General features: G+C 39.3%; 1 protein-coding gene and 1 long non-coding RNA gene across 4 annotated transcripts; both read left to right on the plus strand.

Moving 5' to 3' along the window:
* Positions 1–17771: 17771 nt before the first annotated feature.
* On the plus strand, positions 17772–100094 carry JPH1 (junctophilin 1). 3 transcript variants are annotated; one of them, XM_084218380.1, is made up of 6 exons: positions 17772–18299; positions 24635–25391; positions 72240–72358; positions 89201–89862; positions 97287–97382; positions 97548–100094. In XM_084218380.1, the coding sequence occupies exons 1-5, from the start codon at positions 17921–17923 to the stop codon at positions 97365–97367; spliced, it is 1998 nt and encodes a 665-aa protein (XP_084074506.1). In that variant the 5' UTR covers positions 17772–17920; the 3' UTR covers positions 97368–97382; positions 97548–100094. The 3 variants fall into 3 exon arrangements, with proteins under 3 accessions (XP_084074506.1, XP_084074507.1, XP_084074508.1); XM_084218381.1 differs by having other exon boundaries at positions 97937–100094; XM_084218382.1 differs by having other exon boundaries at positions 99237–100094.
* Positions 100095–108540: 8446 nt separating this feature from the next.
* LOC311166724 lies at positions 108541–110393 on the plus strand. The gene is made up of 2 exons (XR_014617022.1): positions 108541–108816; positions 110246–110393. It is a non-coding gene; the product is annotated as an uncharacterized lncRNA (long non-coding RNA).
* Positions 110394–144179: the final 33786 nt, after the last annotated feature.

Genomic DNA, 144179 nt, shown 5'->3' on the forward strand with positions numbered 1-144179 from the left:
AGGCAGATTTTAGCAAAGTAAAAAGCAGAGTGAGATTACAGAGTGCAGAGTATTGTTCTCTTCATTCTGACTGCTCAGTTCCCAGTAAAGGTGACTACTAACTGATAACTCAGTCCCACATGCCATTTCTACATAAGAGATGAACCTCGTGATAAGTATCTCAGAGACCTGAACCTATTATGTTGAGAGCTGTATCCCAATAACAAGAACATTAAGGGAAATTTTTACTAATGTTAAGCAAGGGAATGGATTTAAGTCACTGAGACAAGGTAATGGACAAATCTTATAAATAAAAAGGAAAGAAACAAAAAGCCAGCTTCCAGCCCCGTACTGATTATGGGAGTGGGCACAAGGGCAGGCCCATGCCTTCCTCAGAGACCACTCCCTACTCCCTGCTCACAAGCCAAAATAATCTCTTCAGAAGGTCATGCATGGTGAGAGGCTTCTCACAAATCCCAGCTGATACCAATCAGTGTTACTGATGGTAAATCCCACATTTGGGGGAATTTAATTTCATTGTTATTCTTCAAAAAGTTGGAGTATGTGCTCAGAACTGACAACAAGAATGCAGTGGTTGGCATTATGGCTGGATTAACTTCTCTTTAAGATACATGTCTAAGGTAAGAGTGATGGAATATCCTCTCATGCACAAGTGCTTTAACCTGTGACTCACCAATACATGGATATTCTCAGATATTCTCACAGATCCCAGCCTAGGCTGCTGTACAGCTGTTCCTCACAGCTAGATCTTACAGTAACTCAAGGGAAAGAACTGGGAACTGGTTTTTTTTTAAATTTATATAAACTAGGCACTCTTTCAGGTGTCTGCTTTGCTTTTTTTTCCTTCATTTTGCCTTTAAATTGAAATGTTGTGTTGTCATTTTGTCAATTACCATATAGACCACTACCCTGCTTCTCTTAGTACAGCTAATTAATTTAATATCACACATGGACTACTGTGTTTGAGTTATATTTTGTTACCTGGTTTAAATGTCTAGAAAGGCAAGGAAATGTATCTATCTTATAACACAATAAAGAAAGAAAGACCGAGCAGCTGCCATCATACACACGTGGACCTTCTTCCTGACCTAGTCATCCACATTACTATGAAATACAGGAAGGATACTGACCAGCTGGAATGGGTCCAGAGTTCTAGATGATTAGGGGGATGGAGCACCTCTCCTATGAGGAAATGCTAGGAGGATTAGGATTGTTCACCCTGGAAAAAAGAAGGCTTACAGGTTGCCAAATTGTGACCTTCGGTACCTGAAGGGAGCCTACAGGAAAGACTAAGAGGGACTTTTTACAAGAGCATGTAGTGACAGGACAAGGGGGAATGGCTTCAAACGGAAAGAGTGTAGGTTTAGATTAGATATTAGGATGAGATTCTCTACTGTGAGGGTGCTGAGGCACTGGAATGGGTTGCCCAGAGAAGCTATGAACTCTGCATCCCAAGAAATGTTAAGGCCAGATTGGAAGTGGCTCTGAACCACCTGGTCTGGTGGAAGGTGTCCATGGCAGGGGTGTTGGAAGTGGATGATCTTTAAGGTCCCTTCCACCCTAAGCCATTCTATGATTCCCTGATCAATACTACCCCGATGTCCATGTTTATCCGTGGGATCGCTCCAGCCCGGCAGGGCTGTTCCCACGGCTGACCACACGAGGCCTCCCTTTTCCAAAACACGGCGCATGGAACCTTCCTTCTTCCAGGGACGAAGAAAAAGGGACGAATGATTCCTTTCTCTTCAGAACCAGCACCTATCCATCCACCTATGTTTGCCTCTCTACCTTCTCATACCCACAGAAAAGCAAGCAAAAAGGGCCAGATAATGAAAAAGCTCACCACAACCTGGAACACCTTGTTCCACAAGCATTTACGCAAGGCTTTACACAACTGAAATAAAAGTCTCCTTAAAGGCGTGTTTAATGTGTGCCATAAACACACAAGCATCACAAATGCAAATCTGACTGGCATCTTGGCAGCTTGTGGCTTCAAGCAGACCCCTAGCTCTGTGTGATAAATCATTTTTCCTACCACAATGATGTTCTTGCCCTGTTTCTCTGCATGGCCTCTCTCGGGCCTTTTTTAGCATCCTATATATGTTTACAAAAATATATGTATGTATTCACGCCTCTCTACCAAGTTTACATATTTTTACATCATGGAAAGAAAATAACATATACAGCTAATGCTAAAAATAAAAAACATTTTGATAAACAGTTATATAAAATGGGTGAAAGATCTGGAAATCAGAATTCTGGTAATCAGTTTTCTTCTTTACTCCACCTTTCACTCCATGTTATTAACAAGAAACACATAGGTCAGGTGTGTCATTAAAGTAATTGATGCAAGTTAAAAAAACAATTTTTTTTTTCTTATCAGATGAATTAATTGTGCATATTGAAACCCAAATGTATTAGACTACAGGGGGAATTTTTTTTTCTATGCAGCCAGAGCCATTATAGATGAAAATTAGCTGGATTCTGTTTATGAATCATGAACAGATGCATTGGTTCAGTTCCAAGTGCAGAACCAGCCTAATTGACAGTGTTGCAGGAGTTAATTCTCGTTGAGAAAGTAAGTCAGGTTCTGTTCTGGACCTTCTGTCATCAATGGTTATTGACTAAATTCCACTGGCAGATGCTGCTTTACTGGTGATGATATGAGTCAAAACAACATAGCACTGAACCCAGGTACACCGCTGAGACTTAATACTGACACAAGAATGCACAAGAACTTTCTTTAACGTGACTGAAAAATTAGATATGCAAGTATATAGAAAGAGTGAGAGCAGCATTATGTCTTGATAGTCACAGCTGAGACTATCTGTGCCCTAATTTAACTGCATATGAAACCACGGAGCGATGGCAATTGTAGATAGCTGATTCATGTTCTTAGGAAATATAATTTATCAGTTACCATTTTACATCCAACAAAATCAACTAAGAATTTATTTAGTCACTTTCAGAGTAACTTATCATACTAGGGTTTTTTTAGGCATTTCACCACAAAATTTTGCCAAATTTTCCCTAAATACAATAGTATTCCTGTTCCATGCAGGAGTTTGATATGTAAATGCTTCAGAAATACTGTTTAATAATTAATTTTTATATCACCTTTTTCGAATTTTTATAGTAAGCCTGTTTCAAAATAGTTACTAGTAATTTTGATGTAACAAATGTACTAATTGTTCTAATGATGTATAAATCTCAACACTTTTGATGATTGGAATGAATTTTCCTGAAATATTAGGCTTTTAATGCACACATAGAAAGAGATTTAATATATTTTCATAAGGTGAAAAAAATGCAATTTCTTAGTCATAAACCTTAAAATCTAGGTATTAACATTAAAGCTGTATCGAGTCTATCCCTCCTCAAGCTTTTATGTAAACATATCAGCCAAATTCAAACAATTTAAAACTTTTTTATACTTGCCCGTGTTTGTTGTCTCCGTGCACATGTGTAATATGCTGGCTCACAAACTTGGATGACTACCAAGCTTTTAGGAACCATTCTGTGTCATGACTTCAGATATTTCTCCTTCCCTCACACTAATTTAGACGAGTAACCTGCAACAGTGAAAACTTTGTACCCCTGTGCATACCATCCAGGTGTTGATTTTTATCCTGGTTTTAATCTAGCAGTGATGACATTTTGTTTGCACAGCACTGTCTGGCACAGTAGCTTTTGGTTGCCCATTAAAATTCACATGTTACCACAACACAAACAACAATGAATATAAGGAATATTCCAGCTTGCAGCTATTATTGCCTGTGGCCAAAACCAGAGTGCACAACTTTGACCTTGTAAAAGAGATTGGACAGATGCTGAAGCAAATTCCACCAAAGTTAGAGAGGTGATTTGTACTTGCTTCAGTGGGTCCTGTACCAGCTCTTAGAACAGTTCAAATTCTATTACAATCACATTGTAAAATATAAATATCCAGTAACTGGATGACACCCAAACACAGAAAGCGTTAAGAAAATCTCAGGAGTTAAATACAGTTTTGTAAAATGTCCTTTGAAGTCTCATGGTATTTTTCCATTTTGTGATGGGCAAACATTTTTAAAAATCTTTCCTGGAAAATTATAGAAATCAGATTCTTTCCATGCCTGAAACAAACCCAAACTTTAATAATTTTCAAAAATTTCTAAAAAACTTGTTACATTTTCTATTGGAAATGTGAACACTTTGATAAATTAATTAGTAAGTAAGTTTAAACATTTAATATTTTTCCAGCAAACGGCTCAGAAAAACAGCTTTAAGATGCTTTAAAGCATAGTCATGTACTTCCACACTTTGTGACTGACAAGTAAAAAAAGAGGGGCCACTAAGGAAGATCCATTTCCTTTAACAACATTACTCAGGGTGACAACATAGAAATATAGCTATTATTTAAATAAGGAAATTCTGGTTTCTTCAGCCTTAGTTCTTGCTGTTTGCTTATTATGTTTGTGCAAGCTGGACTAAAACAGTAACACACAAAATATTTCAATCTGACTCTTTGAAATCTCACTTCACGTCAGACATCTGTGCTAGACAGAAGTAAAAAAAAGGGGTTTTGAAAAGCTTAGATCATCATCTGTCCCAGAGCAGCCTGCACCAGCACAGCAGCAGGGATGGAGGCTGTTCTGTCCTGGGCCACCATGGGCTCCACACTACCACAGGAAAATCATGGTTCTGTCTGGGCAATGCAGCTCACAAGTGCTCATGGCGGGGTGGGAGCCTGGAGTGTAGGTAGAATATTTTCTTTGCTAAGACTTTCTTCCCCCTCAATCTATATCACATAATTTATGCATCACTATTGCATTGTGTTTTCAAATTAAAGTACAGCAGAAACAACAAGGGAATCATAAGGGTCAATTATGATACATCAATTTACTGTACATTTACTGAACTTTGAAAACTAATTAATTCTTATTGCTTGAAATGAAAGAACAGCAGACTATATAACAGCTGATTAAATTCACTATCAAATAGCATGCAAACATAACATTCACCTAACTCCTCTCAATAAGCAAGATCCTCATTTATGAAAGTAAAAATAGGACAAGATACAGTTTTGGGCAGCAATAGATCTGGGCACTGAATCACTGTCTATGTTCTTTTGGCACTGACTGAAACATGCTGGCATGATTTTTTCTCAACTGCATAACGTCACTCACAAATAGAGAACAAATACCAGAGCTACTGCTCTGAAAACACACTTCCCTTATCACATTTAAAGAAATCCCAAATAGATTTTTGTAAGAAAAATAGAGATAGGATATTAGTGCCAGCTTAAGGCAGGAATATTTGCAACATAGCATTTATTGAGTTATTTGGAGGAAAAAAAAAAAAAAGCACTATACAGAGAGAGGGATGAATTTAAATCCCGTGTGTGTAACTGATACAAATGAAAGTATGAAGTTGTCCCTGTGCCCTGTGCAAGCTCAGGGGAGAAGTGAGGGCAGCAGGGGATGGTATGTGTCTGAAATAACAAACCCTCTCCACTAACACCCGAGCTAATGCACTGGTGCGGGGGCAAAGCCAGAGGAGAGAAGCTGCAGAAGCTGAAACGAGCTTTTCAAATTTTACAGAGACATGCAAACTGGTGGGGGGTGGAGGAAGACATGGTGCCTTGGCTTAATTCCTGTAGTGTCCTGTCAAGTCCATGGGGCACAACACAAAGGCAGAAGCTGGCCTGTATGTTACAGTCCTCGGAGCAAAATACAAACATTATAAAAGCACAGCAGTTACATTAACTTGAGTCAATATGAACAGAGCTTTGGGACCAGGCAGTAAGAATATTTTTCTGGCCAAGCAGGATAATCTATCCTTTCAAGATTAAGAAATTGACAGGGTTTAATTCTTGGCCTTGAATAATTAAAATTTTGCCTCTAACGTGCTAGATAGGCCACTGCCACAGATCTTCAGGGCTATCTAACTTCATTTCAATATATTGCACAAAGTCAGAAATAACTGAAACTGGAAAAAAATTTTTAATCACAGCTTCTCTCTGATTTCACTTTACAATATAGTTTAATTCCAGTTTTGACATTGTGTGTGACCCAAGACAGTTGAACAAAGAGCTATTTTTCATTTCACCTTTCCTCCTCTACAAAAGCTTCATGCTTTAGCGGTTCTAAGTCACTGGGAAACAAGCTAACACAAAACAGGAGTTTTAGCAAGTACGGGGTTCATAACTTGGAGCAATGTTTTCATACTATGATTAAATTTGTATTCCCCCTAAACTGCATTTTGTTTGAACTCCACGCCTTGTGATCCCGTTTCCTCCTGTTTTCTTGATGTCAGCTACTTCAGTGCTGGCAGAAGATCCCTCTGAACTGCAGCTGCATTTGTAAATGTTTCATCAAAGGCCTGAAGGTCTGGTAAGCAGCAGAGCCGGTGGGTGCTATGAATGTGATCTGGGTCTATCTCGGGGAGGAACAGCATGACCGTATTTACTGCCGATGCTATTCTGGGGGCTGGATGACGTGCTTCTCCCCTCTGCCTGAGCAACACTTGCCCGTTCATCTTTCAACACTCACTCCCAGCATGACAGGATGAAATAAAACAAAATTTACTGGTAGCAAGCGTACTTGCATATTGAAGACTTCCATGCTAACAACTTCATGCACACACGTGTAGTCTTATTGAAATAATCATGTTAAAGATTTTGTACTCTAGGCAGATATGATTTTAGGTTCCATTTAAAAAAATAAAACCATAAGAAGATAAAGAAAAGTATTACCTCATAAAATAATTCAAATTATTATGGGGGCACAAGCTTATTTGTCCCCATAAATGAACTCTTAACTCAGGACATGGCAACACAGGAGCTCCAGCTCTGCACAACACTTCCAAATGTGGACAGCAGCTGTGTCTCCCAAAAACTGTGAAAATAGGGGGGAAAATACTGTATTTGTTAAAGCAATTGTGCAATTGTTCAAGCAATTGTGCACCTCTTCCAAAATCAGGCAAATAGTTTACAAACTGCAACTCACTCAATAGCCAGCAGAATGAGCCAGGCACTTTCAGTCATTGATTAATCCAACCATTGATTAAACCTGTGCTAGACTTTGTAAGAGAAAGGAGGAAAAAATTTAAAACCCCAAACAAGTGAAAAACACAACAAAATTTCTGATTAAAATAACATGCACATTTTTCACACTTAAAGGGTTATCATTTTGCCAATTTTTTTTAAATCTAGAAACATGCCACTGACACCAAATGGCACAGAAAAGATCACTTTTTTTTTTTTTTAATTAACCTATGCAAATAATTTTCAGCACTAGAACTGGAGAATCACAAAGTTGCATGATGCCAGATTCATTCCCTTTCTGGTTACTGAAATTTAAGGTAAGAAAATCCTGAAAATCATAAATTTTTAAAATTGGCTGAAATTTTTTAAATATTTCATTTGGCTCAATATGCAACTAGATGGTAAAAAAAAATCAAAGATTCGTTAGACAGAAACTGGAGTCTTAAACTTACATAAAACCAAAACTATATCCCTTTACAAGTGAAAACAAAATTGCAACCCTCAGCGTCTAACTTAAGCATGTTGTATGGCAGAAATAGTCCTCCAGCTCTATTCAAATTTTTTTTTCAGGGCAGAACTTCTTTTAAGCAAAAATAGCAGATAGATAACTGTGGGTTAGTTAACATAATTTTTGTAATATTATCACATGAAATAAGGGAATTTCAAAATCAATTTTACTTCTCAAATCGGCTGAAAAAAAACTTTGTACCTAACATAAACAAATACTTTGTACCTAATATAATGAAATACCAGGCAGATTAATGACAAATTTTTAAATTAACAACCTAAAACAGAAACGAAGGTGATCTCCACAATGGCGATTTTAGGCATACCTACAAGTGAACGATTTAGTGATGAATACATGCCCAACTAAACACAAATTATTCTGTAAGTCAATTAAATTTATTATGCATTCAGACATAAGAGAACATCATATAATTGTTTTTCAAATGCACTGTATTATTAGGAAGACATACATGATTAGAGCAGACACTGTCAGAGATATTTTTATTTTCTGCAGAAATCTTAGACTAAATTCCACCATTACATATTTAATACAAAGTATAGGTGATTTAGAAAAACTCAAATAATGCATAATTTTTCATAAAGGATCTTTTGTACAAGATCATAAGCTTCTACATAAATGGATTTTACTTACTATGACAACTGCACTTTCTAAAGGATGATACTTTGATAAAAATCAAAGTACATACAAAAGTACATGCAAAAAAAATCCAAGTACGTACAAAGATAAAAAAACTGTTTTAGACTCCACCTAGAGAAAAAAAAGAAGAAAAGATTATCTTTAAACAAAACTTAAGGCTTGAAATTCTCCAAATCGTACATTTTGTTTTTAGGAAAAAAATACTGCAAACACTAATTTATCCAATGTCTATCTTGTACTTGCCAGGAACACACAACACAGATACACGTAACTTATTCACATGCAGAGCTGCAAACACAAATTCATGTGAATTGACCAAGAGCATAAAAACTGTTCTGCACCTGCACAACACAGAGACAGACACTCAAAATTCTGCATAGTTGGTTGTGTCTTCCATTGTGCAGAATCTAATCTTTAAGTGAAATTTCAGTGGACAAATAGAAAACCATTTTGCAGCAATGTAGTATTAAGGTAAGTGCACTTGCTATGAAAGCCAGTTTTCAAGATGCAGAGGGGGTAATCCACACAGGGAAAGGGTTTCTTCATCATATAAAAAGATCATGACATTATGCTACAAACACTGAAATGGCCAACAGAAGAGAAGCAAATGAAGAATAAATGAAATCTCATACCAGCTGGGAGGTTTAATTCATTGGTTAGGCTGATTATGATGCACTAACCCTTGCTATATTCCTTTATATAAACTTAAATATCAAAATACATTAAGGTATTTGACTTGAATGTTAGCTGTGGTGAGAAAAATTTTCTTCCCTGGAACAAATATTCCTGAAGAAGCAGAAGAAACTTATCAATAGGGTACACTTCTCAACTCAGCATAACGAGCATCTGTTTGTCTTTTACTGTTTTATCAAAAATCAGTTAGAGTAAGCCGCATTATCCTCACCAAAGTTTAAGCAGATTGAGGGAGTGGCTTTCTATTAATGGTCTTTGCAGCACAGCCTGCTTAGCCCTATGGTAACGTTCTCTAAAGCTCAATTCCTCCATTGCAGACTTTGTTAATGGAAACATCTCAAAAGTGACTATAATGCACCCAAAATATCCATATTACATTCAGTATCAAACAGCAAAACCCTCAGCTTTTGCACCTCTGGTAGCATTTGTCTTGTTTTCTCCATCATAATTAAACAAAACCAAAAAAACCCAAAAAAACCCAAACCAACAACAACAACAACAAAAAAAAAAACAAAACAAAAGAAAAAAACCAAAACAACCACCGAACAATGACAATGATTTTCAATTAATTTCGCAAATGGGTTCACTCAGAAGAACCAATTATCTTTATCTGAGGTATAAGAAACACCAACACTAAATCATTGGTGAAATGCAACAGTTGTTTGTTCTGATCCAGTACAGCAAAACAGGAATTTGACATCAGCCAAAACCTTCAAAAGGTCTTTTAAAATTAGAAATATAATATCTAATTGCTATTTTACCATTAATTTATCACCACTCAATTAAAAAAAAAATCCATTTTTATAAGGAAAAAAGCAAAGAAATTCACAAGACATCCCATGTTAAGACAAAATTAGGTATGAGAACAGACAGACATACGACCTCATCCCTATGTCTGATAAAATCTGCCTGATAAAATCAAGGCAGAGCATAAGGAACTGCAAGCTCTAGGGAGTAGCTGAAGAACTGTGGTCCCTATGGAAGCTGGGATGGGTGCCTTCTTTGAGGTGCACTCACTACTGCAAAGGCCCCCTGGTGTGACCTGCAGAGCTCTGGTCTCCTTCACTGGAGTCACATGAGACAGGAACACTGCAGAGCTGTCTGTCTGGGGAAGGAATTCTCTTAACCAGAGCTCTCTGAAGGTCTGTAATCACTGGTGATGAAAACGCTGCTTAATAAAGGAGGATTTCAATTAATAAGTGGCCTAAAACATGGCAAAAAGCCTAGATTTCTGGGAAGATATAAGTGGTATCTAACTCTCAATAGAGATATTCAGAAAAATAGCACCATGGTGAGCAGGAAGGCCACTGAACTTTTTTTTCCTAAGGTATTAAAGCAGCATGTATGAAAATTATTTCATCCACTAGCTAATTTACATGAAAATTACCAGAGAAATTAAGATCTCAAAAGAATGTTATTCCTACAACTTAAAAATAGCAAAGCCACAAAGTACACATCCAGGCAGAAGAGAGACACTTTGCACATCACTAACAAATAAACATTAAAAAATCCCAATTCTTACCTGATGTGAGAGTTAATATGAATCCTCCAAACAATTAGAAAAGCTTCAGTCAGGTTTTGGTCCTCCTCAGGCACCTTGAAAATCTGTAGGACATGGCAATGCAGGACTCAAGAGCTTTGGGTGCTGCTGCTAGATCCTCAAAGCACAGAACAGGGTGAACATGGGGGACTTCAACAACCAAGGGACCTGTTGGGAAGGTCCTACAGGATCATTACAGTACAGAATCATAGAATGCTTGGGTTGGAAGGGTCCTTAAAAGACCCCAGATCCAACATCCCTGCCATGGGCAGGGACACCTTCCACTAGACCAGGTTGCTCAGAGCCACTTCCAACCTGACCTTGAACATTTTTCAGGATGAGAAGTCCACACCCCCTCTGGGCAACCTGTTCCAGTGCCTCACCAACCTCACAGTAAAAAATTTCTTCCTATATCTAACTAATCTAACTTAAACCTACTTTCTTTCAGTTTGAAGCCATTCCCCCTTGTCCTGTCACTACATACTTTTTTAGATAGTGTCCATGTTTCTTGTAGCCTTCCCTAAGATACCAGAAGGCCATTGTGCACAGAAAAGTTTTGTTATTGGGCAGATAAGTGACTACATCAAATCTGGAATATCTCTTCTTTTTTAATCAACTGCAGGCAAACTGACTGGAAGTGCAAGATTGAGGGCAACTTGGGTGAAAGATTATGGGGAAAATGTTATTTGTAATTCCTAGAAAAAGAGAATGGAATTACAAATAAACAAGGTTAACAGCCAGCTTTTCTGTATGCTTTCAATTGCATTAGGGCAATTGTTTGCATAGATGTTCTGCAAACAGAGCAAAGGATTCAGCTTTAAGAGCAAAATAAAAATAAATCTTTTTGCTGGATTATTTTTAAGCTGGATTGGTTTCCTGATCCAAATCACAGCTCACTGAAGAAACAGTTGTGCTGGCAGCACAGAGGGCTGGGGGCATGAGAATATCTCAAGCCAATGTCTGCCAACACTGCCCTGTAAAAAAGACAAACTTAAGATTTGCTCTCTACTAGGTTTTATTTTATTATAAAGTCCAAAGAGAGAAATCTGTAAATATAATGTGAATATAATGTGAAAATAGTGTGAAGGGCATAAACAGAAACTACCTTGATGAAAAGGGAAAATAAGATGAGTATCATGAGATAAACTTGACTAAATTGAGAGCTCTTTGAGGATCCTGAAACATTAGAAGAAAGTATACACAAGTAAAAAGTAGGTCAGATTACTAAAGAATGAATTTTAGGGAAGAGTGCAAATATGTAGGGGCAAAATCAGAAAGGCCAAATCACAGAATGAGTCTTAGTTAGGAACAGAAAAGGAAACTGAGACAGCCCTAGAGGAGGAGGAGGACGGCAAAGGGAAGGCTGCTCAGTGGGGAGAAAAAGCTTTCAGCCACACCAGTGAGATAAACCAAAGTGCTAAAAGCTTTTCAGTTTTAGCCTTCACTAAAAAAGATATTATGTATTTTGACTTCAACAAAGCTGCTGCTGTTTGTTAAACATGATCTAAGTAAAGCTGTAAGAGACTACACATTGTTTATAATTATTAAGTAATGGTTATTAATTATTAAGTCCCAAGACTGAAGGATGTATGAAATGCTCAATTTGTACCAAATGCTTTAATACTCAATACCTCCATGAATAACTTTGATCTTGGAAAAGTTCAGTTATTGCACATGTAAATGTGCAAACTGTTAAAAACCTGTGAGGAACTGCAATGTGGAATTAAAACTGAAATCTAACTTAATTTGGGAATATAATCTCAAAAGGCAAAAAAAGAGTGCGCTGGTGAAAGCCTGCTAAGTGAAACTCAACTTCACTAATAGAAAGTGGGAAGCAACTAGTTAAACAGTATTCTATGAGAAAGGATTAGAACAACAGCAAATCACAAATTGAAGATGCATTTTTACACTTCATCTTGTTGTGTGGAGAACAGAACCATCATACTGCTGATTCCTGGCACCAATGTAAAAAGAATAATGTCTTTTGGGAGTCACACAGAATTATGCTATTTTAATATGACACAATATTAGCCAAATAGTGTGGTTGGTATTTGAAATCAGACTTCAGCAACTAATAACATAACATAATTAGATAAAGTCCAGACAACAGCAACTGTGACAATCATGAAGTCTACAAGAAAATAATGCATCACAGAGCCTCCTTAGGCTAAAGAAGAATACTCAAACAAGACTAGACAAGCCATCTTCAGAACTGGGAATTGGCTCCAAAGGGGAAATCCATAAACCTTTTTCATCTTCTCAAGGACGTTGCACAATTCCTATCACCATTTAGGAAATCTGATTTTCTAGGTATCTTCCTATAATAATAACCTATATAATCTAAATGCTAATTTAGGGTAATCACTGATATGACACTTTTCCTTATCTCAAGTCCTATAAAATAAAACACTTTTGGAGTTAGTTTTTGGGTTTTTTTTTATAAATGGATTAAGGTAAAGTGATCCACCCATTTTTGTTCTGTAGATATATGTAAGACCCCAAACCAACCAACAACATAACTCCACATGTTGACAAGATCCAGGAACAATATATCATATTTTCCCACTATAATAAAATATTGTAATATCTTTATGCTTTAAAAAAAAAAAATTCAACACATTGTACCTTATTGTACCTTATTTGCATACAGAGTTCTTTTACTGTTAAAATCACTTCAGAGACAAAGGTGTTCAACATAAATGCTGCATTTCCTTAAAAATATAAACTGCATTTTTATTTCAAATCTAATTCAGTTGCTTGGAACAATGCTGAAAATAGAAGTCTGGGTACAGAACATACTCATTCTGTTTTCAAGTTAGAAGAGCATCTGTATTTTTTGTTTTTTATAAGCTTTATCAGCACTTTTGCAATGAAAATAATAACTGTATTCACTGAGTAAGCACAATATCTCTGGAATTAAATATACTGTCTTACTGGCTAGGTCCCAGCTTCAGCTGAGAGGTAGAACTGACACTGATACACCTAGGAGAGCAGATTCATAACACAGCATTGCTCAAATATTAGAGCAGATTTTTTGAAAAAAAAAATTCCTCTAGAATTACTGCTTCAGTATTTACACTAACTTACACGGATTTACAGTGTATAAGGAAAACGTGTTATTTTCCTGTTCTAGAAGTCAGACTAAATTATTTGTGTTAAAGTTATACAGAACGATGTTTAAAAACTTTAACATAGACTCCAAACACAAAACTTGGAAAAAAAGTTGTGGCTGTTCCTATGGAGCCAGAAAAGACCTATTTGAAATTTCTACACTGTGAGTTTTGTACTGCCTTTACTTCTGTATTTCTGCCTCCCACACAGCAGTTCTGCGTGTGAACTCCTCCAATACAACGTGTGAGGCGTGGAGCTCATCAGTGAAACATCCTGCCTCCATTCTGCAAAACACTTGAGAACAGACTTCAGAGCTTTGCTTTATTTGAGCACAGATATCTTGCAGATGTTTAATTTAAAGCTCATGTGTAGTCCCACTGAAGTAAATGGGATTACTAAAGTACTTAAAGTAATTCCCTGCTGAATCAGGCTTTTAAGAGTAAGAATAAATGTGCCTAATTTTTATTCATGCATCAGATATCTATAGACTAATAGTTTAAACTCAGCAGTTTTGTATCCAGTTATTATTAAATGTCTGGAATTAGTGTATCTTCACCTGCTGCATCTACCATCCCTACAGCAAGGACCTTTTTAAATATAACCCTGCAGCACAGTTTTTGCATACATACTGTGTCATCAGGCACTCATGTTTTGCATACATATAGTGTCATCAGACCTAGTGCTGCGATGACTTTTTTGTAAATAATAAATAAACTGCACCTGGCCCTTGTATTTTTTGAGTGTCACATGCATGAAAGATTCCAGAAAAGAATTCTTGTAATGTAGATTTTAAAAGTAGTGGAATTAATTAAATTTAGTTTGGACAAAAGAGAAACTCATTCATACACCTGTAACTGCTCACTTCCTGCATCTATGGAGTTGTAGAATAATTTTTAATTTAATTCTGGGAAGAAGGAAAGGAAACAAAATCTGTGGATCTAAGGTATTTAACATACACATGCCAAAGGTTGAATATGAGCGTTATTTGCACTGCGGCCAGAAGCAAATAGGACGTGGCCTGAATTAAAGTTGAGACTTGTCAATGCAAAATCTGTCAGCAAGAAAAGAAAACCCAACCAAAAAGCAAAATAATAAATCTACAGCCTCATCAGCAATGAGACACCTGTGGCTTCTTACATCATCAGACCTGGCTGGGAGCTCTCTGCAAAGCACTTCTATTCTCACATCTATTAAAATTTATCCCCTGCTGAAAGTATAATAAGAGAAGGCTGGCAGTGATGAATTCATCTTGTCATCAAGCATCAAGTTCATTTAAACTGCTCACCTCATTTAAATAAGCACACCTGGAAATATCAACCACATGCAAAATTACCACTGATTTTAGCATCATTTGCAGGTCACTAAAAAAGGACCCACTGACACACATGTAATACCAAAAGAAAAATAATATGATTCCTTCCTGAAATTTTCACTGTTCGTCTCTGGCCCACCTGATCTTGTTGGTTCAGCTCATCTAGTATTAAAACCTGGAAAATTTAAATCAAAGGGGTTAAACAAAGGACTAGTAGGCAGACACCTATTTAATTTTTGCACTCTACACATGTAAGAATTTAAGGCAGCCCCATTTAGCTATAGGTTTGAGATACCCTAAAAGACACAACATCAACAGCTTTAGGGATAAACAATTCATTGCTAAGTAACAGAACAGTAACACGTCAGGGGTGCAATTACCCAAGTCTTTACAACAGCAAATCCAGTTATTCACCAATACCAGGCCAAAAGTGATACCCAGCTTGGCAAGGACTTGCACAACCATGATTATTGTCTAGGCCATTGGGCAAAGGGACACAGCTGGTCCTTCAAAGAGACAGCTCAGATCCACAGAGCAGCTGGGCAAACTTCCCATTCCCTCACCAGACCCACCTCTTCCACTGCAGAGGCACAGCAGCATTGTCTGGATTTGCTAATCCATCTTCACACCCCACCTCTGCTCCATTCTGTGCTGGTTGTGTTCCAGCTGTGCACAGGGCAGAGAACTGTTCTCCAAGGCAATTCTGGCTTTACACCTCATTTCTGCACACTGCATCCAGAAACACTGTGCAACAGTAGCCCCATAAGAGACATACCCAATGCTCAGCAGCTCCAGTTCAATCATGACAACTTCAAAAAAGTCTGCTCATACAATAACATGCACTTTAAACAGGCAACATCAATGCCTAGAAAATTTTACACCAGTATCACCTATTATGCATGCTGACTTCCAACAGGTGGTTCCCCAAACCATATAAAGTGTCTCAGTCTTTCATAATTCTGTTCAAACATTACAGGGCTTTAGCTTCTGTCAGAAGAAAGAAAACAGGAAATAAATTAATAGAATGAAAATAGTAAACTCCTCAAAGCACTTGTGTTGTCACTACTATTACTTCCAATCTTTTTCTTGAGAAAGAAATGCAAGACATGTAGGGCATAAAACTCAGTAAGCTCAAGCAATACTCAGAGAATACTGCTCTGTATCTTTGGCAATGCCACCCACTGCAACATCTTCAGACTTCCCCTCCATTCTCAATAACAGCTTTCCAAAAATACCATATTTCAGGGAAGGTCTTAACGCCAGCACACTTCCTAGCCTTGTCCAACATTACATGGAAGACTGCATGTCTGTGTTAGAGAAACAACATTTTTGTCAGGTTTTCTACACTTGTGAGCTCAAAGGAGCGTTGAAAGCTTCTCCATCTTCTTGTGAAAAGGCACCAAGCCTTTGTGTCTTTTTCTCTTTGTATGCATGTGCCCAAATGTGTGCGCTGTCTTCTACCTCCACACATTCAAGCAGAACTAGAAATCCTCTTACAGCACAGAAAGAGGGCTTTGAAGCTCACAATTCTTATGATGACAGGAGACAACAGTATCAGTAATGGTGCCCAACTCTACCCTAAAAAGAGCAGAAATACTTTGGCACTAAACTGTGTAAACTGTGGCACAAAAATGAACAACAGAAGAGTGTGTTGTGAAGCACAAAGTTTAAAAATTTATTCAAGTATGTTTAGTATGTGCAATACTTTAATTTCACTTAGGTTTAAGTCAAAACTGCTTACATTTTGGCTGAATTTTGTAGATTTCTGAAGCTTAACTGCTTCTATTTCTAATGTCTTGAATTCAAATCCTCCACTTGCAATTATACGTCTTTTATTCATCACTACTAACATAGCCATTGTTATTTTTCTGCTTTTCCAAATAATCTGTGTCCAGATAGCACCATGACCCATGATTAACAAATGTGATTCATACTTCTAACAAAATCCCCATTGAAGAGGAACGTTTTCTTTCATATTTCAGTCCTGGTCTGTAACTGTGAAAGAACAAAAAGTTAGGACACCGTGACAGCAGCTTTCAATCCCTTCCCTGCTATTCTCTCTGCAGTTTCTACGCTTATGTGTTTCTCCTGTCATTTGCCCTTACAATTTTTTATCTGATTATCAAATATCTGGCAAAGAAGTACTTGGCAGGATTTAGAGCTCTTCAGTCGCCTGATGACCGCGGAGCTGATGATATAATGAGAGGCTCCTAATGAAGTTCCCAGCCGTGCTGTCCCTGAAAAGCCTCGATACCACCCACATTCTTTTTGCCCCGTATTTCTCCACCCGTGGAACTTAGTGGGCTCCGCACATGATTGGAAAAAGGGACAAAACACAACTCAGTTGTGCTCTTCATGCACAATTTCGGCTTAAACCTAGTCTTCAAGCTCAGGGCAAGTTAGAAATAAAAAGGAAAAAACCAAAACCGAAACAAAGAATCACAAGTAGCACTCAAGAGCCCTCTCTTTTTGCCTACTTGTTGCAGGTGCTAGCAGGTGCAGCAGCAACCCGCTCGGGAACTCGAGGGGCGGGCAGCGCCGAGGCGGGGCAGGGAACGGAACCACCTCCGCCCCCCGGGCATCGCAGGGGCTCCGGCCCGGCTGCGCGCTCCCGGTTCGCCCCGCCCCGGGCCGCGCGCGCCCCCGACCAGCGGGGGGCACCTTTTCCCGGGAGCAGAAGGCACACGGAGACCTCCCCGGGAGCGAGCGGGCGAAGGCGGCTGCTCCCGGGGAACGAACCCGCCCAGGCGAGGCGGCCACGGGCGCAGCCCCAGCCCGCCCCAGGGGCGCGCACCTGCCCCGCGGCAGCGGCGCGGCCGCACCGGGGGCGGATCCGGGCGGGAGCGGAGGGGCGGGCGGGGAGGAGCGGGGGGCGGGCGCCGCTCGGCGCCGCGGGGCTGCGGCTGGGCTGGGCGCGGGCGGCCGGCCGGCGGAGCGCTCGCAGTCGCGGGGAACGCCGGGGCTGTCGGTCGGGCGGCGGGCGGGAAGGGAAGGCAAGGCAGGCGGAGCAGGGAAGGGAGGAGAAGGCGGGCGGGAGGCGGCGGCGGCGCCGCGCTCGCCCCGCTGCCCTGGATGACGGGCGGCCGGTTCGACTTCGACGATGGCGGCACCTACTGCGGCGGCTGGGAGGACGGGAAAGCCCACGGGCACGGCATTTGCACCGGGCCCAAGGGGCAGGGCGAGTATGCCGGCTCCTGGTCCCACGGCTTCGAGGTGGCGGGCGGCTACACCTGGCCCAGCGGCAACACCTACCTGGGCTACTGGGCGCAGGGCAAGCGCCACGGGCTGGGCGTGGAGACGAAGGGCAGGTGGATGTACCGCGGCGAGTGGTCTCACGGTTTCAAGGGGCGCTACGGGGTGCGGCAGAGCCTCAGCACGCCGGCCCGCTACGAGGGCACCTGGAGCAACGGGCTGCAGGACGGATACGGCGTGGAGACCTACGGGGACGGAGGTGGGCGCCGGCGGGGGGCGCCCCGCGCGCGGCGGCGCCGGGGGGCGGGCGGGAACGGGGTTGGGGGGCGCGCGCCTGCGTGGGCGCGCCGCGGGAAGGGCCCCTCCTTCAGCCCCGCGCCCTCACCGCTGCCCTCGCACCGGGGGCGCTTCTCCTGCCCCTGCCCGCGGCCGTGCGCCTTTCCCGGCGCCCTTCGCTCGGCGCCCCCGAGGCCCCGCTGGCGGCTGGGGAGCGCCACAGGTGCCTGGCGCCCGCCCCGCCCCACGCTGTGAGGAGCCGCCTGGCCCCGGCTGCGCTCCGAGCGCGCTGAGCTGTCGGGGCTCAGCGCTTTCTCCCGGCCAGCTGGTAGAAATCCGCATTACGGCCGCCTGCAGACGGCTTTCCTTTCTCTCCGCCGAGGCGCCTCGCGGGCTCCCTGCCCGAGGTGGCGATGGCCGGTGGCCGCGCCTGGCTCGGAGAGCGAGCGAGGCGGGCGAGCCCCGGCACCTCACCCCCTGCGCACCGCGTTCCTGCGGGAGCGGCAGGAACTTGTTATAATAGAGCCCTTGTGTCGCGCTGATGTGCGGGCTTTGTGCGCTCGATGCGCTCGGCTTGTAAACAGGAGGCTGGAGCTAATGGAGTGGGGACGCAGCTCGCGTAAAATCAATTGAACTTGGGTCCACCCCCATATAATAACTCCTGTTTCTACCGAAATACGGGGTAGTTTCAAGGATCCTGCTCAAAGCAGGAGGTGTGCAGTGCACTCACACAGACCTGCCTCTCACACCCTTCCCCAGGACGAAGCCAAGGTCCCGGGGCTGAGCCCGCGGTGGGCGTGCGGAGCGGCCGCGGCCATCCGCCCTCTGCTGAAGTCGGGAGCGGTCCAGTCAGGGTTCAGTGAGGTTAACGAGGGCTGGAGCTTACTTGAGTGCTCACTTGTACCTCTGTCACTTAATGCTCTGCGCGATAAATAAGCTTGATACTCTTTAATTCAGCCTTTGCTGCTGTAATGTCATTGGCCTCGCTGGAAGTGCCACCTGCAACTTCAGCGGAGTTGCTCTTCAGCTAGGAACGAGGGAGCGGGTTTGGTCTGTTGTAACAGGAGGAAAAACGGATCTCAGTTTTACGACTGGAGAGTTGCTGGGATTTTTTTACAGAAATGCTGCTTGCTTCAGCGTTCAGAAACGTGTTCAGTTAACAGGCAGCTAATAGAATTTACCGAAATCAGAGGTGCTGTTCACGTGGTGTGACTAAAGGACTAACCCATGTACCAGCTCTCAACCGATGCTTTTGCTGGTTTCTTCGAGGAATTTTTGTCACATCATGTCTGGTCAAACTTTCAGGAGAATGGGTATTTTTGTATTAAGCAGAAAATTAGATATTTGCAGTTGGGCTCCTATTTTTTCTTTTCTGAAATAGAAAATGTAGCAAGTTGGTAAGATTCAGTTCCTTCAGACAAGGAAGTGTGCGGTGGGTTTTGTACCTTTCTTTCCCCTTGTTTAGAGATATTTGGAGCTATCCAAAAATTATTTCCTGGTGTGGAAAGTTATGATATTCAAAGGCAGCTATGTTTGTGGATTAATAAAAAACCCCAAACAACAAAAAACACCCACCAAAATCCAAGTGTGGAAGAAATCAGATTTCAATTTCTCTTTCATCACGCAATGCACTTTCCAATTTTTATTATATTTGTTTTGGCTAAGTGCAACCAGTGGCTTTCTTTTTTTTCCTCCCTTCCCTTCTGGAAAAGTAAATTGCCATTCCAGTAAATCTGCTAGAAAATATTTTCTCAAAATAAAGTTGTTTTTATCCTCTTTTCTTTAGACTTCTTGCGGCTTTTAAAAAAATCTTAATATAGTATTGGTTATTGGAGATAAATTCTCTCAATATTTAGACTTGGAACAACATATCAAGGATCCAGTTCACACTGTTAGCTGAAATCTGTTGTCATGACTCCAGTCTTTTGCATGTTGCAGCTCATAGGAACAGAGGGTGTGAAGTCCCATTGATTTTAATGAAAGTACTCATGAATGAAGCAGAGCAGTAACGTCATAGATGTTTGCAGATGTGCTTTTGTTTTCCTGCTCTGGGAACAATAGCGGTATTTGCACACCAGAACAACATCTGAAATGGGTTTATAAGGAAACCAGATTTACACATGTATCTTTAACATAATTTAAAACAGTTGCAGGAAAGCTCTCTCTTCATGAATACCAGTGTAGAGAAATAACTCATTAGACTATGCCAACTGCCAGTTTATTTTCAAACTCACTATGATGCAGATCTCTTTGCTGGTAGCTTTTTGTTTGTTTGTTTGTTTTTAGTATATCCCCAGTACATTGCTTTAAAGTGTATTGGTGGTATTATGAGATGTTATTGAAGGAGGGAAAAGGAAAATAAACATTGACAGTGTTCTTCAGTTTTTACACGCAACACTTTTCATGACATGAGTAATATATGTCATGCTGTGTTTAGATGGTTAAAATTGTCACTCAGTCAAATCTCAGAGGAAAACATTGTGAATTATAAACCATGATACTTCATTCATTGCATGTGATTACATTGGGCTTTCAAGTGGCCCATCTATCTGTCCCCTGCAGCAATCTGGATTTTTGTTCCTCCTTTAAGCTCCCTAGGTTTTGTTAATCTGTGTGAAGATGCCAAACCTACCAGAGGAGTGACTGTGGCCTAATTTGAAACTTCAGTATGTCTAAATTGGTTATTTATGGTCATTCCAACAACAGCAAAAACCAATTGCGTGTTGTCATTCCACAAAGGGAGATCAGGGGAAAAGCACCCTGAAGCAAAGGTCACATATGCTCATTGATTTCTGAGAGGTCTTCTTTCTCAGTCTACGCTTATTTAACATTTCAGTGAGAAAAGCATGTAAAAATCTTAATGTCACAGCAACGTTTTTAAACTTCAGAGTATCTAAGTAAAGGGTAAGAGTGAGTAGAGTAGTTAAACTCTCAGTTTTTTTCACAGTGTAGTTTTAAATTTTAGCTGCAAGTGGGCAATGACATTTACAGCTGTAAGATGCACCAAGTGTGTTTTAGAAGGGATAGCGCACTGTAACTAAGGAAACAGATTTTGAAATTATATGTTAGAACAACTTGCCAACAAAAAGAAAAGGAAAAAAATACACTTTTTAATAGCTCTCAGGCTCAAAATATGAACACCTTTTCAAGAGAACCAGTTAAACACCAGATGGATGGTCAGCAGTTGTGGCTAAATGTTTCTTCAGTTACAAAGGAGAGCAAGCCTAGCTTTTGAAAAATTAGCACTAAGCAATGTTACTATTTTATGGTCAAATACAGTTTTAAATTATGTTGGTAATTACAGTGTTAATAAAAATTTTAATAATTGGCCTTTAGAGGAACTGCTTTGAATAGTCAACTAACGTATAAGGTGAAACAAAATGTGGTGTGTTTGTTGATATATCGTTCCTATTTATCTCTATCTAGAGAGATAGGTAGATGCAGCAGTACTGTTTTCATCTTCATGTGTGGGAAAAGATTTTTCATCATGTCTTATACATTGTTGTATTTAGTTATATTGCAGTATTGACATGTCTTGCTTGTTTAAAGATTTCTAAAATTTATTGAATAAGGTGATGCAGTTAAAGCCTGATATACAGACAGTATTATATATATTATATATATATCTATATATCTATATATATATATCTTGTACAGTCAAATTACTGTACAAGGTTCTTGTATTTACTTTCTGGACACTGCTCTCCATATTTCATTAAACTACTTTTCTGTTAAAATGTGAGTTGAAAAACCAAGGAAAATGAGTTGTCTTTTTAGCATTAGTATCGGAAGCGTTTCCATTGAGACATCTGTAATGATAGAAATGATAAGAGTTACCTGCTACACTGCCTAAAATTCAGCCTAAATATCTCATACTTTTTAAGGACGAAATGAGTACAAATCTTCCTTTTTTTTTTTTTACTATTTTCTCTTTAGAAGAAGCTGGCATTGATTTTATTTCCCCAGTAGAAAGGAAAATTGGACTAGTGGATAGCAGCACATTAATTGTTCTTGTTTTAATGCCCTTAAGGGCAGCAGCAAACACTTCCCTTCCTTCTAGAGTAGTGAAAAATGTAAGTCGTAAATTAAGTATTTTTGTGCTTTCCATTAAACACGTGTTTATTAATTAAAGTATTAGTTAGAAAAAGAGGCTGACCTTTTATTCTTCTTTAAAATTCGGTAGTGAAATAGTTGATTGTGCCTAAAGTCTGATGTTGTAAGCAGCATGGAGAGCCATAATTATGACATGCTGCTCTAATGTAGTATTGTGATATAATCAAAATTAGACTTAGATTTATTATTTCAAAATTAAATTAACTAGTGCAAAACAATAAAGGGGTTATAATATGTAGCAATAAGTGTATGTAGCTAGATTCTTAGTTCCAGCATATCATTACAGATCCCAGAAATAATAATTAGGGACAAAATGAAGTAATTTGTGCTCATAAAATATTACTGTATTTCCGGGAGTTTACCGTTTAATGAAACAAAAAAAAATTAGATTGTGGCTGTATATTTGCAGTATTTACAGAACATGTCATACCAGTGCTTTGTGCTCATGTTTCTATTTGTTCTTCCCCATATGCTGAGTTTTTTAAAATAATCATGTTCCTAGATTCAGCAGCCTTACAACCAGTGCAGTAGTAGGTATCCAGGATACAGAGAATGAGAAAGAAACTAAGAAAGTTATTTGTTTGTGTCAGCAGCCATCTGTTAAAAACCTTCCACTTGGTACAATTTTCTACCAACATGAAATAGTTATGTTTTGGAACCTATCTAGTATTATATAATGTGAAAACCAACTTAGCAAATTTAATTGTGTCTTAACACTGAAATACACATTAGCAGAAGAGGTAAAGAGTAAGGCAGTACTTGATAGATGGTGGACATGTACACAACCAAACCAGTATGTGTATATGGAAGAGATTGCATCTCAAAGCAAATGAATCTTGGATCTGCATCTTTAGCTGCAGGTACTTTACAAATACTTTCACAAAAATTTTATCAATCACTGAATTTGACATTTGATATTTAGTTCTCTGAATAGTTAATAGGTGATCCAATTGAAGTAGATCAAAATTAAAGATTGCTTATTCATCCCTCTGCTTATTCAAAGTAGCTTTAAAAAAAAAAAATCCAGCACTAAGTGGGTGAGCAACTTCATTTTGAGGAGCTTAAAGTAGTTTAATGGGAATTAGAATGAAATTACATCACAAAATAAGTTGTCTTCTACTTGCTAGTTATGGTATCCATGCAACCTTCCTCTGGAGCCTATGATAGAAATGGCCTTCAGAGAGCAGACACTGCAAGTGTTGAAATGAAAATGTCTTTCAAGAATACAAGAAGAAAAATTGCTGTAGTAATCTGATAAAGGTGGGGTTTGGCTCCAGTGCAACTTTGCATGGCCATCCATGACTGTTTATATCGTATACCATCTTCCCTCCTTACATTGCTGTTTAAAACTTTTTACAAGAATAGTTATGATTAAATGTTTGCTAGAATGTTGTGCAGTATTGTGTTACTGCCTTGCCTTTCTTCCATACTGCAGAACAAATGAAAGGCAAAAAAAGGGCTGAAGAATTCATGCTTTTGGTCCCTCTATGTTCTCTGTCAGAACATAAGGCAGAATGCAGTGCATATTTATCTTCTGGGGATACCAAAAACTGTTGGTATGAAGAATTCATAAAGAGAAAGGGGTCCTATGGTTTTGCTCTTTCATTCAAATCCACACAAAAATTTTAAAAGATTTAATTTTGCAATGGAGGTTTATGACAGTGGATCCAAAAGCCCATCTGCAGACAATCTGTCAAATAGCTCCTGACAAGGAGAGGTCTGTAGTCACCTTAAACCCACAATAACAGTATGGTTACTTCTCCTACTTGCTCTTTCTGTGGGCAGCTGGGCACAAGAGCTGTAAGTGTCCTGCTTTCTTCCTTCTCAGCTGACTACATATAATGTGTCTCTGTTTCTGCTGGCCGCCTTCCTATCAGTCCACCTTAAAAAAATGTTGAGGGAGTCCTGCTATAGAAATTTCTCTCAATTTTTTTCCCCTGAACAGCTCCATTTAAAAAAAATGCTTATTATTATTATAGTTACTGTGTCTTAGTTGCCAAAATAAATCAGCTGTGAAAGTGAAGGATTTGCTTCAAAATAATTTATAAGAAAAACAAGTAACAAAAGTAGTTTATCTGTCTGTGTTGTGTGCATCTCTTCTTACCAAAATCAGAGCTGACAATGTAATGTTGCCTGTAGCACACTGGATGGAGAGGGCTAGGTTCTCTACAGCTTCCTAAATTTAACTTCTTATTACTTTAAAAGGTACCTACCAGGGGCAGTGGACAGGAGGGATGAGACATGGATATGGTGTACGTCAGAGCGTACCCTATGGCATGGCCACTGTGATCCGTTCACCTCTCCGAACATCTCTGGCGTCACTTCGAAGTGAGCAGAGCAATGGCACTGTTCTGCATGACGTCACTTCAGACAGTCCAGCTGGAACAAGAGGAGGATTTGTGCTCAATTTTCACAGTGATCCAGAAGCCATGGGCATTAAGAAAAAAGGAGGCTTATTCAGAAGAGGATCCCTTCTTGGTAGTATAAAACTGAGAAAATCGGAATCTAGGTCATCGATATCTAGCAAACGGAGCTCTGTAAGGAGCGATGCTGCTATGAGCAGGATTAGTTCTAGTGACGCCAACTCTACCATTAGTTTTGGAGATGGTGACTGTGATTATAGCCCTCTGGAAGACCATGTTGATGCCACCACTACAGAAGCCTATATGGGTGAATGGAAGAACGACAAGCGCAGCGGTTTTGGTATCAGTGAGCGATCAAATGGTATGAAATATGAAGGAGAGTGGCTGAATAACAGGAGGCATGGATATGGATGTACCATGTTTCCAGATGGCACCAAAGAAGAGGGAAAGTACAAAAATAACATTTTGGTCCGTGGAATAAGAAAGCAACTTATACCAATACGAAACACAAAAACTAGAGAAAAGGTGGATAGAGCAATAGAAGGTGCACAGCGAGCAGCTGCCATGGCAAGAACCAAAGTGGAAATTGCAACCTCAAGGTAAGTTATCAAATGGAAAGTTGTAAACCTTTGTGGTAGTGAGCATTTGCTCACCTTTCAGTTTCATGTGTGTAGCTCTGTTGACTTTAGTGGCATTAGGCATATGAAATTTAGAACTTCAACTGGTTTGAGTAAAGAGTTTGTGTTTGTTCTGTAATATACTTTAAAAGTAAATTTCCATTCTTGATATATTTCTGCTTTCTCTCAAGAGCAGCTGCATTTTGCCTTTAAACCTGTTTGGAAAATAAAACTGGTGAGGAATGTAGTGAATTATTTGTGGGATATGAGGTAAAGTTTTAATATTTTCCCATAACCATGCTCCAGTTATGCTTATTGTATTGACAGGTTTTTTTGGTAGCATCTGAAAGACACTGAAGTTGCCCATTTGACAATAGGCATCTTCAGATGCATCTCATTTTCTGTGAAACTGTGGTAGGAACAGCCTAAGAATAATGGTCAAGGATGTTGTGCTTAGAGGCTGTTGATTTGGTTGCCAGGGTAATATCTGCCAAAATAATTCTTTTTGAGGACTCATCCATTTTGGAGCATGCTTCTCCTGAACTCACCTGATCATACGACCACCACATGAAATAGTGGTAGTCAGCTTCTCCCTGTGCCTCTGCCAAATGTTTGAGATGGTAGAAGCGTATGGGTATTGGGAGTGGAGGGAAGTGTCATTTTCACTTTCAACTGCTAACCAACAACCAAGCAAAATTTCTTGAAATGGAATTGTTACAAATTAAATCAGTACAGGCAATTTTAATTGGTTTTGTTATTACGTTTGAGAGCTCTTTAAAAAGCTATTTCATTTTTATTGCCTTCCAATAAGTTTCTGTGGCGGTTTCTCTGTTGATGGCTTTAGTTTGTGTCCTCAGGCAGGCTTTTCTTGAAATATGCTTTGAATAAAAAAAAGAGTTCAGAATGTGCATGAAAGAAAATCTTCATGCTATTTTAGAAAGAGGATGTCACATTACTCTTTGAGCTGAACAACTGAGTCCTAATTTAGTGTGGTCACTAGTGTGTCCCCAGTGACTACCCTTTTCCTGACAATCATAAGAAGTACAGAAAATACAAAAAAACTGCTTAAGTGGGAGAGCTTGAGTATGTAAAATGCTCATAGGAAGAAGTAGCTGAGACACTAAGATGAAGAATGTAGCATACCATTAAAGGACTTTTCTGAGAACTGGTCATGTAAGTAACTAAAGGGTAACATATATTTGGTTACTTCTATAAATATATGTAAGGCATTATATGACAGCATACCGTATTAGTAAGGCAGATCAGTAATACCTAACTTTAAGAAAGTACTGGATCCCATTCATGTTCTGTCAGTACATAATAAGCCCTAGTTTTAAAAAAACCTAGGTGGGATGTATGGAAAGGAGGAGTCACCCCTTTGAGTCTGTATAAAGCAATTAAAAAGCTGTCGTCTGAGACCATGACATTCCAAGGCACAGTGTATGCCCTTCCTCTTCAAGAAGTGTCTCTGAAGTGTTTTGTTTGCTTTTCCTTCCCTTTGATTTTTAGGTGGAGGACAGAGTTCAAATTGCTTCTTTTGGAACAATTCACCAAAACAATGTTGATTTCTTGAAAATACGTTTTTGAAAGTGCAGCAGAAGTTGTAGCGCAGCTGTGACCGGGGGCAATCTCTCCCTTTGGTTTCTCAGCTAAAAATCTCTCTGAAACACTCCCATGACTACCAGGATAGACAGCAAGATCGCAGGTTCAGGTGTTCTCTCTTTTTAGTAGCCACTGCACCAACTGTACTGGCACTGATTCAAAGGCCAAGAGACCTGACACCAAGCTGGGCAGCATCATGCATGAAGATAATATTAACTTCACTTCTGAGGGCATGCTGGACTCCCCTAGTAAAAATGGCAAGACCCTTTCCTATCTTGCAAATTTTCAGAGTTGTTTTGAGTATCTACCAGTAGAAGCCAGGCCATGGGCACTGGTGAACTAAAGAACTGTCTTACCAAACTGTCCTTACCAATTTTTTACCAAGCTGATATATTAATAATAAAATAATTCTTTGGACTGTAGCATTCTTGCAGTGTCTTCCCAGCTGAATATGAGGATGGTGGTCTTGTCTGTTTCCCAACAATTATTACGGCGCAAAAAAGTCTAGGAGAAGTGCCTCCTGTAATTTCTCTAGTGTGTAATAAATACAAAGGTGGTTCTGCCCATATGGCATCACCTCACTGCACAGTGGCCTTCTGTGTTTCAGACTGGACAGATGTCACTGGCACTGTGTGCTTGTTGTAGATTTCCATTCATTAGTTGAAGAACTCACTAGATAGACCTTTTCTCACCCCAAAAGCCATCGAACCAAAGAGCTAGAAAACCTTACTCTCGTCCAGAAACCTTCCTTTTCAATGCAGTTTGGAGTTGTATGCTATTCTTCCTGCATTGTTTATTCCCAAAATGTTTGTTCAGTCAAATGGAAAGAGCCCATACTCCTCTTCATAGCTCCCTGCTGGTCATGACAGGCTTGGCTGGTAGTTTGACCTGTGACAGATGTCCACACAGTCTTCAACGAGACCAACCACTGTTTTGCTTTATATTCCCAATGTCTTTTTATGTCTAAAAGTTATCTTTAGTAATCTGTGTAATCTTCCTTTGTCTAAAGGACAAATCTTCCTTTGTTTTGTACGCACAGAAAAATATAAAAGTTGGGATAAGTAGTGCTTCTCTGAACCTAAATTTACATTGGCTCTCCTGACTTAGCTTTTGGGTTTTCGAGGTATTTGTACTGAGGTGTTTTGAAAATTACAACAGCATTTCTCAAAAGATAGCAGATTGCAACATTGTGGATGTATAAAAAGCTGCTGTATCAGGGAAATAATTACTAGCTTCTACTACACAGCTGTGTATTCAAAACAGATTAGAAATTAGCAATCAATAAAAATTCTTTAAAAATTAAAGTGCAGCTTAATAGATTAGATTGTGTATTAGTTTTACCAGCTGTATTTAAGGAAAAATGTTTCGGCATAAACATAAAAAGAACTAGATTTGAGAAACTTCAAAAGTATGTTTATTACTTTTGCTTTTCCAAATTTTTAAGGTGCCCTCTCAAAAATATCATCACTATGGGGAGTAATTAATTCGAATTAATCTTTAATGCATTGTGCTAAAAGCAGTTAGGTTTATATGCCTTCTTTGGGGTCCTCCTGTCTAAAGGGAGAAGCTGCTTTCCAGAAATGTTTGATTCTTCTCTATACATGTGAAGTGCTTTAAATGCTGGAACATGTACATTGGGAAGAGCCTTTTGGAAGATACTGAAAAGCCCCATGTGTTGCCTCAACAAGAGTCAAGTGGAAACTCATTTTGAGGATATCATGTAATTCTCAGTGTTGGGATTTTGAACTTCCTTTTCATCACTGTCATATGTCTCATTCAAAGGAGCTATCCCTCTGCAGTTCAATATAAACTGGATTTACATTCGAGCACTTCTTTCCTAGTATGAAAATTACTTAAGTTCTCATCATACTGTATTACATTAACTTTCTTGTCATTAATACTTAGGCTCAGTATAAAACTGTATTGTTTCTGGAATTCATTTTCAGAGCTTGAACATAAACTTACCTTATAATACTCAGTCACTGGGTGTTTTTAAAATACATAGTCCCGTAAGCAAACATGAGGCAGTGGAAGCAGAAGGAATGATGTTTGTTTCCTAACACCCTTCATGTTCTGTATTCTTTCAGAAGAGTCCATGTTCTATGTTCAGAATTGGGTGAATTGAGTGTTCAGAGCCAGGCCTTTTTCTTTTTTTTTTGTTTTCCCTTTCAAATATTTTCTAGCTAATTCTCTCCTTAAAAGATCTTTTCTTTTAATTGTTGACTCTCTGAGGAAAAACAAACTTTGCAAGAACACTGAGGGACATGATAAAAATACAGTAAGGGTAAGAAATATGAACCAGAAGATCGTGTATGAAGGAAAAGGGAGAAAGAAATCAAAAGAGAAAAATATTTCCTTGTTGATAATTTCCTTACATTTCATTGATCTTTCAGGTCATAAAACTAACAGATTCAAGAATTAAAACTTCTTCTTTTTTCTCCTTTTCAAAGAAGCGAATTACTTTTAATTACTTTAAAGTTTTGAGGGAGCTTTAAGTGAAGTGTGTGTATTGTCATAATATGCCATGAGAACTTGTGACCACCTTAAAAGCAATATTGTAATGGGGTCTCATTACATGAGCACCTGAGATTTGGTGAAGCATAATGGTTCCTTTGTGTTAGGCGCTGCACAAACAAATTATGCTGTCTGGAGACCTTGCAGTCTGGGAAAATGGCAGTGCCCAACAGATGAAAAGAAGCTGGCAAAAGACTGGGTCGGAGAACAAGATAACAGTAAAATCAATATCTTGCTACTAATAATATGGAGCAGTTCCTCCTTGTTAATTAGCTGTCTGTGCTCAGACAGCAGTGACTAGCAAGCCTCTAGTCACTCTAGTGCTCCTTTTAAGTGGAGCACTGAAGAGGGATTAACTGGCATCTTCTGCAGTGTTTTCTTTTTCAGAGCAGCTTTTTTAGACAGCTCAGTTTTATTTTTAATATGTTTGTGTCCAAGTCCACAGATGCTAGAGCTAAATTTCAGCTTTTATTTTTTTAATAGAAACTGCTGAAACTCTGGTTGTGATCCTGTCTCACAAGCAGGCTGCTTTGTGCTGCGTGGCTCCCAAGGAGTCTTGAGTTGTTAGAAGTGGATGCAGGAGGAAGGTGCAGCAGGATTGACTTGGTAGTGGAGACCCAGAATAACTATTTTGTTTGGGAGTGAACCCACCTTCAGAACATGTATTTTCCTTGGGACCCTGCTCTCCCTTGCTGTCATTGTGGCCTGGAGCCACTAGTGACTTGTGTGATGTTCAGTGCTAGGCTGAGTCAGAGAACTCAAGTTTACCCTGAGTCCTGGCCTGGTGCTCCTCCAGCCTGGGCTTGGACACTTAGCATTGGCTTCAGGTTGCTGGGCAGCACCTCTGGCTCAGCTGTCCACCCCAGAGCACCCATGTCCACAGTACTGCAGTTACTTAAGAACCCACTGCTTATATTTTTAATAACCTTGATTCAGAGTAAGCTGTATGCTGTGCTACATGGTGGGGTCATATGGAGCGTGTAGAAGTCTCAGGAAGCAGTACTAGGTGGTTTATTAGGCAGCTCCTTTGTTGTGTTCATTGCCTTGTGTGACCAGTGTGCTCAGCTTGACCTGAACAAACTGTGATTTCTAGGGAGAGCTGAAATTACACGCATGTGATAGTACAGTTTGCATCCACACTAGAAGGCAGCTGCCCATCATTCCAAACAGCATTGAATTATTTGTGCCACACACAGCTTTCCATGATGGATTTAGCTGACCCCACCACTCTCACTTTACTCAAGAAACTAAACTGGACACTTGCAAGCCTGGTGCCCCACACGCCTTGGAGATGCTTTGCTTATTATAGCTGAAATATGAACATTGTGTTTAGGAATAGGATCCAGCAAATACCAAAGGTATTTATATAAGACTGCTTGCTTCAGTACAAAAAGCTGCCTGAGGTTCAAAATGAAATCACTTTTAATCATTTTGCTACATAGTTTGTTTGAAGATAACAAATGAAATGCTGTGGTAAAACTTAAAATAGATCTTGAGCTACTATAGATAGTAATTTTAAAGTTAATTCTGCATTCTTTATAGAAAAGCATATGTTCTTTGAATCCTGTGGGAGTTACACCACTAACTTCATTGGGGCACATATTCCCTCAGATTTCACAAACGACTCATTGGTAAAAGAATATAATCTTGTACTGTTCCTCAGTTATTTGCTGGGGAATGAATAATACAGCTGTTTGAAATATACAAATAGTATAAACATCACTATGCAGATTTTTTTTTTTAGTTTCTTAGTATTTAATGCAAGATTACATGGCTGGAAATATGCAAAATTAGTCCTGTACCATCTCTTAGCTTGAAATTTTAAAAACCCTCTAGTATTTAGTTTTTTATCAAATTACCTATACCCAAATATACCTACCTACAGCCATAAGCTTAATAGGGATTTAAGTTTTTTTGGAGCGGTTCTGGTCTGTATCCTGTCTTACCTTGAGTTTGTATTAGACACAGAATTGTTACTTGAGAGTTGCTTTTCTAAATTGTTTAAAATCGAGATTGCTGGTACAAGATTGGAAATATTCAGTGCTTTCAGAGCATAAATGAAACAATGCTGCTTTTAAAACCACCTTCTAAGAAAGCCTTTTTCTGCCGTTTGAACATTCTTGAAATATTTCTGTATTCAGATGATAAGGGGGGTTTTCCCCAATTTCCAGAACACTTAATTCAGAAACAGAGATGATTTTTGCAGTCGTAGCAGATGTACGTGACAACATTAAGGCTTTTTTTTAAGGATACTGGGGTACGCAAAGAGACTAGTATTTTTTTGTAGCCACAGAAGATGAGTTGTTAGGCAGATTCTCCCCTTAGTTTTTATACAGCATGTCAGTTTTGATCTGTATTACAACAATTGTTCAAAAGCTAAGCTGCAAATAGCATCTGTCTCTACTGACTTGCAGGAGAGTTTCTGTGATGGAAATAACTACCCATTTAAAAAACAAAATCTGGATCGTTTGTACTGGTTAGTCATGTATGAACTGCAGTTAAGTCATTAGATTTATGTTATTGATTGCTATAAAAATACTCTCAAAACAAAAAAGATATTTTGTATTTCCACTACATCTAGTACAACTGCATGCATACATCTAGTGGTACTAGTTGGAGCTTCAGTAATTTACTTCATGTTTTGCTCAAAGATTAAATCAACTCATATAGAACATTCCCAGCTTATTTCTTCAAAGAGATAAGAAAACTTCCTATCATCTAACTGTAACATTTTCAAGCAGTATTCCTTAGGGTAGCATGTTTCTCACTGAACAACTACAGCAGAAAAATATTCATTAAAATGATTAATTCTTGCCCCCTACATTGATCTAATTGTATATTTCCCAAATAACAATTGATTCATTTTCTCAAAACTGGTGTAGTTTAATGAGTGGTACTGTTTGTTTGAATACCAGTGGATCAGTGATACATATCACTTCTCTTCACATTTCTGGTGATTAATACATTTTTATTCCTTCTTTATGTATCTAACAGATTTCAGTACATGCTTGTGTAAACTGACTTGCATTCTTTTGCCTATCTCACTATGATCTTCCTCTTTCAGTACTCCTCTATTTGCACTTTGTTTTTCTGCTTTATTTGTTCTTCTGCAGTTCTTTGCTCTCATTGTCTGTGGAGGTAGAGGCACAATCTCTTTGTGGCTAGGGTCCAGGAATAAATTTCTCCACTGAAGTTTGCCTCCCTCAAACCCATGTCAGCGTTTAACATCTGAAACAACCTATTGATTATTCCTGTTGTCCTCTCAAGATTTAGTATTCCCAGATCTGCTGAATAGCAGTAGAGGTCTCCCAGGAGCTCATTCCCAAGGTCACCTTAAAGCCACTCATAAATAAAGTTAGGGTGGTTCTGCTTTGCACATCACTCTTACGCTCAAATTGAACTTCATTCACCATTAAGAGTGATCAGTGAGTTTTGTGCAGCCCTTTGTTACAGTTGTGCCTCAGACTTCTCTGATGCTGCCATTCACAAATTCAGTCACTTGGCTGTTCAAGCTTTTCCTTGGCATTTAAGAATTACATGGGTTCTCAGCCCTGAGCCCTATGGGTATCCAGCATTAAACCACAGTTGGGAGAACCAATAATTTATTCTCTCCCAGTATGTTCTGTTTCTGAATTAATTTTTTGTTCACTTTAGCACTTCTTCTTTCTCTTTATTTTTTTAATCTTTATTTCCAGACTTTCTGGTGACAAATGCGGTACTTTGGTCCTACTACATTAAAAGTAGGGATTGATGCGAAATGATGGCATTACTGTTTTGCATTTAAAAGCCAGAAATTTCCTTCTAGTATCTGACTAAAATGAAATCAGTTAAATGTGAATTTTCAGCTCTTTTGTTCTAGGAGATTAAGAAGACAGGTACCTACATCTCTTTTCTCTTACCACGCTGAATCAGGTGGGTAAGGTGTGTTTAGTTACCTTAATGCTATAATGCAGCACCTCCACTTTGTGCTTGCCGCAGTTGTTTCTGGCATATATAAAAAGAGGCAGAGGTCATTCTGCTGCTTCTTTAGCTTTCCTTTCAGGCTTTGGGGTGAAAAATTTCAAAGATATTTATTCTCTGAATTTTTAGACTACTTAATAAATAAAGGTATTGGATCATGACACTATCTTAGTTTTGCAAAAGAACTTAAAATCCAAATGTGGAAACAGGCAAGACCCAAAAGATTGTCACTGATGAGGTGGCCTGTGGGCAGATATGAGCGTGCATCGCAGCCCTAGTGTGTTCTTGTCTGGAGCCAGGATTTCATACCTGTTGCTGGTTAAAAACTTGATTTTCAAAGAGAAAAGAAAGAAGACCAAGAAATCTGGATGATCACTAAACTGAAGTGACTTCCTAGAATCTGGCTGTGTGCACACATGTGTGCGTGTTCTGCCCAAGTTCACTTTTTAAGCTCCTTCACTTGCAGGAATTTGTGATGTCAGTTGTATAAGCATTTTAGGAATATCCTAAAAGCAAAGAATATAGTGCCAAGTGCTAAGACACAAAATGTATTTCAGGAAAAATAAGGGAACCATCTCTGAAGGTGTTTAAAAGACATGTAGATGTGGTACTTAGGGACTTGGTTTAGTGGTGGACTTGGCAGTGGTGGATTAAACTTTGGAGTTGGTGATCTTAAAGGTCTTTTGCCACCTAAACAATTCAGTGGTTCTGTAAGCAAAAGTTAAGTCTGTAACCAGACAGGTGCGACCTACAGATCTGTTGAAGTATTAGTTAGTGGCTTTTGGTGAAGAGGCTTTCTCTTTATTCCAGTGGTGACTAGATTCCTTGTGCAAAACTTAACTCATCTTGAGCGGTCTAATGTTGCCCAGCATTCACAATTTCTTAAAAGTGCAATGTACGGTATGAATATTGTTTTATATTCTCAGTGGATAATGAAATATGAGAAAAAAAATCATAATGGCATGTTACAATCCCAAGCACTGTTTGATAGTATAGACCATATCAGTGAAGAGTGTAATTTTATTTCCTAATTCAGAGTTTATACCTGTTCCAGAAATTGATTTTAAGACAGAAATGGGACAGATAAAAATTAGTATATTTTGTATGCTTAAAATTTAGACCACTTGCAAGAGATGTAGTTATATTATTTGCTCATAATTGAGCTTTATACAACTATTTGTTATCAGGAAAAGTCACTAAACATTTTCACCTCAATGTCTGTGACTGTGACATGCACAGATGTGATGCATTTCTGATGAAAAAATTGTTGATGGAGCTCTGAGGGTGAACCTTTTTTAGCAGAAGGGTTAAAGTATGTAGCATTTAGCTTTTAGCTTTGCTGGGTTGATGAATAATAAATGCAGAGATCAATTAGTCAAAATTACAGTTCTGAATAAATTTTCCAAGGAGTTTGGGCTAAATCTTATCTGATGTTTTCTTCAAATTTTAGTTGATCAGGATATGCTTTAAAAGGCCTTTATCAGTAAGTGTGAGTTCCATCTTTGTAATGTAACAAATACTTGATTTGAATTCACTTGCTCCTTACATTTGTGGTTAGATCAGTATGGAAGTGATCATGAAGTCTGTAGAGAGTTAAGTTGTGAGTTACCTGCTGAGAGCTGATGTGCTGCATAACATGAGGAACTTTGGCTGCAGACCTCCATGGTGAGTGAGCAATATGAAGGAGCTGGTGTCTCTTTCAGGAAGGTTTGCATAGAGTACAGCTAGACATCAGAGGTCTCACACACTTGTCTGCACGCCTGGATTTGAGATGAAGCCAGACTGGAATCCTTTCAGTATAGAATACTGTTACATTTGTGACATTGAAAGTCCATGGAAATGTTGAATTGTGCCCTGGTGTTTGAGTAGGGGTTGCACAAGACTTGGGTCTGTGAAATGCGTGAGCTCATTTCCTCTTAACGAAAGTTCTCCCATTTATTTGCTATTTCACAACATATTTAATCAGCTCTTTGTAATAATGAAGGCATTTTTGGTTGATGGTTCAAAGAACATACTGACTGGGTCTTCATAGGTCAGTCTGAGAAAACTCAGCTTAAACTATCTTCAGAAGCCCTGCCTGCTTGTTCAAGGTCCCTCAAAATTTAAGAAATGCTGTTCTGCTTTTAGTGTACCTAATGTGATACTTTAAAAGATACTTTTCTTTGAATAATATGACTAATTTCCCTGGAATTTGCTGGTTCATGAAAATGTGGTTTTAGGAAGATGTATAACCCAGCACTGCTTAATCCATTCAAGAAAATAGTTCTGGTTTTGCAGAAGAAATTCACTTTGCAGAATTAGGGCGACAGTTTCCTCTTGGATTTTCTGCTTTTATATGCTCACTGTTAAACTTAAAACCATTTCCTATCTCTCTGACTCTGAAACCATTTATTGTCTTTTCATTAGTAAAAGTAATTCACACCTTTGCATCTTTTTTTCTGTTCTTTGACACTGAGTTGTCTCATTTTGCGAGTAGAAAAGAGAGGCAGAAATTGAGCCTGCTGAGGGGCAAGTCAGCTGAGGAAATATTTTGTGTACAACTTTGACACGTCCATCTATTAATAAATGAAACTTTAAAGCAGATTGGAACCTTTTGACATTAAGTCCGCTGTAGTTTGTTTACACTAAAGAGTGGTTTAACTCAAGAATATTTGCTGTTTATAAAAATACTTCTATTGTCCTTTGGTGGTCCTATTCCCATATTTTCAGATTAAATATGCTTTGTTCCTCTCAAGATTAATATGAAATAGAATGTAAGAGGAAATGTTTTCTTTTCTGCCATTTTTGAAAAAATTCTCTTCCAGAAAAGGTAGAAGTTTCTTCAGGTTTCCGAGACAGCATGAACTATGTGCCACACAGAAATTGCCTACACACTTAATTTTCTGTTTGTTTGATTCTCTTGAGGTGTCACCAGCTGGTTTCCCATTATGAGATTCCTATTTGAAAACTTTCTGTGAAAGTTTTCCTTCTTTGTTTTGGTTTTCTCTTTAATTGCTTATGTATAAGTGTCATCCATTCCCAATCCTTCCTTAGGAATGGATGCTGTTAAAAATAATTTGAGATAATTTTTTATTTTCTAGAAGATGTAAATTACTGGTCAATATCCTCATGTTTTGGCCCTATTATTGCTATCAGTGTAATGCATTTTCTTCTCTTGGAAAGAAATGCATTAGATGGATTAGCAAAGCACTAAAAATATCTTTGCTTAACCACCAAATTATATAACCATCCGATTTCTGTTGTCTGCTGGTCTCCTGCTGTGATACAGTTTAGAAATCTACATTTTACAATCTACATCAAGTGAAAAAAGCTTTTGATTAACATCAGATTTCTTTCAGAGTATCAAATATATGTATTTTTAATACATCATTCTTTATTCAAAAAGTAGGGTTTACTGAAAGCTTTTGATAACTCTGCTCACTTCAAAATTTAACAATGATGCTACTTTTATACCATATATTTCTTCTATTTTTTGATCACTCTAGGGTGGTATGTCTGATATTTGCTTTGGGTCTGTTGCTTGTTTTGGCAGAGGGGTATTTTTAAATGAATAGTAATTTAGATCAGATGCCCTGGTTAGGTCCATGGTATGGAAATAGGATGAATAGCTTTTCTAGAAAGTTCTTTTATGTATGTGAGAGAAGATTTGATCACCATGACCTGTTTTAAAACTAAATGTCACATTTTTCTGCTCTTGCCGTATCATGTGTAATAAAGGGTTTTCCAGAGCTAATCTATCTCAGAGACCCCTGTAAGGAGAGACCAAGACTGAAATTATTAATCTTCCCTTACATTAATTAAATGTTTGTAATATTTCCAGTATTTTTCTCTACATTTACTGTGAAGATCTAAAGTGATTTATCTTTTAGTTTGCTGTTGTAGTATTTGACTGTACAAGTAGGACCCCAGTAAGTTGATGGTGTAATTCAGTTTGCAGCAGTGAGTGAAGAAAAAGGAGGCTCAATTTAAACGTGTAGATAACTAATTGAAATACTCATTATAAATGTTTGTGATGAGATAACTTTGTTTGATGGCAGTATTTTATTTCTCTATGTCCAGAAGATCATGTTGTATTGCAGTGAAGCTGTTGCCTATGGTCAGGTTCCCTGCAAAAGGGCTGAAAGGTTTTGTTCCTTGTGAATGTGACAAGACAAGTCCCCTTGTATCCTAAGGTCAACCAAGTGTCACCTTAGTGTGCAGTTACATCCTTTCCTGCTGTTTGTTTTTCTATTGTGTAGCTGTAATTGAAAAGAAAAAAACTTGAATGCATGAAAAAAGGAAATGATGCCATCAGAGCAATCACTTTGCTCTAAGGGAAAAGACTCCACGTATAATCAGCTGGCTAAAGGGCATGAGAACATCCTGAAAGGTAATTGGGCACCTTTTTTTGAAGTACTCTGTTCTATCCCATTAACTCATTCAGTGTTGCTCAGAAACAATTTCTATAGACAGAGGCACATTACTGGGCTTTTGTTCAGAGCCAAAAGCTGCAGTTTTCACAGTGTACAGCATCATCTTTAAGCTGGTGCTGTTCATGTACTGCTTCTGGAAGAGTACATACACAAGGGGTTCAGACTTCTCATGACCTTTTTTTTTTGTGCTCTCACTCATGATGTTCTTTACAACTGAGTGGGAGAAATGTATGGCTTTTTCAGATCCTTCTCTGAATGACTTCATACCTGCAGTAATTTTTCTTGTAGAGTATGAATAGAGACCTGAAGATGGTACCAGTTGTTTCTGATGGGAAACCTGATACTGCACTTCTTTATGTTTTTATTCCATTCGGTCTGGAATATTTGTCTCCATACGTTCCATCTCATCTTTTAAGTTGCATTGACTCTAGGCCCTTTTTATCATCCATGTTTTAAATCACTGAAATGGTGGAACTTAGTCTACTTGTGATCATGCAATTATTACCAAAATGTATTCACTAATAATAAGAGCAGCAATGAAAGGTTATGTCCTATAGAGGTTCTTTGGAATGGTGTTGTTCTTCTTCATTTCAGTAATAGTGTCTTTATAAGCATTCTGCTGGTAAGAATAAACATGTTTGTTTGGGATTTTTCTCTCCCACTTTTACCCATGACTTACCAGGAAAGAAATTAGAGATTTCTAGTCTTCAAGTGTGTAATTTCTTCTCAAAAGGAAGTAATTAGCCACAGCCCATGGATGTTGTGATGTATGCAATTGCTTCTAGCCATTAGAGAGAAGGGTATGGAGGCTTTGTTTTGGTCTCTTCTGTCTTTCTGCTGCTAAAATATGGCTTAATATTTATGCCAAAAAATAGTAACAGATTTTATAAAAAAAGCCCCCAAATATAGATAAAAGCATTATGTTGAATCTAGTGAATAAAGCAGGGACTTCAAGAGTGAGCATATTCCAGTGAAAGCCTTATATTCTTTAGTAGCAAGAACAAGGAAAGATTGGCATGATTCAGATTATGATCTTTCAGGGTGAAAGCAGGAGGGTTTTAATAGGGGGGATCCTTGACTACATAGGAGTGTATTTGTAACACTAATATGAGAAAATTAGTTTCTTATTGAATTGATTTGAAATAGACAATCAGAAGGGCAATAATGTTGTGCGATTTTAATCTGAAAATAGGCAAAAGCTTTCATATTATAATTAGAAATAGCCTACCCTTTCATGACCCTGAAGGATACTTTAAGGTGTACTTTATTAATCCTAGAGGGTAATTATGAAATAAAGTTGTAGTGAGACTACAGTAGTAATGTAAGTTATTTGGGTTTTATTGCATCTGTCATTCTGAAGGAATGAGGTGACAGTTCATGCTCTGATCAGCAACCCTTCATAGCTGCTACTTGGCAAGTTCTGAAATGAAGAAAAGCTGTAAAGAAGTATGCAGCTTGCTGCTCAATAGATAAAGGGAGAAAATTGGTCAAGACTTGAAAACATTCACCTTACTACTAAAATAATTCCTGTGATGTTCTTTAGGAACAGAGAAAACATCCCTTTCTAATCAAAGAACAGACAAATGGCCTGTAGTCCATTTGCTTTGGACTTTAATTAACTCCTGATGCTTTGGAGGATAAAAGTGTGAGCTGGTTGTGGCTTTTAATTTATCCTTTACATAGGCTGCTGGTGAAATACAAAATGTTGACCATGCTGACATCAACAGCAGAACTCCCACTGGTTCCAGTGATAGCAGGGTATCACTGATAGAACAGTGCTCTTTGTGAGCTGCATGTTTTGTGGGAGTCACAGGCACTTGCAAGGCCAAAGTCAAGATACTAGAAGTTCCCAGCTGGATCAGGAAGGGATAATCAAATACAGAGACTGTTCAGTTACCACTGAAGGAAACTTTTAGGTTCTCAATATGCTGTCCACTTCTCCTAATTTCCATAAAAACTAGAATTCAATTATTTTATGAATTCCAGAGGAACTAATGGTACCTTCTGAGATTCAGTCTTTTCCCTTTGCAAATAATGAAGCTCCTGTAATGAATCCATATGTCACACACATTCTGTGTGCTGTTACTCATGCTGAATGCTACACTGTTCTGCATACAGTCCTCAAAACCTGAGATCTGAGTGTGGTACAGCTCAATATGAATAGGGGTGACAGAATTTATTCTAGAAGGACATTTCAGCTCACTTGCTGAGGAAATCCATATTTCTGGAAATCAGGTGGGGGTGTGCTCTGAAAAGCAACTGGTTTGTGCTTTATTGCTCTACTAGTGGATCTGATTTCTGCATTTACATACATGTAAGAAATACTGCTAACAGATTACATGGTTTGCAGTAGCTGGTTATAGAGGTTACTCTTTCTTTATTCTTTTAGCAGTATAGCTTCTTCTGCGTGAAAAATATCCTCAGTGTACTAGCTAACCAGGTAAAAGCATTTCTTAAGTGAGTGAGTTTTAATCATGGTTTGTTCTCCTCAGCTTTGCTTGTTCAGCCATTGTTCTGGAAGGTCATATAGGCAGTCAGTGGTGCCAAACCTCCCTGGCTAGATGCATGTGTCATTTACCTAGTGGCAGGGAAAGCTGGGTGGGTTATTGCATGTGCAGTGCATCAGAGGCTTCCAAGGAGAAGAGGGTGTTGAAGCCATTCAGACAGCTGGCTCCCGGCTGTGCTTTTCCCCAAAGGATCTTTAGAAGCGGGTGTGGAATGTGCTGTGAAATTCTGGTAGAGTCAGCCAGACAGCCTTGTGGTAGAGGCAGCAGCTCTGGGAAGGATAATGATCAGGAGTGGGCTGCTATTACTTCCAGAGTAATTTAGTTGAGAATCCACCTGTGCTGGTTCTCCCCGGGTATTTGTCCAGTGGAAAGCCAGCCCTGGGTGTGGTGAATTGTCCTAGTGAGGTGCATGTGCTCCCAGGCCACAGGCAGGGCATTCATCCAGTGGATCTGAACAACAGAACTTGGTTATGTGAGTTTGCTTTCCAAGCATGACATAAAATTTAGTGTGACCCTTCAGCAAGAGTTAGTTACAGTGGGGTGCCATGTTAGAAATACCTGACCTGGGAGCAAATGCTCCTTTAGGTTCGTATGAAAGAGAGCCAGAGGGATGTGCTGAGTGTATAAACACGGGTTTTTGTTGTATGTCAAGCTTGTGCCCCAGCTCTCTGGGCATACCATGAAGACTGCAGCCTAGTCTAGATGACCTGCTCTAAAGATAAAATCTGATGAAGACTGGTGTTCATCTGCAGCATTGAAAGCCATATTGCCTTCTCTAAAAAAAAGCAGGATATTAACTGAGTGTTTTAGCTAACATAATTAATGGCACTGTACAATGCAGAATGAGTTTTAATAGAATATATTGTGGTTGTTCCAAAGGAAGTTAAATATGTGACATTGAGTGGATCTCCTAGATTCAAGAGCTGACCTTTTGGCAGAAGCAGTGAAATAATATACAGCAGAATCTTGTTAATTCATGCTAATGACTTAAAAGACCACTTGATTTTACAACTTAGCAAGTAAGTGAAACATGATGACAAAACTTCAGGGATGCACACTTTATCAGTATGTGCTCTGCTAATTTACCTCTATAGTAGCAGTTATGTTGTAAATATATTTGTACTAGATGAGTTAATGGACAGTAGTACTATTAATTAAAGCAGTGATGATTTCCTGAAATGACACTGTAGTACAGCATAAAATAGTTTCAGTGAAACAGGACTAATCTACTAGTTCTGCGAGTGTGAGGCTGCTCTAATGGTTCTGAAAGTGACAGATGTTGGCTCTTAATAGTAATAAAAACGTTCTCTCCTCATATGTGTCATGTCATTTAGAAAAAAAGTAACTAGTTACTTGGGAAAAGAGTTATCCTATCATAGTAATAGTATAAAGGTATATATGTAAATAAAAAGTTCATAAAAAAATTTATCTTCAGGTTGAATTACTTCTAGAGCCCTAAGAGCCCTAAGCCTAGTCTAGCCTATGTTCATTCTTAAAATAGTAATTCCCAAATGACGGGCTCATGAAACATCACATATGTTCCAGTAAATTTCTTAGTCTTCAAAATACAGTGTAAATGTCTCCTTTATGAAAAAGTCTGCAATTTTTTCTGACCATTCTATTTCAGTCTACATGGTGTTCCCCATTAAGTACTACAAAGAATGCAGTTTTGTTACCGGCAGTGTATTCTTAAATGAGAAAATAAGACTTTCAGTTGGCCTTAGAAAATGACACAAAGCCATTTAATATTTGTTATGCTCTGAGTGAAAGAAGGAGCTGAAGTCTGTATTGGAATCATCATATGCACTTGTTACTGTGCATTGGTGTGTCAGCAGAGAAGTCTGACTAAATAAGGCAATGCATGAGTAGAGCTTATCAGCATTTGACAGGAATACAGTCCACTAACAGCTGATACTGTAGCCCATCTTTTCTGTGCTATCATCGTCTCTCTACATGGCACACAGATGTACATTTATCATCTGCTTGGCTGCTGATAGTGCTCAAAACAGCCCTCCACCTTTTCTTTTTAGTTCTTGTATGCTGAAAGTAATACAAGTGAGCAGAAACCCTTAGGAAGCCAAATATTTTTATTTATTTAGAAATGTTTGTGAAGTTGTCAGCTTTCAAACTTTAGAGAAGTACACTATGCCTTCTGCTTTTTTTCCCACCAGATAGTATAGAGTATTGTGAATATTTTTTGATAATATAAATAAAAACCAGGAAACTTCATGTTTTTTTGTGCCCCTTTGGTACTACTGTGCCCTAAGCAATGCTTGTATGAATTATCTGTAACTTCATGAAAGCAAGTCCTGACTGATGGTGCCTTCTTCACTTGGAGGGTCTGGTACTGCTCAAATGAGTGTCTAAGCTCCCAGTGATCTTTCTGGGAACAGTATTGCACCTTGAATATTCGTCGGTGCTTTTAAAAAATATCCAGAGTAAAATACCATTAATGCTGTTTCAGAATCATTTTTTCTGTTATGCTGAGCTTGGTTGTCAGACTTTGTCCCTGTGTCATGCAAGAGTTTGGGATCTGACAATTTTATCCATAAAATTACTACACCAATAAAAGCATTTTAAGATTTGTTAGCACCTTGCCTCCTGCTACAGAGTGTCCAAAGACAATCAAACTGCTGACCTGCAAATGTGCTTTGATACTGGGTGGGGATTAAATGGGTTTGCCTGTGTGGCCTTTTTCTAAGGGATTTCTGAAAAATATCAGACATTCCAGTCTTATTCTGTACTCTGAAGACAGGTCAGTGATTTGAGAATTCTTCCTTTTCTTGAAAATTCAAGTCATTAAACTGCAAGGCCGAGGCTGTTGAATTTCTGGCAAAAGTTACTGTTAAAAAGGTGATCAATACCTTTTTTATCAAGCATGAATTTAAGACAATAGTGAAAAACCCTCTTCATTTCTCTTAGCACACTTTTAATTTTGTGTTCCTACTGACTGTTACGCTGTGCTGTCCTCTCAAGTCAAGCAAAAAAGACAGAAAGGGATGGATGGATGGATGGATGGATGGATGGATGGATGGATGGATGGATGGATGGATGGACTGTCATCTTTATTTGTGGCACTGATTTGAGTCTTTTCTCATTAATCCCTTTACACCTGCCTATCAAATGTGTGCCCAAATGTCTTTTTGCACATTCAGCTAAAAGTAGTCTTGATAAATTAGTTACTCTGATGTTACTGTAAATGGAAAACACAATTTATAAACTTTTGCATATAAAGCTAGATCCAGTGAACTTCTACCTTTTCACCATATATTTGTATGTACTTTCTGCCGCCCAGTACTCTACTTTGGTAGTTCAGTATCTTGCTTATTTGTTCTTCCATATTCTTCCATTACTGTTTTCCTGTTTTGAGAACAGCATCAGTATTCAGCCTCCCCCCCTTGTCCTCCTCTGTACAGGAAGCTTGCTGGGGAATGGAGAGTGCTTGGCATGACCTTGAGAGCATTCTGAAGGTTCCAGATTTGTTTTGTGGGAACCTCACATTCTGTTTAAGTGTTTGACATAGTGTGTGCAAAATGATCAGAGAAAGACTAAAATTCTTGTAACATTTTAGGGAGGAGTTTTCTGGGTAACAGTCCTGGGAAAGCATAGCAGATAAATCTGAAAAGAGAGACAGTGAGGCTTTTTGTTCTGGCTTGTTCTTCCTGCTGTCTGTTCCCTAGGCTTGGAATGAACATTCAGGACAAAGAAGGGACTCGCAGTTCTGCCATGTGGAGAATGCTTACCTCTTCTGCTCTCTAGCAGGATACGTGCTTGAAGTATTATTTTCTTGCCCGCGACTTAGTGTCACAAAAACACTATGTGCCATTTCCTGATCAGGAGCTTGTAAGTCCTATTGGCACAGCAAGCACTCTTCCAAAGTCGGGTTTTTTTCAAAATGTCTTTACTTCTTACCCAATGCAATGTTTTAAAAACCCAAACCCTGCAATTTTAGCTGAGATCCATCTTCTCCAGTTCAGCAAGCTGGCTTAAATGCCCTAATGTGAGTTCATACATCAGTAGCATTGCTGTATGCAATATGTGTAACAGAGATGTCATTCTGTGCTCTGAGTCCATCTCTGATAATGGTCCTGGGAGAATAAGCAGTTCATTGCGATGTTTGCCAGTAGAGCATGCTGGGAGGGTTCACAGGAGATGCACAGTGTAATGGACTGTTTGCCGTGTGTGTAATAGCTCCCCTCCAAAATAAGAGACTTCTACAGTGCAAGTAAGGACACTTTCAGGCTGCCTTTTTGGCACTTTCCTGCTGTGCCCAAAATATTCCATTAGTTTTCTGGAGTGTGTCTATCATACACCTGTGTGATCTGCATGGAAAGAAATATGATGTGTCCAGAGAAATAGAGAAGCTGAATTTAAGTGCTGTGACTATGCAGACAAGCATTATAAAGCTATTAAAATTCTGTAGTCATTCAGGGCTTTACTTTGAGGAATTTTATTAACTACTTTTGTCCTTTTTATTTTAGAAAATTTATTTTGAAAATACTTTAATTGTTGTAATCATACTAATTGTGCAGACATACAATTTCATGTTTTCTGGTTCTTTTAAACGTACTCTACTCTTTATAAATATTTTATTATGTTTTCATAGCACACAAATTTAATGAAGTATGTATAGTTAAAAAAGGCTTGAAGCAGTCCAGGGCTCTGCAAAACAAGCCTCGTAGCACCTGAATATACTTCTATATCGCGGCAAGTGTTTGGCAAGCTGTGCTGCTATATTATGTATTATTGATTATACGTTATCATGGAAGCTAAATGTTGATAAATAATGAACTTGAACTTCTAAGGAATAACTCCCTCAATAGCAGTCTTTTAAACTGCTAAATGAGGCAACATGATCAGCCTTTGTAGAAGTTTAGCTAATGTCTACACTAGTTAGGAAATGCATCAGCTCGGGCTATGGGCTCATTACAAATTTTTAGCCAGTGCGTGTCAACTTCCAGTGCATTTCATCGTAGGTGTGTTTTGCATACATCAAGAACTCATAAAGAGCTTAAATTTAGTGTATTTTAGGGGTGTATTCTCTCTACCTTTATGCTGAACAGTAACTCAAAAAAAAGTGCCCCTGAGAAGGGAGTTTAGCCATCAGCGATAGTCAACCAGACCCCACTCACACTATCATATTTTCTTTGTAATAATTATTTCAGGTTTAAACTTAGATATTTTCACTAAAAAGCCAAATGCATATATTGGAAAATATCCATTAATTATTTAATCTTAAAAAAAAAAAAAAAACAACTTTCAGGCCTTCTGCTGAGAAGTTTAGAATTTGAAAGTTAGTGGCAGAGAAGGATGCCCATAAAATTACAGTTTTTAACTGTGGAAAGACATTTTTATATTGAAATTAAACACTTAACTTTGCTATGATGAGACTATATTTTCAACATCTTATTAAAGTTTATTCTGTACTCTTACATGGTTACTGTATAACTGTGTATCTTCCAGTAAGCTGTAAGTTTCAGCTTTTCTTAGGAGATTCTAACTTTATTGTTCATTAACTATGATTTAGCTTTTGGATCACATTATACGTTAACGAGGTGAAGTCCCACGTGTAATAGATAATCCATTCAGAATTTCCTTCCATCAAATTGCAGTGTTTACTGCTCATCCTGCAATTCCAGAAGCAGGGTCTGTGATATACAGATGTGACTTCATCTTCTTAAAATGAGTATTTTGAAGGCTTTCATTCTGAAATTTATTTTAAAAATTGATTTGTACTTTTGAAACATTAGTTCACATTCCTTTATAGTTTTGGTTAGAACAAATAAAGAAGGTTTTTGGGAAATAAATCTCTTTCAATACATTTTACCAGCTGCTCATGGACAATATTAGAATCATAGGATGGTTTGGGTTGGAATGGACCTTAAAGATCATGTAGTTCCAACCCACCTGCAGGGAGATCTTCCACTAGACCAGGTTGTTCACAGCTCCCTTCAGCCTGGCCTTGAAAGCTTTCAGGGATGGGACATCCACAGACTTTCCCTGTTCCACTGCTTCACCACCCTCTGAGTAGAGAATTTCTTCCTGATAGTTAATCTAAATCTGCCCTTTCTCAGTTTAAAGCCATTCCCCCTTATCCTATCACTGTCTGCCAGTATACAAAGTCCCTCCTCTTCCTTTTTATAAGCCTCCTTAAAGGTACTGGGAGGCCACAATGGGGTTTCCTCAAAACCTTCTCTTTTCCAGGTTGAACAGCCACAGCTCTCTCAGCCTGTCTTTTTAGGAAAGGTGCTCCAGCCCTCTGATGGATTTTGTGATCGATTATTGTCTCTAATGAAACTTCTAAGTTTTTGATGGATGCAGTTTTCGGGTTGTAAGTCCAAACTCTGGCTTGGGGCACCGAAGGATTTCTCCTAGGTGACCAAGTGCTGCTTTGTCTAACTAGACCCAGGACTGACATGTCCTGCTGCATGTATTGAAAGCAATAGTTAAGGAGAGGGTCAAGTCTTGAGTGTATAGTCTATGTAATAAAGAGGCTGAGATCTGTTTTCTGTATGTAAATGTGTACTTTTCTGAACATGAAATTGCTCTGAATGTATGATGACTTGTTATTATTTTCTCCTACAAACTGCCGTAATTTGAAATATTTTGTCTGTTTCTGCTAAAGCTGAAATTACCAGAACAATGTCCTATCGTTTTTGTGATAAAAATATCAAACTTCTATATTTATTTGTCTTTCTTGGTGTAGTTGATACTGAGGAATGAACATTCCAATATTTTCTGTAAGGACTTTAAAGGAAGATCATTAAGGAACTTGGGTAGTTCTTTGAAATGTATGTGGGAGAGGTAATCTCTCTGAAGAACCTATTCCTCCTAAGTGAAAGAGCAGTCTTCTCCTTTGCTATGAAAACTATGAGAGGTTTGTAAGGGTTGTCTGTAGTGTGCTAATATGAAGGGGTACTTTTTCTCTCCTATGCTCAAGTTACAGTATGCTAAGCAAATATTTATTAACAGACCTTTAGGAGGCTGTGCAGTGTCAGCAACTGCACTCAACACATCCTGGGTAACTAGGAAGCCTAGTTGCTTCCTGCCTCTTTCACAAATACCACCTTAGTTGCCTCATTGTATCCCAACACCATGCATTAGTTCTTTGCTACACTCCCAGCAAATAAACCGTAATTATAGATGCTGATATTCATAATCTGCTCCTTATCGCTGATTCTTTCCCTGTGTCTCTGGGAATTTTCTTTAGGCCTTTGACAACCACAGCACCATCTCGTAGTTAGGCTTCACAGAAGCACAGAACACACTGGGTTGGAAGGGGCCAGAGAGGTCATCGAGTCCAACTCCTGGCTATGCACAGGACAGCCCCAAGAGTTCTTACAGCACTGTCCAAACACTTCTTGTACTCTTGTTGAGCTTAGTGCTTGACCACTTCCCTGGGGAGCCTGTTCCAGTGCCCAGCCTTTTTCTAACATCCAGCATAAACCTCCCCTTCCACAACTGCTGGCCATTCCCTTGGGTCCTGTCACTGATCACCACAAAGATCAGTGTCTGTCCCTCCTCTTCCCCTCACAAGGAGGCTGTAGACTGCAATGAGGTCTCCCCTCAGTCTCCTCTTTGCCAAGCTGAACAGAGCGGGTGACTTGTGGCTGTCTTAGTTGCTGCTGCGTTTTGGCTAATCATGTAACAAATTATTGTGGGGTTTTCTTTTGCTTCTCTGCCCTGGTATTTCACAGAAATGCAACAGTTTATTTATAATAATTTATTTGCCATGGTTTAATCCAGTGTTTTATCTATAATATAGCATGTTTGAGAATGATCTTTCCTTTATGGAGCCTTCCTGCCTTACCTGTCTTTTGTGGTCCCTTTCAGCCATGGTGTGTGGTGGCTCGCTATTTTACAGGCTGTCTCAGTTGTTGAGGTTTTAAATAACCAGGGTAACTGAGGAGATGCTTGCTTGTGTTTTCCTGGCATTTTTAATTTTCAGGGATTCATTGCATTGTCATTCTATGTTTCTGTCACTATTTCTGTTGGCTTATTTGTAGACCCTGGTAAGATGGGTACTGCAATGTGCACCTGTTCCTCTAAATCTTTCTCCTCTTTTGCATCTTGTCCTTTCTTGAAAATGCAGGGTGAGAAGGGGTGAGGGAAAGAAGATCTGCCAAAGGAATTTCTCTTTCAGTGTTGTATTTCACTTTCAAGTTTTTACCTTTGTCGCTGTAAGATCATGTGCCGAAGTCTTGGCGATGCAAAAAGCTAGAAGTTGTTAAGAATATACTTGAGAGTGTGGGTGACCATTCAGCCTGTCTGCAGCTGCCTCCTCAGTGTCCTTGAACAACAGGGCTCAGGAGTAGGCTGGAGGGATTGTCTTGCTGATAGCAGCCCACCCCTGACTCCCCAGGGTTCTCGAACACAGCTGGGAGTGGGTAGGGATTTACTGGGTGGAAATAATGCGGATGGGAAACATCAGACTGGATGATATATACATTCTGCAGTGACAGTCTGTCTGTCTAGCAGTGTAGTGCAGTGAGGAGCCACTGCTGCCAGGTGCCTTGGTGACACGGTCCCTGCCCTGCCACGGTGGGGCATTTAGACGCTGTTACTCCATGGCAGACACAGTTATTTAGCAGCAATAGGAGAGCAGGGAAAGCATTTTTCTCCGCTTTTCCATTCTCTGTTTTTTTCCTGAGTATCAAGTGGTGGGCAGCAGGTTGTTGCCAAGCAGGAAGGAGCTTGCATCTGCACACATAGAGGAGCCCTGCTGTGTGCTTAGGCCAAGTGCCATGCCATGCCTCAACTGTGCCTGTGCTGATCTGCCCAAAACCAGGAATGGGCTTCAGGCATCAGTACTGTAGTGTGTTTATTCTGGAAGATCTCAGCTATTGTGGTGCAGCCATATCTATATCTCCAGTTCAGATGATGACTTATTTGCATGTGGGTTTTGTGTGACAGCGTGAGCGCTGTTGATCCCTTTTCCCTGGGGGTGCTTTTATGCAGCCCTGCCACTGACACTCATGAGTGCTTTATGTTGGCTCTTTTATGTAGTGTTTTTTGTAGTGTTTTCTCCAGCTTTTGGAAGTGATTAAACCCTTTGTACATTAATATCTCCTTTATGTTTCTGACATAGTACTGCTAGCTAGCTTTTTTTTTTTCCTGCTTTCTCTTAAGGCACTTTGATCATCAGGACTAGTCTGGCACCTCCTTCTTGTGGGGAGAGTGCTTTAAGAAATCCTTTACCATTTCTGCTGTTCTTGGCTGCATCATTCCTGACTCTTCTGAGCTGTCTTCAGAGTAATTAACCAACTCTGCACAGATTTGCATTCTCCTGTAACTGAATTTAGACTTTTACATCCTGTGTGTTGTAGCTAAAGTTTAAAGACTTGTTTTTCCACTTTTGAATCATTTTTAGGTAAAGCTTTTTCTGTGAAAAGCTTTACTGTTCTGCACACACCTTCTGGTATGTAGGTAGTACAGATTTAAACTGGAAGCAGGCACCCACAATTCATGTTCACACTTCTGAGTTGGTGTCCTAATTATCAGCAGAGACACAAACGATGTGCAGGACTGCAAGCTCTGCCTTTGGCAGTGTTTTCTGAATACTGACCATCAGCCACTCATCTGTATTTAAATGCATGAATTTAGAGCTTAAATTCTTGAAAATTTTTCTGGCCTGAAACTCATTATCACAGAGCTGCATAAGTACAGATGGGAGAATGTGTTTTGAAGATGTCTCTAAGAATTTCCTTAAGGCAAGTTAAGTTTTAAAATGCTGCCCCGTGCCTAATCTGTACATCGGATTCTCCTCCATTCAGTGAGAGGATGTAAGTATTATTTCTAAGTATTAGGATTTTTACTCCTCATATCTAAACACAGCAGTGTTGAGCTTCATAATGCTTTGCTTCTGATCCCTGTGCAGTGTAAAATGAGAGCAGTTTAAATATCCGTTTTACCGCGTCACTTTGAACATAAAGTGTGCATGCTGCAGAGATGGGGTAAAGGTAGGAAGTAAAATAATGGGTGAGTGAATTCATTACCCAACACAGGTAATGAAGACTCCAGTGTCATTCAGTTTGTCTTCAGGGGCTGCTGAACAAGTCATTGCTCACTGTGCTGTTTTCATCTTAATATATCTGAACAGTGTGGACAACACAAGATGACTGAGGTAAACTTCAAGGTGATGTAAGTTGCAGGTGTTGAGGGGTTCTTGTGTGCATGGAGAGGAGTGGTGGAGCAGACACAGGAAAAACAGTTAAACTGTATTTCATTTATACACATTCTTTCTATACCACATGACAAATAACCCCAAAGAAGGGTAGGAAAGCACATTTAAATAATATTTTTTAATTTACCCAGAGCAGTAATAGATAATGTTGTGTTGGTACATATGCAGTCTATATTTCTTTTAACCAAAATATTTATTTTAAAATAAGTTGATAATATAATTCAGGTTTTCTTTTAATATATTAATAACATAGCTAAAATTAAGCAATTTATGTTTTTGATTTGCTACTTCACTGGAGTGTTTTATTCCTCATTGAGACAATCTTTTCCATGACAGCTTATGTTACTAAGGAGAATTTTCAATTAAAACCATCATTATATTTTTTCTGGTACTGAATTTCTTGTCTTTGCCAATAGAACTTACATATGATGCTGAATTTAATGCTGTAGTACTATATAATACAATTTTCACTGCATTTTTTACTGAAAGAACAAAATAAGTCACTGAACTTGAGAATTTTGAACCAATCCTGTTTACATGTGCAAGTAGGAAGAAATGATGCACCCTTCCCCCTTCATTGTTAAGTGGTAAATTGTTGCTATGGTGATCATTCTTTCCATCTCATCAGCTATAACCTGGTTTTCCACATCAACTGAACAGCTTCAAGCAACGCATGATCTTTATTTTTTTATATATATCAGTTAATATTGTTTAGCTACATAGTTGTTGTCTTGGGACTTAATGTCAGCAAGATGCAGTGAATGTAGGCAAGATAGTTCTAATTTTGTTGTGCATAAATCTGTGTACTCATTAAAAGAATCTTCATGTAGCTGCCAAGAACTTTTAAGTCGATTTATGAAAGGAAGCTTATTTTTGGTGTGTACGGCTGATTATTTTCCTTTCATTATTTCAGAGTCTATAGGCTTCTGTAGTAAATATGTGGAAAATCTGGTAAATCTCTGAATAATGTCTCAGTTAAGCAATATGTTGTTTGTTACCCAAGGTGATGGAAACAGGATAGTTGTAATAAAATTTCACATAGCAGTTTTATTTTCTTTCATTGAGAATTGGTACATATGGGTTAAGTGCAGAGAGATGCCTGCATTGTAGTGAGAGTAAGCCAGGTGACCTGTTGCAGAGTCACCAGAGGTAAAAATGGATTAATATGATTTGTATGGGGTCTTAAGCATATACACAACAGATTTGTGTCAAGAGAAAGGGTAGAGTGAGCATGTGGCCCATCACAATATTGCCTTGAAGCCAGATTTACCTTCCCTTATCACCAGCACCATGTTTTTCAGGAAATGGGCAAGCTTTATGTTATGGCAAGCTTTGGAGCCATAAGTAGGACACTGGTGTATAGAATGATAAACATGGACCTTAGAATAACCTCTGTGAACTTAAGTTAAATGCTTTTAAAAGACCGCTTGTCTAAACTTACTTAGGTATTGTTCATTACAGTCAGTCTTCCCTTTTCTTCTAAGATGTCAAGCTCTTAAAAATATAACCTTATTTTTTCCTGCATTGCTGGACAGCATATGAACAACTCTTGTGTTTCCGATTTTATTCATGTTCCAAATTTTGGTGGAGTTTTTTTCGGTGTTAGGGGGTTTTTTGGGTGCACTTTTCCCTCTACTATTCATCTGCATCACCTATGCCTGTTTTAAGTTGTGTGTCAATAAAGCAGCAAGATCATATCTTATCTCAAATGACATTTTACATTTATTACTGGGTTTAAGGTCCACAAGAGGCCCTGAACGACAGAGAAGTATTTGAGTACGTAATATCATGTAAAATGTTTCTTAATTGTCTTATATGAAAATGCAAGTAGAATCTTGATTTCTCTCCTACTGGTTTTTTTGGGTTCTCTGTCGGAGTGTTTTTCATGTCTCAAAATACTGTGCTGCCATAGGCAAATTTCTATTAGATGTTCCTGACCTATATTTGCAGTAAGAGATGTTTTGCTAAAGAATGCCAAAGATCATCTTTCAGTAGATCAGTCTCTTAAAGGATATGGTGAGGAGTTACAGTATAAACATAAATGCACTACCTATGGAGGCAAACTAGGAACTGGATTGATATTTCAAGTTAGCAGGGTATCTGTGCTCTAAGTCTAGAGGACAGTGTCTTGAATTCCTGAATTGCTTAGATCTTTTGGAAGTATTTACTGCATGGCTCCCAAAGTATGAATCCTTTTGGCCAAAACACAGTTCGCTAAGTAGCCTGAGAGAAAGTGTGCCGTGGAAGTGAGGAATGCCATATTTCCTTCCAGCTGCAGAGGATGAGAAGGAAGTTACTGAGAAAGTAGATTGTACGGTTGTCTGAGCCAAAACAGCCATTACAGGCTTCTTGCAGTTATTGTTTTGCTTTGCCTGATTTTATTAAGTAGTATCATATTTTAGTTTGTGAATCTGCTCACCTTCGTTTCACGAGCTACCTCATTCCATAATTTCGCCTCACCAGTGTAATAGTGCAAACTGAGCACCTGTAAAAGAATTTATTTTGTTTGTACCACCTGTGAGGTACAAAGTCCTTTCACATATTTCACAATCACACAGATACACCAGAGAAAGACTTTGTCATTATGTACCGATCCTTTTTTTCTGTTGTTGTTGACAGAGAGATACAAACAAACCCAGCATTTGGAGCAAAAACTGGGGAAAGCGAAGCAGTTGCTTCATGTTTTGTTATTGCATTTTCTGGGGTAGTGTTTCCTACAAAACCAGAAATAATTCTTCTCTGAACAGGAGCTGAATGACCCAAGACTCAGTAGCCTCCAGAGACGAAAAAATAGCTGACTGTTCTTTATACCAAGCCCTTTTATTTGCTTAAGCTTCTCACTTCCTTATTTCTTTCTTCAAGCCTGTGGCTTAAAGTATGTTTAAGCCTGCAGTACCAGGAATCAGCTGCAAACATGAGACACAGACAGATCCGAGTTCAGGAATGGCTGTCTGAGACTGGGGGAAGAAAAGATGGTTCATTTCAGCTGTGCTTTTCCTTAGATTTAAGCATACATGCAACTATAGCCTTGTTTCACCTGATTTTTTTTTCCTACACAGTCCCTTAAAGGGATCTAGTGTGTTCCTTTGTTGTATGACTGTAATCTGGAATTTGATGACCTGGAAAAAATGTATTCGGGCAAAATGCCAGCCAGAGAAGAGAATCCTCTGAACAGTAGGACTGTGCACATGGGACCTAGTATTTCATTCTATATTATTTCCCTTTAAAGCAGTAGCAAGGGGTGTTTTAATGCTTCAGTTGCTATTGTTTCTGAAACCATGTTCATATTTTTTTATAGTATAAGATTAGTTCAATAAAAGACAAATATAATTTATAATCAAAACAAACGCATATTTGCCACATCAAAGGCTATAACTGTACCTCATTCCACTCAAATTGTGAAAGTGGGCACAGGTTGCCCTGTATATTCTTGGTAAATTCTCTTTGTTTACTGTAGGCAATATGCTGTTTATTTTGCCTTTCATTAATTCAAATTCAAATTTTCATGGATATAGTGGTAAATAGACTTTGGGGCTATGATATGTAAAGATTATTTCTAACCTATTCCTTGATGGTATTGAAGTAGATTAGAAAATACAGCTACAATAGTAAACAAGTTCCATATATTAATTTATTACCCATGTAATTATATAATATATATAATCCATATGTTAATTTAATATCTGTGTCTAAAAAGAACAAATTTTAAAAATTACCAATTTGATCATTTTAAAGATAAATGTGCTCACAAGGAGACTGTTCTCTCATTGCCACCCATGTTAAGTAAAGATAGAGAAGCTGTTGGTGCTTGACAGAGAAGTCCGTTTCTGTAGGTTGAAATGTATAGCTTCAAACAGCCTAAACTAGAGATTTTGGTGTTTAAAAAAAAAAAGGTGAACACCAACACAAAAAACCACCATCACCACCTAAAAAACCCCAAACATACACAAAACCCTCTTTCCCTCTGGACCCTTGTCAAGAATTGAATTTTTTCCTCTACCCTTATTTTCAAGGGTGCAGTGTTCTGTTTGAGTGGATGTAGCACAACTCCAGAATTCAGAGACTGTCCTTAATGCTTTTCTTGCCTCCATAATTCTCAAGGATAAAGACAAAAATGGCCCATATCAAAGATCATATGGGTACTAAGGAATTTTCTAAGGTCTATCATTTATTTTTTAGATTTATTGGTAAAATTTATCTAAAGGCTACATTTTTCTGATTTGCACTTTTTATTTGCTTCATATTCACTCAGTTTCTCTCTCAGATACTTTCATTTCTGCTGTTTGTCCCCATGTGTAGCAGTTAGCTGCTTTCACAGTTTAATTGTTGCTGAACATGTTTTGTTTCCTTACTAACCTGTTTGTCTTCTTGCCTTTTAACATTTCTGATCTCTGACACAAGCCTGATGCTGTTAAGAGGCAAATACCATTGTTCAGGGAACTTGCTGAAACAACATATGCTTTGTTCCTTTTAAGCACTCTAAGAAAAATGTTGTCTGAAGGATAACAGAGAGAAAAATTGTCAGATCTTTCATAAATATTTTTATCTGAAATGAGTGGTACTGCTTCTGTGTTCCACAGCCTTTCATCACAGCAAATTACGAGAGAGAAACAGGATTTTTTCCATACAAAAAGCATTATAATAAGGGAAAGGAAAAAAAGTGTTTTATTAAATAAAAAAAAAAGTGATTTGTAGTAGGTAAATCAACAGACATCACCAATGCAGAGATTGTTTTCCTTACTAAATTATTTTTTAGCTGTGTAAAATTTCCTATTTATAAAATACTCTGGAATAACTATGTGTAGTTCATTCATGCACTTTCAGAATAAAACTGCCTTTTCCTAGTGTGTTTTGAAAATGCTTGATGCAGAGAAGGCAGTTGGCTTCATGATTTATACAAACTAATTGTTATGTTTTCCAACGAAAACAAACCTTATTCTGAAATAATTTTTGGATGTAGGAAAGAAGACCAATCAAGAGAATAGAAGGATAGTATTAGTATTGATTATTAGGCATTATGCCATGTTAATTGATCCAAATAACACACCTTTTTCACTTCAGTTTAATTCAAGGACAGGTGGATATCAAATATCTCTTTAAAAAAAATTAAAAGTAAGGGTATTTAAGTTTCTGGATTCCGAAGTTCACTTTCTCAAAGTTTCTAAAGCTTGTGTTAGATGTAATTCATACTCTTTAATACAGATATATTGTAGGAGGAAAAGTAATTAGCTGGAGGTGGACTCTTCTTTGCTTAATTATCCCATCTCCAACAGGGCTAAATTCAGCTCTGACATACGCTGGCAAAAATCTCATTCACACAGCAGCAGCACTGCAGTACATCATGCTCCAGTCTCACCAGATGGCACTTCTTCTTCAGGTGTGTGTCCCTGTAGGCACATACACACCTCAGCCAGGTTAGACAGTGGCAGCTGGTCAGTTGGCTTTTAAAAGCAGCATATTTTCTGAACCTACATCCATCTCAGCCCTTTTATAGTTCCATGTAGAACAGCAAAGTACAAGATGTGTAAAGCTTGCAAGTAGAAGGATAGCATAGAAGAGGCCTTATTTCCCTCTCACTGTGAGGGAATGTGATGGATATTGAAAATGGTTGTTATCAACCCAAATGTTCCCAAAACCTCCCAGAATATACAGAATCATGACTCTGCCCTGATCTATTATTCCCTGGTTCAAATGCCCCCAGTTAGATAATCATAAACTTCAAATTTAGTCCACCTTGCAATTAACATACACTTCCTGCACAATAAAAAGTTAACAATTCTTCTGCTAGGGAAACTGCATGTTCAGATGTTCTGTATGTCTGCCCTTATCTGCTGTAATTCACAGAATGTGAGGCTGATGGCTGAAACTGTCTTCTGCAACAGCTCATGCCCTCATCAAACCCTAAGCAAGCTCCAGCATTTCGATTGCAAGCAATTACTGTCCATTAAGTACACCACTGAGAGGGCTAATACCCAACTGCCAGAGCAAAATGTCACAGAATAATGAAGAGTTAGCAGCATACTGATGCCCTTACACCCTGCTGAGGGACAAAAATTTCAGAATGACAGTACCACTGATGCTTCCAACATGGGCATCAGTCGCCATAGTTACTGCAGCATGGGTAACTCATCATTGATCCCAGTTACAGGGAGATAGATCCACTTCATCTGGTCCATCACTGAATTTGAGACAGCAGCCACCCCAAATAAAAATTGTACTACCAAGTGCACTTTATATCTATACAGTGTTCCTGGATGAGGTTTGGTTTTCTGGTCTTTGCCCTCCCCACTGAACAGGGAGCTCTTCCCCTGTGCTGAGTTGTCTACCCAACCCCAGCTTATTTGGCATCTTATGGGAGTGTCTCGTGAGTATTTCTCAGGATTGATTGAAAGTGGGCAATTCAGCTGTCAGCTGCTGTTTCACTTTTCCCACATCTTTTGAGAACTGGTCTGCACCAATGAGAGACAACAGTCTTACCCTTCATCCTCAGAGGACTTTTCCACTGAGGAACATGTGTGTAGAAGAATTGGGTCTCATGCCACATCTTTAATGAGTGTGGAGATTCAGAAGACTGAGGCATACGTGGATGGTTAACATCAGGGAAGTCATGTCAGCTTCTTATTCATGCAGGGTTATCTTCCATATTAATGGGTGATTGCTAGATTCAGTGAAAACAGTGTAGTAAGCACTGAAGAAATGAAACTTGTAGAGCAAGGCAATAAAAAAAGAGCTTGAATATTTTTAGAGTGACTCCGGTTGAGCCTCCTAAGTGGTGTTAGAGGCATTCTGATGAGCAGAAGCCTTTAAGAACAAGGACCTCCAATAACTTGACCTTTCTGTGGGAGCTGTACTTCAGTTTTGCTACAGCTCTTTGGCTGACTGCTAAGTCTTGCAGGCAAGAAATCACCATTTCATGTAGGGTGGGAAGACACCTTGTTCACATGACAGCAAAGACCTCAGTTTTGATGAAACAAAAGGGTCCAGCATTAGCCAAGTAGCTTTGCGGGAAGAAATGGACACATTGGATATCCTGACCATTTATCATAGAACTGTGTAGCTTCAGGTGCTCTGGAGGAAGTGGCACCTTTTTAGAGCATGGAGATTTGGTAACATAGACTCACTAAAAGGACTGGGATCTCTCACCAAACACACATTCCCTAACCTGGACTGTATAGTTAGCAAAACAATTGTCCCAGCATTGCAAACATTATGACAAATGTTTCTGTGTTGCTGCTGTGGGAGTCAGCTTTCCATGTTCTTTGGCACTCTTCTTGTTTCTGGGGTAACCTGATAGATTGAATAAAAAAGCAGGTAACTCTTTTTAACCAACACTAAAAAATACAGTCTCTCAGACCCCCTCTTGTCCTTTTCCCTCAAGACTAATTGTTAGAATCTCAGAGGCTAGGTCTTTAAATGCCATTTTTTCTGACTAGTCCATTCAGTTTCAATTTTCCAGTTTTATTCAGTTTTATTTCTTTTCCTTCTCCAAAGGCTTTTTTTTTTCTCTGTGAATTCTTTCTCAAACAAAATTGACCCTTTTGTTTCATATAAGATCTTTAGATGAGGGTTCTGCTTTCTTGGAACTGGAATCTGTATTTTCTCAAGGTAGATAAGAAAGACATTTCTTTCCTCCTTCAAATTTCTTTCCTCTCAAAAAAAAATAAAATCCAAAGTTCTCCCTATGCTGTCTCACTTGTAGGCTGGTAATACTTAATTTTATCGTACCATGTTGAAAGTGTAAGATTATTACATTTTATCTGGCATTTTTACAGAGGTAGTGCAGGATATATCTGAAATTATCAGTAAAGGATTCTGCATCTAGAACTTTCCCATGATGCTCACACTCTCTATAAAACATATGAAGGCACTCTCTTCTGGTTTGGCCAGTCATCTACGTGATAAGAGAGAAATACAGTGCAGTGATACATGATACAGTGTGACCTGTATACTTTCTGTCCAGATATTACAGAGATGAATAGCACTGCAATTGGAATTGTTATTCAAATCTATTAAAAGTGAATAAAAGATACTGTTTTTCTCTGCATTGAGGGCTTTCCTGACAAACTTAGAGAAAGGTTGAGTTTCTGCATGTATAAACTCTGATCAAAGTACATGAAGATCCTATACCTAAGAACTCCTAAAAGCTTTCTTTCTATGTCTGTCCATTCTGTGGGATGCCAGGCTTGATTGTCAGGTAGAAATCCAGCTCCCATACTGACCATTCAAAAAGAGGTAATTTTTATCTTATTTTCTTAGTATTTGAATACTGAAAACAGGGCTTTGCTATTAGAAATGTTGATCATTAAAGCAAAAGTAGTTTGCAAGATTTTGGACTTAGTTGCATATGAGGTAGGAAAGAAACTGCCAAAAGCAAATTTCAGCCTCTGCTGAAGGATCTCTTCATAACTGCTAGCAAACTAACCCATTGCAGTAGTTCAGAAAGTCTTCTAAGCCCTGGAGTTTGTAGCTAAATTTTGGTTCATTTCAGGATGACTTGCATTAGACATCTATCTCACAGAGTGAAAATGTTATTTATTTATTTATTTATTTATTTATTTATTTATTTATTTATTTAATAAGATTGCAGAGTTAGTCTCTCCTTGTTACAAAATTATTTCACCTTTCCAATGAGAAATCATATTCCATGTGCATCCACTTGCTGCTGGAGCACGCTCATGCCAGAGCAGCAAGACTGCTGCATGGAACACACCCTCACATTTTGTTCAGTAGTGTCAGCTAAGCATAACATGAGGTCATAGTCCATGTTCAGCAGACATGCACTGCATCAGTAGATGTAGCTGGAATTCTGACATTTGTTGAGGGAGAGATTTTTATTACTGTTATTATTTTGCTAATTACATAAAATGGGTTAATCTCTGAATTACCTTGCACTGATCATATTGAATTATCAAATTCTCCAAGAAAGCATGTGTTCATTTTCCCTGCCCTTCCAGTGGCTCTTAAAGTATGTCCTCCATTCCTCCTTTAAGCCCCCAGCAATGCAGTCTTCAGCAGAACTGAGGCATGACTGAAGCTCCCCAGTTGATGACCTTCATATTTCCCCATGGGATTCATAAAGTAAGATATATATTCAGGTGGAGGTGGATCAGTACAGCCTCTAGGAAGGACCATCTTGGTATACAACCTGACAAAATAAGTTGTTGTTTCGGTGATTTAACCCAGGGAAAACAATGGACCAGGAAAATCTTAAAGCAGCTTTCCAGTACCCAGAAGGGCCTACAGGAAAGATGGGGAGGAACTCTTAACAGTGGGTGTAGTGATAAGACAGAGGGTTTCGAATGGAAGGTTTATGTTGGGTATTTTTGGGATAGATTTAGATTACACGTTAAAAAGAAATTCTTTACTGTTAGGGTGGTCAGGTGATGGAACAGGTGGCTCAAAGAAGTTGTGGATGCCCCATCCTTGGATGTGTCCAAGGTGAGGCTGGATGGGGCTTTGAGCAACCTGATCTGGTGGAAGGTGACCCTGGCCATGGCAGGGGGTTGAAGCTGGTTGATTTTTAAGGTCTCTTCCAACCCAGAGCACTCTATGATTCTGTGATCCTGGGATAATTCATCCGGCCCACAGGGTTATTCCAGGACACTGCTTTCCCAGGATTTATCAGCCCTTTCCCTGCCAAAATACATGCCCTTGACATGGTGAGGCTCCTTTAATGTCCTCAAGAAAAGTAGCAGGTGCAAATATTTTCCTGTCACTCCCTGGTGTTCAGACCCTTGCAGTTACCACTGGCTGTCAGCAGCATGAATTGCTGTAGTGGCAGCACTTACTGCTGTGGTGTTATTTATTGAAGACACAACAAGTGCAGGACTTAGAAGGGTGTGTGTTTAGTCATGGCCAGCACTTCTGGAAAACACTGCTGTGTGCATGCAGCACCATTATTCAGTGCAGACAGAGCAGGTCCAGTGCTTCTGGCAAGCCTTGGTAGCCCTGCTATGCAAAAGGTAGCGACGTGTGGCCCTTCTCTGATGCTCTTAAAAGCTCAAATACCTGCAGTTTAGAAAGATAACTTTACTAGGAGACTCGTTTTTGAGGGTCAGGAATTGCTTGCCAATCCTGATCTCAAGCCCCAGATCTCAAGGTTGGGCCTCAGTAGGAACAGCTTTTTGGTGGGACAGGGAGCACATGGTATTGCCTGATAGAAGATTCGTGTCTTTCCAGCTGCTGCAGTGTCACAGTTGTGTCAGTAAAACCCATCAACCTTTAGATGGTCTTGGAAAGTCTGATAAATCTGTGTTTGTGTGAAGAGAGGTCAAAGAGACATTAGGACTGATTATTTTGGGATTTGCTTTCTTTTCCATGGCATGCAGTAGTGTTTACACTAAAATTCTGCTGTTAGTGACTCAGAGAAGAAAGAACTTGCTATTTAGAGGAGACAGGAATAAAATGTCAGGGCTCCAGACAAGGCCTGTGGTAAGAAGGGAAAAAAAAAAAAGGAGCAAATAGACCATGACCAGCTCTGTTCAGAGGGTCTAAAACAGTAGACTTTCATAAGTCTGCAGTAAGTCGTTGCTCTCATGAATGGGTACTGCTAAATATGTAATACAACAACAAATCCTCAACTCTACTGTGCAGATCTGCATGACTTCAGCTGAACAAAGCAGTCAAGGACTGCTCTAAGCAGGAACAAATAAGCTGCTGTGAACTCTCAGCAGTCTCTGGATGCCACAAAAGCCTTCTGGGCATCTAGGCAAGATCATCAGCCCTATGTGGACCAGAACAGAGCAACATTCCTGAGTTTTCAATTTTTCTGGTAGCTGATAAGACATGGTGGTTGCTTATTCAAAGCTATACTGGCAGCATTATGGATAACTACAGAGAATAAACATATGCATAGATATTGGTTGGAGCGGGGTATGTATATGAGATTATTTTAAAGCTGCTAACTGCATTTGTCATAAACTCAGGTTTTGCATTCCCTTCATGCTGGAGATAGCAAAACCTGTGAAATAGCTGTCAGCTGCCCTATGTCTGAAACGATCTGGTGTTATTTTCAATCTGCTGATCTGCAGTGCTCTTTAGTTAAGAGGAATTACATGTTTGCAGATGGAAGGATCATCAAAGTCTTTCCTCTGCTTGTTTAACCTGTTTGGTTTCTTGATGTTTAATATATAATATGAACAGCCTGATTCATATCTGTCAGCCTGGAGAAAAGGCAAATTACTTAAAACCATCCCTACACTTGAGTACTTGTCTTTCATGGAGAGCTTAGGCCGTTTTTAATTAAGCTGCTCAATTGTAATATATCTGTGTTTTGTGTTATTCACATATTCCTGGGAATTTTGTAACCGTTATCTTTAAATAACTGAAAAAGGAAGAACTTATTCCAGAGTGGTTTGCTAGACATTTTTCTATCAATGCTTTTCTTCTGGACATCTGGCACCTAATCAGGGAACAGAAACGAACCATGCGAAGAAAGATAAGCCCAATTTAGGTTTGGCTCTTAGATTGCTAAGGACACAAAAAAGTAAATTTAAACACAGTTGATGCCTTTAAAAGTCTGAGAGTATTGCACTAGATTTTAATGCCCAAAGATTTTTAAAATCTGTTAAATAAAAACTCGTAATATTGCCACAGATTATTTGAATTCATGGCAATATGTTTGTCTTTTAAATAGTTTCATTACACCACATTTTTTTTAGTTACATGTGCATAAATATGAGTGCATAAATGCCACTGTCATATCTCATAAAAATTTATTTTGTTTGTAGCTATGTTCTAGGCAGTGTTTTCATTTTGTATTATTTTCTAGACAATTTTGCACAATGCACGAAGCTCTTCTATGTTTATTCTATGGTCAGTGTATCCTTTCTGTTCTCATTTATTATGAAGATTTTCATTTCATAATATTACTTTATTTTGAGAAAATGTAAGCAAATGTGTGTGCTGAAGCTTTTGTAATGGAGAAAACCAAAAAACCACCAAGACACTAAGCATGTACTAAAACTGCAATATAATAAGCGCAGACTGCCAAAGTCACTTAGAAAAAGCATGAACAATGCTCCTAGAAGTACTCATGACTGGGGAGTTTATCTTGCACTTTTTGAAGCCAGTAAACCCCACAGAATTTTAACTAATTTTTCTCATTTTCCCTCTCATTTCTGGGAATGTAGTTTTCATGCAGCAAGTGTGTTGCCAGTTACATTTATTTTGATTTTCAGGGAGATCAGATATTGGTCGTATATTACACATATTACTTTCCAAAAGCTTTGGCATTCTTTGCTAAAATATCTCTAACACTGTGGACTTCTTTTTCCTTGAAATTTAAAAAAAATGTTTAAAAAACACACCAACTCTGTGTAAAGGAGAGATTAAGGAATACAGACTTTGTCATGGATGACATTCGACATAGTTTTTCTAAGTTTACTGATTAATAGAGCTTCCAAAAGTTTTCTAACTAGAACTATTATAACAAAAAAAAATTCTAACTGCTGACATTTGAAATCATATTTTCTGATTTTTTAAGTAATTTAAAATGATAACAATCAGTAGAACACTGAAAAAATAACTTTTTTTAAGGGAAAACAGTCCATTGGTATACAAAAAAAAAAAATCCCAATCTCTTCTTGTAAGCTTTTCTTATTTTTCATCTAGTTGTATCCCTGAACAATGTTACTGCTTTCTTATACTTTAGAGTGTAGAACAGCTTCCAGATATTGGTACTGATGATAGCACTCATCATGCTTACCATTTTATTTTATTTGTTCCAGATGAAGAACAGCTAAAAAAAAAAAAATCTGTGGTGGGGGGAAGTGCAATGCACTAAACGTTCCTTAAAAATTATCTAAGCAAATGATCACAGTGGTCCATACATTCCTATTTCCTTGAGTAGGATTGCCTTCACTGTGCACTTCATGATTGCATTAAGTTCTTCTTTTCATGAAGCTATGATGAAGGGAGGAGAAACATATTTATCTTGTTTTTGTTTTTCTTCACTTAACCCTGTCATCAGGAGCAGCTTAAGCTCAAGTGGTTATCTTTTTTCATGCTTCCAGCTAGATTCAGAAGCTCTCTTCAGTCAAACAATATAATTTGCCTTAGTGATTGGAAACAGCAAATTGTTTGCAGCTATTCCCTTATCCCTTTCAAAAAATAGTCCCTTCCTGTCTGCAGGAATTAATATTAAGAGGTCAGGGAACTGGAAGAAAATAGTGCTCACTAAGGAGGCTTAGTAGTAACATAGAATAATAATACAATCTGTCCTATAAAGTAAGATAGAGAAATACACATCAAGATCTCTGTGACAAAAAAAAGAATTGCTGTCAGTGACTCACTATTGCAAAAATGGGGGAAAACCCCCCATTAAGCATAGTACACAAAAGTGTATTTTGTCCAAAGTGTAAATTTTCCCACAGGAAAACTTGCATTCTGCTTGAAGGCATGGTGCTGATCTTGATGAAATTGAAGACTGTGCCATCTGTAACATATAGCGAGGTGGGTGTCAATCTTTTCTCACAGGTAATAAGCAGTAAGACAAGAGGAAACAACCTCAGTCTGTGATAGGGAGGTATAGATCGGATATTAGGAAGAATTCCTTCACCTAAAGGTTGCCAACCATTGGAACAGGCTGCTCAGGGATGTGGTTGAGTCACCATCCCTGGTGGTATTTAAAAGAATTCTGGATGTGGGGCACTCAGAGATGTGGTTTAGTGGCAGACTTGGAAGTCCTTGGTTAATGGTTGGAGTTGATGGTCTGAAATGTCTTTTCCAGCCGAAATGATTCTATGATTTCTCTGCCAGTGAGTGCTATAGTCAAGTAAATCAATATGAAAGCAAAACTCATTCATTCAAACTACTGACAGAGTAGTTTGAGTACCATCACATGAAAAGCCATCTCCTTTTTACAGCAGCAGACTATCTGGTGTGCATATAAATAATGCTAGGCTAGTGGGACGCCTGAAGTTAAGGAGAGTGCCATGTAAAGCAGCCTCTAGTGATGCTAACAGCAATTCAAACAACTTTTTAAATTCAGACATCTGCATGTGAGTCTTTTTCCAAACATGTGACCAAGAGTGAGGGCCTGAAGGACAGACTAGGGAGATTGAACTAATTTATGCCAGTTGTTGGAAGTGGATTTTCAGAAATACATTCTTTCATTCACCTAAAAAATCTTTCTGAACTGCTGCTTATATGTGACTGATGTTACAGAAATGAGTACCTTGACACTCCTGAGTTGCTGAGCTGTTCTGGGTTTATTGATATGGACCCTAGAGGTCTGAAGAATACAAATATGTTCTAAATCTTGGCATAAGAAGGCAGCCAATTCCTCAACAAGCACATAGATTGATGTTTGCCATATTTGTAGGCACAGCAGGGCACGTGTAAATATGCCTACAAACATGCTGACCACTGCAGGAGTCTGACATTTGTACAATTCAGAGGTCCAAACTGAAAAAGTTCCTTATTTTAATGGAGTAAGATGGGTGTCTCCAATGAGCTGATTAGAGCCCTTATGTCAGCTGTGTGAAATACCTAATGTAAACAGTCCCCAAGTCAACTAATCTCACTTCCTGTAAACAAAAGACTGTGTAATTCTTTTTCTCAGAAAATGGATTAAAGAGCACTTTGATTACAGTGCCTAATATTATTGCAAAGGCTTGGAAATATCCATCGTTTTCTCTCTAAAATACACCCATAAGGTTTCCAGGTTGGCTGTGCCCAAATGCAGCTTCTAATCATGGGAGCAGTTATGTCTTTGTCTGAAGCACTTTTCTTCCCCATTATGACTTCCCCATATTCCACTGTCAGATACCTGTGTGTACACCTTGGTAAGTGGCTTCTCAGTGTTTGTTTTTTTTTTTTTCAATGATGAGTAGATAGAAGGCTCAAGAAGTGTAAGTCAAAAAGCTTTTCTTTTTAGATCCACAGTTATTCTGTGGTCCTGATATTACTTTTTCCTTCTTGGGATATGGATGAGCTGGGCATTGTTCCCTTAGTGGTTTTATGGGTGCTGGATTATGTAGTACAGCAAAAATAAGTTCCTTGGTTTATACTTGATTTTTGTCTCTAAATGTATCAAGTGCACATTGACACTTCTTGTGCAGCAGTGTGTGGCACCAGCCAGCAGGATGTCATCTGCTTTTGTGCTGCTTTCCATGACCATCTCCAATACTGGCTAGGTTTTTGTTTGCCAGTGTTTTGTTTTGGTACACTTAAACACAGTGGGGTTTGGAGTTGCTATGATTGAAGTTCATGTTGCAGTAAGCTGTAGATTACAGTAACTTTAGGTTACAGTAAATTGTCTTTGGGGTTTTTCAGAATTCAGAAGTTGTGTAACTTGCCAGCTCTACCACAGTATGTTTTAGCTTGTATTGAGCCATTCTAAAGTGAAATACTAAAAAATTCTGGAACAAGAAACTAACTCCTAAGGTAAAATGCACATGGTCAGCTGTTTTCTTTGATGTCTTCTGCATTAAGCTTTGAAATGTGTCACAGTTAGCTTTTAATCCATTTTGATGTACTTCATTAATTGCGTGTAATTTATGCTGTTGTTTGAATACATTGCATAGGGTACAAAATCAGAAACCTAAAAAAAAAAATACTCCAAGTATGTTAAATCAAGGCAAACAAGATAAGGTATAGGACCCATAATCTTTACATGTGTATGAAGTGTTTGACAAAATACTTTGTTGAAGTATGATGTCTGGCACAATACACTGTTAGCCTATAATTCTCTTTGGACACAGACCCAGTTTATTTATGCTGTTATTTATGCCTAAAACTGACATCTGGTTTACCAGTCGTTAGCCCCAGCTTATGTTTTCAAGTACTGAAACCAGGTGGGCTGTTTGCCACGTGTAAGGGATTTCCTCAGTTTTTCAGGCATTACTAACTAAAGGTCAATATTTTTTAAGTTTGTCTGAGTAAGGACTGAAAACTATGAGAAATTAATTGAGGTTGGGAAGGAGGAGTTTTCAGAAGCAAAATCCATTAGGTAAGGTGATACAGATTGATGTGCCAGCAGTGTTTGCATAATAGACCTGCTCATGCTTTACTACATCAGACTTCACTGGTAGTACCAAGCTAGTCCAGTTAGTGAGTGGAGTCACTTCATAAAGAAGCAGTGGCTAGTTGAGATTGAAAATCAGTAAAGCTCAAAGGAGATTGCTAAAGTAAAGTTAGCGTAGGGTTTATGTCTCATTTTGTTAATTCAGTCTAGAGTTTAGGATCACTTTAAATCACTTACTGGCATGCAGCTCTTGTATTGCATTATCTATTAGTCAGTGTTTTTCCTCGTTCAGTTTTCTCTCAGACACCCCCATTTCTTGCTGGTATTCAGCGAGTGACCTACGCTCACTTCTAAGCTGTTAAAAAAATGAGTTGCTGAGAGTTATGGAGCCAAGAGCTCTTAGGTAGCTCTACACAGTCATGCAAATATGTATTTTTAATTGTACCATAGCAGAATATTGGTTTTCACCCAGTGTTATCATTGAAAGAAGCTGAGAAGAATGACTACAGCACTTGATAAGTGCCAGTCTCTCGCTTGGAATGTTAAAAAATGCGTAGATGTTCTATATATATTAAGCATTCGTTACTGATATGTAATACCAGGAGAATATAGAAACAAAATGGGGGCAACGAAAAACTTCGTCTACCAAAGAGCTTCCCTTAAAGTCTTTCTCTCCAGTTCATTTTACCTGGAAATTCTATGGATCTATGTACCAATTTTACCAGTGCTTGGTTTTGCAGATTGCAAAGTTTTTCTCTGACAGATAGAAACAAATGTGAAAATGCTGGAAAGTTTTATACTTGATAAAAAACCTCAGCACAATACTCTCTGCTTCCTAGAACAATCACTGCATTTTAGAATTTAGGAAGTTAGGATTGTTTTTAGAGAATTCCAGTTTCAAGAAGGATGGTAATTGGTAACATTGCATACACAATATATAATGTTACACAGATAAACCTGATACCTGTCATGAATAAAAATATCTCTTGAGAACTTCATGTAGGTTTGGCCATTACTGATATTTTTATTCTTACAATACGGAAATCTGTTAATTTAACATTGTAAATATTAGTTTAGGATAACGTGATAGGAGCATAATTGTGTGTCATATACTTGGCAAATGGAAAGCAGAATTATTTTTATAATTTTAAGAAATAGAAAGCAAGCTCCTGGAAAGCTTTGTGCTGGATTCACTGTGTTTAATAAAATCTGAAGAATGAAACAAAGTAAACATATGCTGCTTACATTTTTAGTTGACTCTGAATGAGGCAGCATTACAAGTGCGTTGAAGGATACCATGGAAATACAAAATAATCTGGAGCGTAATGGACAGTTCTAAATGGGTTTTAAATTTAGATAAACATTGCATAATGCATTCCAGGCACATGGCATTATATATAAGCATTGTTGCTGCAGAAAGGGAGATAATATTGTTTAAGCTCTTCAAACCTCAGCACTCCTCCTTCAAGTTATTTTTCATACATAAATACATAGAAATCTGACCATAGTATTGCTGAAAGAAGGAGCTGCTTGTCAGAAGCATCTGGCGCTGTGTTTATAATTTTTGAGTGTAGTTGATATGATGTATTCCTGTTTGCCTACCCAGTGAAACACAGAAAACAAAGATATCAGTGGTGATACCAGCTGTCCCACAGTCTGGAAAACTTAGGCTGCTCTAAAAATCAGACCCTGGTATGCAGTTTCTCAGGTTTTCAGTCAGGCATTGCTCCCCCAGCCCTCACTCACTGATCACAGAGACTGGCATCTACCAGGTATCCATGCTGCCATGTGGTACCAGGACTCACCATGAGCTGTAGCCACAAATTCCTTTTTAATGCAAGTACAGTTTGATTCCTGCCACAGATACAACTTAATTTGAAGCCCCTGTCTTTATTAAATTTACCATCTCTGTGCATTCATTAGTGAGGTGTTAGATTGTCCCTCTAAATATGAATTGATTTTGGTAAATACTTAAATTTTTGGTATTCATTTGAAAGCTTTCAAGTGTGTGTTTGTCACATCATGTTGAGTATTAATGATAGTCCTGATACTTTCCAGGAGAAATACACATATAACCACACAGTAATTCAAAAGTTACTAGTGTGTATTAGGTATTACAGTTGCTAAGAAATAATTTTTTACAAAGAGCCTCCTACTCACTTTAAATAAAAAATCGCTAAAGGTCCTTTGCTATGAATTAGAATGCAGCATTGTAAAGCACGTTACTTATCTTTCTGTACTGTTTTGCAATCTGTGGATTGCTGCCTTCTTTCCTGCATAATTTCTATTTTGCTGCTGAAACATGAGATCAATCCTTCCTGGAAAAAACCCACCACAGTCTTTTTCTTGGCTGGGGAGAGAAAAGGAGACTTTTTTTTTTTTTCCGAGTTTTGCTTTCAAGAGTTCTCATAAAGATCTCTTGTCATAGCAAAGGACATAGAGTTCCCCGGGGGGAAAAAAACAGTTCTCAATTAGATGGTGGTCATTCAGTTGTGGGTCATTTTGACGTGATTTATCACAGGCTTAAATTTCTATGAATAATTGCTGATAGCAAACAAAACTTGGGGACCTTACAGTGACAAATTTACCCCCAAAATGGAAGATAAAGGAACTTTTCCAAAACTGTAGGAAGCATAAATTGAGCAAATGGATTCTATTTCTGCTAGGATAGTTCTCCTTTACAAACATTGTCATTCAAAGCTAAAATATTTCTCAATAGTTTCTGATAGCATGCTGGTCAGTTCAAAGCAGAATAAAACAAGTACAGACAAAATGCAGTATCAAGCAGCAGTAATTGTAAGAAAGTCATCTGGAAAACATACAGGCAGATCAAATGTGGAAGTCAGAATAAATTTTAAAAAACAGGGAAATAAATTGCAACAGAAAAATTATTTGAGTCTGACACTTAGAATTAAGCGTGCAAGAAGTTGAATTTTATCTAAGTGTGCAGTTGCAAATGGAGATGATAAAACAGACGTTGCTGAAGTTAGCCAGAGAGGCAGCCAAATGCCAAGGTGATAAATAGCAAACAATTGCAGGGGGCGAAGAGCCTGCGTTCAGGGCAGGGCACAGAGCTGCTCTTGTGTGCAGGAGCATCAGCTCTGCCGCTTTCCCCCGCTCTTGTCACTTTTGTCACCGCTCGTCAGCGGTGAAGAGGCTGTCAGGGAAGTGTCTCAGCACAGGCATGTGCACACTCTTCAGTCTGGCTGTGGAAGGCCTGCTCAGGAGCATAAACATGTTCTTGTGCCTTGCCCTCCAGTGCTGGTCTCAGCCCTGAGCTCTGCTCCTGTGTGTCACTGCTGGGACATGCCTTGGCAGTGCTCGCTCCCGTTCTGCTCTGCTGGAGCTCCTCGCTGAGAGTACAAAAGGGGCAGAATAGCAGGAAGTGTGAGTTGAAAAAAGAGGTGTGAGATAAGGCAGCCAAGGAAAGCTGTGCTCATTTACCTTCTGTTCCTTTGGCTTCTTCCTTTTGTGACCTGCTCTGCCCAGCGTCATGTGACAAAGTTACACTGGCTTCTTACTCATGTCACCACTTAATTCCTTAACTAATTGATACTGTACTTTTCAACAGAATGTCTGTTTGCTTCTTATATATAATAATATAGAAAATTCATAGGCATCAATAAATAAATGTACCGTCCTGGCAGTATGTTTTACTGGTGCTGATTGTTTAGTATATTAGCTTTTAAAATGTCTGCCTTAGCAGTAGCAATAGTGTTAGACTATTTTTATATGGGAGTAGTCTGGTTGTTCTTTCATCACAAAAAGATGACCAGTGTCTAGTTTATCTATGAGCAGACTACATTATTGTCTCACAAAACAATGTCCCAGTGCTAGGACTGCTTCATTAGGTTTATGCTACATAGACATAATTATGCAGGAGCTAAGAATAGCTCATCTAATTGAAAATAATGATTATAGAGAAAGAACGGGTTTGATTACTGTTACTAAGCAGGCACATACCATACACCCATTCATGAGCTGCACAGAACACATATGGGATTATACAGTGTTTTTGTTTTTATTAACAGTTTCTTTCCCCCATCCTGAGTACTAAGCAAAGGTGTTACAATTCATTTGCTCAATTATCTTTTTTCTCACAGACCTAGGGGGACCTACAAGAAGGCAGCATAAGCTAATATTTATCCAGTAAATTATGACAAGCTAAGCTTTGAAAGAACATTCAACATTTATCCCCACACACATTTTAGGGAGGATGTAACTTAAATAAATCTTCTCCAGGCACCACAGATGAAACTGTCTATGTGGTTTTTTTATGTCTGTGTTTATACTAGTACCCTATGGGATTAAACATCCTTTTAGAAATGCAAAGTCTGCCATACTGTTAATCTCTCGATGCTCATTCTGGTTAATGCTAACATTTAATTCTTCTTTTATCTAAAACACATAGAACCCTTCATTATGTCTTGAAAATAAAACTGAATTTTTACAGTGAAGTTATTAGAAATTTTCATTTATGTAATTGCTGTTCATTGTTATTACTGGGTACATGGGGTAAAATTTGGTGTTATTGTTGTCCTGTTAGCTAATTCTTTTCTTACTTCAGTGTCAGTTTTCTGTTAAAATGTTATGAGAAAAGTGATGAGATCACAAAATTTAATATATTTGGTTTAAAAATGTTAGTATTATCTTTAGAGTCTTAAAATATTCTGCTGGTTTGCCATGTTTAGTTTCCCCTCTGTTCTAACCAGCCATTTCATAGCTCTAGGCTATGTGCTAATGCTGTAGAGGCACAGAGAGATCACTACCATCAGGAATTTTTAAACAGATGACTGTTGGGAAAATGAAGTGGAGAGGGAAGATGGGACATGGAATGATGCAAACCTGCAGTAACACAACTATCAGTTTGCAGTCTGGAATCAGAGGCCTTTGCAGAAGCTGTTCTTGAGGGTTTTTGAGAAATAGCAAGAAGAAAAAAGTGGAAGCAGAGTGCAGATTACTTTACCAAAGTATTTCATTCTATTGTCTTGACTTCAGAAAAGTTGCCTTTTCAGATTGTTTTTTGGATTTGAAATTCAGTGGGTCACAAGAATTTAGGACAGTTAAGTTCCCATTTCTACAAAAGCCTATTGAAGTGTTAAACACATTTTCCAGGCTATTCCTTGCCAACATGATCTGATTGTGGAAGACATTTCCTATTTTTTGGGCTAAAATACTTGAATTTTGCCCTTCAGAAATTTTTACATGGCACCCAGCACTGACCCAGCATTAACTTTAAAATGTGGTAAATGTGGTAACATTCCTCAGTACCTTTCATCACCATGTGTCCTGAATTCCCAGAACCCTGTTTAGGAGTCAGTCTGGTGGCCAGTCTGACCTTCTGTGCTCTTCTGTACACATGCTGGTAACATGTAAATAAATCCTAATCCTGTGTTTTTATCAGATACTATTCTTTCCCTCTCTTTAGAAATTTTAATTACAAGCTTGGGCTGTAAATTGTGTTCCTGCAAGTAAATGCGATCCAAGCATGAACAGGACTGAGGAGCTGAGAGGAGTAGTGATTTGATCCTGAAATACTTCACTGATTTGCAGTTCCTCACAACAGCTTGTCTAAGAGTGCACTGTACAGGATGGTGTATGATAGCTGGGGTCCTTTGCTCTCACATGCTTGATGCACCTGACACAAGACTCCTCTGCATATAAACTGTTTTCTGCTTTGTACAGAACCGCGCACGCAAGAGCTAAAGCTGATGCTGCGGATCAGGCTGCTCAGGCTGCTCGCCAGGAATGTGATATTGCAAGAGCAGTTGCCAGAGAACTTTCACCAAATTTCTACCAACCAGGTAATTGTAGATTGGGGTTTTATGGGGCTGTTTGTTTTATTGCAGTGAAAAGATTCTGTGTTAAGTTGAAGTGTTGATTCCATCTCAAATGTTGTCTTTTATACAGAAGGAAGTCCTGTGTATGTCATGAGGAGTGCACGTTGTTCAAGGAGATTTTGTTCTCAGTTTTTAATAATTTGGTGACTGTTTCTTTGTATGAAAACAGTTGAGTGTTGAAAAGTCAGTATCAAGCATATAACTTTGCCTCCGGTTAATGGTTTATTCAGCACAGTATCAAAGACTGCAGCAATGATAAATCAACAGAAATTTGCATTAATTCTATAACGTGTTTATTAGTGGGAAGATCTATAGGTTTTTTACTGTCCAGTGGAATTCCTGACAGTCTTGGTTAGCTAAGGTCTGAATTTTGGAGAATGTTTTACCATTAGACATACATAGCCTGCAAGGGAATCTTGCTCTGTTATGCTTGTGGTGCTCTGTAGACCATTAGTTCTATATTCACAATGGCATAGAATTAGGTCTGTCCCACCTACATCAGCATTGCAGCCCATTTTCATCTGTCATGGGGTTTGGAAAGTTGCTACAGGAAGAAGCAAAGTTGGTTTTGTGTTGTTTTTCTATTGTCTTTCCGTGAGGTTCATATTTCTGTGTCCTGCTCTTTAGCTTAAAATTGGATAGATAAAATGGAACTCCATTTGCCAGTTTAATGTCTTCTCGTGTCTGCCCTTTCTTTCACCTGTCAAATTGAGTTGAGTCATATCTTGTTATTACTTCTCAAGGACCTGCCTGTATTCGCATGCTAATAGAGATTATAGCTCTGAGATTCATTTTCACTTACTGTCATTTTCTGCTCATCCTTGTTTCAGACACAAACTTACTTATCTTAAATGCACCTATATAGTGAATGCAGGGTATAATGACCTAAAAAAAGCAAAGAACAACATTCTGCAACATTTTCTAATAACACACCTATTTACTTCAATTTTTAGTTCAAGTAGTCACTATATATAACTTGTTACTAGATCCTTACTGTCAGTTACCTTATAGAATACTTAATTTCTTCTTTATTCCTAAGTATTTGGCTGTAGACAGAGAATGTGTTTTGGGGTTGGGGGGATTGAGGACCTCTTTTTGTATTAATTTAGTGCCTAAGTCAAGGATTATTCACCTGATTGGAATTTTCATTCCCTTTACCAGTCTTGCAGACTTTCTTTGTACACATCCTGATATAAATTCATCTTTTTTGAACATGGCAGTCCAGAACTGTTGGCAAAACTCAGCAGAACTATTTCCAGTAGTAAGGCTTTACTACGTCTAAAACAGTACAAATATGTACTTTTCACTGTTGGGAATTACCTCAGTACTACCTCTCCTGTGGATCTATATTATTGGACCATACTTACTGCTATCATAGTCAAGTCTTTTTCATTTTTCATTATTTCATTATTTCATTCTCCACCAGCTGAAGAAATCCCAGTTTACAGCAGCAGGCCATCTTGCCATTCATAAGTTAAGAAGTTATAACCTTAGCCATGCAAATAATTGAGGCATTTGGAAAAAAACTACTAAAAAGCTGCAAACCCTTCAAATAAAGCAATTACTAGAGTACTTGAGTGCAAATGCCAACATCTGACAGTGTGAACTTTGACACCAAGAAATCACCCAGCTTAGGAATTCTCAGGTGTCTTTTTATTCCCTGCCACAGGAATTGAAGTAGCATTGCTGACAGATCAGCTGAGATATGGGAGAGAAGGTGTGGGATCTCATTTTCCTCTCATTTGAAACTTTTGTTCTATTTACAGAAGAGGAGAATTTGTATCCCTTCCCCAAGTGAAGCTGGATATGTGTGGAATGACACAGACAAGCCTTTTTCAAAGTTTACTTACTCTGTTCTCTGTGTGGTAACATCTCTTGGTTAGTCAGCTCCTAGCAAAAAATAAATACATTGTCTGGACTCCAAATTTTGAATTCTCTAATTGTTTCCAAGATAGTCAAATACAGCATATTTGTATACATTTGAAAAAAAAAAAATCTATTCCCATTATGTAAACAACTTTTAAATTCCAAGGTGTTAACTTAATCTCAGTTATCCCAAATAAACTCCTGCAAACCACCAGGTTCACACATCATTGTGATGATTTCATGTGCTATCATATCTGAGATGTTTTCCAGGCTCAGTGTTTATGAAACCTTTTTCAGATGCCCTTTTTCTGTGTGGTACCAGTTAACCCACTCACTTGTTGTACACATACTTGTTTGTTTAAGCATGTCTCAAGAGTAACTGGACAGTGTTACTGTTAGCTTTTGTCATTTATGGTAATAAAATAGATAAATATTTCCAAGTATTTACATTCACTCACACAAACAGAAGTAAATATCTGCTTTTCAAATAGCATTTTTCATGTATTTAAATGAAAAGAAGGTAACTGTTATTGGTTCCTAGTAGCAGCTTCTTGGTTTACTTTTATTGCTTCAGCTTTTATTTTGTATCTGTAAATGCTGCTAAAAGGTATCAGTAAGTGTTCTGTCTCATTCTCTGAAGCTATAGTTAAGTGGAAGCTTTCTATTGTACCAAACACTCTTGAAAATAGCTTATGATGAGAAAGTGTAATTTTTCTCTTATTTCTTTAACTGCTTAGTATGGTAGGCAAGCATGCTGTCAGCAGTAAATGTATGTATCAACAAGCCTCTTGAAACAGAGACAAAAAGAAGTGAAATACAAATACCTCTCTCTAAATATCAGAAGCATTCTTTTCTGTCTTAGTGAGTGATCTCTTGATTACTTGTAGCCTAAAACCATTTCAATATTTGAAAATCTTTTGATAAAGCTCTTAAATTTCAGGTTCTTAAAAAGCAACTTTCTGGGGCATATAGCCTAGTATTACACACAAATTATAATTACAGCGAATATTCATCATCCATTGTACCATGGCAGTTCATACTTCCCAAATCCTCTCATATTTCACCTTTATGTTCATTAAGGCATTCATCAGAAGCTGCCAAGAGGCTTTACCTTTGTAGTGTAGTTTTAAAGGAGACTAAGAGGAGAACAAAGCAGTAGGAAGTAAAGTAGCATCCAGCAGGTAAGAATAATAATGAGGTACCGTAGAAATCTTGAGATTCAGGTCTCCCAGTGATTGATTGCCTTAGTATCTGCATATAAGGAAAACCAAGTATGATTGAAAAGGCCAGAGCCATAGTGTAAGGACTCACAAGGTTGCAGAGAGCTGTTTTCCCTGAGTTTATTTATGCTATTCTCAGGCAAGACCCTGCTTCTACTTTTGCTGTAGCAGATATTTGACTAGTGATTAATAATTAGGAGGATGTGTGTCTTTGCAGAGCCCTACCCACAAGGCTCTACATTTTGTAGATTTAACAAATGTTGTACTCATTTTACTTTACTGGCCTTTTTATCAACAAATTCTGAGAAATCCCAGCTCTGACCTGTTTATTTCCTCCAGGCATCTCTAAACTTGTGGATGTGTCAAAAGAGAGCACACCAGGACAGGAAACAAATGAAACCTGAGTCATAGCCTCGTTCAAGGGAGTCATCCAGGGACAGTTTGAGATTTGTCTTCGCTTAGAGAAAAAAATAAGTGCTTTTTCGTGTCTCTTGTAGAACCTAGAGAAGAACAAATGACTGATGGGAATACTTTATCAAGGTGTAACAGAAAAGAAAGGTTTTTGATGCTCAGTGAAAAGTATTGTTCTAGTCTAGCACAAGGTTAGTGGATGCTTTGATTGACACATTCATTCTAAATTCCCAGACTGTCTTTAGGATGTAGTCTTGTAAGCACGCTATCAGGAGGTAAACTGAAGTATGGACTTGCACAGGCTGGACAGCTAAGCCATAATTGTCTGTGTGCATATATATCCTGCAGCAAATGGATACTGCTCTTTCATTCAGTTTGAATGAATAACATTTGATTAAATGAAAGAAGGGTACAACTACTTTGCTGCAGGGTAAGAGCAGTCTGGGCACTTTACCACAGAGCAGTTAAGGCCTAGAAATTCAGATCTGAATTGTTTTCTGGCAGATTATTTGTCAGGTCAGCCAGCTGCCAGATGAACATACATGGATCACCAAACCAATTCATCCAGCCTTTGACCTCCTAAACAAGGCATGAGAGAAATCAAGGAACAGTTCATAAATTAAAGCTGTCCAAGTTTAGAGATGGACTGAATTTCTTTAGGTGAAATATATGAGCAAAGACTTCCTAATGACAAGAGTAAGAATTTGGCAAGGTTTACTAGTATTTTTTACTATAAGATTTGGCTACTGTTACAGCTTCAGTATTAACATGCTGAACATTACTAGTTTCAGAAATAAGCATTTTAAGTTTATTACAAGGCAATTTGTAATGGCCACTAATGCCTTAAGGAGGAACTGTGGTTTACTTCCTCTTTTGACCAGTGGTAGATATCTGTAGCTTAAGAAAAAAACATCCTTCCCGTCTTCCTCTTCTCTGCCATCACCACCTCCTCGAGTTCTCAAAATGCAAACTCCATATGGACAGGAAAGAGAGATTTCTGGCTGATGCTAATTAACTGGAATGTCCTGGCTAAATGCATGTGTGCCAGACCAGATAGCTTTATTTTAAAAGCCAATTACAATGAGCATTTTGCCTGAATTAAGTTACCAGCCATGCCATCAGTTTGTGCCTTAAAGCATACGGAAGCTCTCTCATTATTCTTAGTCATACAAGAGCCTGTTCATTTTCTGATTTTATTCTACATATGACTTCATCATCCTCACAGATCTGTTACTGGGTTTCTTGCTGTGCCATTTTTTCTCTGCAGTTTATTGCTTCTATCCTCTTTCTACAGAACTCTGGAGAAGGCAGAGCCTATAGATGTATCGTAATGCACTTCTGTTGTATCCAGAAATCAAAGAAATAAGGCACACTAGAATAAAAAGTGCCAATTTCAAGCTTTATTCTTGTTCTCCCCTTTCTTTTTATAAGTCATGTCATACCAGTCTTCACAACATGAGGTCCACATTTATCACCTGTCTCACCAAGCCTTGGGTACATATGCCCCCACCCTTCCTTCCCCATTTTTCCTCTTGCCCAGGGTCAGGGCCATCCAGCTTGCTGGGAGTCTGCATCCATCCTGCTGCACTGCCTGACACACCTGCTGGCTCACCCCACTCCTCAGTGTTCCTGCAATGCATCTGGGACAGGAGAGCCTGCTTGGGAGAGGGCAAAGCAAAGAGAGTTTGCAGAGGCATAGCCTTAATTCTTCAGGATGCTTTTTCTCAGTCTCTCCAAGATACTTTTGAGTCACATAATCAAATGATTTGCTTAGGAAAAAATATGCCTTATTAGTTTTGAGCAAATTAACTTTTGAAACTAATAACAGAGAACCAGTTTCCTGTAGAGAGATAAAGCTGTTACAATCACTATAATTTTCACAGACTTGCATAAGTAGTGAGCTAGTTAATTTGCATCCAGATGAAATTCATGGTTGCTTAGTAAAGGCTGCAGGATCTGGCTATGAAACTAGTAGAAGCCTGGACTAACTTCAGTGCTGTGTTGCTATCTGAAACTTTTCAAATTCTAGCCTAGGTGTATGTATCTAATCTGGCACTATGGGAGTGTTAATTCCAGGTGTAGTCTGAGAGAAGGAGGTCAGTGCTTCCTTTCTCCTGTTAAAAATTGTTCATTTGCTCTGAAAAAGAACCATTCCTTCCAGGACACTGTTGGCCTGCTCCAGTGAATTTCTATATTGGTCTGTCATGGTGTCCAGCCAAGGACAAGATGAAGTAGGGTCTATCACATGGGAGTATTATCACAGTGTCAAAATTTCCATTATAAATCCTATTTATAACTGCGTCATAAATATTTGTTCCATGTTGAAATTCAGCTAGCAAAGAACTGAGAACTTTCCTTACAGTGCTAATTTTCAGTCGAGTATGGTGATCTATTTTGAAAGGATTTTATTATACTAGTGGAGATTTAAATTATGTTTAAAAGGTTATGTTTCTCCTGTTACACTTTTAACATGTGATGTGGACCATTAGAGAAAAATAATCTTTGCAGCTGCATTCTGTGTTTGTAAAAGCTACAGAAATAGATGGCTAATATACATGCCCTTTTATTCCAAGAAAGTGTGCAAAATTTAAGACTTACTTAAAATTAGAGAGAATCTTGGGAGATGCCAAAAAAATATTACAGACCTGAATAATGTAAAGTAATGTTCAGTGTGATTCATCAGAATCTCAGCCTGGAAGACCATGTTGAGAATTTGGAGTAGATGAAGATCTCTGCCTGTTACTTCAGATTATTGTCTGAGCAGGAGTAAAACCTGGAACTGAAACACAGCCAGCATGGAATTGGTATTTTTTGTATGGTAAATTAAACAGGATGAAAGTTGTAAAAGAAAGGTAGAGAGTCCAAGAACAGAATAATTGGAGGTTATTTTCCTTGAAAGTATGTTTTAAAAATGAAAGAAAAATATGGGTGAATTAAAAGGATAAATCACAGATGTTAACAGGTGAGACTTGTTCCAGAAGAGGAGAATGGTTGCCTGTGTCAAAGGAGGGTAAGAGTGGAGTATCAATACTGAAATGTGACTAAAAAAATCACAGAGGTTCCTCAAAAAGTATCAGATGAAGAGCAGAAGGTATTTTGTCAGAGGCAGTTGCCAAACTGAAGAGTTATGGGATAGATTTGGAGAAGAGGAGCAGTAAATGGATATTGCAAACTTAGACTTTAGAAATAACAACTTAGTGCTCTAATGGGAAGGGGAATAAATGACACTGTGTGAGGTCAGAAAGGTAAGTGGCATGGTGAGTGGGGTTTCTCTTAAAATAAAAAAGAATAAGAACATACTGGAAAGAAGCCAAATTCGGATGCCAGCAGCTCACATACCCTAGTTTTAGCAGAATTAAACTGATTGTTGTATTTCTCCAGTTCTGGCATTTGCAGTGCAGCAGTCACTCCAGGCTCTTGCACTTTATAATTAATTTCAATGCTTGATACAAGAAATTAATTTTGCTGGAAGTGTGGTGCAGCTTAATGAGTACTGGTTTTGAAAAATACTGGATTAACCCTCAACCCTCCAAGAAAATTCATAAAGCCATATATTTCAAAAGCAGTAAATTTCAAGTCTCTTTATTTTAGTCCTGTTCATAATTTCCAGTGTATTTTCTATAAACACAAGGTGATAAAGGAGACTTCTAAAAAAATTGTCTGGCATCGTATCTTATAGTCATGAATCCCGTAGAAATATCTGGAGTTTTGATTAAAGGTAGTAATGCATCTCCAGATCTCTAAAATCAGTGGAGTCTGAAACTGTGTATTTTTTACATGATATTTTACTTATCTATATGCCTAAATATTCAAAATATATTCAAAAATAATGTTGGGTTTTTTTGCTGACATACATGTATTTACTGTATTTACTGTATTTGCTGACATACATGTATTTACTTCCCGGTTTTGAGCCTTTTTGGAAGATATTCCACAGGCATAAGAAATGCTGACATCTACAACCCAAGCCCTGAGTGCATATCCTAGGCTCCGCTTTTTTCTGTAGTGGAAGAACAGAAGGGTTTTCTCAGAAAAACAGGCACTGTCTCTTTATGAAATAAGGATTTTGAAAGAGGCACAGGTTAGAAGGGCTTTGGCAAAAAATTCACTTGTTTATTGAATTTACTGAAAAACAGTTCTTAGGACGGGCTGACAGACTTGGCCAGTTGGACAGCAGACGTGAACCTGCTCCTGTTAAGGTCAGTTGCCAAACTCCCATGGAGCAGGATGATAGCCGTGCACTTGAAATGTGATAAGAGAAGTAAGTAGCTAATACCCTTCCAGGCTTTATATGCAGAAGCACGTCATGGAGAATGGTCCCTTCTCTGCATGATCCCAGTGACAGACACAGAGTCTGAAATGCTGTGTAGAACTTGGGGGATCATCATGTCAGAAAGATCTGGACACGCTGGGAGAAATGTAAAGAAGTGCGAATTCTGCTGGGTAAAGACAGTTATTATGCCACATTAACAGTCTGTCTCTATATTTAAAATTCATCTTCTCAGAGAATATGCAGTTGCAATGAGAATAGGATTACAGCCTTTCACTTCTGCCCATCCTTTAAGAGCTTAAAAAGACCTACGTTTGCAGTTAACAGCTGCCCCAGTGAAGTTCAGATGAAGTAAAGTAGTCTCTAGGTTTTTTGTGAAAAAGCTAAAAATTTACCTTCTCAGTTATCTCCTGTTAAGCAGCCTGCAGGCTTAGAAGCATTCAAGTAGATTATAGTGCATGTGTTATTTGGCTGGGATCATTCACATTAAATACAATGTCTACATATTATCTACCCTGGAAAAATGAAGCCTGTCCTAGATACAGGAATCATATGCATCACCATGTAATCTTGACAGATATTTTTTGAAGTTCTGTCAGTATTCATCAACAGAAAGGCAGGGTAAGTAAAGCAAGCCATAATTAAGATTGCTGGTCACAGGCAGTTTCTGTGTCCATAAGCTGATGTGCTAGTGAGGTGTTGGAGACAGTTGTACAGCACTCATAGTGCCCTCTACCAGGTAAGGTAAATTTGTTACATTTTTCTGATGGTATTGAATCCAGAAGCATAAAGGTTTAAACACTGCTATGCAGATACAGTTAGGAAGTGTTGCCCTATTTTGGAAATACCACAGCTACTTCAGTCACCTGCTACAGCAGTTACAGGAATGGAGCAGAGATTGGGTACATAAAATAAATTCATTGTTCTTGGTGCTGACTCCAGGCAGTTTTTGAAATTCTTTAGTGCGTATGTGTCTGCACTTCAATGGTGCATTTATAAACCTTTAAAGGAAGAAAATCTTATTTTTAGGGATTCTTTTATCCTTAATGATTCTTTAGTTAATGGAAAATATGAAAGTCCAAATTACAAAAACACTGTTTAGGTTCTGTATGCAGGTGTGTTAATAGTAGGGTAACTCAAATTAATTTCAGATTTGGAGGAACTGACATGGAGAGAAGAGGCGGTCTGGGTTTTGTACTGGTAGAAATTGCATTAATATCTCTTTCATTATCCTACTGCTAGACTCACAAGTGTGTGATGTTACCTATGATGTCAACTGTTTGGCTGAAGTCCATTTCCTTTTCTTTTGCCATTGCTGTTGCTGGCAGCTTGAGTGTGCTTGAGTAGACGTTTTTGATACTTTCCAAAAGCATTGTGAGATAACATGGTGTCATATGCTTTTCAACAAATACCTGTGCAAAATGCAGAGACACTAGCAGTTAAGTAATCAGGTCACACTAAGAACTGTATGACGCAGTGTAAATATCACAGCAGAGTAAACATGGGGGCATAAAAACTTGGGTTTGGCCAAAGTCTGTGTGTGTGTGTGTTTCTGTATGTGGGGCTAGTAAATAAGTAACTCAAGGCTTTTGATCTGAGTCTAGTCCATGTCAGGAAGCACTTGATGGGGGTTTTGAGAAGGCTGTGTCATTTTCATTGATGTCACAGTCAGGAGATATTGGCAGATATTTTAAATATGGTAGATACATATACTAGCAAAACTATGCGGAAGTTGTTCAGGGTACTGCACAAAACTGTTCCCTGAGCAGGTATAAAGTAGCAACCTTAATGTGCAAGAATTTTGTGGTTTGGGTTCTTCTGAACAAGATACTTAAAAAGCAATTTCTACCAGTGAATACTTTCTGTAGGTCCTTATCTTTACTTAGCAAGAAGGGAAGGTTGCATTTCCATTTGCTTTGAAGCCTGCTTGTATTCAGCGATGCTGCTTTTTAAAGTTAGTCCTTGGTGGACTAGGACTCCTTGGGAAGATATGTGTATTCTGACTTTCACATTGCTGAATGATGATGTGGCTTTGTCAGGTTGTGGCAGTAGTAAAATATCACCTTATATTCTATCTCTTTGTCATATGTTTTGGTCATGTTGGTAGTACATGGTTTCAAAGACAGCAGGCTGCCAGATCAAATCAGAAGAGTTCCATTAACTAAACACATGTAGGCATCAATCTCCATGATGCTCCTGGATTTAGTGAGTAGCTGTTGGCACATGCTAGCTTCAGTCTTGCCTCCAGTCCAGAATGAGAAGGAAGACCACCAGGAATACTGCTTAAGATAGCAGCAATGCTTACAACAGATTGAGAAGCCCTGAAGCTGTAAGCTGGAGAAAACTTCAGCAAAGGAGAGATATCTTCAAAGAGGGAGGTGTAGGAAATGAGAATTTGCAATTAAGAGTGAATTAAGAAAGATTCTAAATAATAAACTTTATATTTTGTAGTATTTTTTGGATTATGAAAAAAAATGGACTCCTCTCCCTCTTGTTTGCATTGTAGCTTGCTTTCCTAGGCCACCCTGATACTTCCATGCTGGAATATTAAGTACGGGGGGGAAAAAAATTTAAAAAAAAAAAAAAAATGAAGGCAGCCAAGTGGAATTTTAAAATTTATCCAGGAAAGATTTTTTTATTTGCCCTTAGCTAGGGAAGCTGATTAATAGCATTTAAAATGCTGGTCATACCTCACCAAAATGCAGTTGCCCTCAGAGGCTAAAAGTTAAAACAGCCATCTAGACTTGAGTTTCTTCTGCATTTCACAAGACAGTGTCAACAATCCATTTCAATTTTTTTTTCTCTTTTGTGGCATACTTTATTTTTAAGCCTTAGCTAATGTGGTTTTCTATTCTCTAAAGCATTCTCAAGTACAGTTAAAGAAAGCCATGATTCCAGGTGGCATAACCAACTGCAGATGCAGCTGAAACAGGGCAGCCAGGCCTGCCTATGTGTTTTGAATTCAGGAATTCTTAAATAACTTATCTGTGCATCACTAGGAGTAAGACAGTTCTTATGTTGCTGCTCATTGACCCTGCACTATTCCCTGCCCTACTGCTGGATCACTGTATCCATCAGAAGGGCACTGCACACACCTGGAGTGAGAACCTCTTAAAATAGCATTAGGTAGTCTTTCTCTACCAGGAGGGTGATCAAGCACTTGGAACAGGCTTTTCTAGAGAGGTGATTGATGCCTCAGGATTGTCAGTGTTCTAGAGGGATTTGGACAAGCTTTAGTAACAGGCTTTAGCTTTTGCTCAGCTCTGAATTAGTCAGTGACTTGGACAAGATGATTGTTCCAGGTCCCTTTCTACTGAAATGTCCTGTTCTATTCTACTTATACCTAAGTCAAACAGAAGTGTTCTCTCAGAGCCCTATTGCTCTTTAAGCATCTTGCTTTATAGCCTTTAATTTCTCCGGCAATAATTTTTAATTTCCAGACCTATTCAGTTCCAGTTCAGTCTACCAAACATTACTAAAACCATAACCATATCTCTGCTTCAGTGAGTTCATCAACACATTTTGCACATGGCATTGCCCAGCCCTCCATTCAGTTGGGCTGAATTCAAGCCAGCAGCCTAGCACTTAAGAGGTTTTCTTTTGTTCCCTGTTACCAGTATAATCGCCAGAAAATTAAGAACAAAACAGAGGAAGTACTAATGATATTAATTATAGTTCTTCTCCCTCCTTTCATATCTCCCCAAGGAAGAAATAATAATAAACCCTATATTTCTAAAATGTATTGAATATAGTTATTTGTACTTCCATAATGACTCACTGAATCATTTCTTTTAAGAGATTGATAATTGGCTATTTATATTTCTTCACCTACAGTTACCATCCTGAGGAATTCTTTTATAGTGGATGTCCTATCCTGAGAAAGCCTAACATAAGGAAGAAAGAGCCTATATTAATTGATCCTCTGGTTGATCACTTGGCTTTTCAAAGTTTCATTAAGTTCATGAGAATAGCAAAGAAATCTTATTGTGAGAGCATACATATTGTTGCTGACAGTGACACATTAGAAAACCATCAAAAACATCAGAAGATAAACCAAATTGTTTTCACTGGCTTATTTCGTGAACAGTGTATGTCAACCTGCAGTACCAACACTAAAGTATGCACTTTCCTTTTTTAGTACAGCTCCTTTAAATAAAAAAGTCTTAAGCTTTTGCTTCAACCATCTTCTGCTCTGGATTTGTATTAGGGTATAATCTGCGCTAAGAAACTTATTCATCGTTTATTATTTCCTTCTCTCTTTGAATTTAGATTTGATAGATCAGCTCTCAGTTTTTTCAGCAAGAAGACATTTATGGTAGGCAGCAAACTTATGGCCAAAGTGCTGTGTAGAGTTTTCATTACTCAGGAGACTTACACTCCATTCCTGGTTTTCACAAAGGCTTTCTCAGCACCTTTAGGTTTGCTGAAGATTTAGCCAAGCTTTGAGCATGTTCGTACTTTATTCACAGCTGAGCACTAAATTCAGAAAGGTTATTCAGATGAAATATGTGCTTTGGGTCATTATTTCCTTTTGGGTTAGCTTCCCCATCACTAGAATGGGCTATTGGTAGAAGCTTCAGTTTTGTACCTCTAGACTGTGAACTTTTCAGATCAGGAATTCTCTCCTTTTTTTGTACAAGTGTTGAGTAGTTCAGTAAAAAGAGGCCTCTAATCTTGGAAGGTTTGCATATAGACTGCAGTGTTCTGGTTGAGCAAATAACTTTGTGTCACCATTACTCCACAGACAGTTGTTAAACATTACGGTGAAAATGGAACATCTTTCCACTAACAGTTCATACATGTGAGCAAAATTAGGAAGTGAGGTATGTGCTTCACATTTGGAATTTATCTATAACACAACATGACTTTTCTCATAATGATGAAATTATAGTATTGTTTCTTATTTGGATTACTCTTTATAGCCCTGTCTATTTGTTAACACTCTATGCAGTACTAAAGATAGGTTACATCACATAACATGTATTTCAGTTTAAAAAGCGAAATAAGCATATGTTTATTTAATAAGTACTTCTAACATACCTTGAAATTGAATCACATCACTCAGCATCAATAGTACTTTAAATATTATATTCTTAAAAGATTATGTTCTGGAGCCTGCATTAGTGGCATTACAGTCTTTTTTTGCTTTCAGTAGACAAAAAAAAAATGTAATATGAAATGCTTATTTTTCCTGAATTGTAAGAATGGTAAGATTTTTGTAAAATCACTGATACAATTACATGTATGCCTTTTCCCTCACTATCCTAGATGTATTTTACCATCCCTCTCAAGCTTCGGATTTCATTCTGATCTGATGAGGCACGAGGTCTCTTCTTAGCCTTCTTGGGAAGCAGTAGCTGCATTTACAGTGTCCTGCAAGATGACATTTTCAGATGCTCCTTGAGCCACAATCCTGCACCAGCCCTATGCTGCCAATACGTGTGCCTCACTAGGCCATGGGGGAAAGCATGTGGCTGTCACCTCCTTAAAAATGCTGTGGCAGAACCAGGGCATCCTTCTCTTCTCATTTACAGGGCTGGCCGTGCTGTCACATCACTTACTGGCGCCCTTCCAGGAGGAAGGACATATTACATAAGAAATTCACAAGAAATTCGAGATTTAGAGCAACCATGAGTGCATCTTCAACCAAAGCAAAACTTCCCTCACCCCACAGCCACCACTGAAATGCTGTTCAAGCTGACCATCAGGCTGTGTGAGACTCTGCATGCATCCACATAGTCCTTTGGCTTTCAGAGGCTATTATCCCCAAATACTGTCTAACTCACACTTCAGTGGTGCCATCCAGTTGCTGGCATCACAACAGGTGTGTGAGCCAAAACCACCCTGTGGCTGACCTTGATGAAGTAAAGGTACATCAATTTTGATCCAGTAGTAGCACAGCCAGCATGTCTCCATAAGAAAACATGCAGGTTTATCTTACCTTTACTTGTTTAGATAATATTTCTTGGTTCTGCTTTCCAGACCAGGTTCTCCTTAGGCATTCAGATGTGTCCTCTTTAGATCTGCTGCTTGCTTGAACTGCAAACTGAAGAACCAGAGTGCTTTGTTTATTTCTGGGTCAGATAATCCCACTTTACCCTCAGATTCTATTCTCTTCCTCATTAAGATCAGCCAGCTAAGAAATGTTAAAGGAAAGGATGTTAGCAGCTCTCTTTACAAATTCCCTTGGCCCTTGTTTCTTTAAACTTGTGCTGTAGATTGCTCTTATGATGAAGGACTCCCTTACCCATGTCTGTAGAGTCATGTCTTTACCAAAGGGGACAAGGTAAATCCTGGCTGGTCTTAGTCCTTGGAAGGAGTGGGAGCTGAGTTCTTGCTGCTTGGAGTCAGTGGTTTGGACAGGTGCGCAATCCGATTGTATTGGATACAGTGAACAGATGTTTAAAAAGGATCTGGACAATCTCCAAAGTGAACTTCAGCAAAGGGCCAAGAATTTCAGTGTTGGAAGGACTTGCCTGACAAGACTGGAAGCAAGGGATGTATCTCTGATATCCATATGTGATGTTCTGGGGGTGAGAGGGAGGGCTGCTGTGTTAAGGTGATGGCTGAATGTCTGGTCAGATGCCCTCAGATGTTATTTGGATGCAGCATTCTCTAGTGGAGCTCAGTGTCACATGGCATCAAATGTTTCCAGCTACCCAGTGAAAGTGTGGCATTGTTAGCCTGTTGAAACTTAACTTCTTTGGGAAACTCCAGATTATATTTTTGTTTTGCTTTTAAGTTTTTTACTCTTCACTCCACCGCTCTCTTGGTGAGACATGGGCAGCTGAGACCATGGGTTCCCTTCTGTTTTCAAAAATTCCAACAGCTTGGAGGTCTCTTGATGAGAGGGGTTTTCTCTGGCCAACTTTGGGAGGCTTTTAGTTGATTGCAGGAAAGGGTGGAGAGGGATGACATTTCTGAAGTCATTTCTGATGTCATTTTCTGATGTTTTCCTTATGAAAGTGTCTTCAGTTTGTCAAGTGCTGTCAGATATTAGTAAAAGTCAAATCTTTACATAAATGAGGCAGTGCAGAGCTGTCACAGTATGTGAATTTTCAGAATTTAGGCAGCATTGTAAGACTGAAGAGATAGTGTTCCAATTAGATGCTTTAGCCACAGCAGTCATAAAGAGCAGGCTAATGTGAATATGGGTCTGTCCATAACGAATAATCATTGCAATTTGACAGCTCCGTGGCTTGGGCTTAAAGATTAGTCAGAGCTCTTTTAGGTATCCTTTTCTCTTTACACCCCTAATTATATCTAATGTGAAAAGATATGAAAAATAAAGTTCATGCAGGTTAAACCCCTCAGCATTACCTTATGTATCTCAGCAAATATGGAAGGAAATCCCCAGCACGATGGAGAAGTTTTGAATGGCGATCATACCTGTAACTTTATCTATGGAAACTCTTAATTTGTGTTGTGCTGCCTTTCCCTTTTACCAGGAAGATTATAAAAAGCTGTGAATCGAGCCTCTAGTTCTCTCCCTCTGTGCAGGCTTAACTCCTCAAAACTTCCTCCTCAAATGTCATTTAAGAACAAATCCTGGCTTGTCTGTGTCTAGCCTTCTTTCTTAACAGCTCCCTGTTTCCACCCCTGGTTTTCAGATATGCCAAAAATGCTTCCTGCTCGAAAGACCTTGCATGCCGAGTAATTCTTCTTCTCAGCAATGCTTACTTACCAGATGACTCAGTAACTTCCAAAAGCTTCATGCTGCTCTTCCTTCCTCTCATCTTCGCACTGCGTAGATATGCATATGCTTCTGGCATCTGTAAGAGCACTGCATCTGCCTAGCACAGTTAGAGCCTCCTCGAAACTCAAAAGCAGAAAAATGTGTGCAGACGTTCTTCTCTGGGCACAGAATTTCTCTGTGAGTTAAAGCACAGATAAGGCTCACTTAGAGAAGGGTAAAGAAATCAAAGGAAAGTTGTGGTGCTGGAGAAGCTAGAAGTGAAGAAACAAGTTGCAGTGTATTTTTCAGAAGCCATTTTTGAAAGTACAGGAAGATTGTTAGCAGTTCTTGGATCACAGAGTTCCCCAGCTTCTGACTTTTTAGGGAAACCAATCCTGAAATCTGAAATGTGACCTCTAGGAAGTAAAGCAGAAAACATTGCCTACAGTGCATACAGATTTACAGCAACTTTGTTTTTTCAGCAGTGTTTGCTGCGGTCTTACCATTAAACAATTAAATCTGAGAACCAAAACATGGAGCAGAGCATGTCAGCCAGTTTCTGTTTATGTTAACAGCTGGACAGACATGCACTTTGATGAGTCCTGGTAGTGAATGTGCATGTGGGTGTTTAGCTAGAATTTGGGGAGAGGATGTTCTTCACACACTTGCTGCTCTGTAAGTATTTTCCTGGTGAATGTGAAAGAATTTGTATTCCTGCCTTCTAAGCAGGAATTGTATTAGTGACTAGAGTGGTTAACCTGGGTCTTCATATGGGAGTGAGTGATTGGTTCTGGAAGACAAAGCCAGCATGTGAGAGTTTAAGGCACTTTTATGTGTATGTAAGACAAGCTGACATTCACCCAGAGGGGGGAAAAAAGCAATTGAAGCCCTTTTTCCTGTAGCTTATAAGAACAGAAGAGACATTTCATTCTCATGGTTAACCATCTACATATCAAACAGGTACTCTGATCATGAGAAGTTAAATCAGTGAGGGTAATCAAGCAAAACATACCTCAAAACTTGCCTCTCAGAAAAGGAATGGTAGGTGATGTAAGGTTAGATGATGTTCAGTCACTCAGACTTCACTCAGGAGCAGTTTACAAACCGTGGCCCTTTGAAAAGCTGAAGATGTAGAGTGACTGAGCCAAGTTAGTAATTAGTTCCAACAATTACCAAAAAACTACAGTAGCTCCTGTTCCTGAGCAATTTGGAGTAAATCACTGTGGATGTCAATGAACTGTTGGTAACATATGCCCCTGCCTGCATTTTAGCACAGCAGTACTAAATCTGTCTGACATCCCAGTGCAATAGTTTCACTGGGAACTTTATTTTGATCTTAAGATTTCTGTTAAACTATTTTTCAGGCCCTGATTATATCAAACAAAAATTTCAAGAAGGAATGGATGCAAAAGAAAAATCTGAAGAAAAAGGTCAGGAGAAACCACCCTCCCCAAAAGAGTCACCTCACTTTTATCGAAAAGGTACTACACCCCCTCGAACCCCAGAAGCAAGCCCAAGAAATAGTCCTCCTCTCTCTTCTGAGACTTCTCCTTCAAAACAACTGAAAAGGCAAAGCTCCACTTCTGGGGCAAGACTCAGTCAAGAAAAAAAGCTTTTAGCAACTGAGAATATAACACCCACAACTAACAAGCCTTTATATTCAAAAGCACCAGTGAAGGAGGAAGCAGCTGGGAAACACCAGCCAAAGTTCTCAGCCCAGCACAATGCCAGCAGCACAGAGAATGGGGAGCTGCATGGCCACTACCATGGCTATTATGTAAAAACGAATCCAACAGCGCTTCCACAGGAGCTCAGGGAAGAAGATGAATATGCCAACCCTTCACCATCCACACTTGCACGGATACCACCCTCTCAGAAGCCAAGTCCTGCTAGATCTGGGGGTAAGCCAGATGCCAAAGAAAACAAGCCTGACATAAAAATTAAGAAATCAGAATTTGCTGCACCAAAGAACCCAGCTAATAATGAGTCACATTCAGCAATGGAGAACGAAGTAGGAAACAGCTCGGTAAGTACAAGAAACATTTTCGCTTTCACTGCCCTTGTGCCTCCAGGTGCTGAGCTTTGCAATCTAAGCTCTGTCAAATCTTCATCTGGATACAGTCTGCTAGTTAAAACCCACTTCACCTGGAGTGAGGACGAAATATTCCAGCCTGGAATGAGCAAAGGAGTTTTAAAACTACCCTCTTAGACCCTTTTAATTTCATTATTATTTAAAGATAATTAAATTGTCAATAGCTATGCTGAAAAAGAGCAATGATGAGTAGCATTTCTTTTTCTTCTATGTTAGAAAAAAAAGCCAGATATGAAATTCAGAATCTCTGATGATGTTTCTGTGATTTTTGGACCAAAAGAAACTCAGGAAAGCATTAGTTTTGCATACTAAAGTTAGCTTTTAGTGAATGAAGAGTTCTAGATGTTAGTCATAATGTTTCTCTTTTATAAGCATTGTTTCTTTGAGTCATTTTTGGTGGTACTCTACAAAACAGTGTGTCATTATTGATGGGATAAACAGAATGACCCATTTAAAGAGGCAGCCTAGTACCGATTGCATGCAAAACACTTGAATAATTGACATCAGACTTCATTAATAATAAATCTAAATATAATGAGGGGGAGTAATTTCCCACCAACACGAATTGTAAGTGATCTTGTCAAACAAGTTTGACATCTTCAGGTGTGGCAGAAGAATCATCATCTCAATCAAGAAGGTCACTTGATTTGCTTTTCATGGTCATGCGTTCTGACAAGGAAACCAGAGTAATGCAAAGGCTAAATGTCACATTAAATGAATTTTTTAAAACTGACTGATGGTTCTCAAAAAGTAATTAGAGAACCATCAGTTATTTGATATTATTTTGGTGAGGTCATTCTTACATTAATTCTGTTTCTCTAATCACATTCTTGTTAATGACATACTGGAGGGCATGAGAATATTGTCCATGAAGTTTATAGAAGACACAGAGACCAGGAGAGTGGTCTGTAATGAAGACAAATAAAAACTCATGCAAATCAACTGCTGAGAAGGCTGAAAATATAATTATCCATGGCAGCACAGCAAAATATAATATTTGTATATGAAAGAGAATTTATAGAGCCTGACACTGCAGGATCAGAACTGGAAAAGGTTGGTGGATCAGGAGCAAGAGAGGGACTGAACATGAGCTCCCAGTCTGCTGCTGTTGTTCAGAAATGCTAATATAATCCTTAGATTTATCAACAGAAAAGATTAAGCAAGAGTACATGGGAGTCTGTTCTATCTGCTTTTGGCACAGGTGCAACCACTTCTGGGATAAAATAGTGTCTGTAAATCGGGGATTTAAAATGAAAAAAAAACCTTGAGGGGAAGTCACACACAGAGCTGCAAGAGTGATTAAAACATATCTTACAATGAAAGATTCAAGGTACAAAAACCCTGATGGACTAAATCACTTTCTGTAAGTGTGTTTTATAAAACAGTTTCCCAGGCTAACAAGAAAATGTGTCAGAAGATCCAACAGCTAGAAAGATTCAGGTAAAAGTCTTGTTTTAAGTTGATTTTAAGGATCTTGATTAAATGTGCCATCAGTTTTCAGATGCCAGGGTTTTAGAGCCATCACTGAGTAGTTTGATAATGAGCATTTTGCCAAGATGATATTCTCTAGTTCTGCTGGAAGCTTTTATTCTGTTTTGTGCAGATCAAAGTAGATGTTCACAGAGGTTTTGTAATCTGCAAATCTGCATTACAGCTGATATCAGCCCTTTAACCTTTCAAATCTCACAGATATTACTCCTATGTAGGGTAACACAAAGCTGACAGGCTTGTAAATGTTGAGTGAGCATGTACAAATTTTAGGCTGAATTGGAATTGTTTTTTAGCTCTGGTGAAAATAAGTCACTAGAAATAGTCCTTGTTTTTCCTTCATTCCACATAATATTTTGGGGCTGAGGGAGGCTTCATCTTCACAAGTAAGCTCTCTGAACAGCAGTTTATTGACCTTCTAGAATAATCAGGATAAGGACCATGAACCTACAGCCTGTTATCACAAAAGGTGTAAAAATGATGAGATTCTGTGCATTAGTTACTGTTTGTTCACTGATACTGCAGTGGTATCTGGGAACTCTAGGTCACTCTACTTCATTTGTAGCATCCTAATTGCATTATTCTCATTAGCAGCATTCCAGTATGGAAGGAAGGTAGATTTTAGGAATTCATTTTTACTTAGGAATTCATTTTATCTTAAGATGTATGTAGATGTATGTGGGTGTTTTTCAAAGATTCTAGTCTTCTATATGTGTTTGTAAATTTGCCCTTAGAGACTAAATTTCCTACATGCTTATTTCTTCAAAATCCTGAGAGTAAAAATGCTAAACTGATTAAAGCAAAAAAGAGTGGCCTGCTGGCCTAGCAGTCTGAGGGAGAAACAATACAGAATGACTATTAACTTTGCTGGAGACTTTTCATTTTCAGCATCACCTTTCAGCTTCAGAAAAACAGTAGCCTATTCTGCAGTGCCCCTGAACTGAGCTCAGCAGTGTGTTGGAATTAAGCAGTGACTAAGTTAAGAGAGCACAGTTACTGGGGAGAAGCCAGATTCATGGAATCATGGAATAGTTTGGGTTGGAAGGGACCTTAAAAGATCATCTAGCTTCACAACTCTTCTGCCATGGGCAGGGACACCTTCTGCTAGACCAGGTTGTTCAGAGCCCCATCCAGCCTGGTCTTGAACATTTTCAGGGATGAGGCATCCACAGCTCCTCTGGGCAATTTGTGCCAGTGCCTCACCACCATCACAGTAGAGAATTTCTTCGTTACATTTAATCTAAACCTAATCTCTTTTAGTTTAAATCCATTCTCCCATTTCCTAATTAATGTACTTCTCCTTATCCCAGATGCTTCTGAATGTTGAGAGACTTCAGAATTCTAGAGTTGCATTGGGGAATGATTTTATTTCAGTAAGAAACTGTAATTGCTTTTTAGTCATTCTGACAAATGATTTTGTTATGCTTTGAAAGTAAGTCTGCCTTAGATCCTCCAAAAGTTCTAAAATATATTTGTTAAGGAATATAAAGAGAAAAGAACTCGCACTCGCATGAAAAGAGAATGATAAAACATCGTTTTGGAATGCAAAAAAATGAATCTATTAACATTCATCGAGCACTTTTGTTAGATTATCTGAAAGTGCTGTATAAAATTGCCCTGTGATTTTTCCAGGTTTCCAATGATAACGCATTAAGAGCACAGATACAGAAGGGAAGATTTTCAATTCTTCCTTCTATGTGTCTAAATCAAAGCCATTTCTCATACCTGAATGAAACATCAGCTTTCATTTGGATTAAGAACTTTAAGTGACTTTATTTGCAGCAGAGCTTGTAGCAGCTTGTTTTAGTTTTCAAATTCATGCTTCATATTTTCTGACAATATTACATCCTTAAGAATGTCTTTGAGTATCATCTGTGCAATAAGTTAGTTATAGAACAGTCTTGATTCTCTAGATATCCCCATTTCTGGCATTATACATGAAAAATATCAGCATTCTTCTTATGCCACACATTTAAGTGCGTTTCTCTGTTTAGTTACTCCCTGATATTCAAAAATCTAAGTTTGAAATTATTCCAGACCTCATAAGAGTCACAGTTTTATTGAGGTGAAATCCTACATAAAGCACAGTGACAAAGTCACCTGTCGTTTCTGAGAGATAAATCACCCCTCTTTCACTGAGAATGAGGCTCCTTTACATTACCTTACATTTACACCCTGTGAAGTGTTCACAGAGACCACAAGCCAGTACTGTTGTTTCTAACTGGTCATTAGCAGCCTCTAGCCCCAGTTTCAGCTTACACATTGCTGTCCCACCTTGAATATGAGCTGATGGGAAATTCTCTTAGATTTGAGTGAAAAAATAGGATTGAATTTCACAAAACACTATTGTAGTGTACATTCATTAATACACTTTTTATTTTGCCTGATACGTGTCCGTGTGCTGCCCTAGGACAAATAACAAGCCTGGGCTCAAGTGTTATACTAAGCTGTAATTTGTTTTTTCATTTGGCAGGTAAAGATTTTTAAACACGCAGTGTTTAGCCTGCTTTTTACCTGAATGTTACCCAGTGATTCTACTCCCATCTCTTTGTTCAATTCTCTTTTTTTTTGTTCACCTAACATCCATTTAGTAAGGGCTGTAAATACCATGGTGTTTGAAAAATAGATCAGTATTTGCCTGATCCTAAAAAAAACCTTCTGAGCAAGAACTTTAGGCTAAATTTAATAGACATTCCTAATGCAATGGATTTACAAGCCTAGTCTTTTATTTCCTAGCTCTACATCTTTGGAAAATAACTTTCTTTCTTCCCCAGATGAAAACTGATCATATGGTTGTATTTTGAACTACATAAATATCTAACTTACAAGAAGCTGAAAGGTAAATTCAAGCAGGACTGAAGGTTTTCTACTACAGCTTCTTTAGTGCACCTGTTCTAGTCACTCTAGGACTGTTCAAACTAATTTTGGCATTTGCTATTTTAAGCCCTTGCAGGACACTAAAGTCTTACTTGTAGTATTCATCTTCAAGCATTAAATGCTTATTTCATAGGTGTCTCCAAAACAGGTGGTAGTTCATTGCATAATAACTATGTGCTTCATAAATGTTGTTTGATCATTTTTTAGTGTATCAGGAAATCCTGCTTTGGGCTGAAAGGTGTGGTTATCAGAAGGTGAAACATAATGTACATAGCAGGCCAAAGAATATGAGTTTTACTTCTTTGTATAAAGAGATATTGTTAGGATAGTTCATTATCATAAAGAGATAACATATTTTTCTATGATCTTCATGTGAACTCAACAGCCCTATTCTTAAGGTTTCACTTGTTTCTGTTTTGTAGATGAGACTTGTTGATTCAGAGCATAGCCCCTGGGGTTTTTAGCCTAATTTTTCTAATTTTATTGTGGCGGGATTGTTACACCTAACCTAACTGACAGATGCATCAAAAGAGAAGTCACTTTCCCCTCCAACAAGCCTAATTACCTGAGACTGTGCACTAATGATATTGAGCTGCCATTAGAGCTGCAGTGCCAATTTGGCAATCAGCAAAAATCTGTCTTGCACCTACCAGGATGCTGTTCCATGATGTATTTCAGGTAATTAACAAGTGCTTGGCTCCTCTGAAGATGGCATAGGTTCCAATTTTTTTTTTCTGTTGCAATAAATCAATGTGATTTTCATAGATGTTATTTTCAAATATGCAAAGTACTAGATGGCCAAATCCTGAAAAATTTTAATGGTACTTGGCAACGATCTTCACAGTTCCTTGCAATTCCTGGAGCAGTATAACTGTAAAATCTTCAGGTGGGATTCCTCCTATAAAGGAGCCATTGACCTGATTTGACTCACATGGACAATCCCTATTAGAATCATAGGATTATGGAACCATAGAGTGTTTGGCTTGGAAGGGACATTTAAAGACCAACCTCTGTGCCATGGGCAGAGACACCTTCCACTAGACCAGCTTGCTCAAAACCCCATCCAGCACTTCCAGTCATGGGGCAACCACAGCTTCTCTGGGCAACCTGTTCCAGTGCCTAACACCAGAAAGAAAGATGTTGAGCTGACATCTTAGTGGAAATGAATAGTGTAATCAAATTACACTTCTGTAGAGGGCAAGGCTGCTCACAGTGCTCTGGTAACCGTATCTGGAGCTGTGCTTTATTTTATGCCTGTTCTCTGCCCCTGAGCGTCTCGTATGCTTTGGCACATGGTGAGTCACTTCCACTAAGGAGGAAGGAGCATGGTTCCTTCCACTTCTGTTCTGTGACCTGATGGTTGAAACATTCCACTGATAAGTGGGAGCTTGTTATTCAAAATTACTTTGACTAAGGTGTCATTAAACCTGGTCTTCAATTTCCTAGTGAATATTTTAGACATTCCACCATTAAGCAAAACGTGGGTGCTACTGCCAATGCCATTACCCCTATGGCATAATTTAATTGGCATTCTGATAATCCCAGTCACTGTTTGAACTTGAACACGTGCTTCTCAGCATGTGAACAGACACCTCTGAGTTTGTGCAAGGGGAACTTGGTGGCTGTTATGGATAGAGGTGCTGATGAGGTTTAGGCTCACCAGAGATTTAAGCAGTAGCTGACATAACGTGTTCTGTGACTTACTCAACATCTGGCCTGCCATCTGAGCTGCTGTGTAATGGTGTGTTCTGACTAAAGGTGTTCAGTGAGACTGTTTCAGGATACAGAATGATACAAGTACTATTCCACAGCTTCCCACTTACACTGTTGCAGCAAATTACTAATAGTAAGTTCTTACACCTTAGCATTCCAGAAATTATATAGTTGATGTTAGCATCATGTAGTCACGAAGCATAATGAGCTTCTCCAAGGCATGCCTCATGTGAAAAGTGAAATCACTGTATCGTTTCTCATTCAATATATACCTTCTTATGCAAGCCAGTGATTCTTATGTAGCTCACAAGATAGTTTTCTGCGCACATTTTCTAGTGGGTTTCGTGATTTGTGATTTAGGAAAGTATTGTCTAAATGAAAAGTTTCTGCTTACAGTGCAACTGTAAAATTAAAGAGTATTAAAATCTTTGTAAAATCGTGTAATAAACCAAATATGTTAAGGGCTGAAGAGAATTGAGTATTTTCATCTGTTGGGACATATTTTCAAGTTGATCATTAGAAAACATCCATTTAAAAAATAAAAAATATCCAAAATTGCTAAAAATAATTTAAAAACGTTTTCTGGCTTCACAGAAACATTAAAATTGTGCGATGATTTAAACTTTCTAACCAATTTTAGCTCTAGCTAGGAATGAAAGGAGTTTTTTGACTTTCCAGTTCTTCAGTGCATAGATCTTTAAGATAAGTGTATGAGTAAATCAAAACAAGTTTAATTTTGCAGCTGCAAAATGCATTTTAATCTGTAATGGAAACAGGTTTGTTAGTGCAATGGTAAGTAAATTTTCTTTTCTATTTGTGTTATCAAAGAAGTGTATTCTTTTTATAAAGCATCTTTGCTATGTCTGTTTTGAAATGGGTTAAAACTGAAAAAGGAACCCTCTATAAGGATGAAGAGCTGCACTCTGACTTTCCTAAAGTAGTTCACATTCTTTGTTTTGTTTTATTTTAATTTGACATTGTTTTTGTGTTGATGGGTTTGTTTTCATTTGTTGATGCAGTAGTACTTGTCAGGGGGCTTAATCTCAGTGTGATTAGGAACAGAGAAGTAATGTACTCTCACCTGTATTTATCCAGCTCATTTTCACACAGGTGATATTTATCTTACCTGAATATCAAGGGTAGTGGCTGTGTTTCAGCAGCAGGGTCTGTTTACTTCAGAGCAAGGTCAAAACCTGTAGAAATTGTGAAGTCGGGTCTTGTTCGTTGCTGTGCCTGTGTGGGAGGTTGCATTAATTCTAATATCTTTATTTTATTTTCAGGGCCCTAACTCAGTCATGATCGCCCTGGTAATGCTGTTGAATATTGGTTTAGCCATTCTTTTTGTCCATTTTCTAACTTGATTGGAATTAGGAAAGGTAAGAAAGGTCTCGCTTTCATATAAAATCACCATATCCACCCCACCTTAAATAATAAAGATTTAATTTCTTCGCATACTTTTAATGTTCCCCACTTTAATTTTAGCTATGCCTGAATGTGATTCAACATAGTTATTTAATATTGTAACTGTTTTGACCCTTCAGTGAAGTCATGACAACTAGTGGTGTTAGCCCACAGTTCTCTGCAGTTGTGTCACCAGCCTTTTAAATGGCACCTGTCATACTCAGACACAGGGAAGGAGGCTTGGAATTAGGATGGGACGCAAGAGAGATGAAACTTGGAAAATTCAGCCAGGGGCCCAGATCAGTTTCTCTGCTGGTGGCTCGTGGCTTTGGGGTCCTCTGAAAGCTGAAGCAAGCAGCCATGTTGGAAAACAAACAAAATAATCTGCTGAAGCAGCCCCGCCAGTGAAGCGCGTTGGCTTGTCCATCTGTTCCAGCAGAGTGTGACTAAAGTGGAAATGTACGGAGCTGCACTTTTTGTTGATGGAAGTTAACAGCTGCCTTACTATTTTACCGTCTGATGTTTTTAGTGGGGAGATGGGAAAACGACTGCCAGAGGAATGTGGTCAGAGGATTCTGTTGCTGTGGAAGTGATTCCAGCGTTCACTCCTATCTCATTAGAAGAAATAGTTAGCAACATCAGTCACCAGTCTTATTCCATTACCTGCTGCTTTTAACATCTCCTGCAGTGTTCTGGGAGATCGAATTTCATTTGCCTGTGCATGATTCTGTTCATTTGTTGTTTATGAAATTTGATGTATAGCCGTAAGTAGTGTTTAGTCCGGCCTGGAGAAAGCTACCAGTCCTGCCTAGCAGCCGAAGCCGAAAATCAAATATATTTTCCTAGTCCAGGGATAAAATTCTTAAATTCATTCTCTTAAACCTGAAGAGTCATTTTGCATGAAGGTTCAGTAAATAATACACCATTACTGCAAAACTTAAACATACTGCTATCTTCCTTAAAATGCTCAAATACTTATGCAGATACCGAACAAAACTTTTCATAACAAAAAAAAAAAAAATCTTACATTGGTAGAAGTACCTTCTAAACAGGGTATAGAATATCAAAATAACCCCAGAGAGGTGAGATATAGGGTTTGCATGTTGATTTTTTCTTTCTTTTTTTCTTAATTTTGGTGCTGTGGTAATTGGTGATTTAAATTATTATGTTGCAACACTGAGGTATTTTGACAGCAGTTAAAATAAAATCTTGTCTGGGTGCACATTAATGCCAATGACAGTTAGCTAATGCTCATAATAAATAATAACTTTTAAATGCTAGATTTGTGTTGAATACATTCAGGTAGAGCATTTAAAAACGTTAAGTGATTGTTTATCGATTTGATGCCTTCAGTGTCTTTAAAGTCCATTTATCATTTTACCTCAGCATTAAAAAAGCCTCAAAATTTTTCATTTGGAAAGTTTGTCTTAAGTAGTTTCATAGCCCTTTGTTCAAAGGACGTGATCACGTTTCTTTTTATGTGCCATTATACTGTAATTATTGTACCCTCTATTGATGAAATGCATGCTTATTTATTGAAGATATGTCGTGTGATCATTTGGCAAGCAAACATTTTAATTTAAAGCTGCAAAAAGCAAAGGGCTTGTATTACAGTTTATTTTATCTCTATTAGAGAATCCTTCATACAGTATAGTTTTTGAACCTGTTTGTAAACTTTCTAAGTTTTTGCATGGTTTAATGGGCAACATTCTTACAAAATACATTAGCTATTTTTTGATGCAGCATAGTAAAGTCCCATAGGTATGGACTGAATGTTGTGCAGCAAAGCAGCTCCGAGCAGGGCAGTAACACCGTGGTGTTTTTTACAGAAGTATGTTGAGAATCCTGTGTTTTGGCCAGTGTGGATAAAGAAGAAAGCAGAAAGAGAGCAAATGAAAATAAAACTTGTATATTTATTTTTAAAGAAAATAAAACAGCGAAGTTTAAATTGTGTTTTAAATTTAGGAAAGTAATTTTTAAATAAGAACAAAATTTTAAAAGTTACTGTGTAAGCCTTGAATTAATGGATGAAATGTTCCATCCCACTGTTAAATCTCCCCCTGTCTCCTTACGTGGAGAGGTAATTTTGTAACTGACATATTTAATTCCTATTAAATGTTTATTTAAAATACTTTATGCTCTGGAAATAATGGGTAACAAAGCTTATGAAAAATGTTTATAAATTTAAGTAAGCATGTTAGTACCATTTATAAATATGTATGATTTATAAGCTTTTTTAAAACAAAGCTCAAACAAATTGTTGGTATTTTTCTAAAACGTGCACAGTTGTATTTTACATGAAAGGCTATTTATAATTGGTTGTTATACTGTACACTACATTTTGGACAGCACAATGAAGCCTGCCAATGTACTTAAAAATGTCATTTTGTCTATTTAAAGTTTCTTGCTGTCAAAGAATGAACTCTTTATCTATGAGTTTCTCTATTTATAATTCTTGACCCAAAATGTACAATGTACAGTTTTCACAACTGTATTTGCTCTAATAAAAATGAGTTGGTTATTAATAGAGTTTCAGACTACTTTTTCCTGTTTATGAATTACTTTGTTCACTCTTTGGAAGCAATTTTTTCTAACTAATCAAATAAACAGGAGTGAAGCAGGAAAATGGGTGAAATTCTAGTCCCTTTGATATAATTGTGAGTTACTGTTTTCAACAAAAGTGATTCTGGGAAACAATTAAAAATAAATTAAAACAAAAAAAAGTCAAGCTTCCCTTTGTGTCTTCTTTTATCTTCCAATATAGGATTTTGTGTCTTTATAAGTGTAGTATCTTAAATACACTCCCACTACAAGATGGTTTGAGCAATTTTGTTTTAATTTGTGAGTGACTGGTCCATTAACAGCTGCTCTTGTAGGGGAATTCATTTTTTTGGGGCTCACTGCTCCTCAAGATCTTCAGAGATTCAAAATTAACATGAAGTTTGTGAGCCAGTATTTACACAGAGAAAATTTGCCCTTTGTCTTAAAAACACAATATTTGCTGAACTACTCAATCAGCTACAAATTTTATTTTCCATGATTCCAGTTCATACTAGTAGCCAACTGTACTGAAATCCTAATGTTCAGTGGAATAGGAGAGCAATTTTTATTAGTAGTTCCTATTTAATGGAAATATATTTTTAGGAAGTAATCATCGCTGTCTTGTTCTTTAAAGTAATTATACGAGCATGAAGCTTACCTTCAAGAATTTTTATTTTCTGCAGAATACCTGCTCCCTAAAGAAAATCTTTGGCTCTTTAAGGAGAGAAAAATATATTCTCAAAAAAAATGAACAGAAATAACTTTCATGCCAAAAAATTTTCAAGTCAACTTCTGTGAGATAATTCTTCTCTGACATTTAGGATCCGCAGTGTATATGTTCAGAAATTAAAGTGCCCATGAAATGTTTCTTAAGGTGTACGAACATGATAATATACTCAGGCATATAAAAATCTGAACAGCAACATGCAAAAGATGTGCACAGAAATAGAAAAAGAAAGCTCTAGTAATTCTCAAGTCATTTCCCATCTGAGATGTTTTTACCAGTGGTTTATGTTACAAATGCTGTTCCATGGTCCCGCATCTGCTGTGCCTAAAGAAAACAAACCCATGGACACACAGTACAACTTAATGCTTCAACATTTGCTCCAGCATGAAAAATTTCACCCTGCTTCCAGCAAGGAAAGCTTTTCTCAGGCAAGGTAGTTTCTCCTGGCACAGTTGTGTGTTTGCCCACAGGTGCCAGTAAGCAGTGAGCTCTGTGACCCTCGAATCTGACGCCTGCCTTCTTGGACAGCTCCGTTTATCCGGGTAAACCGTGTGTACAGTGCCTGCAGACAGCAAGAGAGCAAGGCTGAGGTGCCAGTGGCTGAAGAAAAAAAGAGAATCTGTGATAGCTTTTAAGACCTTTCTTTACTTAGTATGTATATATATATGTATTAGTTTGCCTTTCCATCAGAAAAGCAGTAAGGAGCATGAAGAGTTCCAGAGGAATTACTGGCATTTGCTTTCCAAAGGGAAGGGTTTACTTTGAAAGTAAAAATTTTGAGACATGGATACAACTTGCCTTTCAGCTACAGACAGATGTAAGAAGCAAACACTTATGAGACTTGAATTAAAAACCTTGAAATATTTATTTACATAACTTTTAATGATGTTCTGCAATTACATATTTATTAAATTCTCTGTTAAGATACGCAATATGAAAAGATGTTGACAATAACATAGGTGCAAGGATAAAAGCCTGGAGAATTCAGCACATGCTGAGCCTCACTAACAGGCTTAGTTGTTATTCATAAAACATGGTTGTGAATTGTATCTGAATGGTTTTACTCATAGCTCATTTGAAGTGTTTAGTCAGGGGAGATGGTTCTACAGGCCATTCTCCTATGGAAATGTAATTCAGTAAACAAAGCAAATTAAGAGAAGGGAGATTAAATAAGCCTTTCAAATTAAGTAGTCTTCTCATTCTCTCATTTAATATTCACAGAAACAGCCAAAAATAGAAATTATGTTAAGTCTGAGCAAGAAGCTGTGTATGCCAGCATGCTATAGCGGAGCCATCTACTGTATCCATCTCCGTTTTCTCTACTCCACACAGAAACTGCAAACTAAGAAACATTACACCTCCCACCATTGTAGGAAGTAAATACAATTGCCATACCCAACATTTTTGAGAAAAACAATCTATAATGTCTGTGGCTATAAACGAGAAGGAAAAAAGTCACTTCCTCTATCTGAACAGTTTATGTTGTCACTGTGACTGGAACAGCAGAAAAATTCCTCACCCCCTTAAAACCAATAGCAAAAATAAAGCTGGTAGCAGAATTTGATAACAGTCTCTCATGTTTCTTCCTTTTATTTGCTACAAAGAGGGGATGGGGGGAGAACAGGGAACAGACAGCTTTTTTTAACCTGATAATCTAAATTTCATCATGCCAGTATGTGCTTGCTTCACTAATGCTTTTCACAATCTGTTGGGACTGGTTATCTAGGAGATTTTAGGTACAAACTGGCAGTATTTTGAATGTCATTTCTTCAAGAGGGTTTTGAGGTTTTGTCAGTAATGAAAAAAAACCCATGTTTTCCCTTACCACCAGCAAAAACGGGTTTGGTGGTACTTTCACTGTGCCATCACTGTTTTTCTAATTGTCTTCTGTCCTTCACTGCCCATCCACCTCCCAGTTCTGACAAATTCAACTTAATCAGTTTTGCCCTGCATGTGGATGTTGCCCCAAGACTTCAGCTGCTCACTCCAGAAATTTGTGTTTTCAGCTCTCTGTGGCTGTGGAGCCCATCTCTCCTGCAGTTTGCTCCACAGCATGTGTCATATCACAGTTTCCATTGGGTCCATCCCTGCATACTCTTGATGCTGGTTTATGCAACTGTATTATAATTTCAAATCTACTCTCATTGTCTCCAGTGTCAGGACAGTGATTTAAATACAGTGTGTGGGAACTGAAATGAAAAATACTGAAAGTGATGTCCTACACAGAGATTTCTGATGGCTCTTTGGAATTTGTAGAAACCAGGGTAATGCTGACATTATTAGGAAAAAAATCTGGTATCAACTGGGTTAGGAACTCCTCTACAAATTCCCACAGCAGGACTGGGGAAAAGATTTGCCATGCAGCTGAAGCTGATTCTCAAATCAGAAGAGGAAGGAGTCTGAGGGTTGTAATTTCCTGGGATGGTGCAGGAGGATGATTTCTGGATCTGATATAGATATATGTGGATTATTGGACGGAATAAAATACATCCCGTGTTTAAAATCTGGGGTTGTTCTCCTGCCTGAGCTTACATATGTCTTCCTCCATGTCTTACACTGAATAATCAGGCAGCTCTGCAGAAGTTGGGTCACATATATTTAGGCAAGGACTGGATTTTACATTCAATACCAATTAAGTAAAGAGCAATAAATGATAGGTGTATCATAGGCTTTAAGTTGTGAGTTTTGAGCTCTGCGGTTTTTAATGTTGATTTCTCCAAACTGGGAGAAAATACAGAATGCAGTCAAAGAGTAGAATTTCAGATGTTGTCTTTCACAATAATAGGTATGTTAATCCACAACAGTACCTGAATTCCTTTGAGATAATACATTAATTTGAGAAGGAAGTGTGTCTTTCTCAACTGTACTGAACAGTCTGGTTCACTGAATAGCAGCTTGACAGAGACACTGTATTAGACCAGAAAACACAGATACTGACCAGGAGTTTGAGAATGGCTGCCTATATTTGATGCCTTAAGTTCTGACTTTCATATTTCTCAGATTCTGTTCTGCCTGGGTGTGGAGCTCTGAGTTTCATATTAAGTGTCAGTAAGCTCTCTTCAGGGGCTAGTTAGACTGAACAATCCTTTTCCAGCCTGAGACCAGGGACAACCCTTACGAGCTTCAGGTACAAAAGTATAAACAACAAAAAACTGAGGGGAGCAAACAAGAAGGATGGGACTTGGTAACTAAAGCTATTAACAATTAACAATTAACAGTGGACAATTAACTCCAATATGCAAATGGACCAGAACTTATAAAAGTATGAGACCTCCTGACCAGTCCTCCATTTTGTGACCATTTTGGGTCCATCTTGGGTGTAGCCCTGGTTGGGCTCTTGTGCTGCCCAAGGTGGATCCATTGAGGCCTTTTAATAAATACCTGCTTTATTCTCTTACTTCTGTGGAGCCTCTGTTCCAGGTCAGCCTCTCAAGGCACCATATTTACGTTTCTTCATCTACACCTGATGATCTAAATTTAAACATTTCCCAACTTCTGAACACCCCATGGTTAGTATTCAGAGACATTTTGGGAAGATGGAAAGGGGGAAGTCAGATATTGCACTGAAAACTGCAGTCTATGTAAATGCTAGATCTGGCCTACAAAATGTGCCAAAAGTTGAAAGCATTTAGATACGGGGTTTGAATCAGTCATTGGAGCTACTGGCTCTGATTTTGGGATTTCAGTCAGAATCCAAATCTGGATCTGATTCCAAAGGCATATAAGTGAAATACTTGAACCAGGAGTGCTGTTAAGGAAGGGGCTGGAGGGAGAGGGAGTTACTTAAAATCAGGCTGCTATAACTCTGGGTTAATTAAACCATTACATTCTGTACTTTTGGAACAGTGTCATTAACTTTATTTAACACAGCAATTTTACTATATTCAGGACATGTTCCACAGAATACCTCACAAAACATCATCACTCAAGGTAATGGTTCTTAATTACTTACCCAGTTTTAGCTGCAGAGTACTTTTATCATGTAATACCAAGTCTTCAGAAGTGTCGTAAGCCGCCTTCCATTTAGTTATGACAGCTCAGTTCTAGATTTTGTTTAGGCCACTGACGAGAAAGTCGCTGAAGGATGGGATCGGCTGCCATGGAAACAGGGAAGACAGAAGAGCACCAGCAGCGCTTCTCAGGGACTAGGACTAAAAAAGACATTCTACAAAGAGAAGGTAGTTGAACGACATTTACATCACAGCGGATGGCTTCCGTGCATTCCTGCCTTTCCAAGACAGCACATTCCTGGCACAGGCTGCAACAAGCCTCCACATGCACCAGTGATATACAGCAGAACAGGCATTGTCAGAGAGATTGGAAATTAATCTGTAGGGACAAGGAGGTACAGACATGTTGAAATCTAAAGCAGAAGAGGAAAGCATGGGGGAAGAGAGGAAAGGGGAAAGGAGAAGGTAAGAGGAACCTAGATTTGCTAAAAGGAAGGGGAAGAGATTGTTTGTAGGGAAAAAATACTAAGGAAATGGAAAATATTGGACCCAGAAGGAAGTGGCATTTGTTCGATGGGAATGTGAATGGGACAGAAGACTGGGAAGTCACCATAGTCACCATCCATCCTCAGCACTCAAACAGCTGCTCTAGAAAGCTGCTTTCCAAGCCCACGGGGATTAAGAAAAAAGCAGATGGACTTAAATTGCATGAAAATTGTCATCCAAGTTAAGCATAAAGAAAAATTCTCAAACCATAAGAATAATATCTTTGAATTAGATTACCACAGGAATGAGAATATTTATTTAATGTTCACTCTGAACAAGATTACAGATTGAAAGACTGCTGATTGTCCATTAATGGCCTATTTTCTGTGATTCTATGATAATTATTATGGAATGTGAAAATTAGAGAGAGGTGTGGTGGGAAGGAAATGGGGGACAAGAAAATGAGTTCTTTACTTACAGAAAAACTTAAATGAGAGTGTACTGCAGGAATAAAGTAGGAGGTTGTTTAGACAAGGCAGATGGGAGGAACAAAAAAACGTGAGCCATGGAGAGTGAAGAGGAGTGTCGGGGTTGACAGAAGGCACGCAGGAGCAAAGGGAATAAATGGGCAAAGCCCACAAATGCAGGGTTGCAATGCAGGAGGAAATACAGGTGGGAAGTGGGCTGGGAAGCCTTAGGCAGTCGTGCAGGAACAGCACACTGAAGCACAGCAAAAACAGCTTAGGGGACAAAGGCATAAAGCAACAGCAAGGAAGCATCAGGTGTTCAGCAGCACCACAGGGGTCCATCATTTTCTCAGTGGAAGATACTCAGTGGACTTTGATACAATTTTTAAATTTTGGGAATAATTGAAGTTATCAGGGAGCCTCCTTTTAATAATTAAATGTTCAGGGAAACATCTGTGTCCAAAATCTGCAAAAAAACAACAGCTTGCTGTTACAGCAGGCTGGCTTGAGTTCCACTGAAAAGAGTTAGTTATGCAGACATGGTAGCAGTGCATTTTATTACCTCCTTGTGTAAAATTTCTCCAAGAAGAGTATTATACAATGGGAGTTTCCTGCTCTTCATAAAGATGTGATAAAGCAAGCAAACAAAAAATTTAACCACTGCATAATCATACTAGCTATTTAAAAAGAACTTTAATGCAAATCTGCAGGTTTATGTCTCCGAAGATCTCAGACTTCAGTGATCTCAGACTACAGAAATGTTGTTGGTATTTACAGTGATTCGCTGCTGTACCAAATGTTGCATTTGCTCCATAGACTGTGGTGTTGTGAGTCACACAAATTACGTAACATTTGGAAATACATTCAGTCATCTGCTTGCTACAGAAATATTGCTAACAGATTCTTCACTCTCTTTTATCTCTACAGTCTTTATCACCCTTGTTAAATGTTATTTTCATGCAACTTCCTCAAGGGGAGATGACTCAGTGAGAAAGTAAACTATAATGCTCCATTGACACCAATGGCCATATGTGCTGGGAGTCAGGTGCTGCCATCCCCTCCTCCTTGACACAGCTAGCAGTTGCATTGGGGTTTAATTGTATCCAGAGTGCCTTTCCTTACTACATGCTAGTGCAAATGTCACCAGGGACAGGGTGAGCACATACCCAGTGAAAGGCACCAAAAAAAGCAGCCCTCCTTCCAAACAAATAACAGTTCTCTGAAGCATCAGCGTTGCCTCCTCACCACTCATCTTTTGGCCTGTCTCCTGCCTGACCATGCTGAGAGGAAAGATGGGCTTTTCCTTAAAGGTGAGCAAATGTACGGTCAAATGTTTTAGCCACAGACCCCTTCTAGTAAACCTGATTTCACTCAGTCTCCTCTGATTACCTGAGTGCTAATTAGCCAGGTCCTCAAAAGGCTGTATGGGCACCTGCCCACCTTTGAGGATTTAGGTCTTCATCCAAGTCCCACCTCTTTCCTGGAAGATGGGGTTGGATGGCAGGGTGTTGGGGTTTGTTGGGGTTTTTGCATACACACACATGCATGTGCTTGTTGTTGTCTGGTGTCCATCCTTCTCAGGCAACAAGAAACAGCAGTTCTGCTGTTTTCTGCCAGTAATTGGTCATTTCTCCCCATCAAGCAGCCTGAAGGCAGCAGAGACATTTCAGAGACTCAGTGTAGATATAGGAATTTCATCCTTTACCGTGGAGACTGAGCACTTCTGTAGTCCTTTGCTGCCAGGTAGGTAAAAATACAGGATGCATAGAGCATATAGACAGCTGTAAAGTTTACCCTTAATGCTTCTGGCCACTTGTACAAACATCTTTTAAAATTATTTTAAGCATCAGGGCGGGTTTGTTGGTTGCATAAATTGCAGGTCTTCAGTGATTGGCATAAAAAATGTCAATCTCAGGCTTTGGCTGCCAGAAATAGGGACTGCTAAGTGTTCAGATAGGTGAGATGTCATCTTGTGAAGGAAAAAAAGCAGAAAGAAAAATATTTTCAATTCACCTCATGACTAGTAGCTAATTGGCTGACATTTCAAAACCCTGCGTTCACACATCTCACATTCTTCACACTAGATGAGAGAGACTGAAAACACTGAAGAAAATTTATTTTCAAGCATAGGAAGAAGCATCGCTTGAATTTATTTTGGATGGAAATGAAAAGCGCTTTTTGGTCATATTTGTGAGTCTGAGGAGCTCAAAGCCCATTTGTGTGCAGCGCTGTTGTGTACACAGGGGCCGAGCCTGCGTCTCGGGGGCGGCGAGACGGGCTGCGCACAAACACCCCACTGAGGACACCCTCTGCCTGGGCACAAGGCTTCTTTCAGCTCCCTCTCTGGACAGCCTTCCAGCTGCCAGCCAGCTGTAGGGACAAGCTTTCGGGCAGGGGACTGGTGGTGTGACCTGCAGCTGGGGCAGGGGCCTCCTGCCCTCTCCGCTTGCCCCAGCAGCCCTGGGTCCGGAGCGCTCCCGTGTCCTGGAGAGGGCAGTGGGGGATGATGGTGCTGGCAGGAGACCTGCACACGGACCTGGCTCCTGCAGCCCTGCAGAGCTCAGGGCTTGCAGAGTGCCATTAATGGTTTAAATGTCACAGGCAGAACCAGTTGTTGCATCTAGGCACCTGCAGGGTGTTTTCAGTGTTCCAGATACACCTCTGCCAAAGCCCTCTTGAACTACTGTGAAAAAGACTGGTGGCAGAGTAAAATAAATTGGAAAGAGAGCATAAAAAGTTGCCACTTGGAAGACAAAAAAACAGAGACAAGAGGAGCTTCCATCCTTACAGTTCGTGCACGTGATGCAGGAATAAGGCTGGCAGCCAAAACTGCCTGATTGTGCCTATCAAGTGTCCCTGTGTTGGGAGGGAATGTCCTGAGGAGCTGGCTGGCCACTGACATTTGGAAAATGAATGAATTGTGCTTGCCAGGTGCTTGAGAACAACATTTGGCATGAAATAGCTGGCATGACATGAGTTTGCAGGCAGTGTTTTATTTCCTATTCTTCTAGACCTTCCCATTGTATCAAGAGACTAAACAGGAACCCATTTCAGAGGGCATCAAGTATTCCAGGGGGATGGTTACAGATATATTTGCAATGCATTAATTTTATTAAGACATTTAACTAGAGTAGGATTGCATTTGGAATATTATCCCAAATAAAAACAGCAGTGGAGACCTGAAATGTGTCTGGAATGCATGCTGTGGAGACACTGGGAAAATCTGGGAAAAGTCAAGGTAAGAAAATGTGAAAATAACTCTGTTATTTCCAGGATTTATGAAAAAGGTGAACAAATTTTGCAGACCTGATCTACCACTGTTGTTAATAGAGCTCCTTTAACTAGGAACAGGGTAAGCCCTGCTCTCTGCCATCCTTACCTTTTCCCTTTTGTGTTTTGTTTTGGTTTATTTTTGGTTTTTTTGTTTTTTTTTTAAATCCCTGCAACTAACTTTAATGCTTAGTATAGCAGAGGTAATCGAAGTCAAGCATAGATCAGACTCCAGAACAACCTTTGAATCCATAGTGGTCTCTGTGTCTTATAGAAGACACTTTGTTCCTGGAAGCCACAAGTGCTGCTCATGGCACATCTACAGTAGACAGACCATTTTAACCTACCTTTATTGCATTACTCAAGTCACATAAGGTAGAAAGTTAATGTACTAATTCAGTGGTAGTGGTGATTAATCTGTGTCTTTCATAAACTGTAGGAAATTCAGTGGCAATTAACAAAGTTGCTGTATAGCTGGAGAGGAACTCTTTTAAACTGATTTGCTTTCTTACAAGCAAAATTACTTGGTTTGAAAGAATCTGGCAACTTTAGATGAATGATGCAGGTAGAAAAGCCAGGCCAGAAACATGAGCTACCTGTTTCCTCCTGACATGCTAATGTCTGCCTGTCTCATCTGAGTTTTTCCATATTCTTCAGAGATTCACACAATTTGGCACTTTGGTCTTTAAAACAAAGGGGAATCAGCAATCCAAATTGTAGCATTTTACTGATGAATATGTAAGAGTTTATACTGATTTTCCTTTTTAATGCTAAGAAGCAAATTTCAGTCAGGACATGGGTACAAAATGTGCTGCATTGTCACAGCTCCAAAGAGAGGCAGCAGAAGGGCTCGGTAGTGAACATTCACACCATTCAGCCCAGGAGACTTCAAAGGTCCAAATTGTCATCCTGCTTTCAAATTAGTGATTTAAAATTTACAAATGGTAGACTTAACCTTAGCCTTTCCTTCTTCTCCCTCTGGCTCACCAGTAAATCTCTGATATTTACTAAAATGTCTGTTTGCTGTTTAAGGACAGAGAGATGCTGCATGTTGTTTCTGTCTGGCTTCACATACACAATTCTTGTCAGGATTGCATGACTTCAAAATGAGTACCACCCACTGGAAAAGTTCAGGCACACCAACACATAAGGTGATTTACCTTCTCCCACTGACACTTTTACTGTTTTCACCAGGAAGAATAGGAAATTTAGGAAGATTTTATACCATGTAAACAAAATCAGGCTATCACAAGCACATAAATAATTACATAGAATCTAATAAAAAGATAGGTGATCATTTATTAAATTAATTTAATTGCATTAAGGATGTAATTAGCATCTGCTTAATTATAGAGTTACTGTTACAAGTGAATAAATAAACATTCTTTCAAATGCAGGAACGCTGTCTTTTCAGGAGGAAGGAACATTTGTAGGAAAATCTTCAGCTTCTTCTCAATCAAGATGAAACAATGAAGTAAAATTAATCTTTTTTTTTTTACCACCATTATAAAATAAATCCTTAATAAAACTGCATCTAAATATGCAGCATAATTCAATTAAAGCTTTGCAGAACCCAAGACTCTGGGCATACCACAGAATTTTTAGGGTTGGAAAGGATCTCTAGAGGTCAACTAGTCCAACCCCCCTGCCAAGGCAGGGTTACCTAAAGCAGGTGATACAGAAATGTGTCCAGGTGGGTTTTGAATGTCTGCAGAGAGGGAGACTCCCCAAGTTCCCTGAGCAGCCTGTTCCAGTGTTCTGCCACCCTCAAGGTAAAGAAGCTCTCCCTTATTGAGGTGAAATTTCTTGTGTTTGAGTTTATGGCCATTGCTCCTCATCCTGTCTGGGCACCACTGACAAGAGTCTGACCCCATCCTCTTCACACCCACCTCTGAGGGTTTTATATGTATTGATGAGGTCCCCTCTCAGTCTTCTCTTCTCCAGACTAAGCAGGCCCAGCTCCTGCAGTCTGTCCTCATAAGAGAGATGCTCCAGCCTCCTTTGGCCTCTGCTGGACCCCCTGCAGTAGCTCCCTGTCCTCCCTGTACTGAGGAGCCCATACACTCTGGTAAATTTTGGGATGTTCATCCTTGACATAGAAACCAAAGCCTTTCTGCTAACAAATTTGAGCCAGCAGTTGCAAAGGGCCTGCACTTCACTGAGAGGAGAGAGATGTGAGATTTTATGTCACCTGTGCCGGACCTGCAATAATCGGCTGTCGAGGAGCAACGCTGCACCAGCACCTCAGAGCGCCGGGGTTTGCTCAGGGCATCCCACACTCAGGAGCACTCCGTGCTTGCAGCTTCCATCCCTGGCTCTTGGAATCATGCTGTGAGCCATGCCACCTGCTCTGAAGCTGAGCCAAGAGGCTCAGGGGACAGTAACAGAGCAAGCCCATGCAAGCCATGGAGCCAAAGGGTTCCATGACCTCCACGGAGGGAAGGGGGCACAGTGGGCAGCTTTGTCAGCAGCTGTGACAGCAACTAAAACTGCATCAAATCCTTGCCCAAAAGGTCTCACATGAGAACCACTCTGCCTCCATCCTATGAGGGGTTGTCCCTGCCATGCATGGCAGTAGAAGGGAGATCCCATCACACACACAACTGTGCTTCAGCCTTTAAATGGAGACTACATAATGAAACTCCCTGCAGCTAAAACAAAAAAGCTAAAAGCTATCAAAACCAAACTTCAGACCCTTCACTTTAGCCCTCATAGGACCTCCTGACCAGAGCTCCCTGCCAGCGTGGTCAGAGGGCTCTGGGCATGTCTGCTCCGTGCTTACATTCACTGAAAGTTGTGTGCCTCCATGGTCATGTCGCTGAGACTTTCAAGTTTATTTCATCTAGCCAGTGCTCATCTATTTTCCACAGTATTTTGAAACTGCCTGGCATCAGAATTCTTGCTATTTATAGTTTTACGTGCAACTTAATATTTACTTCAACCTCCAATAGGGGTGCTTATTGTAAATGTCAGCGGATTATGTACTATGGCAAATTAATTAGTTATGTAATTATTCTCTTTTTAGGGAGGAGAGGCTGTTAATACTTGTTGGATTACTTGAGCATTATGAACCCTTTGAAGTTCTTCAGCATTTTTGAATCTTTAGTTCAGGACACGCAACTTTAAAGCAACGGTGCAAATAATATCCCAGAGCTCAGGCATAAAAAGAATTATTTTGTTTAACTCAGGTATTAACAGTACTTTATCTCAAATGAACATTTCAGTTGTGCTAAATTACAATTAAATTCCAGTTGAAGCATGTAAGATGGGAACATTTAATTTATTGATGAATGTTATTATGGTGACTATCTTCTATGTTAATAATGATAAGACTGAAATAAAGTATCACCAGCTGTTGAACAACAGCAATTTTTTCCACTTGTGCCTTAAAATAAATTTTAAAAAGAGAAGGATGAATACTGAAATATAGAAATCCACATTGTTTTGTACTTTAACTCCCATTGATATTTTTGGAGTATAGTTACTTTTATTTATTTGAACAGGACAAATACATATGCAAACTAGTGATTGCTTAAAAATGCATAACTTGTAAAACGGTGCAGTTCCCTTGAAATGTGACAGGCTACATTCCAACAGCCAACACCTCAATTAAAAAATTATTAGAAACTAGCAACAAAACCTGGATGCTTGCTAAATTAGCACACACACACACAATGGATTTTCAGGTACAAAGTGCTGCAGGGGTTTTATATTTGACAACGGAGAGGCCTCACTGACAATTTTGTCACTATTGGAGGCCCTGCTAATCAGCCATACGTGCAGAGCAGCAGTAGAGGCAGGTTCTCTAGGATGGGTCAAGATGGGAATGCTTTTATTTTCTACAGTGTATGCTTCACTTGTAGAGCTCACGAGTAGATAATGTGTGTTTCTTTGTTGTCACCACTTAGCATCTATTTGGAGATGAAGGTTTTTTCTGTCCAGTGTAATTTCACTTTAGCCCTTTCCAGTTGAGAAACAAAGGATTCATGGTTTTGTTACCAGGCTGCCAGTCCACCCTACTTGTAAAAAAGCCTCAAGATCAAGAAGGATGGGAAGCTGTCAGGAAACAGCCCAAAAGTGCAAAGCAAGGCCGAGCTGGAGAAAACACATCTGAAGGGGCTGTCCCCAGTGGGGATGGCTGGGGCAGCCTAAAGCCCAGCCCAGAAGAGCACACAAGCAGGAAATCAGGGAAACAGATGGAGCTGTGAGACAGGGAGAGGGCAGGGTGTAAATCTGGTGAGCTAAGCAAACGGGCACCATTGTTCCCAAACCCAAAAAAGTTCTCCTGCCGGAAAGATTACAGATGGAAATTAGCGCCCAAGCTCTTTGGTGTCCTGAAATCATTGCACCCAGGGGTCCCATTGAGGGATGTGGAAGCACAGCTTCCCTTCTTAAAACTAATGGAGTCAGGAGGGTATTTTTGCCATTAGATTTGTCTGTCTGAGAAGATATATACTCAGCATACACAGAACAGCCTACAGGAGCTCCTGGCTGGGGCCAGACACGTCTCTGGTGGATGCCCTGCCTGCAGCTTCCCGGGCTCCCCGTGAGGGTGCTGTACAGCAAACATCCAGCTCTGAAACAGACTCTGCTCCCACTTGAGGACTTGTTTGATTTGAATCCAGTTCTTCTGCAGACATAGAAGGAAGGTGAAGATTATCTTCTAGCTGAGGCCCTGCGAGATGACAGACTTTCGATACCGGAGCTGTTGGTTCTGCTTGTTCAGTCATCATTGCAGAGTTACATCAGGATCAAGAGAGATATAGTAGGAAGAAAAAAAATAATTGGCAGCGTCTGGTTGCATTCTGGTTTGCATATATTCAGCAAAATAGCTGTCTAGTACTGGGAATAATTAATGAATTTAATTCGCTATTTCAATTATCATTACTTCATTGATACTCTTTGTTAACTTCAAGGCATCCTGAGGGTCAGGCACAGTGTAGCACTGTTCAGGAAAATGAACAAACCACAGGCAGCTCTGTTAAGCCAATTTTTCATCTCAAGGCTATTAAAGACTTCAGAGAAGTGGCATCCCCATTACTGAGATGAGAAATTGGATCATCAGCTGATCTGGATGATGTGATTGGACATGGTCTCTTCCTCTCATAGCAAGTCTGCATTTAGCTATAAAAAGGGAATCCTAAGAGATCTTCAAATTAACAATAAAATCTTCAGAGTCTATAATAGCACTGTAAGTACTTGGACTGAGTTTATCAGCAAAAAAAAAAACCCAAAAGGGTAAAGTTTATCTTTCTAAAACCAAATTATATGTTCTACATTCTGGATTTTTAAATATACTTGAATATGTTTGAGTAGACCTGCCAAGGACTGTACAAGTGTTAAAGTAGAGGCTCTTTTCTGCAGTCTCTGAGTTATATGAGATTTAAAAGGAGATATGCAAAAAACATGTCACATATGTATTCAGCAGGAAGGAAGCTCATAGCTCATGCTGCTAGCAGGAGAGAGAAAGGATATCAGCCCATTTGAAATATAATATTTAGCAAATTGTTTACCATGAAAGCAAAAATTGCAAATAACCAGTTTCCAACATCTACATACATTTTCAGTCCCTTTAAGACATACAAAATCATTTCTCTTGATTGTGTGGACAGTAATTGACATCCTGAGACCAGAGGAACATAAAAACCCTTGTAATTTTGACCATATCATCAAGCATATATTTACATTTAAGTTACCATCTATTTGATCTCCCCCTAAATGAGTGTCAGCTAATCAATCTGAACATAATTTAGGAGGTTCTTCAGTATAACCTCAAAAACTAGAATCTCTCTACGCATTTAATTATTTTAGAAGCCGTGTATATTGATCTGAAGTAAATAAAAGAACTGCTATATGAATAAAATAGAACATTTTAATTCTAGCCATAGAAATAACTGGGTCCTAAGTGAACTCTCCCTGATTATGTAGTTCACCCATGGCAGATGGTATTGTCACAAAGAATTATGAGTTTTGTCATCTGAACTCTGCTGCAAATCACTCTAGGATGGAAGATAATTAGACTTCCAGCCAGCACAGGTGCCTTTACACTCAGCTCCCACTTACAAACATGGAGATTAGTGCTGGGAGCCCAGGACAGGTTCAGCTGAAAGCTACTCTCTCTAAGCTCATCAAAGTGATGCCATCAGGGTTCCTCACAGAAAACCAGTTTGCAAAACATCTCTTGGGGTAAGCTCAGGAGGTTCATGCCCATTTCTTGCAGCTACAACCACCCTGCACCAGCAGCACCCACACTGCATCTGGGGAGTCTGCTCAGCCTGGTCCCAAACCTCCCCAGGGACACAAATTCCCTGACTTCATTTGGCAGGCTGTGCAGAAACTCCACATGGAAAAACAATGTTTGTAATGTCTGAACTCATTAATGTTCACACTTTTCAGATGAGATTGCTTTAAATTCACTGGAATGAGCACTCAAGCAAAGCAAGTTTCAGAAAGCTCATGACCAGTCCAAGATGAAAGATTGTTTAAATACATGCTCTTCAGCAGGCCTGTGATAAAGATGGGTAAAAAAGCTCTGTCTTATGATCATGCTTTTCAGCAGGTCCAGTGAGCAGGAGGTTCTTGTTGAGAGGTTACTTCTCCTACCTCTTCTGTACCTTCTGACAGAGCCTCTGACAAAGAAATCTTGCAAACCATTGCTCAAGATTTGTTCTGGGCTTGTGATTTGAGAATTTTACTTTCCTCTAAGGTGTTCAACTGCTGAACTTTTACTTTCTACATTCCTCCTATATAATGCAAAAATCAAGCTACCTAATCAAATATTTCAGATCTGCATGTCTTACTTTGAATGAAAGTACTGCTTAGGAAGAAAGGGGAACAGATGCTGAAGATAAAAAATCTCAATCACTCTGAGCTGAAGTCTGGCAGTTGTCATCAATACGGATCTTATGACGCTGCCTCCAAAAACGGAGAATACACATGTTGGCCAGGTTTTTTTCTGCACGTAACAGTAGCCTTATTCTTGCAGTAGTTTTGACTTAATGTGATATTTGGTGCTTTCTGACAAAGACTGTTACGTAGGATGCTGTGAGATTTCAGTCTGTTGATGCATTACTTTCTGGAAGTGGGTGTATTTTAGTGGTAAGTGTAAGGGATAGACAAACAGAGGCAGAAATCTGAATAAATCCATCTCATAATTGGGCACTACTGCATGCCCATTTCACCCCTGAACCACAGGCATGCTCTTCCCACAAAATGTGGCACGTTGTTTAAATGTACTAAAATGTTGTTAAAATGTGCCATTGTTATTTAATCCCAGCCAGCAGCTAAGCCTCACACTGCCACTTATTCACACCCCCACCAGCAGGATCAGGCAGAGGATCAGTAGAGTAAAAGTAGAAAACATCTTGTGGGTTGAGATGAAGACAGTTTAATAGGTAAAGCAAAAGCCTCGCACACAAGCAAAGAAAAACAAGGAATTAATTTATATCTTCCCACAGGCAGGCAGGTGTTCAACCACCTCCAGGAAAGCAGAGCTCCATCACATATAATGGTGACTTGGGAAGATAAATGCCATCAATCCCAATAGCTCTCTTCCCTTCCTTCTTCCCCCATCTCTGTATGCTGAGCATGATTCCATATGGTCTGGAATATCCCTGTGCTCCATTAGGATCAGTTGTTCTGGCTGTGCCCACTCTCAGCTCCTTGTGCACCCCCAGTCTCCTTGCTGGTGGGATGGGGTGAGGAGCAGAAAAGGCCTACTGCTCAGCAATAACCAAAGCATCCTTGTGTTATCAGCACTGTTTCCAGCACAAATCTAAAACAGCCCCATCCCAGCTATGGTGAAGAAAATTAACTCTACCTCAGCCAAAACCAGCTGAATCTCTTTATAACTGTCCTGGTATAAAATGTGCAGTCCTTGCTCAACAACAGGCTTGGGGACGCAAGCAGATAATCACCAAACATCCACAAGAAATCAAAATCCTGGTATTGCCAGGCTTTGAAGGTTGTGTTGGTGAGCCAAATTAACAACCTGGGTTGTGGAGCACATAAACATGCTCTTGCTTTAGCGTGCTGTGACCAGAGCTGCAGGTCACCTCCGTGCTCAGGGACACTGGCTCGTGCGGGTGCTTGCGGGATCATATCATGGGATTTTCATAGCCCTCGTCAAATAACCCAAAGGTGATACCCATCAAACAAAAAGGAAGGGAGAATGAATGGGTTTTGGGAAAGTAAATCAATGTCAGATTGATTTCCCAGTGCACCCTGCCAGATTCCTGCAGGAAACCTACATTACTGGCTTTCTGGAAGCTAACAGGAATGTTTCAACAGGAATGAGGGCTATTTCTCAAACTAATTCCATAAGGCACCATCTCCCAGAGATAGCCCAATGTGCTTATCTTTCAATCCCAAAAACTAGAGAAGAGAAGCTTTACTTTAGTTTTATTTTAGAATTGGGGGAAAATATGAGAGTAGGAGAAAATACAGTGCCTACCTCCTCAAGGTCTGATCAGCTGCCTGCAACACCACACCCCAAGCAGCTGCGGCCAAGTGAAGTGTCAGCTGTCCTTCCACAGACACAAAGGAGAAGAGAGAGGATTCCATCAGGTCTCTCATTCTAAGAATTCAAATCACATTTTTCTGGATGCAGTGAAACATTCTCTGGATGCATGTTTGCACTTAAATGCGCCTAATCTCTCTAAAAATGCCCATCCACAGTGGAACATAAACCATGGCTTTCTCCTGACTGCAGAGGTTGGAAAAAATCCACGGCACTTAGAATCATAGAATCGCAGAATCACAAAATATGGGAGGCTGGAAGGGACCCATCAGGATCATTGAGCCCAATTCCTGGCCCCACACAGGACACCTCAAGAGTGATACTTGGTACTTTCTGACAAAGCTTGTTACGTAGGATGCTGTGAGATTTCAATCTGTTGGTGCATTGCTTTCTGGCAGTGTACTTTCTCATGCACCTGAGAGCATTGTCCAAACACATCTTAAACTCTGTCAGGCTTAGTGCTTGGCCACTTTCCTGAGGAGCCTGCTCCAGGGCCCAAGCACCCCCTGGTGAAGAACCCTTTCCTGATATCTAATCCAATCCAGTCCTCCCCAGCTCAGCTTCGTGCCCTTTCCTCAAGCCCTGTCACTGGTAACAATAGTGAAGAGATTAGTACCTGAGGATACAAATCCTCATCTTTAATTACTACTGTGGGCACTTTTTTTTTTTTAGTTAAATATGAACTTCTAGGAGATGTTTGTAGCAGAATGGCTTGTCATTGGGAGCTACCTGAGCCTTGCCTGGAGAGGGCTGGAGAAGTCCAGCTGTCAAACCTCACATGAGCCTCTCAGGCTCTGCTCTCCTGCTTTCTTTTTACACCACCTATATGTCAAACATCCAGCTGTCAGATCTCATTTTCCTATTGCAAGTCTTGGGGTATTTCATATTCACAGCAATTTTGTTCATATCTGCTAGGACCAGACAGTGAGACTTAACTCCTGAAACCTCTCAATTGCATTTTATTTATAAAAAAAAAAAAAAAAAAAAAAAAAAGAAAGAAAGAAAGAGAAGAAAAAATAAAGAGGAAAGAAAAAAAAAAAGGAAAGAAAAGAAAGCTTTGCTCTCCTGCTGTTACCAAGATATTATGGTATTTTTAAGCTCAAAATCCAGAAAGAAAAAGAAAAGCAGGACTGTAGTCTGTTTCAAAATTTCATAATTTGAATGTTGTGATTAATGCATTTTGAATGTCTAGGGCTGGCAACTCTATAATGTAACTACAGACTTTCAGCTCACAACCTGTATATTTAAAATAAAACTAGTTTAATCAGCTTAAGGAACTCTTAATATGTTTCATTAAAAAATGTGGAAAGAGTGTCTCAGTTCATATTTAGCTGTCAGACCAACTTTGACATAAACAACAAGGAGGATACCCTGAGTTCAGCTTCTGCTTCTTTATGCATTATGCTCATATTTCATAACTTCTTACCAATAATTAAAGTAATTAAAGTGGCAAATACTGTATTTCTTTCTATATTCCACTGGTTTATTAATTTTAAAGCTAAAGTAGAATTCCCATGGATGTCAGTAAGACCAGCAAAACCAAAATGGTTTTACAACTGAGCTCAAGTGCTGAAATTCCCCCTTTTCCTTTTTTTTTTTAAAGAGGACTGCAATCTCTCTTTAGAAAGATTATGATCCAGTTCAGACACTAAAACCCCTACTTCTTTATCCCAAAAAGAGACATTTTTTTTCCTGTAACACAATTTCCCCAAGCATTGAAATAAATTTGTATTTAATCTGGAGATTTCAGAGTCAATATGCTTACAAAATCAGATTTCTAATAACATTTCAAAGGACTTTATTTTGGTTTTCTCTCTTCAGAGCCTCGTGAGCTTCTGAATGCACAAAGTCTTGCACTTTATTTGCATTCCCAGCACTATAAAACAGAGTTCTGCAGCTTAGCAATAATAGTAATGAAAGCAAGCCTGTCTCTCGATAGTGCTTCCAAGACCCTTGACAATCTGTGTATCTTTTGCATCACCACTGAGTCCTGAGCTGGCACTCTGCAAGATCACAGCAGCCTCCTGAAAGTCTCTTTCTAGTAGAGTATGCAAGTTTGATTTATGGATATAATTGAACTTCCTTTTCCCCATGTGCATGTTTTGCCCTTGTCAGCACTGAATATCATCTGCCTTTCTTGACATGTTGCTGTGAGGTCTGGAGATCTCACCGTGGCTCTCCACAATCCATTCTTTTAGAATATTCTGCATAGTTTTGTATCTTTTGCAAAAATGTTCTGTTATTCTCTCAATTTACCTGTAAATGTAAGAGTATTTTAAGATCCCAGTGATGTTCCACTGGTTAGTAGCCTTCACTGTTTAAACTGGTTGTGTACATAATCTCTGCATCCCAATTCTCACAAATCCCTTAAAAATAAACTGCTAAAGCTGTGATGCTCTCTTTGGTCTGCCTGTCAATTTCCCAAATCCATGGTAACTGGTATATTGGGTTTCCATGGCAAGGTTTTGGTTGGGGGGGGGGAACCACAGGAATGGCTTCTGTGAAAAGCTGCCAGAAGCTTTTCCAATATCTGGCAGAGCCAAGGCCAGCTGGCTCCAGGACAGATCTGCTGCCAGCCAAGCCTGAGCCCACCAGCAACAGCGTTAGCACCACGGGGGCACAGATGGAAGGTGAGGGAAAGGCTCTTGCCCAGAAGCAGTTGCAGCAGGAGAAGAGAGGAGTGACAGTGTGTGAGAGGAGCAGCAGCTCTGCAGACAGCGAGGTCAGTGCAGAAGGAGGGGCAGGAGGGGCTCCAGCAGCACAGCTGGGATTCCTCTGCAGCCCGTGGGGAAGCAGCTCTGCCCCTGCAGCCCATGGAGGACCACAGAGACCCTCCTGCAGCTCATGGAGGATTCCTCAGTGGAGCAGGTGGATGCCTGAGAGGAGGCTGTGACCCTGTGCAAGCCCGCTCTGGAGCAGGCTCCTGGCAGGACCTGTGGCCCCAAGGAGAGAGCAGCCCACTCTGGAAGAGTTTTGCTACTGGGACTTGTCACTGCATGGGAAGGGCTCGTGCTGCAGGAATTGGTGGAGGACTGTCTCCTTTGGGAGGAACCCCACATTGCGGCAGAGGGAGAGTATGAGGAGTCCTTAAGGAGAGGCAACGTGGGAGGAGTTGTGTCTGTAACCTCCATTCCCATCCCCATGCAACACTGGGGGAGAGATTGTAGAGGTTTTGTAAGAAAAGTGAAGCCTGTGAAGGGGTCAAGGTGTTTTAAGATTTGGTTTTATTTCTCAGTTTCCTACTCTGATTTCCTTGGTAATAATTTAAATTAATTTTCACATGTTGAGTATTTTGCCCATTTCAGTGGTTGGTGAGTGATGTCTCCCTGTCCTGATCTTGACATTTTCATTTTCTCTCCCCTGCCCAGCTGAAGAGGGGAGTGAAACAATGGCTGTGGTGGGCACATGCTGTTTGGCCATGGTCAACCCACTACTACTGGGGAAATTTTGCAACTGAGAAGAGCATAAGGCTGGGAAGCAGATGGGGGTGTTGCTCAAAATTTCAGGATTGTTCCTGTTCACAGAAAAATACTTTTCTAATCTGTCTCACTTATGTTCATGAACTAGCAAATGCTTCTGTTTCAATATTATCACAAGCATATAGATTTTGCAAAGAGACGTGACACAGCTCTCCCTGTATTTATGGCAAGATTTAAAGAGGAAAATGTTGGAATTTCCTCTACCACAGGGCTCATAACATTACCAAGCCCAAGATCTCAGTGAGCATATGTGGGTTTTTTAACTTGCTGTCCAGAGAGAACTCAAATACTGTTGCCAAGGGGTCTGAAGGGTTTCTTTTCAGTTGTGTTTACTCTATGGTGCCTGAAGACAGCACTGGGAAATTTCAAGGGAATGCAAATCTAAATACTATAGACTAATGTGCAGGCCCTTGTACAGAATAAATCAGAAGACAGGTAGAATAAGAGCCTAGAGTTTCTATTCACTCTTAGAAATAATTAGAGGTAACACTGAGCAGGCAGGTTTAATGTAGATAAGGAGAAACCTGTGGACTTCATTTTGCTGAAGACTCAGCTCTGGTGTTGCACTGCTTGAGCTGTCAGGAGCAGCACTAGAGATAAGTGAACCCACAGGAGGGACAGAGCTCTGCGGCAACTGGCAGAAGTTCAGAAGGTCAGTGACAGAACTCAGAGGAGACATCACTCTTCCAATCTCCCTCTCACTGCTTTCCCACTCCCTCATTTCCTGGGTTTTCCTGCAGTCTGGGAGTCTCATTTTTCAAGGCAGCGGGTAGGAACCCAGCACACAGGAACTCAGGAGGCATCACTCCTGGAATAACCCATTGTTGAGCTTCAGCTGCTGCCTGATACCTTTGCTGGGAACTTAACTGGTCTGTTCACCAGCATCCTGCCTGTCAACCACAGAGAAAACCAAGCAATGAAGAAAAACAGCTCTCAGGAAGAAAGTGGAGATGTAGAGGAGGACTAAGAATTTATTTTTTTTGTCTGAGGTAAGACAGCTATTCTTTGCCAACTGTTCTTTGCAATCTATGAAAAATATAAAGTGACATGTAAGATGCAGAGGATTTCTAAAGTCACATTATGAGAAAGTACACGTCATTTATGCTGTGTCAGTTGGAATTGGAGTCTAGTCCTTCTCTTGAGCTGTGAAAGCAAGAAAACCCAACCCCAAATTACTACATGCTGTCTCTGCTGCAAGAAATACCATGCGTTTTTAAAAAAAATAATTGATGGTTTTGTCATTCACGTAACTTAAGACTTCATCCAGTCGATGAATCAATTGTCCAATTAAGTTGTCTCTTGACTTCCCAAGCTTGTCAGTTGAGCAAAAACATGCTTGGTTTCTCCCCTGTTCACAGTAGGGGCTTACATATATTTTTGTTTCAGTATGAGGACATTTCTAACGCCTGGAGATACATGTTGTAGGAAGAAGGCTATGCTTTGCAGTTCACTTGCTCCAGTGCAATTTGATTCCATCACATGAATCAGAGAACTGGAAATCATTGATGAACTGAGTGTATTAAATTAACATTCTAATAAGCACATTTCTGTGTGAAAAAAATAAGCCAATATTCTCTAGTTAGGTTTAGAATATAGGGGAAAATGTGTCTCTGAGAATTTAACACTATCGATTTGAGAGGAAAAACCTAGATTTAAAGAAAAATTCTTTAGAAGAAAAAGCGCCCCTTCAGTCACTTCTGAATGTTACCGCTATTTTACAAAATAAACTCTGTATTTTAACAGTTATCTGAAGGTTTGGCTCACGGCCCCGTGTGAGACGGGACCGGCACAGAGCAGGCAAGAAAGCTGTGACCAGGGAATGCGAGGCAGAGCAGGTTCCAGGCACTGCTGGGTGCAGAGTCCCACTCCCCTTCCCCTCCCCTCCAGCCCTGGCAGGACGAGTGCCCAGCCTCCATGTCCACCAGGCTGCTGGCTTGAGCTCCCCAAAAGAGCTGGGGGACCAGCAGGTCCCCCAGATTTAATGCCACTCGTTCTCACAGGCTGACACCAAACTGGGGCGGTGCACAGAGAACACTTTGGGGTCAGGACCCTTCTCTCCTTCACGCCATTGTCTCAGCAGAGACTCAAACAGCCGTTTGTCTTTATGGTGGGATATTTCCACAGGAAGAGCTAATTGATGAGGACAAGAAGGAAGAGCTCAGCTGGTGTACCCATGCCTACTAACACCAGCCCAGGATCTGGCTTGGAGAGTGTTGCCCTAATATTTTCTATCAGTCAGGAAAGAGGAGCTTTTTGTACTCAACACTTCCCAGCACGAGAGAAGTAATATTTAAAGCAGTGCTGGTGTGCTGCTGGGCACTGGAAATGCCAAAGGCAAGAGGAACACTCCTCAGTGCAGTACAGCTTGGAAAAAGTCCTGCTCACCCTCCTGCCAGAGTGGCAGAAATTCTTAACTATCTTTTGGAATTGCTGTTTGCAAACAATTGGAGGGAGATCCTAAACCATTTCATAAGGGTACAAGGTACAACAGAAGCCAGTGCCTTATATAGAATAAACAAAGCACTGCACATTTTCTCTCCTCCTTCTGCATGCATGGATCACACTCCATGCAAATTATAAATAAAGGGAGAACAAAGAATACATTCACTATCAAGTTTTGTGCATTAAAGTAACTCTATTTTAAGTTTTTTCCAAATATCAAAAGATGCCCATATGGCACAAAAACAACCTAAAAATGGTACAGAAAAAGAATCATCATATTCAATGCAGTAAAATAATGATAGCAGTTGAGAAACTAACAGATGTCTATGGCTCAGAACTTTGAAATTTGTTGCTCTGTCACAGTGACATTTACAGTATGGTAACAATAATTCTATAATTTGATCAACTTGAATTCCTTTTATTTTTAGCATTTCAATTGTATAGAATCTTACCAAAATAGTTTTGAGACATACCTGCTAAGTACTTTTGTAACAAATTCCAAATTATGTGTCTTTTAAAAAAAAAGCACCAAAGAGCCCAGTATATGTGATTCAAAAACACATGGTGAAAGTTTTCTAGAAAGAAAATATAGGAAGCCAGTGATTCATCATGGAGATGATGAGTCTGCCATAACAGCAGTTCCATGGCAGTGTTGCCAGGTCTTCTCTGGATCTGAAGATATCTGAATTTTGGGTTCTTTCTCTTTTTTTCTCCTAAGACACCAGCTTTTCCACTGACAATTTCATATAGACATTTCTGAATAGCCCTGCTTGTCTCTGCAGCCATTTACCAGGGAAAGGTTTTAAAAACACTTGCATAAAACAGATATTGCTATTTTTGTGTTTTAAACAATGAACTAATCAGCTATGTATACATTTCTCTAGCCAAAACCCTTTAATATACAATTTTTTTCTTTTCAATTATTTATAAAGTCCCACTTTCAGTGTGGTTGCTAACATAGTCAGTAATTTTAAAACAAAGCTAAGAATTTGCTAGACCTGTTCAGTAACTGTAATTGATGAATTATTTTTTTAAGATATCTAAAGAAGTCATCTATTTACCTACACAAACCATTTTAACCTAGGCTATTCCATCTGTACCGTTGTCTCCTAGACTAGCCATCCTCAAATCTCTTATTATTATTCCATTTTTCCATCACTTCAGGCTTTCCAAATCATCAGCTCAGCTTCACTTGCAGAGATTAAGGCCTGTGGGGTTTGGGGTTGCTCACTTCATGCAAAAGTGAGCAAAGCAAGCATTCTGAACAGCAAAGGTAGTCAGAACATGACAAAGGATGTAAATCATCTTTAGGCACCGAACTTACATTTTGCTATACCCATGCAGATCTGTTTCCAGCAGCACTGAGTACCTCCCTCCTTCCCCAGTTTTACAGACGCTTGTGAAAAAACTCTTTAGAACTAGACTATTTTTTGGAGGAATTGTGGATATGAAGAAATGTTAGTTTGATTTATTGGAGAGCTGATGTTGATTTTGTATAACATTGTTGAAGCAGCCACCATTTTGGCTGCATATTTAATTTATATTGGCTTCTTATTTGCATTCAAATAAATGCATTTTGATTTCTAAATTCAAACTCCCTGATTTAAGAGCCATTTCAGCATGGCCTGAACTCCCAGACCCCTTCATTCTCAGGTGTATTCTCGAGCAGAAGTAGTGGCAAATGCAGCAACCCAAGTTCCCTGGCAGTACAGCGGCACAAGGACACGGGGCTTGGTATCTCACTCTTCTCCAGCCTTTTCACAGGCTGTACCAATTGCTGCCAAGCCCCAGGCAGTGTCAAACACCCCAGTTACAGCCAGGACATTGCATTTTCCATCTAGCCACTAAATCTGACCTGGCAATAACCTGGTGTACCCACTTACCTTTCCCCATCTGCTTTCTGCACAATGGGAAAGTGTTGGAACCCCAATTCTGCTTTTTGCACGAGGACTCGATGCCCATCATGCTGGGACTTTAATTGGTGGTGGGTTTCCTGTACTTCAGGCTTCATAGAAGTTTTCTCTAGGTACCTGCATGCTTATTACCAATTTGTTATAGAAACACAAAAGAGACCTTTCAGTACCCTATATTTTTCCCACTCTGATGAAAAAATCCACGCTGTGTACCATGTTTTTATTGATTGTTCTTATTCATAATTATTCCTGAAAATCCTTATTAAAAGGAGGATAAAACATTCTCTGGCGCTTCCTCCTCTTCTTCCTTAAGCTCTCACATCCTTTTTTTCTCTAAGTTATGCTGGCAGGCTCATAAAAGGTCAGCTTTCCACTGCCATCAAAGCATCCTGATGCAGAAGGGAACCTGAGGTCACTCCCGCCTCCAAGAAGCGCCGCCAGCTTCCTGACCACTCACAGCAGGAATGGCATCACCCACAGTGACACATTATTGTTATTATCATCCTCTTACCACCAGCATTTGCAGATTAAACTGTGAGCCAGGCCAGGGCTCTCAGTGTGTAAAAATCTGACCGCTTTACTGCTCGTGCTCAAGTCCAGCTGATCCTGCTTCCCACCACCTCCACGCCACTGCCAGTTCTGTGGGTTCTCACAGTGCCAGAGCAAGGATCCCCCTCTCTGGGACAGGGTAATCACATCTGACATCTGACAACAGGAGAAGGAGGAGTGGGCAGGGGAGGAAGCAAAGGGAAAGCTCTTCTCTTCCCAGCTGGCAATCTCAGGCATTCAAAACAGAGCAGGACAAAGAGCCTGAAAAGTGTGGGCAGCATCTGATGAAGAGATTGTTAATTCAGAAGAAGGCAATACAATTGGGAATGGTCTGTTTATGGCATTAGAGGTTCTTTTTGAGAAACAGTATAAAGAGAGAGAAAAAATGTGTCAGCAGGGATATCAAGGGCCAGACAGAGGAAAAGCTAGGGAAATACAGCAGCAGGTGATAAAGAAATGACTGCCTTTAAAAATACAAACACATGCAACAAGGGGGAAGCTTCCCCTAATTCAGCCCCTTCTAGCAAGCAGTGCCACTTAAATTTCCCTGTATGTCCTAATACACATCTCTTCTGTCTGCGCATTTGTTATTTAACTTCCTTAATTTCCAAAGGAAAAAAAAATAGAAAACATTTCTTTTCAACCCTGATTTCTGCCTTTGAAATATGCAGGAACTCTATCACAGAATTTTTCCACGCTTATTAGTGCCAGCACACATTTTCTCTTCCAGAGAGGGAATACTAAGAGCTCCTCCTGACCCAGGCTGCTTCCCACAGGCTCCCGTGAAACAACAGGAGGCGAAGGGCCCCCAGGCACTGCCATCCCCTTGCAAGGACTATCAGTTTGCATTAGTCACAACAAACCTCCTCCCATCACCCAGCTTTCTCAGGGTCCTTGGCTTGGGAACAGTTGCTGGGCTGAGGCTGCTCTGCTGTTATCTTTTTAGATTGCCAACAAAGGAAATTACAGGTGACTGACAGGGAGTACCACACTCTGTAGGGTTTGGGGGGGTTTTTGTAAGAGATTGTTTGTCCTCTGGAACAGCAGCCATCAAGTATTAACCCACAAATCCCAGACACACAGAGGGCAATTTCTAAATCTGAAAGGCAGGCATAAAAGCTTCATTATGAGAAGCAGAGTTGTTTTCTAATTTCCTGACCTTGAAAGTTATTTCTTAGATATCTGCAGAGAGTACAGCTTCATGTCTGATACTTTAAAACTGATATTTTAAAAAACTGTGGGTGTTGGGTTGATTTGGGCTTTTATTTGACATTAAAAAAAAGAGAAGGGGAAAGAGTAGCAAGGAAAAGATCCATACATATTTTCTAAGAGATACCTCTTCCAAAAGTAAATTTTGCTGCTTATATGTTCAAAAGCACACATTTGGACCATTTTGAGATCTTCCCAGAGCACAGAGCTTCTAGAGCTCGTTCCTGAGCACATCATCTTTGCCCACAGACTCAGGCCTGTGCTTCCTATTTAGTTTATTTCAAAGCCTGTTATTTCCAAGCGTAAAATTCTTTTGCTGGGGTGGATGCAGTCCCACTGAGATGGCTGGTCATATGTCAGCATGTTAGTTAACACCATGTCCTGAAAATTCTAACCAGAATTAGACCAGATCAGACCAAATTAGACCAGATACTAACACTTGTTATTGATGGTATTTAAATTTAGGATAAGGAAAACTGTGATGTGTTATAAATCAGGATTTATTATATCACTTACTCTTACCAGTAAAACTAAAACATATTCCTAACAATGTTTTGAGAAAAAGTACAGTGACAAGAAAGACAAACTGTGAGGTTTGTTTGAGGTGTGATTTTTTTTTGGTTTTAACCAAAGAATAAGCTCTTAGAAGGTCATTTCTCCTTCTCCAAGACAGTGGTGGTCTTTCAGTCTATTCTGTGAGATTATCACCTTATCAACACAAAAGTATTTATATTTATGTATGTGTATCAAATAAAATACCTTTAAATCCATATATAGTGTATTCTCATATTAGTTCAAAGCACTTACATTTTGACAGGTTTGTATCTTGCCATGGATAGAAGAAGCCTGGAAAATTACATTAATGATAACCAGGAAAACACAAACAGCAGGAAAAAACACAACAGAGACCCCACAAACAGCATGGGGCAAGGAGGAGGGGTAAGGGATGGGAAAGAAGGGGTTAAACATGCCGAGTTCATAGCTGAGTAGAATCACAGAATGGTTTGGATTGGAGTGGACTTTAAAGTTCATGCAGTTCCAACCCCCTGCCATGGGCAGGGACACCTTTCACCAGACCAGGTTGCTCAGAGCCCCATCCAATGTGGCCTTGAACGCTCCCAGAGATGGAGCATCCATAACTTCTCTGGGCAGCCTGTTCAGGTGCTTCACCAGCCTCACAGTACAGAACCTCCTGCTACAATCTGTGCTGTTCTCCTTTGTCCTGTCCCTACACTGCCTGATAAAGACTACCTCCACATATTTCCTGTAGGTCCTCTGTAAGTAATGAAAGGCTGCCACAGGACTGCAATGGAATATATATTTATAAAGTACATATTTTTATATATGCATAATATATAAAGTATATATTTACTTTATAACATACTTTAGAAAATAACTATTTCATAAAATAAGTACCTTCTCATAGCTAGCAAAGTCAGGAAAAAGAGGAGGAAGCACATTACAAACCAATCTAGTCTCCATTTCACAATATTTGCAGCTTCAAGCAAGTGAAGCCAACCTACAGGTAGCACAAGAGGGCAAAATCTGATCAACAGAGCCTTGGCAGCATCAAATCACCACCAACAGCTGTGATTAACATTTGTTCCTGTGCCTACCTGAGTGGTTATTTCGATTTGCAGCAGCAGTGATCAAGCTGTTTTGATTTTCAAGGTGCTTCTGTGTGCCCAGTGGCTTGGTTATGGTTTCCAGTCTCATAGATTTAACCTTCCCACACCAGTGTCACTTTTGGCAGTTGTCTTTGGCTGACCTCTTGGAGGGACACCAGCCATGGACCACGGGCTGAGGCCTGGGCAAGTCTCCAGACACAGAGGATAGGATGGGCATGTGTTAAGGAGTAGCAAAACCACATTAATTCCCACATAATGTGGCTAGATTGCTCATTACTAGCATGCAAATAGGCATGTTTCCTGCCTTGATTTTAGTGGAAGAAGGCCTCAATTCCTACAGCACTAACATTTTTAGCTAACTGTGATTTTTCCCAGTAATGATATCTGTTCCCAAAACTCCTTGTCCAAACAAAGGGACTGCCAGGACAAGAATGTGTCTGTTGGCCATGTCTCTCCACACAATTAATGAACCATTACTGTCTATATGACTCATGGTGCAGAAGGATCACTAGAGCTGGGATTAATATGATCTATTTTGCCCTATTTCCTACTTCTGTCATGTCATGTTATGATTGCTGTATTACCTTTATTTACACTTTAAGGATGATAAATTAAATTAATCATGGCATTACAGTGACAACTCCTGAAGAAATATGGGCTGGTTTTATGTGAGTGGATGGTTTTAACTGCTGGCTTAAATGTCATCCAAATCCTCCATATTTTATTCACTGAATAGGGAGTGTAAGAATATGGTGTAAGGAAAATCACTGATATGGTGAGACCACAACATGTGAAGTTGTCTGCTGCTTCCTTGTCCTCCTCCACCTGAAGGCACTCATCTTCTCATTGTTCAGGCTGGGTGGAAACTCCCCTCCCAACAGGTGTAGAGCCCAGCACAGCCCAATCCTGCCCCAGAGCTGCAGCTCCTGGTCAATAACAGAAACAACACACTTGCCCTCACAGCCCTATCAAGAAATACAGTCCTATTTACTTTGTATAAAAATAGCTTCTTTTGCATATCTGTAAGTGAACAAAGCAGCTGCCTGCATGGGGATAGCCAGAAGACCTTGAGACACTCCTCCAGCCCCTGCAGCAGGAGCTCTGTGCTGCCTGTGCTCTGGGGGCACGGCTAAATCCAGTCTTGCTTCTGAAATCCCTCACCCAAACCTGCACATGCTCTGGGAGCTGCAGTGTCCCCTTCTGACAGTGGGAAAAACTGTGAGCTTGCACTTTGGAAGCTCATCTTACTGACACTTTATCCCCCCTGTAAAGCCAAGGGGGATGAATTTTCTGTGCTCCTCATGAGCACTCTCTTCCACCATCTCCTCCAGCTGCAGAGTTGTTACCAGACTTTCTTTTCTGTTCCATTACCATTACATTCTTTCTGTTCTATGATGCAACAGTTTGATAAAGATAAATCTTAAATATACTTATTTTTTTCCCATGAACAAGACAGTAATTTATGAGTCTATGTATAATCTTTTTTAAGATTTTTTTATGTTGGATGTCTCCCTGACTGTTCCGATTTTATGATTTTTATCCTTATTAAAATAACATTTTTATTTTTTAATTTTTATTCCTGTGCATAACATTTTATTTATATATTTAGTTTTGTATTTATACAAATATATTTTTGTTACCATTCATGTGCTCATTTTATAATCAGCCTAATCTTTTTTATATATGCTTAAGTTCTTTGTTAACTTGAGATCAAAAAGGAAGAGCTTTCTGTGCCTTGTCTGGGTTATGAAGACTAAGAAAAATCTCTTCCTGAATTATAATATTTTTTCCACATTTTGCAGGAATTTTGCAATATTTCAAAGATTTTATTACCAGATTATAATTTTCTGTGTGTTTTAAAAGATTCTTAAATATTTTTGGAATTTTAGGAATTATAAGACCAATTCTGAAATAGTGAAGAACAGTGATAATTGAGCTGCCACTTTAAATTGTTTCCAATACACAGAATCAAATTTAACACCTGTAAATTAAATAAATTTCTGAAGTCAAAGATGTGGTGGTATAATCTTTTCTTGCTCTGAAAATACATCACTTTCTTTATACTGCTAGAATTCACCTATAAACATATTCATGGAAGAATTTGCCTCTGTCTTTTCTGTGTGATTTATTGCAGTTTATACACTGCAAGATGAACATTTAACCAGAGAGATGTATATTGATGTATCTGCCAGCCAGTTACTCTGTGGGCTTACATTCTCAGAGACTTAGATCAAATTCTGTTTTACCATTGGATTTGCTTCTGTGGTTGAGCTGTTTGTCAGGTTTAAGAAGCCTGTTAATAAAGGATTACGGAGCTAAGTATTAAAGACACTAGGTGTGTTCAAAAAACAAACCAAAAATTCCTTAGAAATAAGAAAAATTAAATAATTTCAAAGACCAGAAAAACCAATTTATTTCTCTAAATCTGAAGGCAATCACTGACTCCATATGGTATCAAAATTTCTGAGACTTTTCGATACTGTCTAAAAATACACCCCACAAATGCTCATTTGTACAATACTGAAGCAAGGACAGATGGAAATTGCAGTCCCAGTCCCACCCTTCCCTCTGCAGGGTCTAGGAAATTCTTACATTTCACTCCTGAGGTAGCCTGGATTTCATGCCAAAGGGTAAGGCACGGTGTACACATGAGGAAGAGAGCTCTGTCCCAGAACACCCAAATCAGGAACATCCCCCTAAGGCTGGCAGAGGGCACAGAGACCTCCTGAGGCTCTCACCAGGCAGGGAGAGGGCTGGCACCTGAGGTCTGACATCAGCACTCCCTGGCCACCCACGGAACCTCTCCTTCTGCCCCCAGGACGTGTCCACAGCTGGGCCACAGCGGGAAGGTCTGGGACTGCAGAACTGCATCGCTTTTCCTTCGAGCCGGGGCACAGCTACCCTCTGAGCTTTGCACACCTGGGTGCCAAGAGGCTCCTCAAGCCAGCCAAGGCCCCTCATGTTTCCTTCACTTACAGAGGGGTGATTCTGTATGACCTGACTAAGCTTTGGCTGTGTCACATGAAACTTCAATGTTTTGGACTGATGTTTCAAAACCAATCACTGTATACTCCTTCATAGAACAAACTCCTACTGAAGGTGTCTATACATATGACAGTTAACCACAACTAAAGGCATCGTTCCTTTTCCTGTTCACTAAATACAACAGCAGAAGGAATCTGCCAGGATGTCACAGACAACCACATCAGCTGAGGGATCTCCAGGAAAGCATTCATGTTTCAATTCCTGAACTGTTTGGAAGACTATTACAGAACCTGATTTCTCCAACATATAGGAGTGTAGAGAAAATACTGATGAAGCAAAGTTCATCAAGAAGGAGTGCAAGCATTGGTTATGGTTCACCAGAAACAGACTGCATGCCTTAGGAGCAGGAACGCTGAGGGAACTTGATGTACTGCCCTGAGAGAGACATGGAACAAAGGATGGGGTGTCACAGAGGTGTTGTGGTCATGCTCTGCTTAAAACAATGCAGCTAACAGGAACTGAGCCAAAGAAATAACCCATAAGGTGACTGAAAGCTGAACTTTGTTCCATAGACACAAAAACATATATTACTTTTCATACTCTGGCATATGCTAATTAAGTAAAACTTGTATGTGCTGTACATGTATGACTAAAGTAATTCAAACTCCACCTAAATATGAAATCACATCAACTGTAATATTACATTTTCCCCTCCCTTAAAAAAAAATCCAAACAATAAAAATGTAGTTTCAATGGAAAGGGAGGTCAGAGACTTCATTTCGGTGTCCTGGGATGGTTAACTATGGCTGCACCAATTTCCTCCCCCATAAGGACACCCACTGGGTAGGACTCAAGAAGGCACCTATACTGGACACTTCCCTGGGAAATTCAGAAAGCAACCTTGATCATTTAGTACCATGGAGTCATCTCTCAATTGACAGCATTTTTTGCTGGCTGTGTTACTCACATTTTGTATATTCACTCGTGTTTCAACAGACAGTGTCTTTATCACTGACAATCCAATAAAAACCTGCATTCCTCTTGCTCAAGAAACTATTTTGCACCTGCCCATGAGAGGCATTGAACACGACCACGCTTCTAATCCAGCTGGGAGAGTTCTGTACTAGGTCTGGTATGACCAGACCTAGTGCAGCACTATTTGTGAATCTGAAATTGTGGTAGTCTTGGAGAATGTGGCTGGATTTACAGAGCCAGTTGGCTCTGCACTTCTGGTGCTTAGTGCTCAAAACCTAAGTCCAGCCACCCCCAGCTCCTCTGATATCTGAGAACCAGCTGGAATGCAAGGGGGTTTATTCTCTGCCAAATGTTTCTCTTAATACAACAGAAAAATTTCCCTTACTCTCAATGTGACAAGTTGCCTTATAGTTTCAAGCCTAGTCATGACACACTGATTTTTAAAATGTATTATTTCTTTAAAAAAAATTAGGGAAGCTATCTCTAAATCTTTGAATAATGCCAAAACAGCCAAAAATCAACATTAAAGTGTAACCCTTGTACTAGTAGCTGATGCAAAGGGAGGCATTAGACCCAGGCCCTGAACTAACAAACAAGCCTGAATATTTAAGTCTGACACTATGGGAACTATTCATATACAGGAAGAAAGACCTGTCATTAAGGAACTTGACTGAACTGATTCACTTTGTAACAAAGGCGTTTTTCATTCATGAATGAAGGATGACAAAACAATGCTGGAAAATTTTGGTCCTACATAAAGCTGGTAGGGAAGTGTCACATGACAAATTTTAATGGCTGTGAATTTTCCCAGGTAGTTCTTTTTTAAGAGCAAATGCGGAGGTACCAAAGAACTGGAAAAGTCCAATAAACATCCAATGTTTCACACAAGTTGTTGGAGATACACAGTGCTTCAGTACTAAGCCCTGTTTACTGTGGAGGACATTGACACAGGGAAAATTGGTCAGTCCAGTGCCAAATCAGTGTTTTTCCCCTGGTACTCAGCAGAAGAGGGGTGTGTGCTATTGCCCACTGAGAGCCAGAGAGGAAGAAAATCTAGAGAACATGGGAACTGAAGATGTGCTAATGTTCCAGCTCCCCCAAATTCCTTGGTATGTCCTGTGCCTGGGCACTCAGGATACCCATCAACCTGCCTCACTACCCGAGCAACACAGAGATGCTGAAAACATCCACATAAATACTCTGACTCGGTTTTGGCCCAAAAGTTTGGCAATGTAAAATCAACAGTCTGACAAAGGGAGAGCAAGGTGACAGGAGAAGAAAAAACATTGTGATCTTATTGCAAAGCTCTCATACCTTCTTGGTGATTTTTCATGGGCAGCTCTTCACAGCCCAGCCAACAAACTCCGACTCTCTCCTCAACCAGCTAACCCACTCTTGTAGCACTCATCATCTTATTGGACACAGCTGTGGCCTGTTAAGGGCAGGCCTGTTCCTAATCTTTGGTGATCAGTACAGCTGCAAGTCCTCAGGTGTGAGACTACCTTCTGCACTATCTTTATTTTCTTACATTCTATCTCTCTACAATAAAATACATTCCCTACCTCAGCAGCATCACTGTCTTTTGTTAAGGCATATATGAGTGACCAAGCCAGGTGAACCTGTGGCCAGACTGGGAATAAATACACTGGCAACCAGTCATCCCATGGGAGGAGAAAGGGGAAGAAAGGAAGAAAAGCAAGAGAACAGTGTGTTCCTTCTGGCCCAGAGGTTGGGGAAAGAGGTCTGCCTTTCTTCATAAGCTTGTATCAAAAAGTAGATTTTAATGAGAGGAAGTTTAATAAGCTTCCCTTTGATGCTGACTCAGGTAGGTCTGAGCCACCTCCAGCACCTTCAAAAATCTCCAAGTGTGAAGCTGTGTTGGGCCTGTTCAATATCACAGCTAGAAAGTCTCTACAAAACCAACCAAGGAGTCTCCCTTCCTGGACAGGTTATGAACTTCCACCAGAGGTGGAACAGAGGAGCAGAGATGTCACCTGAGAGATGGCCAAAAGGGCTATGAAATGTAGTTCTCCCCACAACAGCAAGAATCTCGCTTATTTCCAGCAACACGAGTCAGCACGTGCAGCCCAGATGGTGCAATGTGGAGGGCTGCAATGCCTGAGAACAAATGAGAGAGGGAAGGAGGTATTTATCAGGAAGGAGAAAACCACAGCCTAGAAGATGCAAGGCTTGTTCTTGGTAGAAGAGCCATCCAACTCCCTGGCTAATGAGAACAGTCTTTTCCACTTCCTGAGAAGGTGCACTTATTCTGGATTCTTAGCAGAGCAAAATAAAACCACACAGCCACAAAATATTGCAAACAGGAACTTCTCTTCTGCATCAGGGTTTACTAATTTTTCTACATTCCTACTGACTTAATAATTCCTGAGAGGAGGAAAAAAAAAAAAGATGGAATCAAAGCAAAGCAAACTCTTCCTTTCCCAAATGGGAGCTCCGTCTGATGATGCAGTAGCTCATCTGCCCATGTTATTACTGCTAACAGCTAAATTAATGAGCAGATATGATGTATGAGAAACAAGCTAAACCAGCAAAAGCAGGAATGTTCATTCTACTTTACCCTGGTACAGAGAAATAGAATGAGATTATGGCTAGAAGAAAGAAAATGGTAGGAAAGGAATGGAAGAAGTTTAAATCAAGACTTTATTGGGTCCTGTCCATTTTGTCAAGCTTGCCTGTGGTGAAAAGCATATTTTTTCAAAGCTCCATAAAACAATACTGCAAAGCATGCCTGCCTTGTACTCAGTCTACAAGGCACCATCCTAGCTTCCAATGCTCTCACAGCAGGATATGGTAAACCAGTGCCTCAGACTCTAAGGCATTTGACATAATACTCAGGTCATCACAGAGCACATTTCCCTGTAGAGCTTTACAATCATTTGAAGGTCTCAGGGAAAAATAAAATAATAACACAAACCAGCTGGCCTATTTCTGGGTCAGCACATATTTCCTTGCTCTGCCTTTCACCTGAACATCCTGTGCCCCTCCTGGAAGTTCCTTAATTAACCCTTACTTTATCTTACAACTATCAAATGTAAATTAATAGTCATGTGGGGTCATCTTTCCAAGGTTGCACTTCATGGCATACACCTGCTCCTGCCTGTCAGAATTAAATCTGGAGGGTGCTGAGTTGCTCTGTAATCTGCGTCATTTGAAGATACAGCTTTTCACCTATACAGCAAAGTGCAAATCTTAATTTGGGCTTTCTGATGGAAGCAGCAAAGTCCCCGGAGGAAAACACTCTCTTTACAAAATGTTTTTTTTTTTTAATTGAGGGTGAAAAATAGGATGAATATCCATTTTGAGATTTTATAGCCTTTCTTGACTCTCCTTTTTTTTTTACACATGGTGGGTTTATTTTAAAACAGCTTTCATTAATAGAGAACAGAATTCCCTTAGCTGACCTTAGACATATGCAGCCTCACAGATGGGAAGGAAGGGAGCTTTAGGCTAAATAAGCAAGTGATGTATAGGGGATAAACCGAGGAGAATTCTTCTGCTGTTCTCTGGCAGCTCAACAGTGAGTGGTAGCAGGGAGGGAGTTACCAGCACGCAGCAGCATCGCTGCTCTGCCAGGGAGGTTTGGTCCCCTGGAGTCACCACACACAGCCAGCACAGCCATCCTTGTGTAAAGCATCCTCCAACCCATGAGGCTGATGCTTCCATTGGAATAGATATGCCTTCTGTTTGCTTGGGAAGATTTTGAGGACTAGATTTGCTGTTTGGAAATAGTGAAATTTGAGGCAGCTGCAGGTTTTTATTAATTGACTTCTTAGCCAGGAACTGTGAAACAGCCTCAAAGTTATTACATGGTGGTAGATGGAGTAAACAGTATTCAGACTACCACTGCAACAGTAATCACCATTAACAATTGAGGAAAATAAATACTTTAGAGTGAATAATTTTAGTAAATATGACATTTCCCAGTATAAAATTCTACCCTTTGGTCCTGCAAAAAAGTATAATAATTGAAATGAAATTGCTTTATATCTTCTTTTTCACTCTATTCAAATTAATAAAATATAAAAGAAGGAACAAGGAAGAGAAGAGAAAACAAAAAGCAGTCCAAAAGGCTTAAAAGAAATCTTGTCATTTCAAAGAGCTTATAACTGTATTTTGTTTTCTTCTTCCAGAACAAATTCTCTGTTTAGAAACAAGTACACAATACCTTGTAAACGGTCTTGCAGTATTTCCATAAGCCATCTCCTTAGACATAACAGGTCTATAATCTGCAACACTAACACAGACATTTAAAACTTCAAGAATCATCCAGTAAATCTGTGCCACTGGGCTACATAAATTAATGTTTCCCAAAGTCCTTGATCTTGATGCCATATATCTTAGAATGCTAGAATGGTTTGGTTTGGAAGGGACCTTAAATGTCATGTAGTTCCAATCCCTCTGCCATGGGCAGGCATATCTTCCACAGCAACAGGTTGTTCAGAGCCCCTCCCAACTCAGCCTTATCTTGCACATGTTATCTGAATAATAACTATTCATCCTAATCTTTAAAGTCAACTATGCACTTGTTACCTCATTATATTATTGAAAATTGAAGGTATTTTGATTACTTCTTCCAGGTGACACTCTTAATGAAGGTAAAATTGCTTAAATTTTTCTATCAAAAATAAAAAAGTAGGAATATATTGAGGAGAGTATTTGTAAGAACTACTTGAATTCGTGCCAGTCAAACCTCAAAACAACCCAAAACAATGCAATTTTCCCACCATAATAACTTCCCTTTTCCTTCCAACACACCCACATAGCGAGCATGTACCCCTGCAGTCCCACTGATAACACTACATCTGACTTCAGGAAAACAGAGCAATATTGGAAAAGGTATTTGTTTCTGCTGCTCCCTAATAGCTCCTCATTAGAATGGAAGTTTTCTTTAGTTAGGTAGGTAGATTTATATGCTTGTTGGCCAGAAACGGGGCATTCAGCGAATCCATTGAGCCAAAAGACATCAGAGTGTATGGCACTTTTACCTTTCCATTGTCTTTTTTAAGGCTGTTTATTTAGATGAATTAAGATACTGGTGTACATTCATGTAAATAATTACCTGTAAATCAAAGAAAATTGCTTAAAAGGCCAGTGTGCACGTGCACACTCACACTCAGGTGCGTACACAAAAATAAAGGATAATACATTTTTGTGCATTGGGTTACACCAGCACCACGTGTAACAGGATCTGGAGAAGATAAACTTCCTTAATCGGGGTACAACAAGAGCTATTTTAAGAAAGACAGGATGTCTAGAGGGGTCAGGCTTTGGACAAAGATATCCTTTCTGCTTCTTTTCTTAGGGAAGAGGACTCAAGTTGGCTAGATTAAAAAACTATGTCCTGTTACAAGTTTGAAGACGGCTCACAGCTCATGCCTATGTTTCCAGCAAGGTGAACTTCTGCAGGGCATGATGAGCTGTGTGTTTCCAGCAAGGCCCTTTACTGGGCAGAAGCACACTCAGTATGTTCCATATCCTGGGCATTACACTGCTGACAGGTGTTACCAGCTCTTTTGAGTCAGTGTAGCTTCATCAATTGGCAATGTGTCCATTTAAATCATTTGTGGATGCAACTAAGCTCTGCAATCAAGTTATTGGCATATTAATATTACTCCTGTCCCCATCCTCAGCATGAAAATCCAGGAGATTGCAGTGTTGGGAAGGGCACCCTTCTTAGACCTCTCCAAGACTTCCCATGTGGGTGGTAAGTCTCCAACAAAACTAGTCATGAGCTGTCAGGGCAGCTGTTGCAATAGAACTTTAATGAAATAATGTTTGGTATTTCATGACAAAATCTTTATTCTGTGCATCTAAAACAGCTTCTAAAACATTGCATCTCTTTGCCCATCATTATCAAACACTGGTATTGGTGAGGAAGGGGTAGGAATTTGGGCCCCAGCACTCTGACTAGAGGATCTAAATCCTCATTTCTCTATTAGGAACTTTTTTCTGTTTTACATATGCATTTAGTGCAATGACAGCACTGTTCTTTAGTTTAAGTATTTCCTTCCCTCCCTACCTTTGAGGCATTATTAGAAAGCAATTCATTTTGCTGAACAAAATAACATATTTTTTAATATGTTCTAAAACATCATTAATATAATGATAATTCTGTTTTCTGCAAGTATTGTAATGTGAGTTCATAATACTTGATTATGTGTGACCATGACAACAATAAGTCTGCAGGAAAGGTCTCACCAGTGACTAGCAGAGGGGTGTATATAGTGAAATGTACCCCTGCAGAGCTAATTCCTATGTAAATCTCTACTGGAAGTGAAATATTTCATGCATTTTGGTGTCCTAAGTGACTTTTCATCTCCATGATTACTACAGATCCTTCTGACTATTTTTTGATCTGTAATTTTCAACAGACAAACTCCTGTCATATTGCAAGAAAATGCTGTTATTCTTCCTTAAACACAAGAGCTAGCACTTTGTAGTGTTAAATCCAATCCTCTTCCTATTACTTATTTATCACAGTCATCCCTTTATTTTCTTGTAGGAATCCTCTCTGTCCTAAAACCATGTCATCAGCAAATTCCATTAACAGAGAAGTACTCTCTGTGACAAGGTCATTAACGAACACATAAAACAGGACTGGCACCAGAGCTACAATCCTGACCTCTTCCCAGTCTGACAGGGACCATTCCAATACAATCCTCAGCTGTGTCCCTGTACCCATTCCTTCAGCCCTTTTCCCCAACTCAAACTTCTCCTGTGGTCCTGTACCTAAGGTGTCAGTGCAGGCAGTAGAGGTTAGGTAGAGCCCTATTTAGCCAAGGTTATCAAAGGTAGATAGCTGGCTACATTTTTCCATGCCTCTCACACTGAATTTCAAACATTTAAAATTTGCTTTCTGCTTTTTATTTAAAAACCTCCTTCAAAATGTCACTTAAATCTTTGCATATGCTGAAGTCAGAGAAGAATACCCAGAGTAATTCAAGAAAGAAGAAGAGTGGGGTTTCTGCTGGTCTGGGGGGCTGCAGCCCCTTTGCAGCCCTGTTTCAAAGAGGCCTTTGACCAAGAGTAAAGGCTTCAGCTGTTTTCCAGTGACTTGGTGGAAAAACTGCCTGGACAGATTTATCAAACCTGCCTCATGGCTTTAACTACCATTTCAAGCACATTGTGACTAGAAAAGTCACTTCTTTCTTCCTGCCCTGCCCCAGGGAGCTCAGTGGGTCTCCTTGTGCCCTTTCTCCCTGCCCTTCAGAAGGGCTAACATGGCACAGGTCCTCCCAAAGCTTTTCTCGAGTCCACTGTTGCTGCAATGAAATTCCAAGTCTCCTCCATGCTGAAGTCTCTGAGTTCCTTTCCCCAGCTTGTTGGTTCAGCAATAAGTGTTTCTCTGTCATGTCCTCATTGTTAACTGAAAACAAACTAAAAAATGGTGTTCCCTTCTTTTAGATCAAAGTCATATTGGTGAATAATGCTGTCATTCCATAAAAACTAAGCCATGTCATCGCTAGTAATGTGTACTCTGGTTCATTGCTCAGAAAGTGAAAGCTTTTAATCATAATTCCTAAAAATATGTATCTGCTATAGTACTACAGAGCTCCTCATGTGCACTAAGGTCAGAGTAGCAGCTTTGTAGTTACCCAGACTTTTTCTTTGCTCCTCAAAAACTACCTCTCACATCCCTTGTGTAGTCCTTCACCTTCTGTCATTTAGATTGGCAAGGTATTCCCAAAGTTAAGGTGCCAAGCTCTATCAATTTGTGGTTCATGTATGTGTGATGCAACATGCAAGCCCTGCCTGAAGAGCTGAATATCCTCTGGTAGATCATAAAGGAAAACACTGGAGCTGTTTCTATTGTCACCATCGCTACTCCCAACTGCAGAAACCAAAAGTTTAAGAGCAATTGTGCTCAGGGAGCTACATAAATGCAGCCTCAAGGTTTTTAAAGATAAGAAACAAATATGTAGAGATGGAGAACACAAGGTTCTGTAAACTGCCAGCAATAACAACATCTTACATTAACAATAACAGAGCTGCTTTAAAAGCTAAGCTAGTTTTCATCATTCCTGTCATTTGTTTCCTTTTTATGTCTCACTCAACTTGAACAGTGACAGCTCCATTTGTATTTCAATCAGTTCTGTTGTCAGGCAGCAAACCTATGTTGCAGCTCTTATGTTGGAAATACTTCGAGGAAACAATCTGAAATAAACTGAATTAAACAAAAATTGAAAGAAAATCTTGAAAATCCCTTATCTTGAGGGCTTTACAGACTAAATAGCTAAACTTTGCCTCAAAAACTGACACAATGTAACTTCCCTTGGATATTTAACAGATCTATAATGCTTGGATGCCTTTCTGCCTTTGCATAAAATACAAGCATGTGAATAAACTAATTTAATTTTAATTTTTAAAATTAATTTTAATTTTTATGCCTATTCCACCCTATACACAACTGCCAATTATAAAAGTAAAAAACCATGAAATGTTGTTTGTCTGGAGAACAGCTAGGTTTGATTTTCTTCTCAAAACTGGAAGACTTAATGTACAGAGAGTAACACAAGCCGTTAACCCCCAAATTATCTTTGCTGTGCTACAGCTCCACAATAAAAACAAGAGCCAGGAAATAAGCCACTCTGTTTTCCAAAATTCAGTGGAATCACAAGTTAATTCAATAATTTGCCTTTTCTACCTCTCCAAGTATTAACATCCCCAAAACCACCTTTGAAGAGAACAAGCATTGTCATCAAATTGCAAATCATCTTATTAATGATCAAACACATAACATAGAGATTAAATATCTCTGGACCTTTGAATGAATGACTTCTTGGAATACCTCAAGACTCAGAATTTTAGGTGTAATAATCCAGAATTTCTGCTCTTAAAAGAACAAAAAGGAAAGGAGAAGGCTAACACACAGTTCTGTTCCTTGTCCTTTGCAAGAGCAGAGCTGGGAGATTGTTTTGGAAAGGGGGGAGATGTTCTGGTCCCCCCAAAAACATTTGGACAATTTCTTCAAATGTGATAGAAGAACTGTATGAGAGCTTTTGCCTCAGTGAAATATCTCATTTTATTTCCTTTAAATACAGATAGAAGATGTAAAGACAAGGAAGTAGTCAGAGCTCCTAAACTCTTTGCTTCAGAAATGCAGCTGCAGGGGAGCTGATTCAGGATGTCTCAACAAGCAACATTATCAAAAACCTGACTGCCAGGGAAAGGCACTCAGAGCAGATTCCTCTTGGTGACCATCGTGACTGAGATTGTGCAAACGTTAATACAAGAACCTCTTATGCTGGCATTGTGTTCCTTGGGAATTCATCATGGTATTAATTGCATAGAGCAGAAATGAGTCCAAACATATGATTCAGATTCAAAATTAAAGTGTCTCACAGTTTGAAGAAGTTTAAATTAATGATTCTGAACTTCCCCATCACTGTAAAATTACAGAAATAATTGCTGCCTAATGTCACCAAGGAAGTTAAAAAATGTAAGCGTGTCAGACCAAAATATATGTAGTTTAAATTTAATGCAAGTCTTCTTTTTGCCATGCTGTATAATCAGACTGCACAAATGGCAACAGAGAACATTTATCTCTGAATCTGTCCTCACCTTCAGCCAAGTTTCAGCACGATGTCTACCCAAAGTTGCAGCTTTGTAGAGAAGATATCTGGAGCAGAATTCTTCATACGGCTCAAGAATTAAGTTTCTGATCCAAGCTCCTGTAAATTATCAATTCCAGTCTCCATACTGTAGGCTAGTCAGTTTGTACTGTGGTCTGAACTTCAGTCTCTGAAAATTCAAGAACTCCTGCCTAAGTGAATTTTTCTGCTTTCAAATAAAATGTGTGTACCATAATATTACAGCAATATTTAAAATGAGGGAGCCCACAAAGTAACGCAAATTGCCCAATACAAAAAATTACAATTACAGTTTTAAAAATGACAACAAATCTCCATTAAGGTTAGTTGTGCAACTCCCTTTAACCTTCATTTAAATTTCAATTTTAAAAATTGAAATTGGCAATAAAATTGTTGCAGTTATAAAACCATCTTCATCCTTGCAAAAAAAAAAAAAAAGAGGTTTTTTTTCTGCGGTTGGCTGTGATCTACCCTGAAAAGATATTTTCACCATCACCCCCAGAATGGACATTTGACTCCTATGAAAAGCTGGGAAAGTATAATCAGAGCAGCTTTGCTAGGCATAGGTGCAGGATGCCACACATCAGATGTTTACTCAGTTAATCTGCAGTGTGAAACTAGAAAGAGGAGGAGGAAGAGAGAGGAGCCATGACACAGCATTGTCAGCTCTGGTTTCTGCAATCCCTTCCCTCTCTCATTCCCTCACAAACTGAGATACCTAAGCCAACAACTTGCATGTGTGCAATCCTGTTTCAAATAAAGTACTGGCCCAACCCAAAGTGATCTAAGTCAGTCTAAAACCCTCAGAAAGCTTTTCCTGTCTTAATTGACACATGATTACAGCATTATTCAAAAAGGCAACAATATTTCAAGACCTCAATCCTGCTATCTCTTTGCTTGGGTCAGGCAGTGCATATCCAAAGGCAAAAAGCACAGGTGGGAGGGTTCAGAGAAGTTGGATGTACTAAGCCAGTGGACCTGGTACAGCAGATGTTTATTTATAGCACAGTAGTAGTGCACATGCATTCCCTGAAATACAAATCCAGCTTGCATGAAGCAGGCATGTTTCCAAAGGTCTTTGGGAGAACGACAGACATGCTACAGTTGGAATTTAGCTGCTATTCAGCTATTTGTCCTTTTGCATAACGCAGTTCCATATTCATTTTTTTCTTAATAACTAGCTTCCTACTTATTTTATCTTATTTGGAAAGGGAGGGGGCCTGGGGAAAAAATGTTTTCCTGGTGGCTGAAGGTTTGTGCAGAGTACACAACCATTTTCCTTGGATGATGAAAATAACTGTACAATGTGAACTGGTACAGAGGTACTAGCATGGAAGCTGCTTTTCTTAATTAAGAATGTAGCAAGGTAGATCAAATTTAAATTGGGGTATGTGGCCTCAGACAGGCTGGCTTTGGGGTTGCCAGTGTCAGCTGCTGCCTCCAGGCTGGGATCAGCCTGCATATTGCCAGGGGCAGGAGGTCACAGCCCCTGCTGCAACCATGGCTGCTTTTCTGTCTGTATCTCTTGTCTGCATATTGAGACATTTTTATACCCAATGGCACTGGCTCTGTGAGATACTGGACAAGGACAAACAGCGTGAATGCCTTGCAGAACTGCAGCAGACTGGGGGTGGGTGCTAGCCAAGGAGTGAGGATGGCAGGGGTACAAATTCCCAGTGATTAGCTGCATCATTTGGACACACAGGGAACTGGCTGCTGGTCCCACAGACCAAAGTCTATGTCCTAATTTGCCACCTGCCTTTTGTCTTCATCTGGGCTATTTACGCACTCGAGGCGGCAGAGGCTGTCACCCTGCACCCCCAGCTCTCCCACACTGTCCCACAAACAAAGCTCTCAGAAAGAGGGGTGATCTTGCCAAAAGCCCTTAGGCAGAGAACTGTGTGGGCCAGCCCTGGAGATTTATAAGATCAGCAGGTGCCTAAAGGAGAGCATGGAACTGGCTGAAATCAGTGGTAGCAGGCACTTCCCTGCCACTTGGTCCTGCCAGCCCCAGACAAGGGG

This window comes from Fringilla coelebs (genome assembly GCF_963513975.1).
Source record: "Fringilla coelebs genome assembly, chromosome: 1".
Lineage (NCBI taxonomy): Eukaryota > Metazoa > Chordata > Aves > Passeriformes > Fringillidae > Fringilla > Fringilla coelebs.

Bases quoted from the DNA above. Each gene is read 5' to 3' on its own strand.
- JPH1 (XM_084218380.1), top strand. From the start codon at position 17,921: ATGACGGGCGGCCGGTTCGACTTCGACGATGGCGGCACCTACTGCGGC. The intron at 25,392-72,239 runs GTAAGTTATCAA...TGCTTTGTACAG, and splicing joins GTGGAAATTGCAACCTCAAG to AACCGCGCACGCAAGAGCTA. The intron at 89,863-97,286 runs GTAAGTACAAGA...TTTTATTTTCAG, and splicing joins ACGAAGTAGGAAACAGCTCG to GGCCCTAACTCAGTCATGAT.